A 111,205-nucleotide genomic window follows, 5' to 3' on the forward strand; every position below is an offset into this window, starting at 1 on the left:
GTAGGAACCTTACTGTAAAGGTGGACACTTTAATTTCATTCTTTTTATTACTTTGATTTCAAATTGAATTAAATGTACTATTGAAATTGAAACACAGCGAACGAAGTGATATATTTCAGTTGATCCATATTTGTGTGTGTGTGTGTGTGTGTTTGTGTGTGTGTGTGTGTGTGTGTGAATTCAAGTTAACATCTAAAAGAAAAGGGAAACATCTTGGTTTATTCATTTATTTAATTTTGTGAAATAAATATATCTTTTCTATTCCCACTAAAACTTGCATTTGTGTTTTGCTTACCATCCTCCTTATCCGGCCTATGTGTGTGACATTAATGTAACTATTCATGTAATCTCAATTCAAGTAGTAGTTACATAATCAAGACAGTGACAGTCTTTCTCCAAACATGGGTGAAATGCTGAACCCTGCTTTCGTTGAAGATCAGGGTCCCTGAACTGCTGAACTCCATATGGACAATTAACCCTACGCATCAACTCAGCGAGAAGACCCTCGAAGATGTAATGTTCGAAAAAGCAACCCCATTGATACTCCTGCAACATTAGAGGTGCAACATGGAGGACTTCTGCTAAAACATCATCGTCATCTCTCTCACCACAAACCTATACGTGAAAATATATGAACAGGAAGTGAATCCGCAATGTAAACTGTGAGAATGAAGCCTGATGTTCATAGGTACCTTTTTGTTTTTGTAGTCGGTGTGTTTTAGACATGCAGTGTGAAGACACTTTTTTTTTGTTTCAATTTGGTATCAAGGGTAATCAGTGTTAATATATTAATAGTACATGCAGGGCACATGAGATGTCCTGTGACTTTGTGAGCTGTAAGCATCAACTGAGCGAAGACAATCCTGCAGGACACCTACATCAGTGATAAACACATACCAGTGCAAGGTACCAGTGCAAGGTATGGTAAATGTCATTTACTTGATAGAAAAAGTTCTCATCAACTGAACTTCACTTCACAGTTTTTACGTTGACATCTCAATGACTTTACAAATCTTTGGTGGCTGCTCTCGTGTTCTTTTTTTTTTGCACATACATCCTATGCATCAAAACAATAATATGTATGTACTTCAGGAATGACAACATAATGTAGTGCTTTGTAAGACTTGAAGAACAATTAAAGCGCCTCAAGTGAGTTTTTTGGCTCTCTATCATAAAATGTGATGGCTTGGATTATTAGTCAGTGGACATGAACTGAAAGAGGTCTAAGTTTCAGTGAAGTGGAAACAAAAATAAAATTGGAGAAGTTAGGATTTCTAAAATAAATCAAAATTGTGTAGCATTCAGTCAAAGAGGGAAGTGAGAGCAGTAGGCCTGCAATCACCGCATGAAACTGCAGCCAAAGCTAATAGTATAGACATGTAATATCACAGGAAATTGGGGACTTTTTTTCTTTTTTTGTAAAAGGCATTAAAACCTGAAAAATCATAGAGCTTGGGTAAAATTGGTTGAGACCACAGGACATGGTAAAAATCAATATAGAAATTAAATTATAAGAAATAAAAGATGATTAATTCTGACTTCCTCAATATCAAAATCAGATGAGACAAAAGTCTTTTTTTGTTTACACTGTGATGTGTGGTATATTAAAAGTGGAATGGAAACTAGACAAGTCATCTCTCACCAGAGGGAAATGACAGTGGAAAATACTTGTCACTTTATTTGCAAGTCTGACCCTGAGAGAACAGGATGGCAGCTCTGGTTCTTCTCTTCATTTTCCTGAAAGGTAAATATGTATTTATCTTCTCTGAATATCCAGCAGAAATCATTACTGCTCAATACATACAACCACAACAAATACGCACAGACATATATATACATTTTAATCTGCCCTCTCCTTTCCTGTGCATTTTTTTCTTTCAGTTAATCAAGCTCAAGCCTCATCACAGTGGACGGCTGATGTGCCATCTATAGTTAGAGGCCTCCCTGGATCCTGTGTGGTGATTCCTTGCTCATTTACCTACCCTGATCCAGGGAGGACGGTCACTCAATTCACTTCGATTTGGCAGGATGACAACAATAAGCTCATCTATCACCCTGTTGCCTCTAAAATCATGGAGCAGTATCGAGGTCGAACCAAGCAGCTGGGAGATGTCAAACAGAATTGTTCCCTGAAGATTGATCCTCTTCACCAAAGTGACATAGGGCCTTTTCATTTCAGGATTGAAATTGGAGGCTATAACACTTATTCTTACCTGCAGAACAAAGTCTCCATTACAATGATAAGTAAGTAAGATTAGCAACTCTCAACTGGCATCCTTAAAAGTATGTCAGTACCTTCATAAAACCAGAATTCTCTCTTTAATCTTTGATCTAAGTGTTGTTGCCATGATGTTTTCTTTTGCTTTTCTTGACTTCATTGCTCATTTTCTCAGATGAGTCATTAGTGAACAGTGTGAGGTCACGATGCAGCACTCAAGAAAATTATTCAGTAATTTGGTTACTTTTTTTTCAAAAAAACACATAGCAGCATTCACCACTATGGTTTATTTCCGATGTGTGTTTGTGGACTATTACATTTGTAACTTCCATTTAAAAAAGTCCAGGGACAATAAACATTTGTTGGTAATAATGTTCATAATATTGTAATTTCAACAACTATGTAAACTCTGCCCACTTCCTTATTTATGCTGACATAACAGATTGCTCTCCTTTTGCTTTAAATATCTTTGAAGGTACAACAGTTTCATTTCTCCAGAAATATGTATGCATTTCAACAGAAATGCTTTTAACCCTGAAGCTCCTACACAGACAGAAAATCTTTGAACTTGTGATGTGATTGGGGTGTAAAAGAGTTGAAGAGTTAAATTGGTAACATGAATCAGTAACTTTTAGAACACTGAAAATATATATATATATATATTTTTTTTTATGTCTTTGATCAACACCTGAATATAACTTTACCTCACCTGTTTTCAGTTCCTGTGTTGTATTTTGGTCATCTTTACAAAAAGACACAAGGTGCTCTCACTTCTTTTTCTACACAATAGCCTTGACTTTTCTTACCGACAAACTTGTCATATGTTGTTCTAGGTGAACTAAATCCCATCAGTTTCTCTGTGGTAGAGGAGGTGGAGGAGGGTGTGAGTGTGTCTGCGTCCTGCTCTGTGTCTCATTCCTGCCCCGACTCTCCCCCCGTCTTCACCTGGAGTCACTCTGGACAAAAACATTTCCAATCGCGGCAGCTTGTCGATGGCCAGTGGCAAGCAACATCCACGCTGACCTTTCAACCCAGCCGTGCTGATAACAACAAGCCTTTACAATGCACTGTAACATACAAGGGAGGAAAGCACCAGAACACATCCAAGGTCCTCAAAGTACAATGTAAGTGTATGTCAGTGGCGATAATAAGAGACAGTGCTGAAAATATGATGTATAAGTAAGTAAAAGTTTATTTAATTAGCACTACAGTGAGTGCAGAATTATGTTTTAAAAGACTTAATCAAGTGAAAATTGTTAAAGAATAACAAATAAAGGTTAGAAGGCATCAGTTAAATTTCTTTAAGAATGAATCATAAAATGAGATTTAAACCATTCAAACCATATGTTGTTACATACTGGATTCCTTTTTTCCCTGTGTGTAAGCTACTAACACACACGCACACATTAAATCACAAAATAAAAAAAACTCCCTTCATGAATCAGAGAATTCCAGAGGATTCTGCTGTATTCATAATGTAGGAAAAACTGCATCATGCTGCACCACTTACTGTACATGGTGAGATGGTTTCATGAAGACATCATCTCATCCAATCTGTCTACTTCTGTGCATCTTCAGTTGCATCTAAATACCTGCTTAAAGGACAGGTTCACATTTTTCAAGTCTGTCTTAAAACAGTCAGTATAAGCTCAATCTTTTCCTATAAAAGATGCTCTAGGTTCTCAGCTTACATACGTCCATGTCCAACGCGCTCCAGCGCTGTCAAACACTAGCAGTGGTCTAAAACTGTATGGCTGCATGCCTGAAACCGAGAGCCCCGCCGGCTCCAATAGCCAACACTAATATAATATAAGGTGCTGCAGTCACCTGTCTATAAAGAGGAGGCGGAGGTGAGAAATGGCATCAATTATGCATAGCCATGTCAGCAATAATTCACAATTTCATAATTGTTATCAATTTAACTCATAATTGAAACCAGAATTGTTCATGTTCATATCTCATAATTAATCAGATAAATAATAATAGTAAACCAGAAAAAATAAAATATTCATCAAAATATAAATCAAGCATTTGGCTCCAACAGTCAGGAACCCAAACAAACATTAAAATGTGTTTTTCTTTTCATAATCTGCCGTCTTGTTCATACTGACCATCAGAATTTCGGTTCATAATGTACAAGTAAGTGCACAATGTAAGTAAGTAATTGAGGCCAACATCTAGAAAAAACCTTATTATGTGCAATAATATATTTAAAAGTCTATCTGATACTTCAACCATCAGCATGTGTTACATCAAGTAGATTTCTTTCAACATTACCATATTTTAATGCCAAAATCCCTTTTTTTGTTACTAGTAGTCATTTGGGCACTTGACTATTGTTTTAAGACACACTTGAAAAATTGTGAACCAGACCTTTTATGGCTTAACAACTTTATTTAAAGTTTTTCAGCAATGGCTTTATTGATGGCAATGTCAATCAGTCACTTTGGTCCAGACTTAAGATCTCTTTTGGATGGGTTGTCATGAAATTTAGTAAAAACATTCATGGATGATTCCTTGACTTTTTGCATCATGAGGTTCACATTTGTGATTTTTTAACATTTGGATTGATTGCAGACATTAGTTGCATCTCAAGATGAATTATAATCATTTTGGTAATCCCCTGACTTTTCAAAAATATTAAAATGGTCTGGTACTTTGGTTTATGACTAAATACTCCATTCTCATCAGTACCACTAAAGGGAAATATGTTATAGGATATTTAACATGTTAAACAGTATGCCTGTTGAACATCAGCATGTTCTCAGTAAGGATGTTGCAATGCTGTTGTTAACATTTAATTCAAAGCACCACTGAACTGATCCTACTTACCTGTACTTTGTGTATATCTGAAGCATGATATATCATACTTGTGATACTTTTTAGATTTCTCAAAGAACTAACATCAGGCTTGATACTCGCACAGTACTTGTAAGTATCAGTTCATTGTTGGTTTGGCAGTGCACTTGAGATGTGCTGATAATATGTCCTTTAATTGCATGTTTCCATTCAGATGCCCCTGTGAATGTGAAGGTTGAATATAAATTAAATGTAAAGGAGGGAGAGGCTGTGAGGCTGAAATGCACAAGTGATGCTCGTCCTGCTAGCAGCTTTGAATGGCATAATGCCACTGGCACTAAAGTGCACAAGGGGGACATCTACATGCTGAAAAATGTCTCCAGACACAAAGGTGCCCTGTACTGTGTTGCAACCAACAAAATGGGACAGGGCAGATCAAGCCCTGTACAGCTCAATGTGTCATGTAAGTAAACAACTGAAAGATGAAAGTAAGAATTTGAGTGTGTGGGGGGCTCATAATTTCTAATCTACATTTTATGTCTTACAGATGCCCCTGAGATTAAGACCATTTCTTCCTGCTCCTCAGACGGGGATATGATGAAGTGCATGTGCATTGTAGAGTCCAACCCCCCCAGCAGGGTCCATTTTTTGCTTTCTGACAGAGTCCTGCAAAGCACCAAGTTAGAAATCCATGGCCATCTCACCATCGGGACTCTGCAGGCAAACTTGGGATCATTTGGATTCATCCAGTGTGTGGCAAACAACATGATGGGCAATGCCAACATCACACTCATATCAACTTTACCGGATAAAAGTAAGAAATATTTAGAATTTCAATAACAATCTGAAGGCACATTATACACACATGTAATGCATTTACATGTGTGTATAATGTGCCTTCAGATTGTTACCATATAGACAAGAGAAAAATGACACCATGTGATTTCTGTTTAAACAGATAAGATGCTGATTCCTTATTTAGCCATCGCGGGTGGAGCAGTCTTGATTCTGATGATACTAATAGCAGTGGGAGTGTTCAATAAATGGTAGGCCTGTACAGTAAATGTTTTAAGTCACTATGTTTCTCTATTTAGTTATGTTCTCAAACTATATTTGACTGCATTTGAAAAGAACGTCACATTTCAAAAAACATCAGAAAAACAATGCATGCTGTAAGCAATGTTCAGTCTGCTGTGTGTATGTGTCTGTGTTAGTACAGTGTGGAAATGTATGTGAAAATATCAAGTGAAAATGGGCACACGCACCTTTGATCACAGTCTTGCAGCTTGCATTTGCTTTTAGAGCATAATAGTATGTGCCTAGCATGGCACTTTGTATCTGTAGGTGTCTGTGGCTTGGAATAATGTCAACAGTGTTTTCAGGGTCCTAAATTAGATACCATTATTCTACCAGCAGGGGGAGATCTGAGGATGTATCTTCATCTCAAATGCACACTATTGACGTCCCTCAGTACGCTGTAACACCAAGGTTTTAAATATTTTTCTCAGTTTGGAATAAACAAATTATTAGTTTAAAACTTGCAACAAGACCATTAAAGAGAGAGTGTGTGTGTATAATTAATGTTTGTTTTTTGTGTTCTGTCCTCAGGAAAAAGAAGTGCCATGATGATGTACAGTACCCTAGCAACGATCACATATACGGTAACATGGAGGTATATGATGTTTTCTTTAATTCTCATGAGTTGTTTTTTTTTTTTAAAGTTATTATTTCCATGCATTAAAGTAGAGAGTAATTTAATCTTATTTCCTAAACAGAGTGAATGGGCTACAGATGACGATGCAATATATGCCAATACATAACATAAACAAGAACATTGCTGAATGCTTCAGCAGAACTGCTGCAGTGCCTCTATGTGTCCTCTCACTGATGTGATGATTATGTTGGTGAAGAAAGTTGAAGCTGTTATGTGCTATGTTCTGTACAGTACATTTTTCCTTAATGTACATACATATATTTTATTCATGATCATTTATGTCTGCATGTTTCTCTGTAGTCTAGAAACAAAACTGTTTTGCAGTCACCTGCATGGCTTGTCTCATTAACATTTATATACACGTGTGTTATAAAGAATCCCAGTTTGACTTGTTTATTATTTTACTTGCATGTTTGATAACTTTTGGTTTTTACAAAGTATCAGTTATCTAATACCAGCACACGCTGCACAATTTACACTGAAATGTGCCTTTTGAATTTCCTTATTTGCAGTAACTTCACTTTTTACAATGCATTTTTTCCACTGAATAAAATAATGCGTTGAAAAACACAAAACGTGTAGTGACTATGCCCTGTACTTTTAGCACAACTGGAGGCTAATGGATCGGATTCCTCTGACGTGTAAGCAGGTTTCTATTTTATTACCTTACATTAATTTACAATAAACAAAACAGAAAACAGCCCTTTGCTCCTGGGCACAGTCAAAAACTTTTTCTCACCATCAGCACACACCTGGCTTGATTGGCATGACCTTTATATCTGTGCCCAGCCGGCCTTTTACCATGCTCCCCCTAGCGCGTGGGAGTCGGAGTCTAGTGAGAGTCGGAGTCTAGTGGTAACAGAACATTCATACATCTTACTAACTACATATTCACAAAGGGCACTTTTGTTATAAAGAGATGTTTTAATTCTTTGATAGTGTGTGTGTGTGTGTGTGTGTGTGTGTGTGTGTGTGTGTGTGTGTGTGTGTGTGTGTGTGTGTGTGTGTGTGTGTGTGTGTGTGTGTGTGCGTGTGTGTGTGATTGGGTGGGGTTTGTGAGTGATTGACTGACTGGCTGGTTAATATAACCTTCCTCTTATGTTAGCTTTCTGTTATTATCTCTTTAAGTTAACGGGTCAGTTTTGTCTTAAATCAGCCATAAAGTACCCTAAAACAATTATTTATCATCCAATTTGTTTCTTACCTCTTGTTTACGTTGTTAGGCTTCCTTATCCATGAAAAGATTGGTTTTAATATTTTTTTAGTGGCCCCCTGGGCCTTTCTCTTGACTGCATACCCCTCGTTTTCAACATAAAAAAATTGTCAAATGAACCTCAAGAGAATTATATAAATAAATAAAAGGTGTTATGTTACCTGCCTATTACAGAGGGGTATTAGAACACATTTCTTAAATGTTCAAAAAATAATAATAATTTTTTTTATTTTTTATTAAAGCTACCCTTACCTTTGTTACATTTTTACAAATTGTTTTGTTTAGGTTAAAATGCTATTAATAAGGTAATGGCAATGTTAGAGAGATCCACCAGGCATAGAATCTAATCATTATTCCATTCTCAATTCTGTGAAATTCGATACGAGCGACCTGCCTGTTTACCCCCCACCCGGAAGAGAGTCTGTTGTGGATCCACGGCATTATAATACATCCATGATCCACGGAGATAGCCGTAAACAGCCAGTAGCGACTGACAATGACCGACAAAAGCAGGCCACGGCTTCTACCTCCAGCCGCTCCCACGGGAAACACACAAATGTTTATATATAGTGCGCGTTCACGGAGGGGAAGAGAGTGCAGGGCATAGGAGGGAGGAGGCGTTGTTGCTGTTCAAGTTTTTTCAAAGTGCTGTGTGAAATGCAAGAAAGGTAAGAGTAGCTTTAACTATAGTAACATCTATGGTGTTACTGGTCAATTTCGACCCATATGTATTTGCTTCAAGAAAAAGGCAAAAAACAAGTCTTTTTTTTTCAAAAATAGAACTTAAATACAAATACAAAATGATAAGCAGAACTAGTAATTATACAAAATGTAGATTTGCAAGGTCAAACAAACAACTACCAATCAAGCAAATCAAACCAACAGAAATTAAGTACCATAAAAAAAACTCTGTGTGCAAGAACATGCATGTGTATTTGTGTATTTTTTTTATTAATTTTTTTTTAATTAATTTTTTTTAATTATTTTTAGATGCATGTGTGGCAAAAACAGACACTTTTAGTGTGTTCTTTGCAGAGATATTTTTTGCAGGTGAAGTACAATGTGTTTGTCTTTCTGTCCTTATTGCTAGGGCAGACCTGACCGCTCTTTCTTTTAGAATCAGGTGGTCTGTGGCTGTTGTGGTTGATGTTGAGGCAGGGCTGGCTGAGGAGGATGCTGTCGCTGATGCTCTTCGTGTTGTTGTGGGCGTGGATGGAGTGCTTGGTGAGCTCTGCAGCTGTCTGACCAAGGCTGCAGTGGCTGGGTCTCGCGACACCCGTTCCCTTTGCTCCATGTGCGCTTTGACAAGGGAACTTCCCAGCTCCTCAAGAAACATTCTCCGCTTGTGTTCCACCCTTGGTGAATGTCGGTCCACAACAAAAATGCATTGTATGCAGACACATCAAGGATGTTGTAAAACACAACCATTGGCCATCTTCTGGTCATTCGCTGGCAAGTGTAGGTGGCAGTCACCAACTATAAACTGAATTGGCCTTACATACCTGTACTTGTCCGTCTTTATTTGTTTGGTCAAACAGGCAAAGAGAGAAGCCCCTAACTGAAGCTCAAGTGGTTGGAGGAAAAGCTGGCTGTGGGATGTTGGCTGATAGTGTGTTTATGGTTTCAGTTTTGGCACTTATTATTGTTTTATAATCTTATGTTATAACTGGGTCGAAACTGACCCTAACAACACAAAGGTCATAATTTTCACCAGAGCATTTTATAATTTAGTAAAACTGATTAATTGTTCCTTTAATGACAGACAGTCAGGCCCTCCATCTGTCCAGTAGAAGTCTCTACTTTAAAATGCCAGAGCTTGACCATCTCTCATTCAAAATTAAACCAGAGACGAGAAGGGACATCACTCTGACCTGTCTTGGTAACCAGATAACTCTTTAAGAATGTGTGGATTTTTCAGTTTAACATGTTTGTTTGTTTTTTTTGGTTAATTACAAACATTCATCTGTTTTCTTGTTTTAATTCACAGATTTTCTCATTACATATCCTTACATGGGTAACTCAGCATCAACCGGCTTTATCATTCCTACTCCTAAGAAACTTTCCTGGGGATGCCTGAAAGAGGACAGAATCAAGCTTGAGGAATTCTTGACACAGTACGAAGAGGATTTATGGAGTGTTAAAGAAAAGAAAGGCTTCTCTGTGAAAAAGGTCCACCTCACTCGCAGCATCTGTTCTGCTGACCTAATTATCCAAGACAGTGACAGTCCTTCTCCAAACATGGGTGAAATGCTGAATCCTGCTTTCGTTGGAGATCAGGGTCCGTGAACTGCTGAACTCCATATGGACAATTAACCCTACGCAACAACTCAGCGAGAAGACCCTCGAAGATGTTATGTTCCAAAGAGCAACCCTTGTGATACTCCTGCAACATTAGAGTTGCAACATGGAGGACTTCTGTTAAAACATCATCGTCATCTCTCTCCCCGCAAAACTGTAGGTGAGAATACATGAACAGGAAGTGAATTCAAACTGAGAATGAAGGCTTAAGTACAGATGATATCATTTTGTTTTAGACATGCAGTGTGAAGACACTTTTTTTTTGTTTCAATTTGGTGTCAAGGGTAATCAGTGTTAATATATTAATAGTACATGCAGGGCACATGAGATGTCCTGTGACTTTGTGAGCTGTAAGCATCAACTGAGTGAAGACAATCCTGCAGGACACCTACATCAGTGATAAACACATACCAGTGCAAGGTACCAGTGCAAGGTATGGTAAATGTAATTTTCTTGATAGAAAAAGTTCCCATTAACTGAACTTCACAGTGAAGTGTGCTGTTAATAACTGTGATATTTGCATTAATAATTGACCAAAGGCAATACTTAAGGAGGATTGCTTTTTACATTGACATCTCAATGATTTTACATATCTCTGCTTTAAACTTTGATCTTATATTATAACTTGCATTATTACACTTTACATGTAAACAAGTCTCTTGGACAAATACAGTCAACCTTTCAGCTGATACTGTGTTTTGCTTCTTGATTAGATTTTACTGAAAAGATTCACCTAATATGACCTAAGTGTACTCATTTCTCTGATGTTTGGTGACTTTGGTGACTGTGACTTTGTATTGTTTTTTTTGCATATATATTCTGTGCATCTAAACTATAATATGTTTGTACTACAACAAATGACACCATAATGTAGTGCTTTATAAGACTTGAAGAACAATTGACAAGCCTCAAGTGAGTGTTTTCGCTCTCAATGTCATAAAAACAGGAAATGTTTGTGTTCTGGCAAATGTCTGAAATGTGTATGAGATGTGCGATGGATTTCCTGGGCCTCTTGCAATAAACCACTTCAATTCTACAAGTCTGATTTTTAACCCTCTGAGACATGACATAGATTGGTGTTTTCCAGCAGGATGGAAAGAGTTAAAGTACGATCATGACTGCATCCTAGCTTGGGCGACACTCACAACACTGTGGCCACAAAAAGGTAGAGATCGTGTGTGTGTTAAATCAGTACAGCTGTACAAAGAAGCACGATAAAGAATTACCTTTTAACTGTACAATATGTAGTGTAGACTACAGAGCGCAAAGAAGATACTGCAGTGTCCCTAGAAGCTGCAATGTTGTATGTAAAGGTTGCGTGAGCTACTGTGTATGATTGCAACGCTCGACCCACTCTTAGTTGATAAGCTCAATAACCCGTGACTGCCGCTTCTAAATGAGTAGAGTTCCGCGTAGAAAATACTTCAATTACGAGGGAGAAGAGCTGAGCATGTGCATTAGGCATACAAAAAACAAGGGAGAAGTATTCCTAGATGTACAGAGGTGTGTAAAGTCAAAGAACTATAGTGCAGCTTCAGTAAATGGATCAGACTTATTTTTTGACTCGGAGTAGCTTGAAATTTGACATCAATTCGAACAATCTCAACTGTATTAATTGAACTGTGTGCTCTGCGTATTAAAATTAATGTAGGGGAGAGTTGTAACATGGGTTAGTTGTAACACTTTCAATTTCTCCAATCAGGAACAACTTACCAATCAACTGATTCACTCTTTATGCACAATTTAGTCCCTGTTCCACATGTGAGGAAGAAGCACCCTGTGGCCAACACAGCCAATTTTAGAATGTTGTGATAGCATTGTCTGCTATGTAGAAACTCTTCAAACTTAAATCATGTTAATAAGGTGTCTATGTAGATATCTTTCATGCAAGTTGTTAGTGCTAATGTTTAAGTGGTTAGCTGTAAAGTAGTTCATGGCTACAATCAACCTGTCAATCACAACGTAGCCACGCCCTAATGCATACCGTTCTTTATTGTCAAATATATATAAAGCAGGTATGGTAAGAGGGCGCCTCTTGCTTCTCCTGATGCCCATATAAGTAGAATCCGTGGGGTTTTTTTACCTGGCATTCACCGGAAATTTTCGAGATGGCGCTGCCCAGATCCGAAACTATTCGCTTCCTAGCAGCAGTCCACAAACCAATGGGTGACGTCACGGATGTTACGTCCATTTTATATACGGTCTATGGTCTGAATGCATCTAAATGCACCTGACGGAACCCTTTCCGCTTCGCCACGGCCCGACGTGCGCAAGGGTGCGAGGTCCCGCCCAACGCTGCTTGCAGCTTTAATTTTTTCTTTGAATTTCAGTTTGCCTAGATCCTGGGAGAGAAAGTCTAATGGGGTGTTTCTCAACATTTTGAAGAGAGCATTAAATGAAATAAAGGAGCAGCGAGAGTCCAACAGATCAGTGTCAAAATTGTGTGGCATATGTCATGTCACACTGCACAGATTCTGTAAAGATAGTAAAACATTGGAAGAGAAGTGATGAAAGAAACTTCCATGTTTAGGTTACCATAGTGGGAACAAGTTCACTGATGAACATGAGAAGGAATTGACAGAATATCTGATGAGGGCTGCCGATGCATATTATTGACTGTCTCCACTGGAAGTTAGTAGTCGTAGTAGTAAAGTCAGGGGAAAGTTAGCATAATGTGTACACTCACACAGAAACACACAAATGTTCAGTTGTTGAAGCTGGTGCACATTTGTTCAGTTTTATTACAATTTTCAAATGAAAGTGTAACACAGATGGACAGAAACACAGAGACAGACACATCCCAATTAAATGAAAAAGTAATTGTTGAATAAAACGTTTTCAATATGTTAAGTTTTGGTCGAAAGAGCTCAGAGCTACAGACAAAATTGTCAAAAATGTTACGACCACCCCCGGTTTCCCCTACTTAGAGGCACTACAGTTAATGCATCCTACAATTTAGTACTCTAGAGATGCATCTCAGATCAATTAAAACATTCAAATATCAATGAAGAAGTGGATAAAATAGGTAAAACAGTGGGAACTAAAAGCCAAAACACTAAAATTACTAAGTTAAGTTTAAATTAAAAAGTGTGGTGCTGCCCAAATCAACATGGCAGAAATAAATATAGAAATTAAATTATAAGTAATGATGAATGATGAATAGTTCTGACATCCCCGATATCAAAATCAGATAAGACAAAAGTATTTTTTAATTGTTTAAACTGTGATGTGTGTGCTATTAAAAGTGGAATGGAAATTAGATAAGTCATCTCTCACCAGAGGGAAATGACAGTGGCACCAGACAAGTGAGGAAATACATGTCACTTTATTTGCAGGTCTGACCCTGAGAGAACAAGATGGCAGCTCTGGTTCTTTTCTTCATTTTCCTGAAAGGTAAATATATTTAATATATAAAGGTATATACATATATATTTATCTTCTCTGATTATCCAGCAGAAATCATTACTGCTCAATACATACAAACACAACAAATACACAAAGACATACCTTTTAATCTGCCCTCTCTTTCCTGTGCATTTTTTTCTTTCAGTTAATCAAGCTCAAGCCTCATCACAGTGGACGGCTGATGTGCCATCTAAAGTTAGAGGCCTCCCTGGATCCTGTGTGGTGATTCCTTGCTCATATACCTACCCTGATCCAGGGAAGACGATCACTCAATTCACTTCGAGTTGGCAGGATGACAACAATAAGCTCATCTATCATCCTGTTGCCTCTAAAATCATGGAGCAGTATCGAGGTCGAACCAAGCAGCTGGGAGATGTCAAACAGAATTGTTCCCTGAAGATTGATCCTCTTCACCAAACTGACATAGGGCCTTTTCATTTCAGGATTGAAATTAAAGGCTATGACTATTATTCTTACCATCAGAACAAAGTCTCCATTACAATGATAAGTAAGTATGATTAGCAACTTTCAATTAGCATCTTTAGCAGTACGTCAGTACCTTCATAAAACCAGAATTCTCTCTTTAATCTTTGATCTAAGTGTTGTTGCCATGATGTTTTCTTTTGCTTTTCTTGACTTCATTGCTCATTTTCTCAGATGAGTCATTAGTGAACAGTGTGAGGTCACGATGCAGCACTCAAGAAAATCATTCAGTAATTTGGTTACTTTCCACACATTATTCAATTACCTAAATTTACATTACAGTAAATTTGCAAAATTAACCAAGAACCCATTTCAATAATTAGCAAACATATGAATAAGTATTGGTGCAGTAAAGGTACTTTACTATTTTTTTTTTATACCAAATAGCAGCGTTCACCTCTATGGTTTATTTCAGATTTGTGTTTGTGGACTATTACATTTCTAACTTCCATTTTAAAAAGTCCAGGGACAATAAACATTTGTTGGTAATAATGATCATTTAAGCTTCAAATATTGTAATTTCAACAACTATATAAACTCTGCCCACTTCCTTATTTATGCTGACATAACAGATTGCTCTCCTTTTGCTTTAAATATCTTTGACGGTACAACAGTTAAGCAGTTTCATTTCTCCAGAAATATGTATGCATTTCAACAGAAATGCTTTTAACCCTGAAGCTCAAACACAGACAGAAAATCTTTGAACTTGTGGTGTGATTGGGTTGTAAAAAATTGGTAGAAACATAAATCAGTAACTTTTTGAACACTGAAAATATATACATATTTTTTTATGTCTTTAATCACCACTTGTCTTTAATATAACTTTACCCCACCTGTTTTCAGTTCCTGTGTTGTATTTTGTTCATCTTTACAAAAATCACAAGGTGCTCTCACTTCTTTTTCTACACAATAGCCTTGACTTTTCTTACCGACAAACTTGTCATATGTTGTTCTAGGTGAACTAAATCCCATCAGTTTCTCTGTGGTAGAGGAGGTGGAGGAGGGTGTGAGTGTGTCTGCGTCCTGCTCTGTGTCTCATTCCTGCCCCGACTCTCCCCCCGTCTTCACCTGGAGTCACTCTGGACAAAAACATTTCCAATCGCAGCAGCTTGTCGATGGCCAGTGGCAAGCAACATCCACGCTGACCTTTCAACCCAGCCGTGCTGATAACAACAAGCCTTTACAATGCAATGTAACATACAAGGGAGGGAAGCACCAGAACACATCCAAGGTCCTCAAAGTACAATGTAAGTGTGTGTTAGTGGCGATAATAAGAGCCAGTGCTGAAAATATGATGTATAAGTAAAAGTTTATTTAATTAGTACTGCAGTGAGTGCAAACATATGTTTAAAAATACTTTGAACTAATAATCAAGTGAAAATGGTTAAAGTAGAACAAATCAGGGTTTAAATGCTTCAGTTATATTTCTTTGAGAAAGAATCATAAAATGAAACACTTGGTCCAGACTTAAGATCTCTTTTGGATGGGTTGTCAGGAGATTTATTAAAAACATTCATGGATGATTCCTTGACTTTTTGCATCATGAGGTTCACATTTGTGATTTTTGAACATTTGGATTGATTGCAGACATTAGTTGCATCTCAAGATGAATTATAATCATTTTGGTAATCCCCTGACTTTTCAAAAAATATTAAAATGGTCTGGTACTTTGGTTTATGACTCCATTCCCATCAGCCTCAGCTGCATTTTGCTTTTATTATCATCTTCCTAACACACTAAAGGGAAATATAATATAGGGTAGTTAATATGTTAAACAGTATACCTGCTGAACATCAACATGTTGTCAGTAAGGATGTTGCAATGCTGTTGTTAACTACTTACCTGTACTTTATGTGTATCTGAAGCCTGATATATCATACTTGTGATACTTTGTACATTTCTCAAAGAACTAACATCAGGCTTGATACTCGCACAGTACTTGTAAGTATCAGTTCATTGTTGGTTTGGCAGTGCACTTGAGATGTGCTGATAATATGTCCTTTAATTGCATGTTTCCATTCAGATGCCCCTGTGAATGTGAAGGTTGAATACCAATTAAATGTAAAGGAGGGAGAGGCTGTGAGGCTGAAATGCACAAGTGATGCTCGTCCTGCTAGCAGCTTTGAATGGCATAATGCCACTGGCACTCAAGTGCACAAGGGGGACATCTACATGCTGAAAAATGTCTCCAGACACACAGGTGCCCTGTACTGTGTTGCAACCAACACAATGGGACAGGGCAGATCAAGCCCTGTGCAGCTCAATGTGTCATGTAAGTAAACAACTGAAAGATGAAAGTAAGAATTTGAGTGTGAGGGGCTCATAATTTATAACCTGGTATCTACATTTTATGTCTTACAGATGCCCCTGAGATTAAGACCATTTCTTCCTGCTCCTCAGACGGGGATATGATGAAGTGCATGTGCATTGTAGAGTCCAACCCCCCCAGCAGGGTCCATTTTTTGCTTTCTGACAGAGTCCTGCAAAGCACCAAGTTAGAAATCCATGGCCATCTCACCATCGGGACTCTGCAGGCAAACTTGGGATCATTTGGATTCATCCAGTGTGTGGCAAACAACATGATGGGCAATGCCAACATCACACTCATATCAACTTTACCGGATAAAAGTAAGAAATATTTAGAATTTCAAGTATGCATGTGTGTATAATGTGCCTTCAGATTGTTACCATATAGACAAGAGAAAAATGACACCATGTGATTTCTGTTTAAACAGATAAGATGCTGATTCCTTATTTAGCCATCGCGGGTGGAGCAGTCTTGATTCTGATGATACTAATAGCAGTGGGAGTGTTCAAGAAATGGTAGGCCTGTACAGTAAATGTTTTAAGTCACTATGTTTCTCTTTTTATTTATGTTCTCAAACTATATTTAACTGCATTTGAAAAGAACGTCACATTTCAAAAAACATCAGAAAAACAATGCATGCTGTAAGCAATGTTCAGTCTGCTGTGTGTATGTGTCTGTGTTAGTACAGTGTGGAAATGTATGTGAAAATATGAATTGAAAATGGGCACACGTACCTTTGATCACAATCTTGCAGCTTGCATTTGCTTTTAGAGCATAATAGTGTGTGCTCAGCATGGCAGTTTGTATCTGTAGGTGTCTGTGGCTTGAAATAATGTCAACAGATTTTTCAGGGTCCTAAATTAGATACCATTATTCTACCAGCAGGGGGAGATCTGAGGACGTGTCTTCATCTCAAATGCACACCATTGAGGTCCCTCAGTACGCTGGAACACCAAGGTTTTAAATATTTTCCTCTGTTTGGAATAAACAAATTATTTTTTCCAAAACTTGCAACAAGACAATTCAAGAGAGAGTGTGTGTGTATAATTAATGTTTGTTTTTTGTGTTCTGTCCTCAGGAAAAAGCAGTGCCATGATGATGTACAGTACCCTAGCAACGATCACATATACGGTAACATGGAGGTATATGATGTTTTCTTTAATTCTCATGAGTTGTTTTTTTTAATTATTATTTTTTTCCAAGCATGAAAGTAGAGAGTAATTTAATCTTATTTCCTAAACAGAGTGAATGGGCTACAGATGACGATGCAATATATGCCAATACATAACATAAACAAGAACATTGCTGAATGCTTCAGCAGAACTGCTGCAGTGCCTCTATGTGTCCTCTCACTGATGTGATGATTATGTTGGTGAAGAAAGTTGAAGCTGTTATGTGCTATGTTCTGTACAGTACATATTTTCTTCATGTACATATATATATTTTATTAATGATCATTTGTGTCTGCATGTTTCTCTGTAGTCTAAAACAAAACTGTTTTGCAGTCACCTGCATGGCTTGTCTCATTAACATTTATATACACGTGTGTTATAAAGAATCCCAGTTTGACTCGTATATTATTTTACCTGCATATGTTTGATAACTTTTGGTTTTTACAAAGTATCAGTTATCTAATACCAGCACACGCTGCACAATTTACATCGAAATGTGCCTTTTGAACTTCCTTTTTAGCAATAACTTCGTCAAAGTGACAGATAAGGGCACAATTTTGCAATGCATGTTTTCCACTGAATAAAATAATGTGTTGGAGAAAAAAAGTGTTGACCTTTTTGTGTACTGCCAGAAAAGCAACATGGTCACTGTGCTAAATGTGTCTGTATGTATGAACCCATGATAGTAGCATGTTCACACACTCTCACAGATTGTATTCACTCATCCATCAATTAAACCAGTCAAAGTGAAAACACGCACACATGCGCAGGCCAATGTGGAGAGAACAGTCAGGTGGCTTCAGTTCACACTGACAGGAAGTTAAAGTGGAAGCTGGTGCCCTTCTTGGCTGATAGATAATAGAACTGCAGTCATAGTGTCACATTTTTTAAAACACACAAAAAATAAGTTATCGTAACCTCAGAGATCTCAAGTGATTATGAACTGTAAACCCGAAATGTACTTTTTTGTTTTGGATGCTTTTTAGCCTGAATTCCATATCCGAAATTATTGCACAACTACTGTGTCAGCCATGACAAAGCGCTTTATTTATTTCTTCAAGATAATGTATGTAGTAAATATCAGGAACTCCTCCTAACATAACACAAAAACCATAACGACGAATCAAACTCTAAAACAGTTTCAAGATTATAAATTTCTTGAAAATAGATTCATTATGGGCTGTTGTATTAGATTGCAGTGACTGTAAAAAGACACATTAACTAACAAGTGACCATGTAACGTCTTTACAAAAAAGTCACATAAAGTACAAGTATAAACTCAGAAGTCAGCACAGTCCGTCTAATTTAACTATAGAATTTTAAAAATAATTAATAATGAGCAGCATATTACTTCACCACCTGAAGAAACACAAATCTAGTGTTTATGAGCATTATAGGATCAGAATAGGCAAAACAAAAAAAAACTACCAAATGGAAAAAATATCCTCCAACTAAACCTGACGAAGCTCTGTGTATTTTATATGGTCAGATGATTTATTTTTTCTCTTCTTACTGTCTTACTTTGCAATGAGTTTTCTGTAGTCACTCTTATACTGTGTATCTAAGACAATAAATACACAACGATTAGTTACATTAAAGTAGAATTTAATGTTATTCAGACAGACAAAAAGAAGCAGTACAACAGGTCTGATCATAAATGATTCACAAGGTACGAGGTGATGAATAACTGACCATAAATGTGACATTGATTAGACATTACAGTGTGCAGTGAAATATTCTGTGTTGCTTAATTAACTGATTATGTTTCTTAATTATTAATAGTGTACAGTTTATACTCTGTAGATTCACTTCTTGTCCATTCAGCAGTATCTCTCATTCATCAAACCACAGCAGGATAGTATTTCTCTTTCACAGTGGGCAGGTACAGCTGTTAATCTGTATGAACAGTAAACATGACTAAACATAGCAACTGTGAGATATAAAACAACAGCTTTAAAATCTCATGACATACAGTATGTGACATGAAGTCATTTATCATGGAGAGTGACAAATTATATTTCAGTTGTGCAAAGGGGTCACCTCCATCACCATGTTTGGAGAATTGTGGAGTTCTTTGTCTGCTTCCCTCCTCTGAACAGCACTGTGCAGTTTAAATGCTTATTGAAGTCAGAGAGTCGAGTTTGAAAGGTCAGAGTTGACACTGCTTCCCACTTCCATTTATTCAGCCTCTTGGATCGGCGGGTGACAATTCCAGAGCGACTCCAGGAAAATACAGGGGGAATAGATGGACAGGAGTGAGACACGGAGCAGGAGGCAGTGACCTTGTCATCATCCACCTTCACAGACAGAGACGGTGGCGGTGGATCACCTGTTGGTTTAAATATTAGTAACTCATACAGTTATACTTAAGAATAAAATATCATAATCAAAAGAAGTTGGATGTATTGCCACAAAAATTAACAAAATATTATAAACAATACTCACGTACAACCTCAATGGACACAGTGTGTTTTGTGTAGGAGAAGCTTTTGTATTGTGGCATTTCTATCCTGAAATAAAATGGACCAGCATCAGTCTTCCGGATACCGTCCAGCAGCATGGTGCAGTTACGTCTTTGCACATTTCCCAGAAACTGGGTTCGCTTTTTGTACTCGCTGTTCAGTTTCCATTTTGGAAGATTGGTTGAGATGATCTTATTCCCTTTTCTCCAGAATCCTCTCCACCTGTTCAATATCTTTGAAGCAGGCTTGGGGTAGTTGTAGGTGCAGGGAATGACTACACAGGAGCCCTGCAGGGCAGGAATCGTCTTTGGTATGTCTGCTGTCCAGAGGCCAGGAGAGGACTGGACATCATGGATCACTAAAAAAAACACACAAAACAAACAAACAAACAAACAAAGATAAGATTAATTTGTCATTCAATTTAAGATTAAGACTTTAGTTCAGTTTCTTACACTTACCATGTAAGAGCAGAAAGGAAAGCCACAGCTTCAGCTCCATCACTGGTGATCAAGGAAATGTTATTTAAAGTTAAATAAAGGCAATAAAAGACATAATATACTGTATTGTACTGTTTATTATGTATTACTGTATTGTTTCAGATAAACCAGTTATTTACTCACCTCTGAATCCCTTTAATGGCTGAATGATTATGCCTTTAACGTCGTTGCTGGTGAGATGTGTTCAGTGTGTTTGAATGTCATATTTATAGTCTGGGTTTGCCCTTTAAAATGCGAGTGTCACCAAGTGTTAATGAAGTGGTGAGCACATAGTGTGAGTATTTGGTGTTCATACAGATACAGCAGACACTTAAAGACAGAAACTGTTGCAATATGTGATTACTCCCTTATTGTTTATCAATTTTTCAACATTTTACGTCTTTTAATGATTACAGAAAGAAATTCCACAGAACACTGAGTTCCAGTCATGGAAAGAAGATACATTTTGCTAAAGTCCAGATGGAAAATGTGAGATAAATTATAAAAAGAGCAGTAAACACAGGGCTGTTGTGTGGTTAACCGATGGTAACCAGGGTCATTGAGAAAACTGCACCTATTCTCACAGATCCAGCAACAAAGTCTGCATTAGATGACACACACTATCACTATCACTATCACTATCACGTGTTTCATCAGCACATGTACAATTTGCTTTTAGGCAATCAGTTATTTTTTAAGACTTTTAAAGGGAAATGCCACACTTAACGAAACTTTCTTTTTGAGGAAATACAAATTGAGGAAATCCCACCTCCCTTGCTGTCAAAGCACATTGCCATATTTTAAAAATTCATCTCATGCTCTGTTAAATGAATCATAAAACCTCACAAAGAAGAAATAATACTGGTGCTTTGGTTGCACATCTTAGAAGTCTGTGGTTTGTTCCAAGGTAACTTTACAGCATAGTATGTAATATGATCATCATCTAGGTGGTATTGTTTTGATAAATAGACTGCTTTTTACCAAAGTGCCAGACAATTTGCCTCTTACTCACCTGTTTGCACAATATAAAGGGCATTGGTCTAACCATGACAAGCAATTTAGGGTTTAGTGTCAAGGCCACCTCAGCATGTGGAGAGGAGGAGCCAGAGATCAACCCTACGAATACTGCACAATTCAACCTATCTGATGGGCCACACCAGACACGCTGCATTAAGTTTTTGTGGTTTGGGTACATGAAAACACCCTGAAAACAGGATGAGAGACAAACCGTGTGACGATGACAGACTCTCAGCTATGATGATAAGCCAGGGCCAAGTATGCAGGACATTGATACAACCAAGGTCCTTATTCATCAGCAAAATCTTTTCAGCCTCCTGGTTTGGAATAAAGTAGCTTTCCAAGTCTGACTCATTGGTTTATGGGTTTAGTTTTTCTAGATGATAATAAAGTATTCATATTCCTCCCTTATTACAAGATTATAATATGTGACACTAAAAAAGTATCTTTATTGATTAGCACACCAGCTGTTAACTGATTAATAATTTATGATGATGATGATTTCGGCAGAGACACTGGTGAAGGCTGTATAAAGGGCTACAGGTGCAAAGGTACAGGACATTATGAATAACACCAAACACCCTCTGTACAACATCTTGCACAGGAGAGCAATTCTGCCAGCGGGAGGCTCATCTCACTGCGCAGTAAGACAGAGCGGTTCAGGAGGTACCTGTAGCCATCAGACTCATACAATGATAACATCGTAAGATAGTGATGGGCACTGCATTCATTCTAAATAGTCTTTCCTCCTCTTAATATCCTTTTATTGTATATTTTTGTTTGATTTTATAACTTTTAGGTTTTTTGTATATATTATTTATAACTCCAAGGTTTTTTGTATATATTATTTGTTCTTATTTATTTATGTATATGTTTATTTGTGTATATGTATGAGCTATTGGATACATGAATTTCCCCTATAGGGATGAATAAAGTATATCTATCTATCTATCTATCTATCTATCTATCTATCTATCTATCTATCTATCTATCTATCTATCTATCTATCTATCTATCTATCTATCTATCTATCTATCTATCTATCTATCTATCTATCTATCTATCTATCTATCTATCTATCTATCTATCTATCTATCTATCTATCTATCTATCTATCTATCTATCTATGTATCTATCTATCTATCTATCTAACTATCTAGCTATTTAGCTATCTATAATGGAGAAGGAACATCTATTCTGTTCTTTGCAGGCATTCTTTTGTATTTATTTTGCACAGTACTGTCACTTATGGTTGTGTCGAGTTTCTTGTTTCACACTCAGCCAATGTAACTGTCACATTTAGTGAGGAAGTACAAAGCGGGCAATGATACGATCGATAATAATTCAGTGTTAACAGCACACTCATTTACCATTTACGCAATAACTGATTCTGCATTACCTCTATCTTCTGTTGTCTGTGTCTTAATAGAGTCTGAAAGTAGAAAACTGCATGAATACAAAGTTCAATGACTTCTGTAACTTTTACTCACCAAACTGAAAATAGATTAGGAACATCAAAATAAAAGTGGCACCTTTGCTACCATATTTCTATACAGCTGCTGACTAAGTTGTATCCACCACTGGCAATGCAGTGGAAAAAAAGAGTAGACACTGTACATCACTGAAGACAAGGGATGACACTTTTAACGCTTTATTTTCAGCACAGTCCTTAACTTAAATGTCATATCACAAATAATATTTTAGTCTCTGTATAAGAGACCAACTCAGGAAAAAAAACAACAAAAAAACAGAAGTGTCTGCCCCAGCACAGATGACAGGAAGTGAATTGGCAAACATGTTAAGAAAGACTAGAAGTAACTGACATAACCAAACCTGAAATTTGTCAGGTGAAGTTATACAGCTTTTAACTCCTCCCTAGCCTTTTGACTGGCTTTTTAAGATTTCATGCAAAAGTTCCACAGAAAACAGAACTCCAGTTGAGCTGTTACAAACACCTTGCAAAACTGATGTGCTAAATGCTTGATATTACTTCCTGCATCCTACAGTAGCCCAACACAGCACTAAGTTGAGCATCCTCAATGCTCGTTAAACTGCAGTATAATATAATAAAGAATATCATATGTTTGGCAATGGTCAAATTCCAATTTTTTACAAATTGTGTACTATCATGACACTGTAAAGGTTCACCAGATACATTTGCTAGATGTACCAGCTGTAAAAGCAGGTAAGCTGGACGAACTGTGAACCTTAACGCTTGTCAAGAATGTTTATTCTTGACAATATGTGACCAGTAAATATGTACGAACAAATACCTAAAGCTGAACTTTCAAACTGAACTGACTATAGTGAATCAGTTGCTCTTAGCAATGGCGCTCCCGTCAACTGGCGCTACCATTGTCAGCTCAGCTGTGATACACAGTACTTTACTTCCTTATTAAAAACATACAAACTGATAACAGAGACGATTTTGCCTAGAAACATAAAACATGCAAACATATTATGAACCATACAATGCTCACACGTTATAAATCCACAACAATATCTGGCTGGCATCTCACAAATTGTGCAGCCATAAATCATTTATCAGTAAATAAGTCATGATTGTAAGCCAGCTGTTCTTTGTTTTGCAGTGATACATAGTCTTTCTTTGATAAAATCAGGTAAGGGAATACATCCTTTGTTCCTCATGATAAGAGAATCCAGGCATCATGCATTCAACAACACGACACGTTTGCACACCCACCCAGCCACACACACACACACACACAAACACACACACACACATGCAAAACAATGCAAAATACAAAGATAGCTTTAAAGAGGAAGTTCAAATAGAGTTGTGAAATACAGTTTTTTAACTATTGAGAATAATCCATGTTAGCATAAATATTGTCCGTATGACCTATACTTTGATCCATATGTTGTTCCATCTGACCTGCGGGGGCCTGCAAAGACAGAAGTTAGGTCAGCTTTAGTTATCAAACGAGCATGTCTGAGCTACTATTAAAAACATTACGGAGTGCGGCTATTGTACCTCCAGGTTGATGTAGACAGGTTCATCAAAGGCCTTCAGTTCAGGTAGTTCTGTGTTGTCTTGTTTTTTGCCCAATTCTTTTCTAAAATGACAAAATATAACTATTTTAAGAAGCAGGACACTAAAAATAAGTGTATTTCATTTTCTGGTTGAATAACTGTTCCCTCTGGAGTCAAAGTTATCCACAAACATCATCAGTGTTCCCTGAATTGCTCACACACACATCACATACATGTTTGCAGTTTTATCATGAGACAAACCTCTTGGCCTGGTTTGAGGATGCTCTGCTAAAATTTGCGTAATATCCAGAGTCCTCCCTGGTAAAAGACTTTGATCTGTGAAGACAGGTTATTGCTATGAGGCATGTATGTTACTTTAAGTTATAAAAGAAATGTGAAAAAACATATAGGCCTATCAGTTTACCATAGCCTTATGATCAAGATATTTATCAAATTCATCATGTCTGTATGTCACACGAGGATTGTAAACACACAGCAGAAACAAAACTCTATTTGCTGGTTGATCTTAAAGAGAAATCACCTTTTGAGTTTGTAACAAACAATTCCAATGACAAAAATGATGATCAGACTGATCGCAGTGACTGGTATAAAGATGATATACCATGGTACTGAAGACGCTGTGAAGAAAATTAAGAATGCGGTGAACAGTGATCTTTTAAAAAAAGGACACTGAATTTCAGATTTTTAGCTTTAAAACTACCTATGCAAACATCAAACTTACAGGTTTCAGCTTGAGTAGTAGTGAATGGGGGACTTGTAATATCTGCAATAAATGAAGTAGTTTTCGACAGCTTTAATTATGATTATATATTAACCTGCTACACTTTTTCTTTTTTTTGCTTTTTTTTGCTTTTTTACAACTATTCGGTACAGAAATATTCCATGTAAGAATGAGATAATAAAAATGTATTACCTTGAGTTATATTTTGGTTAATAATGTCTGGTTTAACACCTGGCCAAGAGGGAGGAACATATGAAGTATTAGCTATGTATCACTTTACTCAAGCATGTAAAAATGATTTTAAATTGCAACTATAGTTAAATTCTTACCAGACAAAATAATGGAGACAGGGTAATTTATGAAACTATAATTGTCTTTTGCGATAATTCTCAAATAGATTTTTGTCTCATTAGCCGTGATGTTGGTGATCTCGAGGGAGCAGTTTCTTTGCTTTTTGTCTCCGACGAGCCTGGTCCTTCCTCTGTACTCCTCGACTACAAATGTTTTATTCTCGTGAAAAAGGAATGCGTTTTTGTCGTTGTCGTCAGTTGTAAAATTACTTGGCTGAAACAATTTCCAGTAAAGCTGAACATTTTCTGTACGGTGCCTGTCTGGATACTTAAACGTACATGGTACAGTCACATTTCCACAGCTTGTTGCATTAATTGTTTTGTTGACAATTACTTCCCATTCTAGACCTGTGTTCAAAAGCAGAATTTATATTTACTTTAGATGCATACTTCATAAGAAACACCTCAAAACAAACAATGAAACACAATAGGTCACCCACCTTTTGAATTAGAGACCAGGCTCAAAATGAGACTAAGCTCAACCAGGACCTGCAGCTTCATCTAATCCAAGAAAGACATTCTGAGTTTAACCAACATAATCCTGAAATCCTGACTAGTTAGTTCACTTTTACAACTCTATCAATTACTTCTGGTTGCCTACAAAGTACAACAATCTGCAGTTAAGGGCCATTCACTGTATAGAAGTAAATACTCACTGTGAGAGTGACCCAGAAGACGTTGTAGAGCTCTGTCATTTTACATGAGCAACATGTCTTAGATCTTAACATTGATGTGAAATTCTTGGGTGTGTTTCCTGTTGCTTAGCAGTGAATTTCTTTTTAAAAAAGGAAGTTGGGACAAAAAAGTGAAGTTTGACTGTCATATACTTGTCCTGTTAAGTTTGAGGGCAAACACTATACGGAAATGTATCAGTAAAGCTGTTCCTTATAGTCTGTACATGTCATTTTATTTAAAAATACAAACAGTGTACAGCATGCTAGATTTGAAGCTAAAGTGTATTTTTTAGGGCTGTCAATCAATTAAAATATCTAATCATGATTAATTGCATGATTGTCATGAGCTAACTCGGGATTAATTTCAAATTATTCATTTTTTATTATTTTCTAAATGTATTTTAAATGGATATTTTTTAAGTTTTTAATACTCCTATTAACATGGGAGTGGATACATATGCTGGCTTTATGCAAATGTAGGCTATGTTTAATATTATTAAAACAATCCAGAACAATAAAATACTGCATGCTGGAAAAATCAGCTGTCAGTTATGATATTATCAGTTAGGGACTAGTAAAATTCATACATACATTCATTCCCGTTCTCACACACACACACACACACATCCTAATATACATACCTTTGGCGAGCGGGAGGACATCTCTCTATCAGCTGTATGTTTGGCCAGGCATTTGAGACTGGACATATTCTGTTTGTTATCCTAAACGTTACTGCTGCATCGTTTCCTTATAGGGTCAAACACAACATGCATTAATCACGCATTTAACAAAAAAAAGAACGCTGTTAAAGTGAAATTGCGATAACAGGTTATTAATGTGCTAGATTTAACAGATGATATTCACTTGAAGCTAAAGTGTATTTTTACATCTCTTGTTTGTAGTGACCGACATTTGTCAAAACAACAGAGACTCATTAGTGTGAAGATACTGAGGAAGCCTTTGCAAGGTATTCAGTGTCACATGAGTGTATGTATGGGATTACACATCAACAGAAACGTATACAGAGCTACATTTGCTCAGAAACTATTTCTTTTTCAATATGACATGTAATTTGAAGGCCAGATTATTAGTTCTTCTGTTTTACTGGGAAGTGATGGCAACCCTTCCTTTATAATAATTATTGACCTTTGACCTTTAAGTAAATTCTTTAAATGTTTGATCACATTGGCTATGTGAAAGAGGAAATGACCAGATATTTGAGTCAAACAGTGGCAATCATGTATTTGTTCCAGTGCAACATTTATTCAGCAGTATGACTGTGCAGCGACCCCATTCTAAATGATGGCTCCACAGGTTAGTGTCACTGTTTTTCATGTATGAGTGTTGTTAATCAAGTGCCATCATTTTCCACTGACTTTTATCTTTAGACAACTGCATCTAGAAACACATAAGACATTATGCATCAGTTCTCAGCACAAAGGAGGGATTCCTCTTCAAGCACTGACGGATGTGGAGTAGACATAATATATACAGAAACGAAAAGCAGTATCAGGACTGAAAAAAAGGATACATACTTCCATTCACAGCAGCAGGGAACAAGAAAGTTAAAGGGTTGACACCTTTAACCATTTTGTCTAAAGGCCATGAACAGCTTGGCCACTAAATTAATTAATTTGTTCACTTTTGACACTTGATTATATTATTTTAATATTTGTTGTATGTGTAAACCACAATTAATTAATAGGATATTTAAAAGCTTGTCAATCTGCTATTCCTGTATTTTCTGCATATTCCTGTGTTTCTCTATCAGCAAAGGTGAGCAGGATAAGTTTATTCATTGCCACATATCATTCTGAGAAAAATACAAAGAACACTCTTACATAACTGGATTGCTGCAGGCAAATGCTACAGGGGAAATATAATAATCAGGCAGGTTTTATTTTGCAATAAATGTCAATATTCAGTACACATCTGGCAGAGTATTCCAGCGACAATCAAAACCAAAAGCTGGTTTACACATTTTGAGTTAACCCTTGGAGCCACCAGGAGGCGCTATGGACTAGATGAACTATTGGCTCTGAGCAGCCCATTTATTCAAGGACATCATTGATGCTGTTGCAAAAGCATGCAGGACTGTAGACAATAAACAACATTTCAGTTCTGCGTATAGTGTAATAAGATAATTCCCTAATTAACCTTAATTGAAAAAATACTGTAAATATACCCTAATCAGCATTAAGTTGTAATATAGAGCATTACATTTTACCATAGCCTTATTCTAACATATTGTGTCTGCCTTAAATATATTCATCAAATTCATCATGTCTGTATAACAAAAGTACTTACACTAAATACCTTGGTTAATTGGTTTAACACCTGGTCAAGAGGGAGAAACATATGAAGTATTAGCTATGTATCACTTTACTCAAACATGTAAAAATGATTTTAAATTGCAACTACAATTAAAGCCGCAAGCGGCGATTGCGGGCCCTCGCTCACCCATGCCACCGCGGGGCTTGAGGCATGGCGGGGCTGTGGCGTGAAGCAGAAAGTGAGAAAAACCTGGAAGGAGGCCAAAAATGCAATGTTTCGTTCATCCAGTAGGGGGCAGTCACAGGTAGTTACACATATGATCTGGTGTGGTCTGGTGTGTTCAGGGCGGCCACTCATCAGTCATGTGAAGTTTGGAGTGAATTGGACAAAGCATGAAGGAGTTATGAGAGGTTGATGGTTCATCCACCAGGGGGCAGTAGAGTGTAACAAAACACAAGCGGTTGCGTTCAGGGTGGGACAGTGATTACACATGTGAAGTTTTGTGGAAATCGCACAATGATGATGTAAAATATGGCACTTCCTGTTTCCACTAGGGAGCGACACGAGTGAGATCACCTATGAGCGAATGGAGACGTTGAGGTCGGCACCCTGGACCTGTGTACCAATTTTCATGATGATACGAGTTCAATAAAGCCATCAAAAAGCCAAACGTATTTTCATGGCGAGGAATTGATGGTCGCCGCGTCGCCACACGGACGCCATTACTTGTAGCTTCACAGTCTTCATAATGTAGCTTCACCAACTGGTTCTGAATGAAGTTGATGGGGCAAAGTATGTAATTTTAATGAATCTTAGTTAACTTCCTGTTACCACCGGGGGGCGCTATGAGTTACGTGGGAAGTTAATATATCGGGACGTTCAGGGCGGAGCCATCATCATGTCCAGCAAGTTTGAAGCTGATTGGATGAAGTATGTGGGCGTGAGAGCCACTCGTATGTACATGGCGAGCACGCCAAAGTTAGTTGAGCCCTGGCAGACACGCCCTTTGACCTACGGATGCGCAGAGCACAACTTAAGCTCAGCTAGGTCTGGAGATGTTGCGTACCTAATTTGAACTTGATCGGGCGAACGCTGTGGGAGGAGTTAATTTGAGGCGGGAGAAATCAAAACCAAAATGGCCGACTTCCTGTTGGGTTGAGGTCATGAGGTCAAGAGGCTTTTTTGCATATGTGGGTATAATACATATGTGTACCGAATTTTGTGAGCATAGGACAAAGTTAGCAAAATTCCCTATGGGCATTTTTGGACTTTGTAGGGGGCGCTATTCCGCCATTCTGCGTCGACCATGTGCGACCACCCAAAATATCGAATTTCGGATGAGGCCGGACGTCCGTGCAAAAGTATAAGCATTTTCGCATTTGGGAAAGGGGCGAAATTGGGGCACGAAATGTCGGAAGAATAATAATAATAACTAGAAAATTCCAGGGAAATTTTGAGTGCCACGGGACTGCTGCCGGAACGAGTACACGATTTATTTCCAGTGTTCAAAAGTCACCCTGATCATATTCTGGTTTCGAGTATTAAGTACATCTTACTAGTCAGTATCAAGTGTAATGTACTTTATTCTCAACTTAACATCCCTGAAATATTAAGTAAATGTTCATCATATTTAAGCATAAATAATATTTATTTAAACTAATTAATTAAAATCTACTTCATTTTTTTCACAGACAGGAACATCACTGTTATGAAATTAATAAGTAAATCTTATCATTAAGAGAGTAGATTTTATTATAGTTTTTTATGACTGGAATTCTTCTTGGAAATTGACTGGAAATATTCCAGTATTTCAATACCAATATTCCAGTTAATCATATTTAAGCATAAATAATATTTATTTAAACTAATTTAAGTCCCTGTAAAGAAAGAATAAATATGTGTTCTCAGTTTGATATGCCACAGAAAAGTGTGTTGTTAACCACCCTGCCAAATATGAATTAATTAAAAAAAATGGCTAAATATGTGAAATTAGGCTTCAAAGTTGTGTAAAAATCAGCCTCTTGTCTCTGCTCCTAAACGCTGTGGGCGTTCCCGCCGAGTTCGCTGAAGCCCCGCCCCCTACCCAGTGTCACCTGTCAATCAAAGTCACCACCTCTGTGGGCGTTCCCGCCGAGTTCGCTGAAGCCCCGCCCCCTACAGAGTGTTACCTGTCAGTCAAAGTCACCACCTCGACCCTAAACATGGATGCTATTGCTGAGAGCTAGCTTGGTTAACTGACAAAATAGACAGACAGGAATCAGCCAATCAGAGAAAAGTAGGTCAGTTTCCGCCCAGCAACAGGCTGTCAAGGACAGCAGTGGTTCTACAGTGATTTGAGAATCTGCTTGGAAAAAATTCTCAAAATGCCTCAGAATTTGGCTTCTGACAAGGTCCCGAACAATCGCAAACTGTGAGAAAACACCGTGAGAGACACAGAAGCCGGCAGATTCTGACAGTGTTTATTTTATTCAGATACTCCTTAAAATGAGCGCGTAAACTCAGTGCGAAGACAGAGTGAGATTCTTTTGAAAAAAAACAGACGATTACATTACAGTCAATGGGGAGCGAGACAGGTATTGCCGCCGGTCTCGGCCCCCCCCGTTTAAATTTTGTGCAGACCCTGCCTGTCAACGTAACATTTTATGAATCCCAACACCTATGTCTACATTTTGACAAAAAATTATTTGTCTCCTTTTCACGGTTTGTCCGTGAGCTCGAGTTAAAAATAAAAATTAAGTTAATATTTTACTGCTTCTCACACTCAAGCTAACTGACGCTTCCACTCTAACTTTGAAGAAAAAGTGATTTCCACTCCTCGTTTGACTGCTCATAGTTTTAAAAGTTTACATGTTATGTAAAAACAGTTGGTGTTTTGGAGAGAGCACAAGTTTTCCTCCGTTTTAAAGTTTGAATCACATTTCTACGTGCAGGTATGAGAGAGCTAGGTGACTCTGAAAAAAGGTGAAAATTTGTGGTTTTAAAAAAAAATTCCCATTCATTTTCAATGGAGAAATTTCCCGGTATTTTGGGAATAACTGGGAAAAATTGGATTCTGGACATTCTGAATAATAGCACCCATCTCCCGATCGAGCCGCACGTTTTGATGTATATATTGTTGGGGTTTTCTCAAAGCTGTGGGAGGAGTTACGCGCCGAAATTTGGCGGAAGAATAAAAAAAGAATAAGAGATGCTTCGGAGCGTAGCACCCGTGGCACTAAATAAACATTACAATTTCAATAGGGCTTTCGCCAGGCGACTTGCAGTCGCCGCTCGGGCCCTAATAATAAACATTACAATTTCAATAGGGCTTTCGCCAGGCGACTTGCAGTCGCCGCTTGGGCCCTAATAATTATAATAAACATTACAATTTCAATAGGGCTTTCGCCAGGCGACTTGCAGTCGCCGCTCGGGCCCTAATAATAAACATTACAATTTCAATAGGGCTTTCGCCAGGCGACTTGCAGTCGCCGCTTGGGCCCTAATAATTATAATAAACATTACAATTTCAATAGGGCTTTCGCCAGGCGACTTGCAGTCGCCGCTCGGGCCCTAATAAACATTACAATTTCAATAGGGCTTTCGCCAGGCGACTTGCAGTCGCCGCTCCGGCCCTAATAATAATAATAAACACTACAATTTCAATAGGGCTTTCGCCAGGCGACTTGCAGTCGCCGCTCGGGCCCTAATAAACATTACAATTTCAATAGGGCTTTCGCCAGGCGACTTGCAGTCGCCGCTCGGGCCCTAATTAAATTCTTACCAGACAAAATAATGGAGACACGGTTTTGTTTGAAACTATAATTGCCGCCTTTTGAACTAATTCTCAAATAGATGTTTTGCTCATTAGCCGTGATATTGAAGATCTTGATCCGACGAGCCTGGTCCTTCCTCTGTACTTCTCGACTACAAATGTTTCATTTGGGTGAAAAAGGAATGCGTTTGGGTCCTTGTCGTCAGTTTTAAAGTTACTTTGCTGAAACAATTTCGAGTAAAGCTGAACATCTTCTGTAAAGTACTTTTCTGGATACTTAAACGTACATGGTACATTCACCGCTTGTTGCATTAATTGTGTTGGTGACATTAACTTCCCATTCTTGACCTGTGTTCAAAAACAGAATTTATATTTACTTTAGATGCATACTTCATAAGAAACACCTCAAAACAAACAATGAAACACAATAGGTCACCCTGAATTAAAGACCAGGCTAAAAATGAGACTAAGCTCAACCAGGACCTGCAGCTTCATCTGATCCAAGAAAGACATTCTGAGGTTAACCAACATAATCCTGAAATCCTGACTAGTTAGTTCACTTTTACAACTGTATCAATTACTTCTGGTTGCCTACAAAGTACAACAATCTGCAGTTAAGGGCCATTCACTGTATGGAAGTAAATACTCATACTCTTTACATGAACAAAATGTCTTAGATCTTAACATTCAGGTTTGTTTCCTGTTGCTTATCAGTGACACATTTATTTTTAAAAAGGACGTTTCCTGTAAGTTTGAGGGCAAACACTATATGGAAATGTATCAGTAAAGCTGTTCCATATAGTCTGTACTTGTCATTTTATTTAAAAATACAAACACTGTACAATGTGCTAGATTTGACGGATGATATTCACTTGAAGCTAAAGTGCATTTTTACATCTCTTGTTTTTAATGTAATGTTTGTTTGTATGGACTGTGAGTCAATATCAGTACACATCAGGCAGAGTATTCCAGCAGCTACAAACATCAAAACGAAAAAGCCAGTATAGAATTTTTGAATTTGGAGACACCTGAAGGCGCCAAGGACCAGCTTACCTTTAAAGGCCCATTTCCTCAAGCATGTTATTGATACTGCTGACGAGCAAAGCCATGCAGGACTGTAGACAATAAACAAATTATAGTATATCAGTTATAAAAACTAACTGGAAGATGGGCAGGGGGAGTGGTGTAATAACATATCTAATTAACCTTTAATTGAAAAAAAGGACTCTAATCAACATAAAATTGTAATAGGCTATACAGCATAGCAAACTAAGAAAGGCAAGGCAACTGTTGAGACGCCTGACTCGTACATTCAGGGACATTTTATATAAGTTGGGGCAATTCATAAAGTTCATAAAAACAAGTTCATAAAATTCACAAAGTAAAACTGTTGTGGAAAGCTTTTGGTGCGGGATGCAGTTGAATAAAACCACTAGGTGGAGCGACACAGGCTCATACAGCCAAAGTGAACTTTGGCACTGAAGTCCGGACTCCACCTGGAATGTGGGCCAAACTCGGATCTCAAGGTGCAGTCATATGACTCCCAGATGGCTGAATGCGAGTCAACAAAGCTGGAGATGGCTTTGTGAAAAGAACTCAACAAGGTTCATGTTATTGAGGGTTTCTACTGTGTTGGAAGAAATCCGTCTTGGCTGGTTTCAGCCTGGAGGGCGCGCAGGAAGATGGGCGTCGGGAAGTGGGGTGTTGTTCAGGCATTATAGGAGGATGGTAGTTTCTCTGTGGGTGCGCTGCGTCAGGCAAACTTTTCTTCACCTGTGCACGGTGTGATTGCGAATCCCGCAGGTACTGATGGAATATCTGACTAACGGAAATCCACGGCAGACAGCAGGAGAGGAGGACGGCTCACCGAGTCTCCAGAGAAGAGTAGCAGCGGTCAGCTCTCCTGCTCTGTCCGCCGCACGTCTCACCTTACCCGGAGTCATGGACGCTGAGGGGAGGGTCGACGAGTCAAGACTGAGGATGCACATTTTCAAAAACGGTAGATCTATCTATCTATCTATCTATCTATCTATCTATCTATCTATCTATCTATCTATCTATCTATCTATCTATCTATCTATCTATCTATCTATCTATCTATCTAAATACGTGGTTTTCCTGAATACAAAGTAATGAAACCGTTTGCATACAGCATAGGTTAAGTATTTGTCCTAGGCTCAGTTTTAACTTAATTGACAGATACAGTGGGTAGGCTATGGTATTATGAGGTCACACAAGGGCAGAAGGAAATCTGCAATAATCTCAAAAAGCTCATTTAGAAATTTAAAGTCTTAATCCTGTTAAATTTATGTTTTCTGTATTAGTATAGTATGATTTGACAGCAAAGAGCCACGAAGTTGTGCTAGACATGCTTATAGTTGCATCTACAGAAATGTACACTAATCATGTACATACAAAAGACATTACGAGCTGAAAGGATGGACAATTCTGATATGTTTAAAAAATAATTGACCCACTCTCATTGAGCAAATTTGTCTAAATGCAAAAATAGACGCTCATTTATATTTCAGAATTGCCTACACTAATAAAATCTATGCCCACACACATTTACTTTTAAGTAAATAACATAACAAGGACTTTTTATGATCACATGCATCACGGGTCAGCCTTGTTCCATGTGCTGAATTGTTACCATAGTTATTCCTTCAAAACCAAGAGAAAGTCAAGTGATGTGTTGCTTCAGGACATTGTTTCAGCCACAGTCGAACTATTCTCTAAAATCTAACATTTAGACGTGCGTTGACCCCCCTCGAGCAAAGAACCCCAGTGTGACCACTCTGACAAAACAATAAATACCATTTATAGAGTTGGCAAGATTTCTAACAAGCTGAATAAAGTCACGAGATTCCACAGTCAGAGGAAGAGTTCCGGTGAAGTGTGTGATGCTAAGAAATGAGGATAGCACTTGATTAGTGTTTCAGAGGCATCTCCAGTACATCCAATACATTGTCACAGAGGTAAAAACATCACACTGAATCTATCATCTGTGAGCAGTAATGTGGAAATTCACCCTCCTTTCCCGTGGCCCTCTGACCTTTATGCACATTCCATCCCTACAAGGGAACCAAAGATTAAAAAACCTGCAGAGCAAAACATTACATAAGATATAGTCTCAAACCCCCCTGAAAACAGAGTAAAGTTCACCAAATCTGGGAGCAGCTATTGTTTTCTAAAGAGCGTATGGCATCTCAGATTCCTTCTTGTGCCCAGACTTTCTCAGCTGATTCTTGCATTTAGGATTTGTTATGATCTCCAGGCTTGAAAACATACAAGTCAAGTATATATTTGTCCATTGTAAATGATGCGAAGGTTTTCAATCCTTGTGAAGGTGGTGTCTCTCCCTCTGAGCGTGGCCTGGCGTGGCGCTTCCTGTTTGGGATGTACCCATGCAGCTCGACAGCTTTGGAGCGTACTCTGCTGCAGGAGCAGTTGGCCATACGTTACCAGGTCATGAAAAGAAAGTGGCAGCAGTTCCTTCCGTCAGCCGTGCGGATGCACCTCAACGGCACTGATTGTAAACGCCCAAGCATGCACAAACCTTGTCATGTTGAAGTTCTTTCAGCTTGGCACTAAAGTGTGTCAACCTTATTATTCCTGATTTTCTCTTTCTCTTTTGCACTGCCATTTATCTATCTTCATACCAGCTGAGTTGGTGGCAGCAGTCAGGTACTTCGACCAGAGGCAAGCACAAGTCCAGCAACAGGCCCAAGACCAGAGTGAGGTCAGGGACAGGCTGACTTTCTTAGAGCTGCAGGCACAGGTTTGATATGTTGAATATATGTTAGTATAATTCTAATCTTTATATTTTTATATTTTATATTTTATATGTGCTTGTGTTTTCTATTCAATACATTTATTCTTTGGTTCTATTATCTAGATCACTGTGGTTTCCAATTAATGTATTTTCTTTGGTATTGTTTGGTGGAAAAGAAACAGTTTAACATGGGAGGAGTAGAGTATGTTCAGTGTAATCACTCAACAGGATCTAATTTAGTTAAACACACTGTTTGTCATTTATTTACCTATGGTATCAGTTGACCTCCTTGTACTGGTGAGACTGACATTTTAAGCACTTCAGTCTGGAGAATGTGTGCACTTAGCAAACAAGAAACTACTGAAACTAATTTACAGCCAATACATGTTTACTCCCTTTTCTAATAAAACAATAAGATAGAATTTAAGTTTTTTTTTACTACATTTTCTTCCTGTTACCAGATATTGTTTGAGCGGGACACATTTGACCAGGAAGAGCTACGGGAAGCCATACGAATCATTGACAAAGATGTCCCAAGAACTAACAGAGACCTGAGCTATTACCAGTGAGTGGTAGCCATTATTATGGTCTTTTTGCCCATTAAAAAGTAGATTTAAGATATGACTCATGGAGTTATGTGTGGAGTTTGATTGCTGAACCTTAATGAGAAGTTAGCAGGAGAAAACATCTGGACAAGAAGAGATTACTGACTTTCCGCTTACCTCAGCTGATACAGAGACAAGCCAAACAAAGAGAGCAATAGACTGTGTTAAGTCAGGTTTCAACTGCTTTTAAAACAAGTCCCTTCTGTAATACGTATAGCCACATCAACTTTTTCATATTTACACAAATCAAGTCATAGTATTGCACAGCACTCAGCACAAGAACTTGGTCATTGCTTTGTCAAGCAAGTCCCTCTTTGATCAGGCTTTAATGCTTCACATATGTGTTCTGAATTTAGGTACACACAGGAAAAAACTTAATTTGTAGCTACCAAGATATTTGTTTCTCCTGCCCCTCAGTGCTCCAGAACCAGTCTGTTTTGCTCGAGTCTTTCCTAAAATCAGATTTCATTGTTACATGCTCTAAAATGTTTGAACTGAAATGTCACATCCTCGTAGATGCTTTGTATCAGTGATTAAGATTGAGGTTTCCAACTAATCTAGCTCACTTATGCCACACAAATACTTTATGTGTCTGCAGGGGTGAAGGTTCAGGCAATCTGTTGGTGTTGAGAGATATCCTCATCACTTATGCTGCTTTTCATCCAGGTAAACAAGAATGAACCCATATCAGCTTTATTGACACTGATTATATCAGACAGCAATGATAGCCTGTATTTGTTACACTGACTACCTTGTTTTTGCACCACTTGATTGTGGATTTCAGAGGTCAGTTATGCCCAGGGAATGAATGACCTGTGCAGTCGGTTCCTTGAGGTCCTCGACTCTGAGGTCGACACTTTCTGGAGTTTCTCCTGCTACATGGAGAAGTTCTCCAGGGACTTCAGGGCTGATGGTCTGCACAGAAAAATAGGTAAGAGTTAGAAAATAGGGTAGAACAAAGAGAACAAAAACAAAACACCAAATATTTGTTATTTTCATAAGATTTACACAATATGTCATGAAAATTTGAATTTTCCACTATTGTAATTGCAAAAAAGTGTCAGGACCTCTAGTGGTAAAACAAGGACATTGAAAACAGTTCCTGAACTTGAAAAATTATTTGTCCAGAGCACAAGTTGTTGTCTGCACATAAGTGTAACAAAGTGATAGATTGTATTATGTTGTATACTGTACAAGTATTTGAATGAGTTGTGTCTTTTAGAGTTGGAAGCGGCCCTGTTGAAGGAACTTGACCCACAGCTCCACGCTCACTTAGTTACAGACAGCATGGAGAGCTTCACTTTCTGCCACAGGTACTGCATGAGCACAGCAGGGTACATCTTTGGCACCATTCTGTATTTTAATTCTCTACAAACGCATATGGTTGTGTCTCCTTATTACACATGTACATTTGTTTGTGCATGTGTTGCTCCTTCTTATAGATGGCTGCTGCTGGGTTTCCAGAGGGAATTTGAACACAGTGACGCGCTACGTTTGTTCGAGATCCTGAGTTGTGACCACCTGGAGCTCATTTCCCAACAAGTAGACCGAGCCCGTTATCAGGAAAGGCTGGCACGAAAATACAGCACAGGTGATTCAAAGAGCTCAAGTTGACAGAATAAATGAGGCTGTATGTGAAAAGCAGTGACCTCTGTTACATGTCTTACATTTATTTAGTGATATATCTTGATGATGTTGATGTTCGCAGAGGATAATTCACAGTCAGAACTGCAGGCCATCAACACTGACTTCACCTTTGAGCTCTTCATCTGTGCAGCCATTCTGTTAGACAACAGAGAGTCCCTGCTGCAGTGCAGAGACGATGTACAGCTTATCCACTTTACAAGCAGGTTTGTCTATATGCTGAGACCTACAAATCATTGTGCATTTGTGAATCTGTTTGAATATGTCGGTAAAAACTTTGCTTTTTGTGCAGCCTTCAGGGAACACTAGACCTGAACAGCACACTGAAGAAGGCAGAGCACCATTTCTACAACTACTGCAAGCGCTGTGCTTGGGACTACATGAATGGGCACTGTAGAGCACACAAAAGCAAGGAAGAAGACTTTCTTTATCAGCTTCGGAGTTTATTTGTTTTAAAGTGATATTAACTATTTAAATATTTCACACTTGAAACTGTAATTTGGAACAAGGGACCGGTAATCCCTATTTGGAGTTTAGATGGCACGCATTCTTCAAACTCCTGAGGGAAACACACTGAAGTACTGATGGCTGCTTACTTTTTCATCAGTTATTGTTATTGTTATTAAGTGTATAGTATTTTTTGTATTAATGTAGACCGACACATACTGTGAGTCATTTTGTTTGCTCTCATGAACTGCCATAATACAAAAAGCTCTTAGCAAATACCTCATTACCTCAGAATTAGATCTTAGAGGATTATTCTTTGCATGTTAAGCAATATTAAACTCCTGGAAGAAAACATAGCTGTCATGTGTGATGAGTAAGATCTGGTGTGTTGCAACAGGTGGTGACTGCAATGAACTGAAGTTATATTAAATGACAGATGGCTTATGTGTCAAAGTGGCCTTTGCAACAAGAATAGATATCTACTTTTTGAGCTCTGGCAGAGGGAGCGTGCAGTAAGGGAAAGGAAAATGTTGGCTGGTTCTTACTGCACATCTAAGAGAATGAAGCACAATTTTTTTTACTTGACTCACAATGTAAATAACCTTAAAATGGTAAATACTGCACTATTAATGGTCTTCCACTTAAAATTATACCTCAATAAAACTAATGAAGATTGTTTTTTATGTGGTGTTAGAAAATAAGCATGTTGGAATTCAAATTTTGGAATGTAAGAAACCCCCGAAAAACTTCATATGTGTCTTTTTAACATGTGTTTTAATTACTGTACACTGCTTTTAAGTTGTATTTCTAGCAAACTAATGATATGAGCCTTCACCTTTCAGTCCCTATACTGCAGATGGTATTAACATCTGACTTAGATTTGAGGATTTTTTATTTTATTTTTTTTACCATTCTCAAACATCTGTTTAAGACAAAGTGCACATTGTTCGTTTATGTTTGCATGATTCCAGAAGTTTAAGGCTATCAAGAATTATTCAGAATACCACGGTGAAGTTTTAACTTGTTTTTCAGGGCAGTGTTTTCCTCAGGATCCCATCAGTACATCAAACTCTCTGTATTTAAACATGATCCATGTTCAGGAATTACTTTTTCATATCAGAGCAATGCTCACAGGTTTGATTTAGGTGTCAAATCAAAGCTTTATCTCTCCTTAAGTCTAGCACATTCTGCATTTTTTCCATTTTGCTAAATGTCAGAGGACTGCTTGAATCAACAACCGCTCTCTTTCTGGGAACTCCAACAGTAAATGGTCTAGAACTTTCTGTAGTAGGGTCACCTGACACCCTGATGTGCTCTATATAGACTTGGAAGCAGATACACTCTCCCTCTTAGTCTACCTACCGGGAGAAGGAAAGGAGCGCTGGAGAGGAGCTCAGACGTTGGTGTTGTGTGCGGGGTGAAAACAAAGGACCACTCTAACTCAGTAAAATCTCAAGTGTTGAACATCTGACAGCTGAAGGTAACCCATATAAAAGGAGCATTGCACTCAGCCCGGCTTTATAGGTTGTCTTGCTTGTGCTTTATGAACTTAACTGCCAAATGTCGAAGTACTTAAAGGCTTGCATGGTGCCTGTCAAACAAGCTGAAACAGAACTATGAAAAACCACAGTTTGTGTAAGTGACTGTGCAGAAAGCAAAGTGTCTCCATGGAGGATTTCTCACAATAGTATCAGTTTGATGTGATCTTGCCTCTGCAGGACCCTCTTAACTATACAGTACACCTAAGACACGATACAATACACATACCCTCCATTATGATGTTAAGCCCATGTTGGAACATTTTTTTGGTATTGCACATGACAAGTTTTAGACTTGAGCATGTGCCTGAAGGTGAAGCAAGAGCACCACGTCAGTATTTTCTGTTCTGTGTTACGCAACAGGATGACAAGTAATAATTCAATAACATGCTCTGGATTCAGCAGTTCTGTGACAGGAAAACAACAAATGTTTTACTGTCAATGGTGACACATACAAACTAAAAAGTATCAAAAGTTTAATCCCAGCAGTTTTGTGTTCTGCAATTTGGTCTAATATTTTACAGTTTGAGTTTTTCACCACGTCAGTATTTTCTGTTCTGTGTTATGCAACCGGATAACAAGTGATAATTCAATAACGTGCTCTGGATTCAGCAGTTCTGGGACAGTAAAAGAACAAACGTTTTACTGTCAATGCTGAGACATACAAACTAAAAAGTATCAAAAGTTTAATCACAGCAGTTTTGTGTTCTGCAATTTGGTGTAATATTTACACTTCGAAATTGTCTCCACTCCAAAAAAGTTGTTTTTCCCCATGCCTCAGTCTACTGGTTTTGTTAGAGCACAGCAACAAGCAAATATGGTGATTTCTCCACTAATCAAATATATTTGTAACCCCACCTCAAAGCTGTAGTTTCCTGTGGTCATTTTTGCTTTAAAATAAAACTTTATTTCAATAGAAACCTGGCAGGTTTAACTCATTAGTCATTGATAGATGATCCCTGCCTTTTTAGACACCTTCCATTAATTTCCATGAAGACACGCTGATACTTAATATAGTTACTGTAAACTATTTGGAGTCATAGACACACTGATCACTGCTCCAGGATCAGTACAACACATTTCATTAGCCTGACTGTGGCACTTAAGTGTTGTGTTGCTGTGAGTGAATTGAATGTGACATAGCCCAGTCATTTTGGTTTCAAGTGACTGGAGTTGGTTTAAGCTGCTACACCACCTAATGTAGCTGAGCCTCTCACAGCCATGCACCTGGGCTCATGTAAAAAACAGGGATAGGTACACCTTTATAGAGATGCATACAGTGAACTTACTTACAGATACTAACATGTAAATACAAAGAATAATAAAACAATAAAAGGGCTACAAATATTTGATTGTTTCTTTTGTTGATCTCAGATGTCTAAAGGACCAGCAGTAGGCATTGATCTGGGAACCACATATTCCTGTGTGGGCATCTTCCAGCATGGCAAAGTGGAGATCATTGCCAATGACCAAGGAAACAGGACCACACCCAGCTATGTGGCCTTTACAGACACTGAGAGACTGATTGGAGATGCTGCCAAGAACCAGGTGGCCATGAACCCCACCAACACTGTGTTTGGTAAGGATGGCAACATAACCACACTACAGGCTCAAGAACAGTGACCAAAAATATTCATTATTCTCCATAGTGTGTTTACCAGTAATCTCTGTGGGGAAAAAACCCTACACTATGTATTTAACTGCATTTAAATACACTGTGAACTAATTATATGATTTGTGCTGTATTGTTTGTTCTCTCAAATCTACTTCAGATGCTAAGCGTCTGATTGGACGTAAGTTTGACGATGCTGTGGTGCAGTCAGACATGAAGCACTGGCCCTTCAAGGTTGTGAATGACTCATCTAAACCCAAGATGGAGGTAGAATACAAGGGTGAGATCAAAACCTTCTACCCGGAGGAGATTTCGTCAATGGTCCTCACCAAGATGAAGGAGATCTCTGAAGCGTATCTCGGCAAGGTATCTAGGAAATAAATGTATGATACTGAGCTTAGGCAGTTTGGTTTTATGCACGTGCACACTTATGGTGAAGCTGAAACAGTAGCTATTATTAAACGCTGCTATACTGTCCAGAGAACATTATCTAGAATATATATAACTATTTACAACAAGCTCTTTCCCCTTCCTCAAAAGAGAGAGAGAGAGAAAACTTTTCTCAAAGTGATTTGTGGCTTCTAATTAAGGTTTTTCACATTTGCAACATGCTATCAGTTTTGTCAAAGTAGATTAGTGTGAACCCATAAAGGCTATTTATTGATAAAAGGTCTTACTATCTTACAGCCTGTGACCAATGCTGTTGTCACAGTTCCTGCTTACTTCAACGACTCCCAGCGTCAAGCCACCAAAGATGCTGGAACCATCTCTGGGTTAAATGTGTTGCGCATCATCAACGAACCCACTGCTGCAGCCATTGCTTATGGCCTAGACAAAAAGGTGACTAATTAATTAAATGTTTGCCTCCACCACAGAGGTCTGATAACTGCTGTTTTTCAATTGCCATTTTTTTCATTTACAAACTGACATAATACAAGAGCCTCTTGCATTATGCCACAAAAAGCTTTATGCAACTTTTCATGGCAATTGCATTAGTACTTCCTAAATATACATTGATGTGTAAAACTTGTGTGGTGGACTTCCCTTTGTAACCAATTCTTATTTTTTTATTAGTAATTCTTTCCATTATCTATTTCAGGTTGGCGGTGAACGTAATGTCCTTATTTTTGACCTTGGAGGCGGTACTTTTGATGTGTCAATTCTGACCATTGAGGATGGCATCTTTGAGGTCAAGTCCACAGCTGGTGACACCCACTTGGGTGGTGAGGACTTTGACAACCGAATGGTTAATCACTTCATTACTGAGTTCAAGCGCAAGTTCAAAAAAGACATCATCGGCAACAAGCGAGCTGTACGTCGTCTACGCACAGCCTGCGAGCGTGCCAAGCGCACCCTCTCCAGCAGCACTCAGGCCAGCATTGAGATCGATTCACTCTACGAGGGAACGGACTTCTACACTTCAATCACCAGAGCCCGTTTTGAAGAGCTTAATGCAGACCTATTCCGTGGGACCCTTGAACCTGTGGAGAAGGCCCTGAGGGACGCCAAGATGGACAAGGCCCAGATCCATGACATTGTCCTGGTGGGTGGCTCCACACGTATCCCAAAGATTCAAAAGCTGCTGCAGGACTTCTTCAATGGCCGCGACCTTAATAAGAGCATCAACCCAGATGAGGCTGTGGCCTATGGAGCAGGTGGATATCTCTCTACTAATTATTCTAACTTATTATTATTATCTAGTTGTATTACTATTTTTGTAAAAAATAAAAATAAAAATTTAAAAGTTGCACAAAGATCATTAGGTGTTTTATATAAGACCTTTCTGCTTATCATGGCATTAGTTTAACAATTTGGAAATGTTTTACAGCTGTGCAAGCTGCCATCTTGGCTGGTGATAAGTCTGAGAATGTACAAGACCTGCTCCTGTTGGATGTCACACCACTCTCCCTGGGAATTGAGACTGCTGGAGGAGTAATGACTGTCCTTATCAAAAGGAACACCACCATCCCCACCAAGCAAACACAGACCTTTACCACCTATTCAGACAACCAGCCTGGTGTGCTAATTCAGGTAGAGCAGCCCCATAGTACATTTCTGGACAGATCTTCTCTCTTCACTCTTCATCAGCTCCAGCCTATTACAATTACTGAATGTATTCGCTGCTTCACAATTTGACTTTAGATTTTTTTTTTCAGGTTTATGAAGGTGAAAGAGCCATGACCAAGGACAATAATATCCTGGGCAAGTTTGAGCTTACCGGTATTCCACCTGCTCCCAGAGGAGTCCCTCAGATTGAGGTGACCTTTGACATTGATGCCAATGGCATTCTCAATGTGTCTGCAGTGGACAAAAGCACCGGAAAGGAGAACAAGATCACCATCACCAATGACAAAGGTACATGACCATAAAACCAAGAGCCCGTGTACTACTTTACGAAAGAAAGCTGCACATAAACAGAGAGAATAATTGAATAAATGCTGAACAAGGTGTAAAGAGCTTTGTATTTCTTCCTCCCATAGGGCGGCTGAGCAAGGAGGACATTGAGCGTATGGTGCAAGAAGCAGAGCAGTTCCAGGCTGAGGACGAGCTCCAGAGAGACAAGGTCACTGCCAAGAACTCCCTTGAATCTCTGGCCTTCAACATGAAGAGCACTGTGGAGGATGAGAAGCTTCAAGACAAGATCAGCCCTGAAGACAAAAAGTCAATTGTGGACAAGTGCAATGAAGTCATTGCCTGGCTGGACAAGAACCAGGTAAATGTTAGTGGAATGGGTGTTTATGAGAGACAAAACTTCCTCTTTGATTCACATTGTGAAAGCAGAGATTTATTATGTTCACATTCCCCTAACAATTTCTCCACTTCCCTTTCACATCATTTTTATATAGCAAGAAACTACAATATGTAACAACCCACATAATATTCATTCATATAATTCTTTATTTCTGTTATCCAGATGGCAGAGAAGGAAGAGTATGAACACCAGCAGAAGGAACTAGAGAAGGTGTGCAACCCCATCATCTCCAAGCTTTACCAGGGTGGTATGCCAGGAGGAATGCCAGGAGGAATGCCAGGAGGAATGCCTGGTGGCTTCCCTGGTGGAGCTGGAGGAGGCTCCTCCTCTGGCCCAACTATCGAAGAGGTCGACTAAACATTCTGTTGACAGTATTTTTTCTCAGATCCTAACATACAGTTGCTGTCTTAAAGCTATATTTCTCAGCCAGAATACACCTTTGATGAACATAAGATCACAGGCTCGTCTGGACATAAATTCTTTCAATAATGTTTGTTCAAAACCTCAGTTCAGATCTAAGCAATCTGACACACAGTAGCAATATTCAGTCACATAAGAGAAAATCATAGTCAAAAGTTGGCTGTCATCATTATTTATTTCTCAACTGATGAGTTGCATGACATCAATAAGTCATCTGTTTTTATCTGTGATTTTCATACATGGAATCAATAAAAATCACCAATGGGATTCTGAGCTGCAAATACACTGTGTGTTTTCTGTGATTTTTGTGAAGATAAGACTTCTTCCTGTAAACAGACCATAAAAGTTCTGATCATAATCATGGTTCCTGCATATTAACACGTCTTTGTCACAGGAAGTATCATCACATTTTGAAAATAGGTGATGAAAAAAGTGCTGATGTAAAACAAGGTGAACAGTGTGTGACACAAGAGTGCAAACAAGTTAAAACTTAACACATTGACTATAGTGTAAATATATCCCAAACATGTATTCAAGTAGTAAGAGAAATAACAAGAGGCAGTGTTATTGCTCTTTACCAATGGAATAATTACATAACAATTTGTTTTGTGCTTATCACCAGATGTTTTTTTCCCAGTCTTATCACGCTTGTATTGGGGGTGTCCATGTGCTGTGGAGTACATCACATGGGACTCAGTGTCAAGTCTGTGAGATACACATATATAAAAGCCAGTTTCACACACAGCTCAGACTCAGGGAAGTGAATAACGACCAAGATATAGTCATGTTCTTGCTTGTCAGTTGTTTTGCCTTTGTGGCCTCTGCACTGGGTGAGTCACTGGTGCTTTACCACCAAATTATGCATTTCCTGTGAAAGGTTGTCTGTGATTATGTGGTAGCAATTGCATTCCAAATGTTTGATTGCTTTCACATTTACAAGATTGTGAACATTCACAATCTGACACTTGGTGGTATATAGATGCCATATTTTTGGGAAAGCAGATAATTAACTGATTGTATGCTTGGGCCTTAGGGTGTGGAATACCTTCTATCAAGCCCCAAGTGAGCGGATACAACAAGATTGTAAATGGACAGAATGCTGTGCCTGGGTCCTGGCCCTGGCAGGTTTCACTTCAGGTAGCCTAAGAAAGGCCCTCTCCATTCCCACTGTAGTGTTGCTACACTCTCAACACTTTGTGTCATTAAGTGAAGATGTCTCATGAATCAATGAATGCAAGTATGCATCTTCCCACTCTTAGGATGGCAGGGGATTCCACTTCTGTGGCGGATCCCTGATCAACCAGTACTGGGTAGTTACTGCTGCTCACTGCCGTGTGTCGTAAGCAACTCTTCACTATGTCTAGCTTCTTCACAAGAAAAATCCCAACACTGCCATTGCTGTAATTATTTGTCTTTGTTATTTTTTTCTCCAGTCCTAGAAGCCACCGTGTAATCCTGGGTGAACATGATCGTCAGTACAACGAGCCAATTCAGGTCAAGACCATTTCCAGGGTAAGCAGCATTGGTTTTCTCTTCTTTATTAAAATGTAAAAACAAATCTTTTCCTTAGTCTGGTTCTGTTTAAATGTCATATGTCATATGTCATTGCTCTATGAAGAAGTGAAACAGCACTACATCTGCTTATTATTCATTCTCACCTTTCCAAACAGGCCATCACTCACCCCTACTACAACTCCCAGAACTTCAACAATGATATCACCCTTCTGAAGTTGTCCTCCCCAGTACAGATGACATCTCGCGTGTCTCCTGTGTGCCTGGCCTCCTCTGGCACCAGCATCCCCTCTGGAACCACATGTGTCACCACTGGGTGGGGCAAGACCGGCCAAACCTGTGAGTGAGCAACTACTTTCAAAATCTTACAGATAGGGTACATATACAAACATCTATCTATCTATCTATCTATCTATCTATCTATCTATCTATCTATCTATCTATCTATCTATCTATCTATCTATCTATCTATCTATCTATCTATCTATCTATCTATCTATCTATCTATCTATCTATCTATCTATCTATCGATCTATCTATCTATCTATCTATCTATCTATCTATCTATCTATCTATCTATCTATCTATCTATCTATCTATCTATCTATCTATCTATCTCCCTTTCTTCTCTATCTCCAGCAAGCCCCCGCTACCTCCAGCAGACTGCCCTGCCTCTGCTCAGCCCTGCTCAGTGCAAGCAATACTGGGGTTATAACAGAATCACTGATGCCATGATCTGTGCTGGTGCTTCTGGAGTCTCCTCCTGTCAGGTAAAAACATGGAGATTTTAAAGGAAATTAAAAAGCCTTTCTTTCAAAACAACAATTAGCAGAAAGTCAGTTATTAACCAATTGTTCATGACAAACTAATAATATTTTTAATACATTTGAAAATTAAAATAAATATAAATAGTAAATAATTTGTTCACATTTCATAAAGCTATCTTCAAGCATGTGTTAAAGGTCTACAAATAGGTTAGCAATTAATTATATATGTAAATTCTAAAGTTATATGTCATATATTGATATGTCAGTAGTAAACCAGAGGTTACTCATAAACATACATAAGTACACACATTTAAGTACATAAACATGTACTTAAATATGTGTGATATACACATATAATTGTGAACACATAATACCCAACCTGTTAAAGGATTTATTTGAAGATGTTGAAGATGAAAGTTTTACAAGAAGGTATTCTTACTCAAGATGTATGTTCTTGCTGCATATCTGTTTTCCTGTTTCTGATTTCATATGAAATTACTGGCCAGCCCATTTCCTGTATAAAGCTGCTGTACAGAAAACAGGTTCTCCTCAATGCATCACTATTAGGCAATATGAAGGGCTTAATACATTTATTTTTAAGGAATCCTATTTTATGACCCAATGCAAGCACTTAAAAATAAGATAAGAAAACATATTTGTCTATTTTAGGGAGACTCTGGTGGCCCTCTGGTCTGTGAGAACAGTGGAGTGTGGTCTCTTGTGGGCATTGTGTCCTGGGGCACCTCTAACTGCAACGTGCGTACCCCCGCCGTGTATGCCCGTGTGTCCTACCTGCGGGGATGGATTGACCAGACTGTTGCTTCCAACTAACGTGCCAAGTACATACATGTATCTCAACACTTCATCATCCTACACCTCAGTGAGCAGGATGATGAAGTGTGGGTTGAAGGGTGAACAGGTTGAATGTAGCATTAATACCAACAGTTACAATAATGTTAGGCTACTAATTCTAGTAGCAATTGATTGGCTGATTGGTAGCAGCTACTCAGTGTGCTGGGTTTTGTGCATTTGTGAGAAATCATGCATAAAATAAAATTCTTAAGAACACTTGTGTTGGCTCTCGTATTTTACATTCATGTCAGCTTAACAAACTGGAGTGACATGCTGTCTGTGTGTTTTGTGCGTATGTGTGCCCGTGTAAACTATAGATACTATACTGTAGGTCGTAAGTTCAGTCGCCAAAAACAACCTATAGTTATACTGTATATGAGTGACAGAGCGGCTGTAGTAATTATGACCTAGGGAAGTGGCACAGTTCAGATGATGTCAATATAAGGTGAATTGGGTGGATGGCTAAATAGTTAGATGGCAAAAAAGTCAACTTTGCTACTGCAGACCACCGCTCACTTCCCATTTCAACCACTGTTCGCTGCCTGCTTCCAACCATGGGTGCAATGTTTTTAAAAAACCTTAACATGGTGTTTACTGCTTTCATGACAATGATAATGACAGTGATAATCTTAACCTAAATCACAATATTTTCCTAACCCTAACCAAGTGGTTTAAATTAAATAATTAAAATATAATTATTTTTAACAGTGATTTGTAATGGATTTATAAAGCAGCATATTACTTTCCTATGGGTCGTTCTAAAGTGCAAGACCTACATGGTCTTTAAATTTGGAGGACTAGTTTGAGTGTACAAGGTATTCCTTATGTTTTGGGGATATAAATCTGTTTACACAGTCATATGTGGGGTCTCACCTCCCATTTGGGGACAAAAGGCAACTCACTAAGATAAATCATAGATTTTAGGGTGAAGACTTGGTTTAAAGTTAGGGTAGGCGTACGGTCATTTTAAGGTTGAGTTTAGGAAAGTAGTGGTAGTAGAGAGGGTGGGTCTCCAGAATGTAAGTCAATGTAATGTCCTCTGAAGTGATGGAAACATGACTGTGTATTTGATAGGGGACTCTGCAACATATGACAAAAAAGCATTTTAAAATACAGATCAAAATGTAAATAAAAAGTAGCCTCATTTAAAAAGTTAAGAGTTTATTTGTTTATTTAAAAGGATCCCCATTAGCTGACGCCAAGACGACAGCTAGTCTTCCTGGGGTCCAGACAATAATATTTAATAGAGCACAACATACATTACAATCTCAAGTAAATATAAAAATATATAAAAATGAAAGAAAAACATTATACAGTCATGTATCACCACACTCAAATAAGACGATATAATTACATTACATTGATATCAAATATGTTCTTAATTTTCTTTTAAAACCAGCTTTTCCCTTACGGGAAACTGAACCTCACCTGGAAGACTGTTCCAAAACGCAATTGACCTATAAAATACTGACAACTTCATAGAGTCGGACTTTTGGTTGTAATCAGTCCACTATTCGCCCCTCGAGTGTTATAAGAATGAGTATTTGAGCAGTAAATTATATTATTATAAAAAAATGTAGGAGTCTGAGTATTAATTATTCTATGCAAGTACATTAGTACATTAGCAGATAGTCTGTCCTTGACTCTCAACCAGGTGAGACGTTCATGCATTTCTGCAACACTAGTTCTTGGAGAACAACCAAGAACTAGTCTTGCAGCTTTGTTTTGAGCCACTTGTAATTTGTTTAAAAGACTATTAGATGCCGCTGACCATACAACTGAACAGTAATCAAGATGACATAATGACTTGCTGTATTGTTTGACCATCTATGTGTATATTCATTTTAGGATTATGTAATAATCTATACCAAACATTATACTCTTTGTTTTTGATATATTAAGAATAAGTTTATTGGTTTTGATCCAGTTAAATAATATGCTGATCTCACAAGACAGAACCTGATTAAGCTCTGAACATGTGGGGGCTGCATAATAAAGAGTAGAATCATCCGCAAACATAGTCACCCTAGCGTTACTGAGTACATACGGCATATCATTAGTAAAAATTGAAAATAAAAGAGGTCCTAGACAGCTTCCTTGGGGGACTCCACAGTCCAGGGACTTACAGCAAGAAAAAGCACCATTAAAATATACTCTCTGTGACCTATCAGACAAATAGCTCCTAAACCACTGAATTGACGGAATTAAAACCATAACTAGTGAGTTTAGAAATCAAAATGTCATGGTCGATAACATCGAAGGCAGCGCTGAAGTCAAGTAAAACTGTACCCACAAGCATTGAGTTATCAATTGATGTTAACCAGCTATCTGTCATTTGTGTCATTGCAGTGCAGGTGGAATGGCCAGACCTATAAGCATGTTGGAACATTGTTGTTAAATCATTTTGGGAAAAGTAATCTTGCACTTGCTTACATACAATCTTTTCCAATAATTTACTCAGAACAGGCAGAATGCTAATAGGCCTACTATTCGGTCCACAGAAAGCTGATTTTATATCTTTAGGTAGAGGAATGATCTTGCCTTCCTTCCAAAGTTTTGGACACACACCATTAATCAGACACCTGTTGAATATATAACAGATAGGTTTGGAAATCTGTGCAGCTGATAATGTCATCAGCCTACTATCCAAGTTGTCCGTACCAGCTGGCCCACCAACAGTCAAAGATCTCAGCATCAATTCCACCTGCCCAGCATTGACCATTGATGAAATTTAAAATTACACAACTTATCCTTCATAATGCATTTTTTTAATCAAATCAACTGAGTTGGAATCAACAATAGAATTCATTTTCTCTCTAAGTTTAGAAACCTTATTAACAAAATAATCATTAAAATGATTTGCAATCTGCGTTGGCTTAGTCCAATAAACTCCATTCAATTCGACAAAAGAACTACAGGTTGTTTTTTCCCCCATGATTTCATTAAGTACATTCCATATTTTTTTTACCATCCTTTCCACTGTCGGAGATTCTCTTTTGATAATATTTTCTCTTTTTTCCTCTGTTCATTTTTGTCACATGATTCCTTAGAGTACAATAAAGTTTTCTGTCTACCGGAGAACCAGAAAGCACAGCAACCTTTAACTGTTTTAACTGTACATTTCTTTAATGGGGCATGATTGTTAACAATTGTCATAAAAAGATCCATAAATAAATTAAGAGAGGTATCCACATCATCAATAGCACATACTTCATCCCATTGAATGTTGCCCAGTTCATTAAGAAAATTCTCCTCATTTAATGTTCTATAAGTTCTTTTCATTATAATTTTGGGACAGGCTCTAGGTAGCTTTGTTTTCCTGGAAAAAGCAACACAGTTATGATCACTGAAGCCAACTGGTACAGAAACAGGTGTAGAGCACATATCAGGAATACTAGTGTAAATATGATCAATACATTTTGATGTTAAAGATCCTTTACTGTTGCTAGAAATTCTTGTAGGTTGATACATTAATTGAGATAAACCACAGGTGTCAGTCATAGATTTCAAGCCTAATCTTCAGAGGACAGTTAACTGATAGCCAATCAATATTTAAATCTCCCAGCCAGTATAGCTCTCTGTTTTCCTCAGTCACTTTGTCCATCATATTACATAATACGTTTAAATACTCTATCCTGGCACTCGGTTGCCTGTAACAACAGCCAACAAGTATTGGTTTTAAGTATGGGAGTTGTACCTGCAGCCATAACACTTTAACATCATTAACCATCAGATCCTGTCTCAATTTCACAGGAAAATGGTCATGTATGATAATGGCCACACCACCTCCAAACCTATTTTGATCATGTCTATAAATTGAGAAACCTCCTATATAAACCTCTGAATTGTCTATAAAACTGTCCAGATGGGTTTCAGATATCGCAAGAATGTATACTTTGTTGAATTGCAAAAATAGAGAGTGAATACAATTTGTTAGAATAGAAGACAAATTAACCAGAACAGCTTTTACAGACTCTTACTGAGGTTTTCCTGTTCTGTTTTTCTATGCAGGACTTCAACATCTTGCAACAGCAGTGCTGTTTCATTGGCAGTTGCATGCACTGAGAAGGAGGAGTAATCAGTGATAGAGACTGAGTAAAGGCAGATATAGATCAGTTCAGTACGGACAGACACACTCTTGCTGCAACAGAATCATGGGGACTGGTAAGATATTTAAAACATACTGTATTGTCTCTTTGAACTGATTTTAAAAGGTATGCATAAACCGTATTTTCAGTTAGGCATTTTCATACATAGTATTTTCTGATTATTGAAATTGAGTGAAATGAGTGAGAAAGTCAACTTGCAATTAGATATTAAGTATTGTGTGACTTCCAGTCTAATCTAATACTGTACAGTGGAGGTCAGTGTTAAATAGAGCAGATGTTTTTATGAAGGAAAACAGTAGTAAACTTAAGTTTAATTGATTTGCAGGGCATATAACTTAAATTACACAAAATTGCACATTTTGCATTTGAAATATAGTATTAAAAACTACAAAATGGATGCATTTAATTAAAATCTCAATAATCTGATTTAAAAAGTGATTAAATTCTCGTTTTCTCACTACATGTTGCAGAATTGGTCAAGGTTGACATTAATAACGCATTTCTTCTTTATTCATTAGATAACAGCACTGTATCTAAACGAGCTGAGACTTTAAGAGGAGTGCAACTAGCCTGCCTGGTCATCTACTGTGTGATCATGATGGTTGGGACAGTGGGCAATGGTCTAGTCATCTACGTGACAGGCTTCAGGATAAAGAGAACAGTCAACTCAGTTTGGTTTCTCAACTTGGCCCTGGCTGACTTCCTTTTTACGGCCTTCCTGATTTTTTCAACCATTGCTCTGTCTCAAAGTCACCGCTGGCAATTTGGACTTCTCATGTGCAAGCTCAACACCTTCGTGAGTGCAGTCAATATGTTTGCCAGCGTCTTTCTTCTGATGGCCATAAGTCTTGATCGCTGCCTGTCCACCTGTGTAGTGGTATGGGCACAAAACAAGCGCACTGTTTGCAAAGCTCAGCTCATAACTGTTGCTATCTGGTTGACGGCTATGGTCTGCAGCACCCCTTATGCCACTTTTCGTAAACTTTTAGAACATAACAACAATACTTACTGTGTTTATTCTGGGGACAATACACAGAAGTGGATTCTTGTTACTTTTCGTTTCGTTATGGCCTTCCTCATCCCATTCCTGGTAATAATGGCCTCTTATGTGGCCATAGGTGTTCGTGCAAAGCGCCTGCAAAGGACAAGGAAACGGAGATCTCGCCGAATCATAATCACTGTCATTCTGGCATTCTTCTTGTGCTGGTTGCCCTTTCATGTTTTTCAATTTTTAGAATTAAAATTTATTGGAAACCGAAAACTCCAATCCATTATCATGACTGGAGGTCCTCTGGCTGTGAGTCTGGCTTTTCTGAACAGCTGCCTGAACCCCATTCTCTATGTTTTCATGTGTGATGAATTCCAAAAGAGGCTTAAGCAGTCTATATGCCATGTCTTTGAGAGCGCCCTGGCAGAGGACCACTTGTCATTTATGTCATCTCGCTCCTTGTCATCACAGTTATCACGGATTTCCCGGAAGTCTGACTCTGCTGTACCTATGGAGAGGAAGGGCAAAGTCACTTCCTTCAAAGAATGCAGAGTCGACGCCACTGATGAGAGAGACACACTGAGCACTGAATAGGAAAAGTAGAGCACAAGTGGAAACTTGTACCTGAAACTGATTCAGATCGTACTCACAGTTGTTTAAGTGCCTACTCATGACTAATAAGATGTCACTCTCACTATCCTGTTACTTTTGTTTAACCTTCCACCTTCATAAAGCATTTAATTTGAACACAGGTCTGATCAGCCAGAAGCACTGAAAACACCTCTGCGGGTATACTGTGACTTTAGCATGTAAATATTAAGCTTTGCGTGACTATGAATATAAAACATTTAAACTTTCTTTGTATCATCATAATGTAACTCTCAAGACATCAGATAAAGATTCTCCTATAATTCAGTTGATCAAAAAATATCAGTTGTTTGTTTTATGTTTGTAAGATTTTGCTGCACCAGCTTATTGAACCATGTTGACTGAATTTCTGTCACAAAACATTGACCTTCATTAACTGAGCTTTACATATTTCAATACAATAAATAAAAACATTGATAAGCTGTCGATGAGCTGTTTTCTTCCTTTAACACGACAAACATGAGTACACCCTACTCACACTATAGGATATCACGTGCTGAATAAGCTTGACTGCTTATTTGCAAAATAGAAAAATCAGATCACTATCAGATCATATGAAAGTCCACATAAAAACCACCCCACAATTCTTTGAGGCATGTGTTTCATATTAGTCCTTATCTACTATGCAAATCACACTATCTTGCACATGAGTACTCTGCTTTCTTCAGTTCACAACTTGCAAAGTTATCACAGAAGTACCGACTTCCTTTGTGTGCATTCTGAACTAAAGAGTATTAAGCATTAGAAGACAACATACAGTTAAATGCATCAACATTTTGTTCAGTAAACATACTTCCAATGAGGCTATTCACGTGAAATGTTCACTACATTTTGCTATTAACTCAAGAAATCCACACATATAAAGTAATCAAAACATTTAAGTCCATAAATAAAGTTATGTGTAATAAAGTGGAATGACACAGGAAAAAAGTATTAAACACGCTAAGAAAAAGCAGTACACCAAGGCAAGGAAAGGCAAGGAACCAGCTGAAATCTGTAAGTAGTTAGAAAGCAATTCTACCTTCTATCTGGGCAAGTTAATATGACTGGTACATATTGATGAGCTATAAAAAGTTTTTTTGTTACCAAAGTGTCACACAAGAGACACCTCATGATGGGTTAAAGTAAAGAGCTCCCACAAGACCTTTGCAACCTGGTGGTAAAAACATATCAGTGGAACTGGTTATAAATGTATTTCAAAACCTTTGAATCTTCCAGTAGGCTCCACTAGGGCAACATTTGTGGAAGGAACTAGAGATCAGGGTTCCCAAGTGGGCCCCCCGTAATCCTCTGGATTTAAAGACAATCTGTTTAAAAGAATAGGCCAAAATCACACCTGAGCACTACTGTCGAGTCTGCAAGCTGTCAATTACAAACAAAGGCTTCTCCGCTGAGTATTAAATACATTTCAGTTAGTGTGTTCACTACTTTTTTCCATGTAACTTCATTCATGGACTTTAATGTTTCTTTATGTGTGGATTTTTTTGAGATAATACCAAAGTTTGGTAAAACTTTCATGTGAATAGCCTAATTGGAAATATATTTACTGAGAGAAAATGTTGACACGTTCAATACTTATTTCCTCCACTGTAATAAAGCCCCTACAAATGCTTGGTATGTGATATGGTCAAATTATGTATTAAATGAGCTAGAATCCCTGTGGACTGGTTTGGATGTCAGCTGCTCACTCTTCTATCACATTTTTATCTTCAGTCATTGCTTAAGTGCACATCCAATTTGCTGGGGTAAAGAGATTAAGTCAGCAACATTACATCAGGGAAAATCTACAAATATGTTGAATAACGGACAGACAAAAATGAAAACTGTAATCTCTGTTATGTCTGCAGTTATTGGGGCTTAACTATTTGCTCAAATAGATGCCTGGTGTGCATGTCAAAATATGGAGTCTTAGTGAACATTAAATGTTATTTATAGGCTACTTTTATGGACTAAATCAATTCTCTAAGACAAAGACTTTGTTTGTATTTCTTAGTTGCTGTGTTTTCACTTGTGCTGACATTAAAAAAGCAAGTCTGAAAGTAAAAGAGCACAATGGACTTAATCAGTGTAACTGTTGAGGATGCACAAGTCACAATGTGTCTTGAAAAATATCACAGATGAGCAGGTTCATTTATTCATTTTTCATCTACACAGAATGCATGTGAATAAAAACATTTCCACGTCACACTGGAACACTTTTCTGCTCTCAAAATTCCTAAAAACACTTAAACAATTTTTTCTGCAATGCATAGGATATACGGTCTATTTAAGGCTCAAGGTTCTATTAACGCTTCCCTATAAGTCTTGCTGTGCAGATGGCAGGTGTGTTTAAACAGTGACTGCTCCAGCATGGCTCCTTTCCAACTGTAGAGTCCATCTGTTTTGAAAAGCTGAAAAGTATTCAGCTAGCGATCATAGAGGTCCTTCATCTCCTTAAGGACCTTGATGCTTTCGCTGTATCTTAACTGGTTCTTGTTGGAGCACTCCTTCCATCTGGAAAAACAAACAAACAAACATCATGGTGCAGCTTAGATTATTCCAAATGTTTTAATGTTTCAGTGACTTGTTTTTCCCCCCACAAATGAAAAGGCCCCCTCAAGAGAGTACTTTGCTTTAAAAAACTTCTTGCATATTTTCCTACCAAAAAAAAGTTAAATTAAATAATTTAGAATTCTTAAAATGATATCTCACTGAAAAACCCAGACTCTACAAATATGCAGTAGCAGCTTCAAGTCCCCATATCACACATGAGGAAGTTGCATATTGAAACAGGAGTGGCTTCTCAAACAGTTGTGATGTCATAAAATTTTCAGATTTAAAATAAGCACAGAGAAACTTCACCCTTCAGCAGAAAGATATCAAAACAGCCTTGTGGTGTCAGACTTTGCACATACATCATTCTGCACAGTGAAGCTCAAACATTAACTTTAATGTTTGAGCTTCACTGTGCAGAATGATGTATGTGCAAATGACAATGCAATGTATTTATGTGCAAATGACAATGGATTTCTTGAGTGGAGGGGGACTTTAAACTTGCAAAGACACCCATAAATTGTACAGCAACAATTCCGATAGGTTGCTGTAAATCAGTTATTTCTACTTGCAAATGAAAATAACTTGTGTTCAACTAAGGCATGTTTCAATGCAATGCAATTTTATGTCAAAAACGTATGTTTAAACAATTTTTCCAAGATTCTAACTGTGAGAATGCACACACAGTGAGGTGTGGTACACAGCTATCCAAATTAAATTACCCCTCTATTTAAAAAAACAATCTTTCAACTCTTCTACCATGCTCCAGTATAGCACACAAACATGTTCGGGGCATGAGGGATAATATATGAGAGCTACATGACGAATTTAATTTTGTTAACTCATTTTCCCCTGCTATAGTATGAGCCCTGTCAGACCCTTACCCGTGATAGCATCATGTCAAGCTGTTTGCAAATGAAACAAATGTGGAATACTATTTAGTTTTGTCTCCGAGATATCTTACATTTTAGTCATTTTAGTTAGTAGTGGTCTTGCTAGAAGCCACAAATTATATATTTTTTTCCACATAGGCCAGCTTTGACACTGCATTGCTTAATTTCTTATAAATTAAATTAAACAACCACTACAGAGACCATATACAGTAAAGTTGTAGGAAAAATGTGAGCATTTATAAAAGTTCTATTTTTACCATTCAGCATGTCTAGCCTGAATTAACTGAATGCTGACTGATATCAAGTTTGCACCTGGTTATGTGGCAAATGCTGAACTTTAACATACTCTTTCTGTTCAGAACAGCACAATAAAAGTCATTCAGTCACTTCTCATCAACAAATAAGAAAGCAAGTGTCTCAAATAGCTTTTCATGAATAACGTACTTTTGCCTTATCTTTTTCCAACGTTCCATGTGGTCACATATGAGGGAACCTGGTATAGGAACTGAATCTGTTGACTGTGGAAAGACAAAGTATTAATGTTAAGATTAACTTAGGGCGCACTCACACTAGGCCTGGTTGGCTTGAACCGTGCTGGAGCACGATTGCCCCCCCTCCCCACTCCCCCGCTGACCTGCGCTCACACTGTATATAACGATCTGGGCCTGGACACGCTTACGTCATCACAGTGCGATTTGTTTTTGTGTTGGTGAAAAACTGTCACACTGTACAATGGACTTAACCGCTTTTTCATCCGGTGAGCTGCCAGATTTCCAGAGTGCATCCCATACTTCGAGATACTGAACCCACAGTTTTTTCAGTTTTTCTCTACATTGCTCAGTAGTTCTTTGATATCCGTGCGTATTAAAATGGTCACGAATTTTCCCGAAAATCTCAGAGTTTTTGTGGGTTGTTTCCTGCTGTTCTTGTATGTTGTCGTCTGCCCAAATTTCTATTAAACACTCCACCTCTGCCACAGACCAAAGCCACCCCTTTCCTGCCATATTTGTTTCTATGCCAGTTTGTTGCTATGGCGACAGTCGCATAATAGACACCATGTTCGACCTTCTGTGCCTGAGTCCAACTGAACCCGAGCCCACCTCTTCATCCGGGCCCGGGAACGGTTGAGCGTCCCGTGCCCTGTCACGGTTTGGAGTGATCACACTAGTCAAACGAACCGGGCTTCAGGGCTCAAACGTGCTCGGGCATGGCACAAATCGCCTAGTGTGAGTGCGCACTTACACTGGTATAAAATAGATTTGTGCAACTTATTATCACAATGCAAGAAAAACATGATTCACATGTGCATATTATACAGAACCTTGGTAACAGTGGGTTTTTCAGTCTGTGGGATCCTTAGATTGATAGGTTCACCAGAGGTGTTCACTGGACATGAGGTTGGAGGAGGGAGTCTGTACACATTCTGACCTTTACCATTTATCATGTCTGTGACCTGGGAAAAGAAAGAAACATGAAAGGAGGAATGCAGTGGAGCGTCATTATGACTCTAGAGTTAGAAAATATTAGTATTTTCTATAAAGTACTATAATACTCTCATAAATACTTTCCTTAAAATTTGTGTTTAAAATTTTCCAATACAAAACAAAAACACAGTCAAACTAGGTCACCATAGCTACTGTAAATACTGCACTCTGCCAATGAACAAGACACTAATCTTTTAAAAGACACTAATTTAAGTTTATACAGTCATACTGAATTTATATTTGTACTTTTGGCCAATTTTGAATGCAACTGACTTTATTCAACATTACTGAATGGCCTCACCTCGTCCTCTACAATGCTGTGTGGAGGGCTTGGGGAGGGAGCTGGCTCACGAACAGAAGGGTTGTTTCTCATCCAGGCACGACAGATAGGATACAGAGGGGTGCTGTTATTAAACTGAGCCAGATCGACACTGCGATCAAACAACTTGATAATGTAAGCATCTGGCAAATAGAGAAAGAAAGAAGACGACAAGATTAAAAAGAAAAAAAGGTGTAGAACTTTCACAATGAACGGCAAAGTGATCACAATGGAGTCACAATTAGGGCAAATACTAGAATGTGATTTCTCACTGTATTATTTTTTAAAAGGCCAAAACTTCCACCAAGTTTACTTTGTTTATGCTGATTGCTCTCTGGTATGCCTTCATCCATTTCTTTTCTTTTCTTCCGCCGGTGCTGTGGGAATCGTGCCGACGGCCTGGAAAAACACAACAAAGATGAGGACTTTGAAACATATCAGAGGGAAAAAAAAAATCACAGAAGTTACAGCTTCTTGCATATATTTTTTTTTAATCGATTATTTTGTGCGGACATGCAACTTGCCTTTTCCCAGCAGATGATGGAGACAAATCCCTGAAGAAAGTAAATGGAATATACAATCTTATCACAGACCTTCGTAATTTGTTTTATATAGAAAAAAAACCTAAGCCATTCATCAACTTCACATACTACAGTGTGTCAAATTTTCCTAATACACATCAAAAGAGCACACAATTATCATCAGCTGGCAGCCAAATGCTGGTAAAATATACAAGTCGCTGTAGATTTGCCTCACTTACAGCCAAAATAACAAGGTTAATCTACTGAGTGGCAGGTAAGATTTGGGCATTCACAAGCCATGTGGCTTGTGAAAATCATCTATACTTACTTGTTTAAAGAGTCCACTGATATTTTTCCAGTATCACTCTCACTTTGTTCCCTGTTCAAAACACAAAACAATTAGTATGACTGGAAAGTAATCATGTAATTAGATGGGCTTCAAATATTAATAATAATTTTACTGACTTTTCATTCTCACTCTTCTCTACCAGTCCCTTTAAAACAGCATCCAGTCTGCTGCGAGCACCGACCCCCTCTAGATCTGTCAAAGGAAACAGTTGGTGCCTTGTGAAACATGAATTACTTGCTGCTACCAATAAATTGTTTATAATGCAGGTGTATTGCATCCTTATCAAAGCCAATTTCTGCCAATGTGACAGGGAAAAAAATTATAAAATAAAAATCTCAAAATAATGACTAAACATCTCAAAATAATGACTTGGTATCTCAAAATGATGACATACTAACAAGTCACAAGATAAGTCATTATTTTGAGATACTAGACCATTATTTTGACATAGTTTCTCGTTATTTTGAGATACTAAACCATTATTTTGACATAGTTTTTCGTTATTTTGAGATAGTATTTCACTATGAGTATCAAATTCATTTTGGAGCTGTGTCACATTTATGAAAGCTGGTAGGAGGGGAACCACTCACCTGGCCTTTCGGTCTTGATCTTGACGTGGTGCATTATCTCCGCACGTTAAATGAACAAACTTTAAAACAACCACAGACACAAGTTCGCCGTCGGTGACCGAAACGTCTTCAGGCTAATATCAACTTGTAACTAACGCTACTAAACACTACTAAGTGAAAAAAAAACAGCTGTTTACAGGATGTTTGTTTGCTGGTTGTTCTTAGGATACGACCGTTTACCAGACTGTTAGCCCAAACCTTTGGATAACGCTAGTGCGCAAACCCAACCGTGTCTACTGTTACCTAATAGAGCGGTTATCTGTCAGGTAGTAACCCCTACCGATTTTCGTGCATTTAGTTCAACGATAACACAGTCTGGTCGTTTTATTTACATGAACGTACCGTGACGTTAGCTTGCTAACTTAGCTTTCGATCATAGCCTTCACAACAGACGTTCCTCTTCCGCGCGCTGCCGGTTTCCTATTAGCTGATTGGTGTTTATGGATCAGGGATCTTCTACGTGATTGGTGGAATGTCATGTCTATCATATTAACCTCGTTTCCTATTGGCTGCGTGTCTTTTAGTAAATAACGATCGGCATAAACAGTAAGACTCTTTTGACTTCACCGACAGACCTATATTTGTCAAAAAAAGCAAAGTAAAGTTAATTTTTTCAGTCAAAAAAAAAGACCGGATTTGTAGGATAGACAGGTCTACAAAAAGCCAACTATTGCGACTTAATACGCTTTCTTGTGAAGTGTTTGTGGCGTGCAAGCGTTTGATTCCATGGTAACTTTCTTTTGTGGGCGAGTCACATCGGAAGGCCGGAGGATAACGTGGTCTTCATCTGTAAAAGTTATATTACAGTAAGAACTATGTAACCAAGTCAGCCACACACCCCAAAGTTTTTGGGTCAGCGGGCTTTGTTAGGACCAGACATGAATGAAATCCCACCACTATAAACTACCTCAACGAGCATCCTGTCCTGTGTGCTACTGTGAATCAACTCTGTCATCCTAAAGCTGTTATGAAATCAGTAAAATCCAGGTAAGATCTGTAGAACACATTTTTATTGTGCCAGAACCAACAGTCATAGTTAATACATGCATGTTTTACATCAGTGCTGTGCTCTCAAGGCAGAATCCTTTCCAACCAGCATCTTCAGTGGTGAAGACAAATCACCAGACCTCCCGCACCCAATCCCTGTCAAAGAAAAAGAAAAAAATAGTACGTTTTAAAGGAAACTGTATATATGCACTGCAAGGCATGTTTGATTATGCACATCATATTCACATGTTACAAAGTCATCACCAACACCCCAGTCTTTTTTGCTTTATTGTAGGCTTTGAGTCCCATACGTTCAAACTGGCGAGACAGTCCACAAGGATGCACATTAGAGAAACCTAACCACCATTTGGCTGCCATAGATGGACAGTCTACTTTTGCAGAGTCTTGGGTTTCCACTGGCAGCGGATCCCCTCCTTCTAACGCCAGACGCGTAGTCTCATCTGGCATGGAAACACCCAAACAGTCTGCAAGAGCAGGGAAATCCACTGTTTCCTCCGAGCAAGGAGTTCAGCAGGATTCAGTACTGGCCAAGTATGCTTTAGTTTAGACCTCACTTTCAAATGTAACAGTGCCTATGTCCTATCCTTTTGGAACTTTTTTTTGCACCAAAACATGAAAAGCTGCATATTATAAGTCACAACTTAACATGACAATCAATGTCATGGTAACTATGAGGTGATGTCTGGAAGATACATAGCATGTCAGTAGCAGTAGTTTATTTTTCTGTCTGAATCTGCATTGACCTTTGCTCTGCCAGGTACATGGAACGTTTTCGCCATGGTCAGCCACAGAGCCGAGAGGACCGCCAGCAAATGGCTTCTGCCATCGGAGAGGACCTGCCATTTTGGTGGATGTCACCTTCATCTTTACCCCCCAGTTCTACCCCAACTAAAGCAACAGGCAAATATACCATGATACTTATTGCAAATGTACTGGTTTTCAGTGTAGAGGGTTATAATAAGTGTCATGAGCTCCTGCATTCTTGTGAAAAGGCAACCTGTATGGTAAAATCCTTTTGTGAAATCTCGTCCTCTAAAAGATTACCACGGGCCTGCCATTTTCAGCCCAGCTGGACATAGTCGACTTGACATAACCCCTTCCCCATGCAGAGGACCCCCTAGCGTGAGTGCATTTGCTGAAAAATTATTGAGTGGACAATATAAGCTGTTATTATGTTTTTTTTTCTCAACTGAACAATAATGATACCACAATAATCGTATATTGTTTTAGGCGGCTTTCAAAATGTACCAAAATACATATTTATTCCATAAAAACACAAGATTTTTCATGCTCTATTAATACTCTTGGTGTTATGGATTAGTAGGTCTGCATGCTGCACTGGTTTATGTCAGGTTTGTCTGAATGCCCTGAAACCTGTGTCTGCAGAACAGACCCCTTATTCCGACTAAGTGTGAATATAAACATTTGCATTTCAGCACCACACTACAAGTCCATTTGGAAGCTTCTGTGTTTACTAAATGCCTGGGAAGCCATTGTTTATGTCACCGTTTTTGATACATTTATGGCTTGTTCTATGAGCTCCTGTCAAATGCATCATCCTCACTAAATTATAAAAGAACCTCAGTATATTTGTTAGCAAGATGAGACCAATCAATGTGACTGATTTGATTTTTTAAAACTCTAATGCTGCAAATGTAACTATTTAGTTTTATTCATTTACTCAGTATTGTGAAGTGCAACTTTGTAGCTTTTTCAGTGTTCTGCCTGTTGTCTCTGTGTCTCAGATTTTATCAGACACCTCTCAAGGTGAATGTGATGACACAGAGATACTACACCTTCAAGAGAGGGCCAGCAGACTTCTGCAGAGAGGGTATGAAGACCAGCTAGTTACACTAATGATAGATGAATTCATTATTTCTGCTGTATGTAACCTGTTGTCTTTTCAACAGTGAATGTGCTCTCAGTGACAGATCTATCCTGGTCAGCTCAGAAGGCCTGGCATGCTCAGATTTCTCTTCTCCAATCAGCATAGATGAGCAAGTGCGACGACCTTTGATTCCTAGTTTAATAAAATCTACAACTGGTGAGGTTATAAATATGTATAAGTATTTTGATGATAGGTATTATAAGTATTTTTATTTTTTATAAGTGTAAACTTGCAGAATGTTGTTCTTTCTCATGAAATGTGTTGCCTCATTTGAAACTCTGTTGCTGTGTCAGTGTTATTGTGCAGTGTGTTTATTATCATTTACAGTGAAGACCGGACTAGATTTCATGTCTTCCCAAAAATCCCCTGACTTTCCTTCTTTGGTGCCCCCCACACGCCCGGAAGAGGACATCCTGTTCCAGTGGCGTTTAAGGAGAAAGATGGAGCAGGCCAGGGAATGTTCCCAGCCCCAGCAACACTCTGGTCTTCATGGATCCACATTTAGCTGGCAGGGCCCCAGTGTACGCTATCCGTCAGCCAATGCACAGGCTTACAAGGTTGGAGTCATAGTGTTTGATAATTTCACTGTATTCTTTGTATAATACTTATTCAGGATTTACAGAATAATGTCTACTTTCCGTGTCCTTTCTTCATTTGTAACAACAGCACAGTCATAAACCTCCTGAACCCTCACACTCACACATCACTGCTCCCCAGCCAGTAACCAAAGACACCCATGGACTCTGTCCCCCAGCTGCCTCTTGCTCTTCAGTCTCTCAGCCTCATGCTATCGCCCATGTCCCTGCCCACATGCATTTACTCTGTGATGTTTTGCCGTGTCCCATCCAATCATCTCACGCTAGCGAGCAACAAAGCATTTCACAGAGGTTGGATGAGTCTCCGACCAAAGTTGCCCCAAAAAAGACCCAAAACTCTGGAAAGTCAAAGGAAACCTCAGTGGATGAGAAAATTCATAAACATAATCCATCCCCGTCACCTGCTTCATCTGGAGCTGTACAAGGAGAGTGTACACGTAGTCACCACAAAATAACTGAGAGGAATAAGAAAGAGAAAGCTCAAACAAAGGACTTGGAGAGGAATGAGAAGAAGAAAGTGGTGGCAATCAGAAAGCAGAAGAAATTATCCAGGTAAACAATTAAAACATTCCCACAGTGCACTAAATTCAAGTCTGAATGCTTAATATACATATATTATACCTATATTTTTCTGCAGATGCACTGTGGATAGTGAATATACTGACGGGCCGAGCTCCACAAACAGAAGTTCTTCACATCAAAGAGTTTCCAAAAAGGTCATGTCATGGACAGAGCAGCAGCAACAGGAGTTTTCCAGTGAGAGCTGTACTGACGATCATGCACCGCCACCATCTCCAATCCACTGTGCCTTAGGACAGGTCAGTACATAGTTTGACTCATTCACATGCACAGGTAAACAGTCTGTATTTTTGTCTTAATGCTTCTTCTTTTTTTACTGCTGTCTTAATAGCTTCATAGTTCAGATACCATACATTTACTGGTGATCCATTTTTTATTTAGTGATAAACGTGCAAAGTATTATTTCCTGCTGTACAGTTGGAGAGTAACATGTTAGGTAGGTAGGAACTGGATTGATAGACAAAAATTAAGGTTGGAAAAAAAGTATTTGTAGGCAAATTCTTTTTATTTACTGACACAATCACATTTCTGTATAGTAGTTATTATATCCCTGAAACCACCAACGTTTCATATTTCAGCCTTGCTGCAACATGCTCAACTACGTCCATCGTTCATTGTGTACACTAATACCAGACTTTAGAAATTAGTCTGTGCGAGTTACACACCTGCAAATTGTCTGGTTTGCTGCTTAAATGAAGAAGGAATTTATGTCATATATCCTTTGAACAAATTAGGTTCATGTAGTTTTGACAAAATTGACGCACTGACAGGTTAAAGTAACACTGGTGCTCAGGTCATTTTCTTTGCAACAATGATAAAAGTAGAAATATTGCAATGCAATATAAGTCCAGCATTGAAAATGTAAGTAAAATTGAAGAGGTGTTAGTAGTAAAATATATTTTATTATTAAAGGTAAAATTACTCATTTGGAATGTCTCATTTGAGACTATTAACCTGTTGATGCATTCATCATTTCAAATACTTTCATATACTGTTCAGTATATTTACTTATAGAAATGTGCCGCATTTTATGAGCTAATATGTTTTGTTTGTCCCTCAAAAATGATTTTGATGTGAGGTTGCACAAAATGGAAACAAAAACCTGGTTTCAGTGATGTGACAGCATTGGATAAATACAAGTTAAAAATGACCAGCAATATTTGTGATGGGCTGAAAGACGTCAGTTTGTGGCTGCTCAAAATACAATTGTTCATCAAGTTTTATAAATCTTGGATTCATGCTTGGTCACTTGGGATGATTATAAAATCCAACCTCTCATTTGTCATTATGATAATCAAACGCTGCATTAACCAGCAGGATGTTCTCATTGGGCGTTGACAGGTTGTTTCAGAGGTATTGTTCCCTGCGGTGGATTCATCTCCTGCACAAACGACTCCTGTCTTGTCAGTTTCACCTCCATGCACAGCGTCTGCACCTCCACAATCCTCAGTTCCTCCTGGCAATGCACACAACTCTATGGAGGTCATTTCACAGCTGCTGCAAGAAGCCGAAGGTGAGTTTATGGCAGCAAAGAGCACCAACCTTTACCCTGTGGTTAATTGTGGAGAATATATTTGGACCTATGAATAGCTGCCACTCCCTACATTCCAAAGCAGTTTATGTCGAAACCCCTAGAACTTTCCATCTTTTCTAAGCATGCTGTTTGTATGTGAATATGTAACATTTGTGATCCATGTTGAAGTTTCACTGCTGCCAGGTGCCGTATAGTCATTACTACCTATTAAACCAGAACAAAACAATATGTTACAGAACGGTAACATGTTGTCTTGGTCCTCTTTAAGTGCATGCTGATGACATTTTAATATCTTCCTTTTCCTTGTCTGCTAATTTCCACCTACCTTACATTTTTTTTAATTTTCAGATTCAGATGGAAAAGAGTTTGAAGATGACCCTTTACTACAAGTCCTTCGCAAACAGAGAAAATGGGTGAAGGAGCAAATCAGGTAAACTGTCAGTTGTGTAATACCATACACAAGATTTATGGAAAATGATGCAGCTTCTAAAAGGCTGATCATCTTGCGATGCTAATGAAATTCAGCTCTCACAATTTTATAAGTATGTTCTAAATAAAGCCTCTCAAACTCCAGAAAAGTAATCTACTGTATTTTTCTTTTCAGTGAAGTGGACTCAATGTTGGATGAAGTCCTGGATGAGCAACACATTACATGAACTTTGTCAACACAAACTTGATGCATTAGATTTTTTTTATTTTATAAAGACATCATTTATTTTAACATTTTTGAAGATATATTTCCACATTAAACACTTTGGAGTTACGTTTGTGTGCATAATCAATCACAATCACAATACAGTGCATTTTACAAAAGTTGCACAAAATGAAGCAGCAGTTTGAATTGTGAACACATTATTTACAAAGACTTGTTCCATGAAACATTATGTAAGATGGGTGAGTCATAGCAGAGCAGTATATACAAACCTCAGAGAGCAGGGAATATTAGAATAGTGCCAGGAACATAACTAATGTGTGTATTGGCACAGGCTGAGTGTTGCTGTGACTGTAGGAGCCTGAAGTTATTTCTGTTTGTGTCTATGTGCCTATGCAGATGTCTTGAACTTGGTTTTTACACAGAATGAAGATGGTAGAGATTTGCATGATTTCCATTAATGTGATGAGGTCAGTTCTCGGTTTGCAGCATGGGTGCAGATATGATAAGGATGCCTTCTGGAGAAACCGCAGATTCCAAAGCCATGGTATCCACTCCCTTTGGGATTCGGTAACGCCGGTTAAACTGCCGTGTTGTCAACCCAGGACCATCCTTCTAACAAAACAGAGAGATGAAAATATGTTGTAGGAGATGGTTCATATCTATTGTAAATAACCCCAAAAAACAGTGATGGTCACTATAATATACCAACCTTTTTTTCTTCATGCTTTCCTTGCACTTCCACAAAATCTCCTGTCACTTTGACCAGAAGGTCCTTTGGGTTAAAGTGCTTAACATCAACCTGGACTGTAAATCCACTTTCATCACAGGTCACCTACCAACATAAAATAAAATACATTATTATAAAAATATTTGTTTTTTTTTTCTTTTACAGGGCTTTTAACTCCCTCTAATGGTCTTCATCCTAAGATCTTAAAATGCTTCAGAGGACATTGAGTCGAAATATGCCTTTTAAATTTGAAAATAAGGAGACTATTTTTTTAATTGGAGTGGATCTCAACATATTGAACAATTTATCACTGTAAAAATAAAGTAAAGAATATAATAGAAAAGAATACAGACACAATGGAGTGCTATCAATACAAATAACTTCCTTTTAACATTTGCATAGTGCCTAACTTAGTGAATTAAAGTTACTTACCTCTGCAGAGCTGGTGTTGTCAGTCTCTGGAACTAGTAATTTCGGGGACCAGTTATATTGTCCATAACTCCCATTCAGCCGAGGAATAAGAGGTGGTAAAACCTTCTCCCATGGGATTCCACCAACAGGGAGAGAGGGTGGCAGAATGAAGTCCATTTGAGAGCTGATCAGAGGAAATTTGAAAAAAAGTAAAAATAAAACGACAGTTGAGACCACAGCAAGTCAGCCTACAAGTTAACAGTGACCACAGCTTACCTTCTTATTGAATTTCCTGACCAAATGAGTGAGTGAAGGCAAAGGACAGCCCCTGCTCAACTGCGTGTGTTCCTTGTTAAGTCCTGAATGAGGCACAGTGGAGAGGTGGTGATGAACTAACGCGCCAGTCTGTCTGACTCTGAGCTCCTCTCCGTCTGGGTGTTGGGTGACTGTTATAGTCTGTGTTTTATACTATACTGGAGTTGCATAATGACTGGGGAATTCATACTGGGGCACCTTGCTTCTGTTATGTTCTAGACTTAGGCGTACCCTTGGGTGTTCAGGCAGCTAGGGCCGTATTGGATAAAGAGTGTTTTGTTTTGGGAGTGACGCAGCTGTTGCTGGCTTTGGCAATTAACGTGTTTATTGGCTGTTATCAACATCAATGTGGTCAACAGTTTATTCCGAGGGATTGATGGCACCTTTAAGGACGCACTGTTCAGGTGTAGTCATCACACCCGATAAGAGCTGTAAAGACCGGTTGCCAGAGGAAGGTCTATCCAAAAATAAGTTCAAAAGACGGTGTTGACCCTCGTGAGCTGATGTCAAGACAGACAGTGACAGCGGGGACGTCCTGAACACATGCCGGCGCACGTGTGCCACCAATGAGCCACTTTCCCCTCATCAGTCATCCGTAACAGGGTCCTTAATGAAGTAACTGTAGTAGTATCACTATGTGGAAGTACTCCATTACAGGTAAAACTCCGGTTTTCAAAATCTTAAATACTTACGTATCATCAGCACAATATATTTAAAATATCATAGGTTAAAGTTAAAATACAAAAAATATTAATTTGTGAGTGACATCATCATTATTATTATTATTATTATCATTATTATTATTATTATTATTATTATTATTATCATATCATCATTTTATTATTACTGATGCATTAATGTGTAGTATTTTAAGGGTGTGGCAAACTTTGGTAGAGACAGTTTCAACTTTATATTTTTATGACTCATGAGGAATGTTGTGTGTATGTAAAACCTTTCTTAATGAAATAATTACTAACTACAGTTAAATAGTATAAATAATGACGAATGAATATAGGGAAGTAAGCAGCACAGTACTATCTTAAATTTAGTGACATATAAAGTGTCTGAAGTGCCTCAAAATCAGAACTAGAGCCAGGTTTATTGCCTAGTACGTTTGTATATACACAGAATTATATTTAGATACTTGAGGAAATGTCACCTTTCACCACTGCAGTCTGAATACACCCCCCACACATAACACACGTGGAAACAATACACTATTATAGGCCCCTTATTACATAATTCACTTCCTATAAATCAGTTTTATATAGTGAGACCCTGCATCATGACAAGTACTGTTCGTGATGATAGTTCTGACTTGTTCTTGGCACACTACAGTGAAGTCAGCAGATATGTAGGGGTACATGTTCTCCCTGTTAGTAATGTGGAACCTGTCACTTAAGCTTTGACTGGAGTGACTAAAAATGGCACTGATTATGTTGTGACTCATATAGGATGATAGGGAAGTGGAGACATTTGGAGGGATTAAGTTACTGGGTTTCACAACAGGCGCCACTGATTGTCCAGACAGTGGGACTTCTGTTATAACCATCTGTAATTCAGAATAATTGGAGATATGTGGAGAAAATAGCCCACTGATGAGTCACCAAACAAAATGTCCATACTGATTTATAGATCTTAAAAGGATAATAATATTCCAACATCTGTGTATCAGTATTTCTTTCCAGAAATAAACAAACAAAGAATTTGGAAGCTGCATGATAGTTTTTTTTATTTGTCATTCATAGTAAAAAGTGTGGGGTGCACAATCACACAACGACCACAATGAACAGTTTAAGAAAAGCAGTATCATTTACAACTCTTTAAAATCAAAAGGAAAAAAAACCCAGTTTGCTGTATCTTTAGTTCAATGTTTTGAACAAACCATTCGCCTGCACAACCAGCTTTGTCATTAGTTACTGTTAGATACTGTACATGACAGTTAACATTATCTGCTACACAAGATTAATTAGCCTACACTAAGACCAAAGAACTTTCTCAAATACCTTCTTGAGCAAAAACAAAATAAAAAAATTGAATTTTCTAGTCCTACAGCATTTATCTTTTAAAGACACAAGGAACAACTCAGTTAATGCGTTATTCAGCCATTGAATTTAGCTCCAGAGACCAAAAAAGCCATCAAAATTTTCATCAACAATTCAAGAAATATTCTTTGGCCCATTATAAAGAATCATTAGTTAGTTTCAAGACCTATCATCAAAAAATGTCTCAAGGAATGCCAAGTGGGATTGTGAAGGAGAGGTAATCTCCCACCTCCCCCCATTCTGCTCGGAAGTGCTGGAAAATTGTAATCCATGTGGTGAGCACCGCTATCCATAGCAGCAACCCCAGCGCTGAACGCTTCACATCTAGATAAAAAAAACAAAGAACACACACACACACACACACACACACACACACACACACACACACACACACACACACACACACACACACACACACACACACACACACACACACACACACACACACACACACACACACACACACACATACACAATAGTTAGTTGACATGTTGTTATAACAACTGTTACGCTGGAATATAATTCACCTACATTATGTTCTTGGCATAAAGCCTTCTTTGCAGAATACAGCCCATCAATTTGTAAATGCATGTGATAGTGGCAATAGTTGCCATCTAGCATTTAGGAAAACTGCAAAGCTGTTCTAACTTCTTCACAGCAGGTAGACCAGTGGTTTCAAAATCTTTACTGCCATGCTCCCTTTGAAAGTCACAAGCATTTGAAAAAAGCAGCAACAATACTGGGGAAACAAGTAATCAAAGGAACCTAGATTAATTGTATTGTGATAACGTCTCACATTGTGATAAATCCACACTATACTTGAGGAAAACAAGAAGTGTTAAACTTACTGTACATAAATGTGTTACATTTTGCATTAAAACTAAGTTAGTGCTGTGTGCATTTTTAAAACATCACGTGTTAAATTGGCCCTTTAAACACTCACAGGCTTTTATCTGGAGTTGTTCAGTGTAGGCTGGCTTCACAAAAGCCTCCTTAAAAAACCACACGACGTTGACCAGCCACAGGAATGGTAGAAATGCAAAGCCACCTAAGAGAGACAGGAAAAACACAACACTTTAACCTGTAGTACAATTGAATTAATATTTAGGCAAATCTATTCAAGATTCAGACATCCATGCTTTATTTTATATAATGCTCCCAGTGACTGAAATATTGGTAAACTATCTTCCTCCTCACTTAAATACGACTTCATCTTTATAGAGGCAGGTGTAACATCCTGTATGCAGAATTTACAAACCAATATGGAGGAGGCAAAATTAAGTATCACAGTGTTAGTAGCCATGTCAGCGTATTGCTGCCACCATGACAAAAAAACTGTGTGTGTGTGTGTGTGTGTGTGTGTGTGTGTATATATATATACATATATATATATATGTAGACATGGCTACAGTGTTTGTAGCCATGTCAGCGTACTGCTGCCACCATTACAAAAAAAAAGTGTGTGTGTGTGTATGTATGTATACACACACACACACACAATTGAAAATAAAGAAAAACTTTTGAATGAGTAGGTGTGTCCAGACTTTTGACTGGTACTGTATTTTTCTACTTCAAACTAAAAAAAATAATTTCAACACAATCTTTTTTTATGTTACAACAAAATATTTTTCATTATAATATTTCTATATTGAGGGAGGTGATACTATGAATATATATATATATATATATATATATATATTTCTCTAATTATATTTTCTCATTATTACTTGATTCCACCCTGAGAGCATAAGCCCAAATGAGTTGATATCTCTCTGAGACTGTGTAGGATGCTGTTAGCAAACTTAGTGAAGTGTCCGGTACACACACGGTACTGCATACGCCTCAACACTGGTCCAGACTGAACACTGCATGATTATAATTTGGCAAATAGTTTTTAATTTGCACAAAAACATAATGATAGATCGTAACTGATGGGTTTTTTTTTTAAACAACAAAAACCTAAGCGTAAATGTGAGTGTAACCGTCTGTCTGTATCCTATGTGGTAGCCCTGTGATAGACTGATCACAATACCTTTCACCCACTTAGAGCTGCACAGGATAAGCAGGTGTAAAAGGGTGGATGGAGAGATGAAGCTGTGGCTGTGTCTCATCCCAATAAAACACAGTGAAATCATATTTAGGTAATTGTGATTTTTTTTTTTTAAAGATGTAAGCTACAATATCATCTCTTTATCTTTTTCTCATTATTAAACATGTTACAAAAATGCTTGCTTTAATGGGATACGTACGTTGATTTTGTGGAATAACAATGTACACAATATCTATGTGTAGGATGCATTTTTAAAGTGCTCTCACCTAAATAATATTTTCGACACAAGCCAAGTTTCTCCTCATTGGGCAGTCGTTCCAGGTTCATGGTGACTTTCCTGATGACAGACAAAGAAAAAATAAAGATTACAGCACATAACGAGATGGACACCGTAACCCAAAAGACATGAGGCTTTTGGTGAAAGGGTGATGCTGCTAGGTTAGTCATGTCTAAGATTGGGAAAAGATTGCAACTCTCTGTCTTTGGCCTGGGCATGCCTGGAAGGAACGAACGAAATTTACTTAAAATTCAATGAATATAACGCAGTATTTTAAGGCTTTGATGACCTGGTTTGTACAGTCAGATGACACAAAATTCACCTCAGGCTAACAATAGCACTTCGTTAGCTTCCGACCAATTTGGCTACAAACAGCCGTACTTACGGTCTACTTTTTACCGTTTATAGTGTTTCGTAGTGGGGGAAAATACTAACTTACACATCATGTGATAATTTACCTGGTATTAAAGAGGCAAACAGTCAGGGAGTCGTCGTTAATTAAATGGCAACAATTGGACAACACTTCCTACTTCTTCTTCTCCGGAATCCTACCCCTTACTCTTCTTCATCTATATGTTTATGGCAAGCACAAACTAATGCTGTATACCGCCACCTACTGTACCAAAGTGAAATTATGCGTTCATGTGCGTTTTTAAAGTTGAAAATAGATGGATCTTGATTATATTCAAAGCCATCCATTTTTTCCTCTTGTCAGCTAATATCCAATATTAATATTTAACAATCTTTGAATAGCTAATGCCATTCCAATCTAAAGTCCTGACTCTGTCTCTTTCCACGCATGTTATACCATGTGTGACAAAATAAACCTCCACTTAACATCCTTTTTGTTTGTTTTTCATGAAAGCACGGAAAGTTTGTTTATTTTGTCACATGTACTGCTCCCAAAGTCGAGAATGAAATCATTTACATTGTTTTCTTACTGTAAAGCTCAAGTTTGTGGAACACTTTTGTATAGGCCTACAACTAAAAATGTAATCAAGCGTTGAGGCCAAGACCCCAGCCTGATTATCAGATTGAATCGCTATTTCAATTGCTTAACAAATCAGTCATGTTGTCAGCTTTTCAGAGGAATCATGCCTCTTGGTATTGAACAAACAATATGCTCCATGTTCTGCATTTTATAGTATTCCCTATACCTAATGTCTGTATCCTATATTTTCTATCAAATTCAAATTATTATTGAAGATATTTTGCTCCATTTCGACTTTAATATGCTATTTCCTGTGGTCTACATAACTGACTTAAAAAAGAAAAAAGAAAAGAAGAAGCTTCCTTTGCCAAGTTACTCTGCAGCATTATTTTCTTCAGTTATTACAATAGTTGCAACTGCTTCTACACTTTTTGGCAACACTGATGTGAGGATGTGATCCACACCCAGTTGCTGAATATTTCTGCTGCTTCCTTGATGTTCAAACATAACTTCAGCCCTCATAATGTCCCACTATGGAATAATAGAGTCATACTGAGCAGAAGGAAATCTTTATTTATGGAAGACTGGATGGAAAAACAAATATGGTCAATTACACATTTACTTGACGAAAATGGAAATGTACTTGATTTGAATGAATTCAATACTAAATATAATATTAATTGCTCTATTGAGGTGTAAGAAAGTGACACAGGACAGTCCAAGAATTCTTATTCAGTCAATTAAGAACAATACTGAACATGCCCACACCGAGTTTACGTAAGATTAAAATCGATTATGTAGACCTAGTGAACAAAAAGTGTAATAATACGTTTTTGAGACAATACCTTGTAAATACCCTATATCCCGGTAGAACCATGAATAGACTCATTCTTCGATATTATGACAAGGCTGAAATATCAGCGATTAGAACAAAATTCTTAAAATTTCCAATTCCCCCGAAATATAAAGATATTACATTTTAAAACAATAAACAATATATATCCCTCTGGTGAATTCATCAGAAAAATGTTTAAATTTGAGGTAGAAAACTGTTATTTTTGTGGCACAAATGTAGAAACAACAGAGCGCCTGTTTTATGAGTGTGAGACTGTTCTGAATTCATGGAAATCGCTCCATGATCTGTTGTCTTCCAAATCAATAAATGTGGATTTCCTGTCCTTCCAAAATATTCAGATGGGAGCAATCCTCAAAAATAAAAACACAGAATTTTTAGTAAACAACCTAATTATAGTAACAAAATATTATGTACATAAATGTCGATTTGCTAAGTCCTCCCCCTCATGGTCTGCACTTAAAAATTAATTATCTCTTTTTCAAAGGTACCTTAAAAAGATAGATAATGCCCATGCTATGAAATTGTATTCACTTATGGTTACATTTCAGCTGTGCTAAACCCCTTGCCTTTTCTTTTTTTTATTGTATTTGTTCATTAGTATTATTATTTTTTTATTTTTTTATTTTAATATTTTATTTAAAACTTATTTGGGTACCATGCATTTTCTCCCTTATTGTGTATTACATACACTATGGTAGTAAGTTCTGCAGTTGCAATACAGGAGGTGTAATGTTATATAACTGAAATGTACATATGAAAAGTTTGAGTATGTCATTTTTGTATTGTTCAATGGCTTAATAATAAAATTAAAACACATTTCTGCTGCTTCCTCTCAGCTTCCTCTGGTAACATTAAAGATGCATACTGCCATCTGCTGTGTTGAAATGTGTACAGCAGAGCATTAAATGATGGATGTGGCCTTATGTAGTAAATCATAAAAAACACTTATTGTAAATTCTGTAGTATTGTGTCTCTTTATTATCTGCCTCTAAATCCAATCCAATTCCTTCTTCCAGATGTCATCTGTGGATGTTTTAATTGATGATTAAGCCTTTCCCTCTCTGATCATGCTAAACTGATTCTTCTGGCTTGATAATAAGCCTAACATGTCATTTTTTTCACTAAGTGATTATGTATGATATTTACATAATGCAAGACTATTGAAACTCTTCTATTCCCAATTATGATAGAATTATATGCTCTCTTGTCATCTATGCAATAAATTATGCCAACAAGGAAGCTATTATCAGCTTTGTTGACACTGTTTTAGAGAGGTGCTGATTTATAATTCTGTTTGGTTTGGAGGTTGTTATTTGTGGTGTTATTGAGGTGTTTTTAATATTGCGTTTACATTCAATAATGTAAATGGGATAGACCTTAAAGTTTATTAAACAACAAAAACTGACATAATACCAATGTTATTATTGTTGTTACTATCAGTAACAGTAACAATGTTTTCAGGAGTCTTTTCTAATTAAACTTTTTCCGCTTTTATTGTCTGTTGCAAAAGCTTTAGGACAAAGGATGTATTATATTGTATATTATGAGAACATGCCTGGAAAGTTTGCAACATCTATTTTATTCAGCGATTATTTAACGAATGTGTCGGATATCAAATTTGGCTGAACATTTTTAAACAGCATACAAGGCAGCCTTGGCATTTTAATATGTGGGATACACCTAAACAGCAAATAACAGGAACAAAAATGATCAGTGAATGAATCAGAATAGTCATTGGCCAAATATAGTTGTATTTTTATTTGATTATATTTTAGCTACTTTTACTGTGTACTTTTTTATTTTTATTTTTATTCGTATATTCCATCTGATATTACATTAATGTGTTTTTCTTTCCTCTTTTTTCTGTTCTTTTTGTATGAAATTTCCTTTTGTTGTAAAGCACTTTGAGCTGCATTTATTGTATGAAAAGGTTCTATACAAATAAGGTTATTATTATTATTATTATTATTATTATTATTATTATTATTATTATTATTCTCTATAGTATATTTAGGTATACAATGAATTTGTCTCTTTTGTGGTATAAAAATGGTTTGAAAAAAGAAAAGAAAAGACAAAGAAGAAAAGGACGTTACTTTATATACATATAATATCGTTATGTATAGCCTACAGCCTGTTCAAATATAAAAGTAATAAGTGACGTTGCACATTTTGTATTTTAAACTAAATAAGTTTGTGTAAGTGCAGTGGGTATTATAGCCTAGTGTTACAGGGTAATTGCAAAGAGTGTTAACCGAGTCTAGTAAGTGAATGAAGTTGTCATCAGATGAACTCAGTCAATAATGTTTGATTCAAGTGGCATTAAATGAGACTGAATTCTACAGTTCTGAATGGAGACTAGACTTGTGGGATAATCACCACTAGAGGTCGACCTACCTCCCCCTCTCGTTTAGAGTCATACCGAGAACTAAAACTCACTTTCCCTTGCAGCATTGCGGCTCCCCCCTCCCATCTCGCGCCTTCCCTCTTGTCTCTCCTCGAGCTGCTAGCCGTCGCTGTGTGTGTTGTTGTTGAAGCAATGATGGCGGCAGCGGGATGCGGATCAGCAACCGCGGCTGCCGGAGGAGGCCAAGGTGGAACCGCTACGGCCAGAGGTCGTTTCCCCGGTCGGCCTTGGTCGTCTCGTAGTCGTTTGCGCTCTGAGAAGCGATGGCAACTCGGACGATCCGGTTTAGAAGCTGACGATGTGACTAACGGAGGGCCAAGGCCCACAAACCTGGCTCTGTCGTTAAACGAAGACCAGTCTCACTTGCGCTTACTTGGGATAGAGGCGAGCCACAAGATCCTTGGCCAAGCTGGATACAGCTCTAGTGGGAGTGAAGAGGTGAGGCCCCAAACCGACCCAGGAGTTAGTATCTTTATTTCATCTTTTCGCATTTTGTGTGATGGTTAAATGTGTTGAGAATGAGTGCTATCTACAGCAGTGTGTCTGGTTAGTGCCATGGAGAAATGTCAACATCCTTTTTGCTAGGCTAACGATACCTCGGTAAGCTAACAGTATATGCTAACTAGTGTTAGCACAGTGCAGCTCTCCATGATATTTAATGAGTCGCAACACAAAATACCACTTCAACAAAGCAATAGAGCAGTTTAAGTTACATTAGCGCTGTTTCCCTCAATTGCTATCACACGGGTTAATAATATTTAAAGGAGATACTATGACTGCACTCTATTTTAAGAGCCCGTAAGTGAGTACGCCAGTTTGTAAACAGGCATCGCAATTATTTCATGTATGGCCCGCTCGTTATCGGGCCACAGTAGCAGCGAGCTAATAGTAGCCAACACAAAGAACGGGAAGGCTAGCTCCTCTGTATCCTGCACAGCGGCTACTGCTAACTGATCTGTGTTCATAAGCTGTCCAGATGCTTAGCTTGTTTAAAAGGGATAGTAAACCAAACTCCTGCGTACCGGGGATACTACGTGTCCTCTCTAACGTCACTGCGATATGAACACTCAGTTAACTAAGTTTTAATTATGGCTAAGTAGCATGTGTGTAAATGCCTTCAAGATAAGGGTACGGCTATTTGCTAGCCAATGTCACCAAACACGACATGTTTAAATGGTGGTGCAGAAGTGTGCCAAAGCCAGTTGCACCCTTGTTGTCAGAAGTCAAAGGTCCCTACGAATACACATTTAGTCGTTAGCGTCTCTTCGTTATTCATGAGAGAGGAGCTGCTTGTGGGCGCTGAGGTCACAACTGCAAGCTTCACTTAGATGTACAGTAAAGTTACTTGGAGGGAATCGCTATTACAGACCCAGTCCCCTGCAGTTTTTTGGAGGCTGCGCAGGTTTCGGTCATTCAAAGAACAGATAACGTGTAACTACATGATCAGAAATTCAGAAAGATTTTCCTAAACAGTTAAAATGCATGCAGTTGTGTGTTACTAATGTGGTCCTTAGTTAGTGTTATGTCTTGAAACTCAGATGAGATTAATGAAACGATTTTTGTTGATAGTGAAACTGATGAGAACAATTGTCCATTGTCTGTCATTGAAGTTGTGTTAAGTGTATTGTTAAAATCATCATTATGCTGGACATTGATCCACAATGACTATTTTGATACATTTGTTCAGTATTTTTTTCTGGTGGCTTTGACCACTTAGACACTGGACAGTGGACATTTATGCTGCAGTCTGAATGCTATGTGCTTAACTTTCAACACATACTTTTTACTGATAGTTTAGTAGTCGTCTACAGAGTCATGTTGCTTCATATGTTAATTGTCTGTTTTTACTTTAAGGGAGATGACTTCACAGGATTTGAAGCTGAAAGAAAAAGCTCAAAAGGACGTGTATGGTCCCGACAAAACCCTTCCAAAGGTAAAGAGAAATATATTTCTGCATCACATAACATGAATAGTGTAATTAATGATGAACACACAAGTTAAAGTTTGAACTAAAAATGAAATGAGATTTTAAAAAGGGTTGTTTTCTACTGCAGTTTTGTATTCACTGAAGATGTTGTGGGTTTTGTAATCTTTTATTTTTTCATTTTGTAGGTGAGGCTGTCAACACAAAATCTAAACGACAAAGTGAGAAGCTACCACTTAATACGCCAGCAGTGGAGGCAGCTATTAGTCCACCCGATCCTGTAAAGGATGTAAAACCCATGGAGGAGATACAAACCGTATCTCCTGAAGCAGAGCCCGCAAAGGACTGCAGGAAAGGTTCAAAAGGAAAAAACACTATGGATCGACAGTCCACTAAAAGCGGAGCATCAGCAGCAGCACCAAGGATTACTATAAAGTTGGTGGCCAAAAAGAAAATGAAAACCGTAAAGGAGCCCCATACAAAATCTGTGAAGAAGTTGAAGATAAAAGGAATTCAGGATCAGCCTAAAGCCAAGGACATTCAGGGTGACCAGGTTTCAAGTGCTCATGTCAAATTAAAAACTGAACCACATGATGACACAGGCACAGAAGATAAAGGAGGGGGAACTTTACCTGAAAGAAGGCGTGGAAGATCTGCTTCAAAAACAACAGAGTCTGTTTGCCAGACTGGCGCCAAAGTTGTGGCTGACCAAAAACCAAAAGAGAGAAAATCAGCCGATCAAGTTGACACTGTAAAGGAAGGCATGACTGTAGAGCCAAAAACAAATGCAAAGCAATTAAAGCATAAAGAAATTGCAACAGAGCAGGATTCTGAAGGGAATCAACAACTGATTCGTAGGAGCAACAGAGCCACCAACCCACACTCGAAAAAAGTCTCGGACAGTGCAGCTGAACCTGAAAGTCTTAGTAAAAGTGATGCCATTCTTGTGGAGTCTAAGTCAAAAGTTTCCAAAACAGTTGAGGCCAAACCATCGATGAGAAGTGATGGACGAAGGCAAAGCAAGAGACTAAATAAGGATGCTACAGTGCCAGAAAACCATGGTCCATCTTCCACAGAGACTGGGAATTTAGCAGTACAATCCAGTGACAGTTTGCCTTTGATAAACAATGAAGAGAGGGTCCCAAGTTTAAAGCTGATAAAGGTCAGAAACCCAAAATATGATGCACAGTCCGGTGGGAAGAATTCAAAGCGAAAGAAAAAACGTAAAAAATTTATCTGGACTTTAACATTAGTAAAGGGAAACATTCAGACACAGGGTGCTGAAAACACTGTCAAAGTAACAGATAAGACTGTGAGTGAAGTGGATCAGTCCACTTTGTGTGACACTGGTGTCAACAAGAGTTCAAAGGGGATGGATAAGATATCAAAAGTGGATAACTCTGCCCCACAAGAGAGTAATAACACAGACAGTAATGAGAAGGGTTGCCAAAACAAGGCTGACATGCCATTTGAGGAGAAGTCCACTTTACAGGTGGACGTTGAAGTGGAAAACATAACAGAAATGCCTCCGCAAGAAATCACTAAAATGGTTTGCGGGAAAGTTGTTCCACCTCTTCAGATAAAAAAGGTTTCCTCTCCTGGTAAACACAAAACCTCGAAACCATCCTTTTTAATTCAGCAAGTTAGTCCTGTGCCTGAAAAGAAAGAGGATGATGTCCCGAAAGATCTAACTGAAGTTAAAGAGGATAAATCATCATGTACGGATGCTGAAGAGACACCAACCAGGAGACTGAGAAGGAGAACATCAAGCCTTGATTCACCGCAAAAAAAGCCTGACAGTCTTAAGGCTGTGACAACTCAGAAACGGAGGTTGAGAACAAGTCCGCAGGATGAGGATACCCCACAGGTGCCCGTTGAAGATTCTTCTCAGGTTTTAACAGAAAATTCCAGCTCACATGTTCTTCCTGAAAACTCCTGTCAGGTTTTGGCTGTAGACTCCTCAGAGGTAACCAGTGTAAAGTCCTCTGAAGCTCCTGATAATGATTCTTCACGGACCGCTGACGACCCCCCACAGGTGCCAGGTGAAGTTTCTCCTCAGAAGATGGAGAATGAGGTGGAACCACAAATTAAAGAGGCCAAACCATTGCCTGTGCCTTCTAAACCTAGAAGATGTAGAAATAATAAACTGGGAAAGAAGAGGCCTGTTCAAAGGAAGAAGACTGTTTTTTCTCCTGAAACTGCTGTCAGCTCAGAGTTGGCTACAATTGAAGTGGTTAACACAGAGTCTTTGCTAAAGGAAGATAGTCTGCCTTTAGTAACAGAGTCAAGTCAGTCAGAAACAAAAGATTGCCCCCAGCCTGAGGCAAAACAGGACACTGTATCAGTTGAAGAAGAGCAGATACAACCACCCGTAAAAGAGGAAACAGACATTCAGTTGATAGATACTCAACAATCCTTGGCATCGGAAAGCCAAGTAAGTGATCCAAAAACATTGTGCCTACAAAAGAAATCCCTCAAAAAAGTAAAAAAGAGGCGTAAAAGTTTGATTGGGCAGCGCCAGAAACACAGGCACAGGAGCAGAGATGGGAAGTTCGCTCCACTTAAATTATCTGAAAGTCAGAAAATTGTTGAGGGGGATGATGACATTTCCACCCAGTTGGCAGTTACCACACCAGCTCTGAGCTCTAAACTTATCGGAGTACATAAAAAGTACAAGAAGAGACTGTCGGGCCTTAAGTTTATTGGGTCTAAAAGACCAAATCCACAAGCTAAAATAATTTCTAAGCTGATAGAAATAGGGCTTGACAAAGATAATTTGAAACAGGAGGAAACTGACACATTAGTCGATGGGGCACCAGCAGATGTGGTAGATTCTCAGCCTGGTAAATCAAAGTTTGTGAAGAACATCAAGCACTTCATTATGCCTGTTGTAAGTGCCAGATCCTCACGAGTGATCAAGACCCCACAAAGATTTATGGATGATGCTGGAATGTCGGTACTGCCTCGAAGAAACTCTCCAAAGAAGGGTTTTCAACTGGGCTTGCAAATACGCCCAGTAAAGAGACGAGATGATGGGAATGGCAGAGCAATATCCCCCATCTTGCCAGTTGATGAGGAGGACATATTGAGTGAAGCTCAGTTGGATGTCGATCTGTTCTCAGCTCAGGGCCTAGATGACAGCACTGACATAGCTGACAGCCTGTTTTCTGAGACAAAAAGTGGCAAAATTGAAAAGAAGCGACCTCTTCTCAAGAACTCGAGTTTCAAGTGGCACATGCCTGAAGAGTCTAGTGAAGAAGTGTATACACTGGACAAAACTCAGACAAAAACTGAGGATCTCTTTTTATCGTCACCAGTTGATAAACCTGCAGAACTATCTATTGACCTCCTGGATGCTCAGAAAAAGAAAACTTCCCCCAAGTTTAATAAACAAACAGCTCACCTCAAGATTTATCAAAGACTAAAGAAGCCGCACACAGGACTTCCAAAAAGCAAAAACGCAACAGAGATGGAAAGCATTAGTAAACCTCTTCAGCCCCCCGTTGATTTAGCTGAAGGACTTGATGATGAGGCCATGAGCATTAGCCTGAGGCAACGCAACACAAACACAGAGAAGGACAAATCCAAGCTGAAGATAGAAGACCTTGACAGTCCTGGAGTTGTGAGAAAAGTTTCTGTGTGCGTTAGGAATACGAACTCCAAGTCTCTTGTGTTTCTTCATGGCAAAGAGGAGGATTTAGCTGTGAAAGACACTGCCCAACGTCACTCAGGTAAGCAAAATAATTCAAAAGCAACAAGTTACCGAACGTTACAACAAATAGCACATCACTTGAAGAAAATACTATGTAATGGACTGTTATGTATTACTTCATGTTCACAGGAGAGCTGCAGAAATCAGGTGCAGGTGAAGGTGATTATCCTGGGTCTGTGGAGAAGGGAGCGCCACAAAGAGCGCGCCTCACTGGTGCAAATAAAAGAATGTTCAATCTCCTCAGGAAAGCCAAGGTCCAGCTCATTAAAATTGACCAGCAGAAACAGCTCAAGTCATCTGGGGTAAGGTTATGCTCACCCCAAGCACGTTTTCAGTCATTATAGACTGAAATAGTTTATTATTAGATAAGTACTATGTAATATGAACTGCTGAAGACGAGGAAAATATAAAAAAGACTCAAGTGTTTTGAATAATACGTTTTATAGTTTTTTGAGCTGAAGTGCTGATGCTTTGTTTTTGCCCATTAACCCTCCAGCTGCTATCTGGCCAAACTGGCGCCAGATCTAGAGATGTGACCTCTAAGAGACAAAGAAGGAAGCAGAGGGTGCAGCTTGATTCTGATGTTCCAGTCAAGACAGAGCCACCTCAAGGACAAGTAAGTGTACAAATCAGTAGGCCTGGATTGGGAATTTATCCTATTAAATTCTTGTTTTTTTTCTGTGTTTGATATGTTGATATGAGATTTTGGATTTAACTGTCTGCTATGGTCAAATGTTGGCAAAGAATACCCATTTTTGTCAGTGTACTGAAATGTAGTGATATTTAATTCATGACCAGTGGCTGTATAAAATTGAAGCTGCTGCCAATTCTAGTCTGTTTACCTGACTGTTTCAGAGTTTAATTTGTGTTCTGTTTTTTTTCTTCCAGCCACAGCTCATCTCCCCTCTGTGTCAGGAGTTCCGTAGAGCAGGAGGTCCACGCATCAAGCATGTTTGCCGTGCAGCATCTGTGGTGCTTGGGCAGCCTCGAGCCTTGATACCAGATGACATTCCCAGGCTTAGCGCCTTACCGTTGCATGAAAGAAGTGGCATTTCCCCTTCAGCCATCACAAAAGGTAGCTGTGAACTGATTGCCACTCTTCTCTGGATTTGACTCTCTTGAAATATTCCCCAAAAAATTTCTTGTGATTTCGTTATGATGAGTAGATGGAAGCAGTAGTAAGAGTGAAAGTAATAGTTTCAGCCTCTCAACAGAGGATGGAGTAATTTAAATTAGATTTTTGTGATATAAATTTACTGTTGTTACTTAAACCTGAATGTTTTGATAATTCCTATAAAAACACAAATCGATTTTATTAGCATAATGTATCATAATGCATCAGTGTAATATATGAATAATTACAACCCTACTGTTTAGGTATGTGTTCCTAGCAGCCCATCATTTAGATGTTTCTGAATTTTCAGTTTGATCCGTTTATTTGTAAAATACAAAGAAATTCACAGCAACATAAATTGAGCTGTTTTTCAAAAATAGATTTAAGGCAAGGCAAGGCAGCTTTATTTATATAGCGCATTTCATAAACAATGGCAACTCAATGTGCTTTACATAAAACCAATTTAAAACAGCTAAATTTCCTAGCCCATGACTCAGCTTTTCAGGATATACTATATTTTCAAATTGACACTTGATGAGCCAATCTCCAAACCAAAATTAGTGACACTGAATTATTACTGATTGATTATTCATAGCTAAGCAACATGTGATTGGTGTTAGTTTTCCATTCGTCTTGAATGTGTGTTGTTACAGATATTGGCTCTCCCTCAGAATCGGATAGTCCTGGGCTGTCAGATCCAAAAGTCACCAAGGTCAAGAAGCCAACGAATTTTGTGAAACGGAAAGGACTCGGGCCATTTGGATACCGCTCTCGGAGGTGTGGAGTTTGCAAAGGTTGTAACCACGAGGACGACTGTGGCAAGTGCATGAACTGCCTTGACAAACCCAAGTTTGGTGGTCCCAATACCAAGCGGCAATGTTGTGTGTAAGTTGACGCATATTTAATTTTTGATGTTGTAGTGGAGCACAGCACTGTATAAAAGGATTCTATATTTTATCACAAGGTATAAGAGATGTGATCAAATTGAAGAGAGGAAAGCACGGCGACTAAGTGGAAGAACGGCACCCAAAGGTAATTTTCACCCGAGCATGAAAGTTTCATGTTCCTGTGATACTTGTATAACATCCGGTGTGACAGAGACTTGACTTCTCTTTCTCTAAAGGACCTTCTAAGCGACGGCGATCCTCGCTAAGCGGGGGACACTCAAGCAATGATGAAGGGAACGAAGGTGCTGCAGATTCACCATCCGGTCTCCAGGGTGATGACCACAGTCCATCAGTAAGGAAGCAGCCGAAGCGCATTGTGAAACCTCGTGTCTATTTTGACCTGGTGGACTACGACTCCGATCTTGATGACAAAGCTGTCTCAAGCTCAGCCTCGCCAGCCAGGAGAAGGGGACACGGACCCCGTTTCAGTCAAGGTAGATCAACACTCAGAAACAGGATTAGATTTGTGCATCATTCTCAATCAGTCCGTTTTAGACAAGAGCCATCACTAGTGGAGCTGCTTTGCCTTTGATAATTCTTGAATATGGTACATATACTTGGTAGACTAACCTATGGTTAGGCTAGTCAAGTATTGTTATTCTTAACACCACAGTTAAGTATTTGCTCACCCATGATATAGAGCTGTAATGTTTATACACACGTTATTACCACAGGTTTTTTTTTTGCTAGTAAGAATACCAATCCTTGTGGTTTGTCTTTTAATAATAGACCATGTTTTTTTCCTGTCCTTCAAAGACTTTGTGTCACTGGATGGATTCCTAGGAGACATTTCAGATGAAGAAGTCAGGCATCGAAAGCCCAGCTCACACCGTGTACCACCTCCTCGTCGTAAGCCTGAGAAGGTGGGTAATTCAGAGTTCTTCAGTGCTAAGGTTCAACTACACAACTTGAATTTATGTTTGATTGCACTGTCACCCAACAAGTGTCAGTCACGAGTACATACGGAAGGGGTAGTAAACAAAGCTGGTCAGAATTTTCAAAAAGGTCTGCACTGCATTAATCAATCCCATTTACTTACATATGTCACACACCTGCCAATGTTGTGTCTGAGAACATGGTAAATGCAGTTTGTTTGTATTCTGCCAGCTTTTGTGATGGTGTAACTGAGAAACCCCCACATTCCTTCCTGTCCCTCTCTGCAAAATCTAGGACATGTTGTCTATTATTATTTTTCCAAAAGAAATCTCTGCATTGTTGTGAGCCACAGGGTTTCCGCCAGAGTATTGCAAGCCTGGTGGCCTGCTGGGCCTAAGCACCAGCAAGTTTAAGCCCCCCACCAACAAAAAAAAAAAGAAGACACTTGGCCACCAGACCTGACATCTCTTCTGGCAGAAACCCAGAGGCAGCAGTTCCAGCTCTTGTTCACCCACTCCTTAAGCAAGGTGTTTAAAACGCGGGTGCCTTCCACAGCGTTTCAGTTAAAGTTACTGCATGGTTTCCCTTTGAACTCAAATATGGATAATGTGTATTTTAATATATGTACATGTAAATAGTTTTGGCCTTAGTAGCATCATTTTGACTCTATACACTATGCTATATTAATTTTCCACATGAAGTATGAGCTGGACTTGAGTTTGATTTATGGTTTGTGTGTTAAGGTTTTACAACAGAACTTATGCACTTGGCCGCCCTAGCCATAGGCTTAAGGCTACACTATAAGGCCATGTTGAGACCAAATCTGGCTATGCGACACGTAGGATTCTGCGGTGGTTACATCCTTGTATTCCCTCATGACAGCGTTGTACAGCTCTGGAAAGGTCATCACGGCAGGGATCAGTAACTCTAAACAGTCAAATGCTACACTGATACATGGTAAACAAGGTTCTCTTTCCAATGGGCATCTTTGGTCTGATCACTGGCTTATTGGCCACTGCGGTGTGATGTTGGGTTGCATTCTGGCAAAAATGTATTGAAAGTTGAACGAGCCGCTCCATTTTTTTTGTGAGCCCTATGTGGTCTCCACTCCCACAGTGTAAATGCACTGGCCCCATTCGATTGAATGAGATGGCTGCCGTTTTTCACATATTGCCGGATTTGGTCTGAAGGCTGAGACTTTCAGAGATGCAAACAATTCGCCATTTTAATAGAAAAATGGGTCACCTACGAGATTTGTGTAGATCGGATGAGAAATTTGAGGGGGTGTTGATGACGGGGAACATTAGGCTACAGTGGATTTCAGTACCAAAAAAAACAAAAAAAGCTATCTGTCTCTGCTGCACACACGGAGAACTCAGCTCCGCCCCTCTGAGACAGAGGAGAGGAGCAGCTAACGTTAAGCTCTGCTGTAGTTTGCTGTCACTTCTGTCACATTGCTCTCCCCTGCTCTCAGAGAGTTTGTTCTGCTGCTACTTTATTCCGCCTCACTGTTCTGTATAAAAGGTCCTGACACTGAATAGGAAGACAGAGTTGCTTCGTCAGTAAGCGGCTACAGAGGTAGTCACCGATCTGGATGACGCTGTGGTCGAGCGAGCTAGCGAGAGAATGAAGTGAGGGAGCGGTGACCGTAAGAAAGCCGGTGAATCAGATCAATAACACTTTATTTTCTGATTGTTTCAAAGTGGTTACGTTCAACACCACAAATAAACTTCCCCACACACCTCCACTCAACACTGCAGCTCCACCTCAAACCTCTGAATCTGAAACACTGGTTTAAAAGCACACAGCAGCATTATGCTTGTTTGCTTGGTTCAGTTTAAAAAAGGTCCTAATGAGAGATCTTCTTTATTTCCACCTGGACAATGAATCAACTCTGACCCTGATCGACTTCTAAGACATCTAGAAGTCTTTTATTGTTAAGCAAAGACAGTTGCTTTAGTTATTTGAAGACACATGCAAGCTTGAAACAATGTGGAAAAAGATATTTACTGAAAAATGTCAGTATTTTATATGTTCCTCAGTATTGAACTTGTTGAACTTGGATAATCACTCTGTGGGTGTATCATCGCCATTCATACCTATACAACCAGCAGTTAAATTACTAAAGCACAAAAAAAACAATATCTAGATATAACCTCTTAATGTTGCTTTAAGAGTGCACCAGAATTACGCATTTGACTTGAAAATGTAAAAATGTTTCTTCCACGGGAGCATGCCACCAGACCCCCCTATAGGGTTGGACTGAGGTCCAACTACCATAGTCTCTCAAATTTTTGTGAGAAACACTGGATCACTGGATTTGTGATATAAAATTAGACGTGTGTTCTTCTATTTGTGTGATATAGGATACTTGCAATTCACTGTTATTTTATTGGCAATATGTCATCAATCATAATATAAATAAAATAACTCATAACTGGCCCTCACCAGAATATTTTTGAGGTCTGCCAGTTTTGCACAATATAAACATAATTTAGTATAACAACATTTGAGAAGTTAACTCCTGTTAATTAGATCACAGCAGAAAAAGCAGCAGCTGCAACAAGAGTCTACTGCTGACCTACCTGCACATCCAAATATACTGCTCCCACCATTCTTGTTCTTAATTGCATCTCGCAGATGTGTTAATCTCTGAGGAAGTAATGTCAGATACACAGGGTATCTGTGATGCTCATGAGAATATGTCGATAAAAGTGAAGCAGTTTTTGAGGATGTCCATCACTGTTCTCACTCAAGTTTTGGTTGTCTCTCAGGGTCTCTCATCTCAGGGTCCCTTGGAGCAGACTCCTCCCAGTGTTCTGGCTGCCCTGGCCCATGGATTTGAGCAGAGAGATGTCGAGCCTTCTAAACCTACTCACAAAATTAGGGTTGATTTCAAGGTAGGTCACTTTTTACAGTGCATAAAACATATATAACATATATATATAAAACATTTTAACATGTTTTATATATTTGTTTTCTTCAAATATTATTACTACAAGTCACATGCATTAACTCAAAACCATCACAACTCACAGGTTCACATAACAACATATTTGTATTTGTCCACTAGATGTCAGTGTTCATTTTTAAATATACTGTACAACTAATTAGTGGCACCTGAGAAGTGTGTTTTAACTGATCTCTTCAAAGATACATTTTAACCTGAGAACAAAATGGTATAAACATTTTTAAGTTGATCTTACCACTCTGGTGAAAACCTAAATAGTGAACCCCACTGTTCCATCATAACTGAACAATATTAAGTAAAAAATTTACAGCATGTCTATCTTTTTTCATGTACACAGTACTATGATGGTAAGATGTTATTGTGATGCGTGTGTGTGTGCTGTCTTGGTTTTCAGGAGGATTGCACTCTGGAGAATGTCTGGAATATGGGTGGTTTAAGTATACTGACCTCTGCGCCACTCATGCCACCTTATGTCTGCTTCCTTTGTGCCAGTAAAGGCCAACATGAGGTAACTGCTTAATACTTTTTGCCCCATGTGAATTAAAATAACAATAGCAGCTTTTCCTACCACCATAAATGTGTAAACTAGTGGCTGATAAGGTTCTGATCGTCTCTTTGTAGTTAAACATATAGTACCAGATGCTGACAAAAATATCGTATTGGAAGGTTTGTTTCTTTTCTGGACCATTTTGAACCTAAAAAGTCATGTTTATGTTTGTGATTTTCTTTTTACAGATGCTGTATTGCCAAGTATGCTGTGAGCCCTTCCACCAGTTTTGCCTTGAACCAGCAGAGCGCCCCTCTGAAGAGAACAAGGAAAACTGGTGCTGTCGTCGATGCAAATTTTGCCGTGTGTGTGGCAGGAAAAACAAGTACTCAAAGGTACAAACTGTTCCATTGCTTGTTTTGCTAAATTGGACTTATCATTATAAATGTAATCCAGTTAGCAAGTAACACATTTTTCTCCATCAGCCTTTGTTGGAGTGTGAAAGATGCCAGAACTGTTATCATGGTTCCTGTCTGGGACCTAATTATCCAAAACATAACAAGAAGAGGAAAGCTTGGGTATGTTTGTGTCACGATTTTTTTTTAAAAACCCACAGTCATACATGTTTACTAAAAGCATGTTGAGTTTGTAATACAATGATGGCCGATGCTGATATTATGGTTTCTGTTCAGGTTTGTATGACATGCATCAGGTGTAAAAGTTGTGGAGTCACACCAGGGAAGAGCTGGGACACTGAGTGGAATCACGATAAAGGACTCTGTCCAGACTGTTCAAAACTCTATGAACAAGGTGAGGGAAGAATGTAACGTTGACAGTACATTTGTTTATCATTTGGTAATCTGTAAGCTTCAGTGTGATTTAGTATCATTATTTTGTGTTAGGGATAATCTTCACCAGGGCTCTAAACTAACTTTTTTCACTGGTTGCACTGGTGCGCCTAACTTTTTTTCTTAGGTGCACCAGCACAAAAGTTAGGTGCACCCAAATTTTCGACCATATCGTTCGCATAGCGTTTATTCTGACACGCATACAGGTAGCTAAATGCTCTCCTTGCAGTTTGTTGCGCAGGTCAGTCTTCACACACGCTGCATTTATAGTCACACAAACACACACACACAGTTCTGGGTTGGAGCCGTTCATATACTCTGAGCCGGTTAGCCTGAAACGTGTTACTATAGTAACGTCACAGTTACCTGTTTGAGGATTAACGTTGTTAATGATGACGTCACATGGCGCTGTTTGCATTAGTTTTTCGGGCTCCGCAGTTTTTTTGTGAGCAGGTTCTGCCTCAGATGATGTTATTTTTCAACCAACGGTCTGTGTTTGTTTCCTTAAACTTAATATCACTGTTAGCGTGTCTGTGTTATGCTAGCGAGAGGTACAGGTGTGTTCAGGGTCGAAGTCAGACAGTCGGACATAGCGGTTCCGGCCAGACGTCCTGCAGTAAACACCGCTGCAGACGTTGGTTGGACATTAATATACATCGCTGTAAATGTGTACGGGAATTTCCCGGATTATAAGTGATGGATTTGCGGGAATCTATTAAATTGTGCGCAATACCCACAATCCTGCGCTGAAATTCAGGCCCTGCACGTCACGTTACTTCAAGCACAGTCATTTTTGCAGCGCCGCTGTTGAATGTACAGGGGGAAACACTGCATCTTGTCATCCGCGGCTACATGCACTCTCTCTGTCTGACTGCAGCACACGCATTACACACAGGAATATCTGGACCACGGCCAATCAGAGGGGGGTCCCACCCTTCACTATCTCTGGCCTGATGTGTGTCTGTTGTTGAAGGTTGAACCACAGGGAGACTTTCAGAGTCGCAGAGATTTTTTTTCCGAACAGCTGGTCGCACCAGTGCGACCTCAGATTTTTTTTAGTCGCACCTTTGAGAAATTAGGTCGCATGTGCGACCAAATTGGTCGCACTTTAGAGCCCTGTTCACTGAATGTCTCTTTCTCTTAAAAGGTAACTACTGTCCAATCTGCTTCAAGTGCTATGAGGACAATGACTATGACAGTCAGATGATGCAGTGTGGCACCTGTAACCACTGGGTACATGCCAAGTGTGAGGATTTAACAGGTAAGTTTTAGCTATGATAGTGGCATGGCTCTAGAAATGGCAATGTTGGGTCAAGTTTGGGTTTATTTTAGATATAAGTTATGATTGAAAAAATAAATAAATAAAAAGATATCAGAATAAGAAAGTATATAGTGAAAATAATAAAGTTTTTTTTAAAAACAGTACAGTAAAAAAGTTTTGTTCAGTATCTATTATTTGCTGAGCATGCTCTGCTTATTATTAAGTGGACTGCACACTGTAGGTGCACAGTGCCATCATGATTTAGTTCAAGCATTTTCATTAAATTCCTCTCTCCTGATTTCAAATTATTTCAGATGAACTATATGAGATCCTGTCCAGCTTGCCTGAAAGTGTAGTGTATTCCTGTCGGCCGTGCAGTGTGACCCAACCCAGTGCCTGGAGAGAGCTGCTCTATATTGAGCTCAGAGCTGGGGTGGAGAAGGTGCTGGCTTGCTTGCTTTCCTCCACCCTCACCCAGCACCTTGTTACCTGCACACAGGTAAAAGATTCAGCCCTTCTTTTTATAGATCAAAATGTTGTGCTGTTACTGGAACTTTTGTATTGTCTGTGAGTACTGATGTTATTGTAAAACTTATGATATACTGAATGTCAAATATGCTATGGTTTTTACTGCAGTGTGAAAAGTTGGTTGATCCTGATAGTGTAATAGAAGGACAGCCAGCCTGTGACCTCCGAGCTGTGGGCAAGAAGTTTGACAAAGGCCTTTACACTACGTTGGTGAGTCCGCACCCTCTTAATCAGTCCTTTTTTAAAAATTGTTAACTGCTATTGTACCTGTTGTTGACATCCATTCTAAATGATTTCTTCAAATATTGTTAACTCTTAAGAAAGTGTATTAATCTCAGATTGCTACAAGTCACATGTATTAAGTGAAAGCCAACACAACTCACTGGTTCATGTAACATAATTATATTTGTCCACTAGAGGTCAGTGTTTATTTTTAAATTCCAAAATGAATATACTGTTCAACCAATTAGTGGCACAAGTGTGTTTCAACTAATCTCTTCAAAGCTACATTTTAACCTAAATAAAAATATTTAAGTTACCAATCCTGTGAAAACCTAAATAGGCAACCCACTGCTCCATCATAACTGAACACTATGAAGTAAAGAAATGCACAGTATGTGTCTTTTTTGTTGTTAAAATTTTCATTTTATGTAACTTTACTAACATGTATGTCAGAAAGGATTTACTTGTAGTGTAAGAGTGTTGTAGATTTATTCTATAATAGAACAGGTTTGTGCAACTACGTCAGAAACCAAATGTGTTGTGACACCTGTGAAAAGGTGGTGTCATAGAGAGACAGTCTCTCCTGGAAGGCTTTCACAGTGGTACACATGCTTGTTCACACAAATAGTTGTGTAAATAATGAAAAAAGAGAGCTCAAGGGAACTAAAACAATTACTTAAAGAGGGGTACTAAAATTATCTTTATTTTTTGTAGAAAATGTTCCATGAAGATGTGGTTCAGGTGGTGCGAAAGAGGCTTGAGCAAGAGGAGGATCTTCCAGAGGAGCAAAGACCCACTGCCTTGGCACGCTCTTACTATTTAAAGGTACTACATCAAAAATGACTATTCTTTCAACATCAATACATGAATTCTCTCATAGTTTAATTTATTCTCATATTTGATATTAACCTTTGATCAAAAGTCTGCAAAAGGGTTTGCAGCTCTATAGAACTCTTTCAGGTTGTGGGTGGATAGGTTATCTTACTTTTGAGCTAAAAAGACATGTTGCCTGAATGATGATCATTCAGGTTAAGTTATGCAGTAGTCATTGAATTGAGGTGAATAAGAATCGTTGACTATGATTATGTTTCCTTTTAGCTCCTTGAGGAGGTATTTAACTGGTTCAACAGCCAAGACCCAAAGGTGTGGAACTCTTGTACCAAAGACTTGCCCATGTGAGTAATGGTTTCCATTCACTGGTTCACATGACCATTATCATAATTATGTATTTTGTCTACAGCAAACCCTATTTGTGCCGATTGTGAATTAATATGAAAATAGTGCTGGAAAAGACACTGTTCCTTTTTTCTATGGCACCAAAATAATCATATTTTTCTGTCTTTTATAGTGGGATGCTGACCCAAGCTGTTCATCCTCCCACAACTGAACATGTTTATGCCCAGTGGCAGGAGAGGGAGGAGCTCCCGTCTAGGGCTCCACTGGGGCTCTTACAGGAGGATAATGGACAAAGCTCGGATGTAAAGGAAGAGGAGGCAGCTTCTCCAATGTCTGGGGAGCCAACAAGCCGGAACCACTTCAAAACCAGCAGGGCTGCCAGGTTCAAATTCAAAGGTAATACAAGAGAATGTAAAAAAATAAAATAAATAAATGTCTACTTGTAATTGTTTTGATTTTTCTATTGATATCAGGCAGGGTGCATGCCTTGAAGTCTTTGCTTATTTTTTATAGGGAAAAGGGGCAGGCTTTCAAAAGCTGATCTGGACACTGGATGGTCTAAGGAGGATGAGAGACAGTGCTCTTTGTGCCAAAAATATGGAGACCTTAAACCCAATGTAAGTAATGCAGTAGACATGAAAATGAACAATAATTTGTGACACCCATTTTAAATGCCAAACTTAAGGAGTAAACTGCATGTAAACACTGTACGTACAGCTTTGCTTGGTTAGTTAATAGATCATTTTTTGTGATGTTCTGCAGGAAGCAGGCAGGTTACTATACTTGGGCCAGAATGAGTGGGCACATGTCAACTGCTGTCTGTGGTCAGCTGAGGTGTTTGAAGAGGACAATGGCTCTCTACTACATGTGCACAGCGCGGTTACAAGGGGCCGCTTGATGGTAATTATCTACCTTATACGCTGATTTACTTGTTAACTGTTTACTGTTTTTTTAATAGTTTAATCATGCAAATTCATTCACAATATTTCTAAGAATTTCCATTTAATTCCTTTCAAATTTGTAAATGTAGCCTGACTAGCTCTGTTTGTAAACAAATATACATTTTTATAATTGACTGCCATTTCTGTATTACTCTGACTCAAACTTAACATTTCACCCTTCACCCCAATCAATCACTGCTAGCGTTGTGAACGCTGCAACCACACAGGTGCAACAGTGGGCTGCTGCCTGACGTCTTGTCAAAGCAACTATCACTTCATGTGTGCCCGCTCCCGTCACTGTGTGTTCCAGGATGATAAGAAGGTCTATTGCCACAAACACAGACATCTGATCAGTGGCAGGGTAAGTTCTGACCTTCCAACTTGTATCTTACCAAATATTATAACAGTTTAAAGGTCTGAATTTTAATTCTGAGCTTCTGTATTTTCCTTTGTTGTAAAGGTAATAACTGGTCAGGAATTTGAGGTAAACCGCAGAGTGTATGTGGATTTTGAGGGGATCAGCCTCCGCAGAAAGTTCTTGACTGGACTGGAACCAGAATTAATCAATGTTATGATTGGTAAGTATACTGATTTATTAAGTCAAATGTCTGTTTCACTACTTGTCATTTCTTACATTTATCAACATTAACTTTTGTTTAATTGTTTATTGCCTCTATACAGGTTCCCTACAGATTGATAAGCTAGGTGTGCTGTCAGAACTTTCAGCTAGCAAAGGGAAACTGTTTCCTGTGGGTTTTCAGTAAGTTGCATTTATCTTTTCACAATTTATTATATAAAACGTACATTTGGAACACTCAATAAACAGCACTTGTAAGACTTTCTTTTTCTTTTTTAAGGTGTTCTCGTTGGTATTGGAGTACAGTTAATCCACTGCGCCAGTGCAAATATACATGCACAGTCCGTGAGGTCCGACCCCTACTTCCTGAGAAGCCTGTCGAAGATATGCCTGACCAAGGAGACAATCACACCATTTCTCACAACCCCTGTCCTCCACCTGGTTCGTGTCTTGCTGTATATATAGAAGAATATTAGGAATTGAGTTACAATTGTAAAGTGAAAGATACACATTTTAATTTTTTCTTTTTTTCTTTTCCAGAACCGAAAGCCCAAAAGATTGATACAATAGAATTGCAACCCCCAGCTGAGGAAACCCTTTTGTCAGTCCCACCCAGCAAGGCAGATCATGGAGCAAGGCCAAAGATTCCCAGCTATCCCCAAGCCAGGAGACCAGCTGGTGGAATGTCCCGACCACTGCCATCCCCAGGTAAACCATAAATTACAAACTTTTATGGAGATAAAAATTTAAATTCAGCACCAAATGATAAGTTGACTCAATCAAGAACACACAAGTTTTAAACAGTTGATCAATTCTGTTTTCTTATTAGGAGTAACCCAACTGAAACCTCACCACATATTAACCATAAGTGATCTGGAGGAGACTCGAAGGGTCCGTCGCCACACTCCGCATTCACAGACAACAGGCCTCCGCAGTCACATGTCCCCCCCTCCTCTAAGCCCTCTGACTGGACCCATCACCCTCCGTGCTGGGAAATCTTCCCTACCTACTTCCCCAATATTTCCAATTGGTGCTACAGATACCGTGATAAATTCTCCTTCAGCCCGCCCAGTCGGAGGTAGAAGTGCTTCCTCAGTCCGATGTCCTGGAAATATAATGACCCATTGTACCTCAGCTTTCTTTCCTCAGTCTCCCTGGCAGGACAGTGCAGGAAGCTTCATTTCTCCAACTCTGTCTTTCTCCTCATCCGTACAACATCTACCCAGAACTCGATTATCATTTGATCTGAACCAATCAGACTCTGTTGAGGTGCCACACAACTTCTTAGCTTCACCAGAGCCTGAAGATGTCTCTCCAGCAAATGGTACATCACCCCAGGAGGACTTACACCAACAGAAGGATGAAGAAGAATTTCCCTATAGTTCATTCCATAAGGATTCCAGCATGACTCTGGGCCAAGAGATGAGGACAGAACTGGAGATCGAAGAGACACTCCTTAATGAAGGTGTGGCAATGAACTGTGGGGGGCAAATCGTGGTGGAAGGTGATGATCAGGAGGAATTTTGGGGAAGAGCCCAAGATGTACACAAGAGAAAGACCCTTGTTGCCAACCTGCCACGGTCTGCAGCCTCAGCCAGGGACGACTTGGGCAACACCTCTTCTGATGATGATATGGAGCACTATTTTGACTTCTCACGGACAATAGTCAGTTGTCCAGGATCAAAAGATCATTCGAAGTCTCCTTCTTCCCCTTCCTCCCGGACTATGGCTCAGCTGGATGGTGTAGATGACGGTACAGAGAGTGATGCAAGTATAGCTACCAACGATGATGCTCAGAAAGTTGAGGGTTCTAGTCAAGCGCCGATACAAGCCAAAAACCTCAATAAAAAGAATGTCCCTGAATCTGAAACTACAAACGGCACACAGGCTGCTCAGAGTCTGATCCTTAAAGCATCATCAGATGATAAGCACACAGATTCTTCATCACTGACCATCTCAGCGGCTCAAGATCCACCAAAATCCTCAAAAGAGGCCAATATGGGATTTGTTTCTCCACAAATTTCTGGAGCCTCTACACTCAAAGAGCAAAGCTCTGAAACTCCTGAGACTGTGCTTCCTATCCAAGTCCATGATCCCCTGCCTAACTTACTCACAAAGGTGCCTGAGACCTCATATTCAGAGGAATTGCTCCAGAGTTCCGGTCTCGGATTTGCCTCAGGAACGCCTCTTGTTCTTGAAAGATGTGACTCTGGCCCCAGTTTAACTGAGATGGTTCCTTTGTTAGATGGCACACCACTTGAGACACAACAGTCTGAGCCTTGTAAACCCCTTAATACAGAGCCTGACAGCAGCCACTTTGTCTCATCAACTGAGGGGTCTGCTGTGATGTTGAATCACTTAACAGGTAATGCAATGGAACCCTCATTAGCAGAGTCTACAGATAGTAGTCAGGGTGCCCTGCTGGATCTTCTTCAGCCCTCCCCTTTAATGTCTACAGATGTACAAAACCCTACTCAAGGCCTTGTAGACTCTCTGCAGATGTATTCCTGTTTACCAGGTTTCAGTCAGCCTCCTCTAACGAGTATTACACTTCAGCCAGTAACATCAGCACAAGAGTCAACCTTTCCACACACGGAGCCTTTGTCTACTAAACTAACCACCCTCAGTCCTGTTGGAGACCTGACACAAACACTTCTAAATGTTGCCCCTCAAAACGATCCACTGTTATCAGCTATGTCAGGTGTTTGTCCCCAAGCAGCAACCTGTGGTACTGTCTCAGTACCTATTTACTCCACGCAAACACAGCCATTGGGCTCTACAGCTGTCACCATCGTTTCTTCCTCTGCTTCAATATCATCTCTTTCTGGACTGTGTTCAACTGCCCCAACATCACTCCAAACCACCTCATCCCCTGTGATTTTAAATGGCTACAGCTCCACATCTATGCAGAAGGAAGCTTCATCTGGTCACACAATCTCCATCAACTTTTCTACACCCAGGCCGACTATAGAACCTCAGCAGCCTGTGGTACCCCAGGCTTTACCTGGCCACGCCATTCTTACTGTGAAGGAAGTAGGAGGTCCAAATGTGGATCCAACACCACATGTACTACTGGTGAACCGCCTTGGGCAGATCTTTGTGAAGAACCCAGAGAGCAACACATTCCAGCTGCCCACTCCCAACTCCTCTTCCTATAACTGTGTCACTCAGATTGCCAGCCTTTTGCAGAGCAATGCACTGTCAGCGACACTAGCAGCAGCTGGTAATATGTCTACTCCACCTCCCGGGGCCACCATAACAACAGCAGCTCCTCCAGCGGTCACACCTGCAGTACAGAATCCAACCACAATCACACAGCTGTTAACTCACAATAACAATGGTGCAGTGGCATCAGTTAATGTCAAGAAGCCAAGAAAGAATGCAAAAACATCAAAAGATGAAACTGTCCCAGAGTTGAAAAAACCAAAGAAAAAGAAGGAGTCAAGTGCATCTAAAAGATCCAAGTCATCCAAGGCTAGTTGGCAGCCTCCTCCGTCAACTGAGAATCCTCCCATGACTCCTGCTGAAAGCGCCCAAGCAATTATCAATCAAGCAATGGCAAGTAACTACACCCCCAAGTGGAGTGGGCTTCGAACACTGAGCCCCTCTTCCCTGGTTTTGCCACCTGGCCTATTAATTGAACCCGAGGCTCCAGCATCTCGTCGCTCACCCACACCAACTCCCTCTCCAGCTCCAGCTCCTGCACCCCGCCCCCGCACCCACGTCCGCATGAAGAGAGTATCGTCTCTTTCAGATCGTATTGTCACAAAGAAATCTAAAGTTGACTTCCTACAACCAGAGCCCATCAGTGAGGTGGAGGAGTGCCACAGACCTAACTTTCCAAGCATCTCCAGCAGGGCTTCAGGAGTTCGCATCAAGACTCCAACAGTGAAAGGAGTACTTAACCTGGATGAGTTAAACGAGGAGCATTTGAGTAATTCTGACAGCTCAGGGTAAGATATTCCTCAGCTAGAACATATAGTTTATAGTTTTATGATTTTTATTTTATATAAAGTCAAAAGCTCAAGGGAATGGGAAGGTGTGTCCAAACTTTTGACTGGTACTGTAATATTTTTTTAATGAAGAAGTTAAAATAAATGATGGAAAAACGCTCAGCAATCACAATTGCTAAATTCACAATTTATCAAGTCTGTCTTAGAACAACACTGCTAATGAAGAAGTCATGTTATTATCAATGTAAGTGATAGGAACCAAAATCCACATTCATTTTGTACAAAAAATCTTACGAATGGAAAATGCTTCATAAAGCAAAATCAAATAACAGTGTATACATTAAAGAAATCAATATCTGCGTATGAAATGAACATATTTTTTGCTCTTAAAAATGGTATTGAAAAATGTCTGCCTTTTTTGTTTTATATTGCCCATTACAGATTATTACAGTTTAGTCACTTTCATCTTCCTCAGGTCTGAGCCTTGGGATTATATGTCTCGAGGTGAACAAGGCAAACAACATGCTTGGGAACCAGTGGGACACAGCACCCTGACTGACTGGAAAAAATACTCTGGTATTTTTTTTAATTTTGAATTGCTTGATTGAATCATTTCCCTGAATCAGTGACATAATATTTCTGACTTAATTCAGTAATGTCCCTAATGAAGAAATAGCTCTGACTAATGGATGACTAATTGGGCTCTTTTGTCTTTGATAAAACCGTGCAAACACAGCTTCAGAATAGCATGAAAATGAAATGAAAGTTGACTGAATAAATTATTATATTTATTAGGTGCTGCCTCCACCTCAGATGATGAACTATCACCATCTGATGAGGATGAGGAATGTCAGGTGAACAAAGACCAGCCACACTTGCGATTTGAGATAACCAGCGACGATGGTTTCAGTGCAGAAGCGGACAGTATTGAGGGTGAGTCTGATTGTTAACAAGAAATATTTCTCAAAAGCCTCCGTACTATCTAACATGTTATCAAAATACGATGATTAATTTGGGAATTCTTTATTTTTTTGATGTTCATTGTATTTACTTTATGACACTTAATTGTCAACTCTCCCTTCAGTGGCTTGGAAGGCAGTCATAGATGGGGTGCAGGAGGCACGAGCAATTGCAAGGTTGAGACCTCTGACTTTTCGGAGGATTACTGGTGCCCATATGATTGGTCTGGTCCATGATGCAGTGGTGTTCTTGTTGGAGCAACTTCAAGGAGCTCACCGCTGTCAACGCCACAGCTTTCGTTTCTTCAAACAGTTCAGCCAGGAGGACGATCTGCCTGTCAATCCCAGTGGCTGTGCCCGCTCAGAGCTCTACCTTAGGTTTGTTTACAAATTGCTGTTTTAACATTGCTTTAAGCTATTTTTGAGCTGTAGACTCATAAATAAACTCCAAGCAGTGGACTGTAAGCCGGTCAAGTTGTTATAGCTAACACCTTTAGTGTTACCAGTCATTAATAGTAATTTAAACACTAGTATGACGTGTTTAACTAACCACACTGAAGTGAACTGATCTAATGATTAATTCTATTTATTCATACAGAGTCTTTTGTGATGCTATTCTTGAATATAAGTACAGGTGTCATCCAGGGCTTTCCACACAGATATGGAGTTGCCAGTCAGTGGGAAAAAGTGTCCAACTAGGAGGATCCGGGCACATGCTGCCCTGGAGGAATATTTTGCTTGTAAAAGCCCACATTTAGTGACCTCTGGCACATTCTAATGTCACTATTTCTATCACATGCACTGATCTTAATTACACTTTGCCTAACTGACATGTCGTGAATTATTTGTAAAGGAAAATTAGCCCTTGTGCGTTTTATCCCACACAGTCTGTAAATAGCTGTTTATGAATGTATTTATTGACTCCATTGTAAGCTGAGTGTACACACATACATATAGAGCACGTGAGGGCAGGGCTGATACAAACAGATGGGCATGTTTCACTATCATGCTCGCACTGTCTTGAAGGGGAAGCTAGTGGTCATAATTGTACATGCGTTCAAATCACAACTTTTTAATCAAAACTATTTTATTAGAATCAAATCAAAAATTAATGTGTATTAATGTAAAGGCTGAAAATAAATCTGTGTGTGTATGCAGGGAGTATGGATATGCACACATTAACATATATTTAAAAAATCTCAACACTACATTATTGTAACACACCTGCCCCCTGTTTTGTTTTATAATATGTTTAAAAATAAAATAAAAAAAACTTCTTCTGGTTATTATTTATTATATTAAAAATGAATATAATAAAAGCTTGACTTCAACAAGTAGTTAGCTGTTTGACTGTTACTTATGGAAAGCTCTGGTGTTATCGCATTATAAATAATATGAAAAGTGTGATGTTTTAACTGATATTTTACTTTTTGTATTTCATTTTCAAGTAAGACTCATGTTGACCTGAACACCTTTCCTTTTTTCTCTTAACAGGAAGTCCACATTTGACATTTTTAACTTCCTGGCTTCTCAGCATAGACAGCTTCCTGACAATGGGCCTTATGATGATGAAGAGGATGAGGTTCTTTTGAAGTCCACAAGGTCAGGCTTCATTCAGATGACGATTTTTCCTGGGTTAAAATTTACTCTTAACACACTTGCTTTTTCTTCTAAAGAAGGACTTACTTACTTTTGTACTTTGACCCATTTTCTGTAAATTTGTATTGAATCTGGAATTATAACCTTTTTACTGAAAGAGTCAAAGTCTGTCCACACATTGTACTTTTTAAGAATATTTAGGCCCTTATTTTTTTGATGTTTTTGGTGAAGTATTGTCTGCTCTTACTTTTAGACGGGCCACTAGCTTGGAGTTGCCCATGGCCATGCGCTTCAGACATCTGGAAAGGACATCCAAGGAAGCTGTAGGCGTGTACAGGTCAGCACAGATTCACGTGTAATGTTTCAAAACAGTGCTTAACAAAAGCCTTCAGTGCTTGAGCCATGCTGTTGTTTTCATAAAAGAAAATGTTGTAATCAAAGAAAGTAGAGGAGATTGCATGCTTATAACTGATTGGATTTTTATTGTAAGAATTCACCGGATTAATGTGGCAATTCTCTTACTGACATGCAGTGTTCACAGAGCAATTAAGAATCCCCAGAGAGGTCATTCATGCCTCCAACATTGAAGTCCACATTCTAATAAAGAGCAATCAAATTGAAACAGGGTGAAACATCTGGTGTTTTGCTAGTTTACAAAATAATGTAAATATAAATGCAATAAAGCATCCCTGTCAACATATACACAAATCATACATACAAGCTATTTTAAAAACCAAAAAATAACAAAAAAAAGTTTGGTACTGCGGTTCGCTGAGGGAATGTAAAGCAAAAACTGAATATCATACACGACTGCCCACCAATTGTTTCTCAATTCAGAAGAAAAATCATAAAAATAGTCTGAGAAAATGGAATGAAACTGGTTTAATCTGGATCTGAATCACATAGTAGTCATAGTAGTAGAGTAATGAACCATGATTTGCGCAAATGAAGTAAATCCTTGCTGGGAATATTTTGTCTTGCAAGGAAAAATTGTGCAAAACTTCAAGTGAGTCAGACAAATGGCCCATGTATTATATCTTGTCTTGATCATTTGAAGTAGAGTCAGATTAAATATTTAGTCTATGTAAACCAACCTTTTCTAAATGTTTTGTGGTTTTAGAGAAATTGTAAAGTTTGCATCACACTCAGGGGAGATAAAAGCAATTACAGCATTGTTGGAGTAACGACAACAATGACAGACTACAGGTTTATATGCCAGATGTTCTGTTTAAGTTTCCTGGAAGAGAGACTAAGAGAGAGTTGCAGTGTAAAAATGAAACCACAACATTGCTTAAGACGTGGTAGGTAATAGTATTTTATCCTATTTTATACTATATAGAAGACAAAAAAGTGGAAAACTCACGTGCAGAAGTTGATTTGAGTCTGCACATGAGCAGACTCCATCACACTGTTTTTGAATTAACCTGCCTGATCTAACCAGTTCTACCCTTTGTGTTCATCCATTTTAGATCTGCTATCCATGGGCGCGGTCTTTTCTGCAAAAGGAACATCGAAGCAGGGGAGATGGTTATTGAGTATGCAGGCATTGTCATTCGCTCGGTTCTCACTGACAAAAGGGAGAAGTACTACGATGGCAAGGTTGGTTCCATATCTTTGATCCGTTCTGTTCTAATGCAGGTCGGTTAGCCACAATAATTGAAGTTTAAAGTGAAAGAAGTTATAGGATGGTCTCAATACGTTTCATTCATGCATTCACAGGGTATCGGCTGCTACATGTTCCGCATTGATGACTTTGACGTGGTAGATGCCACCATGCATGGTAACGCGGCAAGATTCATCAACCACTCCTGTGAACCGAACTGCTACTCGCGAGTTATAAACGTGGAAGGCCGGAAGCATATCGTCATCTTTGCTCTGAGGAAGATCTACAGGGGAGAGGAGCTCACTTACGACTACAAGTTTCCCATTGAAGACGCCAGCAGCAAACTCAATTGTAACTGTGGGGCCCGGCGATGTCGGCGCTTCCTCAACTGAGAGGGCCCCCTCATCTGTGAAGGGGCGTATCCTGTTTACTAGTAAGCCTTATATTAAGGTGGCACTGGATTGGGTTTGGGGAGGCAATGGGCAGTCAGCACAGCAGGGGAATTAGCCACTATGAGACTGATCAACAGAGGATACACACAGACATTTTCGGGAATGGAGAACAAGAGGAAGAAGGAGAAAATTCAGTAGCTCTTGAGAAGTTTCTTGCCTGCTGTGTGTTCACAAGGTACTTCTGCCTGCAAACAGTTAGAGCTAAATATTTTGGAGGAAGTAGTTTTGGTGTCCAAGACAACAGAATGAGGTATTGGAAATGTGAGGGTTCCTGGATCAACACGGATGACGCCAACAGAATTTCTTTGATACACACGTCAAGCCTTATCTGTTTGAATCATTGCTGAAAACTTAGAGCCAGGCTTTGAGAGATTCCTTATGTTTTATTCAGTTCGGGGGGGGGGGGGGGGGGGGGGGGGGTGTTTGTCTATAGTACACTTGTAATCATGATTGCTCCATCCTCCAGTGATGGGAACATAATAGCCCCATCTGTGCTGTGGTGAAGTCAGTTCTTGAGCCATACATTCACCCAAACCTTTATTTTTGTATTTTTTTATCTTACATTTAACACTTCTCATGTTGTGGATTTTTCCTTTTCCTTTTAAAGACTTTTTTTCTAAATCACAAGACAACCATGGTGCTAAGCTTTGAAGGGTCTTCAACATCTTTGGTTGGACTAAGATGTCCTGCAAATCAGGAATTGCTCACCCTGCTGAGACCACGTATCTTAAATTTATGCACTCAAGCAGTACTCTTAATGTCTTTGGAGTGTGTCTGCTAAGTTTCACACTAGATCTTTGATCTGGTATTTTGACACTTCTCTCTTCCTGCGTTGAGTTAAACTAAATCATTGCAATGTAACGGTTTCATTCAGTAACAGTGTCATATTTATAAAGACGAAAACGTCTTTAAGAGATTTTGTTTTTTCCCTCGATGTACAGTGTATGTAGCAAACACTACCCAAGCCAAAAGTTAAGAGTTATGGTGAGTATCATTTTTTTTTTAAATATATATTTTATTACTCTCATGGCAGATGTCCATTACCTATTGCAATAAGACTTTGCTGCCCTACAGTCACACATGAAGTAACCAACAAACATACAGATTCTCTTCTTTTTGTTAAACCTGCTTCAGTTTTTCTCTTAATCAGGGAAAGCACTGCAAAAGCATCGCCACTGAGTGTGTGCATTTATCTCCTGCACCCTGTTTTTTGTTATTGTGAAAACAGTGCAAAGACTTTGGACATGTTGCTGTTGCAAGGTGATTGCAGCAAACACAAGTCTGACACGGAGCTGGAGAGAATGCACTGTGCACCTTAAAGTAATGTGTAATGTTGTTCTTAGTCGATGTACAGTGCCGTCATTAATGAGGTTGGTCGAATTCACACACTGTTCAAATTGGTAGTTATATTTATTCATGTTTTGATTTCTATTTTTAATGGTGAAAGGTTGTGCTTTGTATAAACGGTGGTGGTCTAGTGTATTAGGAGTTCTCCCCCCATTTGTAACCATTTTTGTTTTGTTTACAATTATGTCCTTTTGTTTCACTAATTTACTTGAATTTTCTTTTGGGGCAATTGTGTCATGCATTTAAGCCTTTTTGACAGAAATTGTTCTAAAGCAGGTATTTTTAAAGAATCATTTTTATTTTATTTTTATTTTTGTTGTTGTGGTAGATTATTAATGGTCTTAGAATCAGTCACAGGAGTAAAGTGAGCACTGTTTGCCTCCCCAAGCCCATGACCATGTTTTGTTTTGTTTTTTTCAACCTTCTCTTTCTCTCTCTCTCCCTCCCTTTCTCTCCAAACGTATTAGAGCAAAATTCCAATAGGATCATGATTTGTCTTGATCTTAATCCCCTTTCCTTCTTGCATGTCCAATCACTGGGATGGAGCCCAGATTCACTTGTGTCAATAACCTACCTGACAACAAGAGCAGTCACTCCCAACTCCTTGCAAGGATTCTACCTCAGCTGTTTAGACAGATGTTTGGGAATACTGATGCAAAAACAGAGGATGATAATTTAAGAGTAGCTTGGTTTTAATGTCCTGCAGAGCTGGTGTGTGTGGGTGCGTCTGTGTTATTTTGTGTGTGTGTGTGTTTGTGTGTTTGCAATGAAGGATGGCACTCGTCAAAACCTGAAGTTGTCACGACCATCTCTCCCAGAATCTGTTCAGAAAGCTGTATGTTATATATACACACACATATATATATATATATATATATATATATATAAATATATATATAGTAGGGTTATTTTAAAAGTAAGTGTAAAAGACATAAAAATGAGAAAATATGTGATCTTTAAAATTTAGGTATTTGTTACCATGTACAAATAAACCCTGAGTTTGTAAATATTTGTATACATATTTCTAAACCTGTTTAATTTTTCTATGCACTTTTTTTATTTATAATGTTATTTGCTTAATAAAGATGTTAAGATGTTTGAACAAATGACTTTCTTTATTATAAAATAATATATGTTGCTATTACAATTCAGTTCAGTAGAAAATGCCACGTCAGAGATTCACTGACTGAGTTTGGCGAGGACGGAAATGGCATCATTGCGCTCCATATGTCTTAGCAGCTTAGCCAGATGCCCTACTGTCCATTCAGGGTGCTTGCTGGTGACCCCCTCAAGCACGGCTTTAAGAGGGCTCTTATTGTCCTTCATGGAGTAGGTGTAAGTGATCCAGGTGGACGTGAAGGAGCACAGGGATGCAAGATGTCTGGTGTTCTTTACTCCATGGCTCTCTGGATCCAACAAAATTACCAGCTCTTCCAAAACATCCAAGTTGTCCAGCACAGTCCGTAGAGGATCTGAAAAAATGTCAGGACCTACAGAAGAAACATGCGGGAAGTATAATAGTGTTCATTTGTATCATTTCACAATCAGATTATTTCATTTTTATTGTTTGAGCTCAGTGTAATAATTATTGTAACATGTTCACACAACAGACTGTACTGAACTGAAGAAAATGAGCCAGTCCTCAAAGCTCTATAGTTTCACAGACTTCATGTATTAAAGTGAACCTACCCATTACTGACCACCCTGGGGTCTCATTTATAACCATTGTGTACACACACATGGTACAATATAGCCAATGTGGCTATATTGTAGCCACATTGTGTAATTCCTCTCACTCACTTAATTTCACTTAATATCAAACATTAACTATAGATCCATGTTATTTTAAACATTCAAACCAGCAGTGTTATCGGGTGGCAACTTGCCCTTGTAGTGAGCCATAACTATCCCATCAGCATCTTTCAATTTGAAAAGATATAAGCCAACTCAAATCTTAGATCAGCGTCTGCTCAACATTTGATCAGCTGTGGAGCACACAGCAGCTGCTGAAATGAATGACATGTCAGGATGTGGCAGGTGGCAGAATTCAGGAAAGTCTGGCTTGCCTTTTCCTGATATTATGTGTGAATATACTGATTCCTTTTCACCTCTTCCACGTTAACTAACTGGAATCCAAGATGATATCAAATAACTTAAATAAATGTAACTTAAAAATAATTGCAGAACAGAGTGCTAATAGTATTTTAATAATAATGTACGGTTTAGAAGTTCATTCATATACTGTATTTGAGTTAATAAAAACATATTTACAATGTTCACACGGTTAACTATTTACATATTTGTGATGAACAAGAAAAACCAACACACTGAATCTCAACACTGATTGGTCAGGCGTCTAAAGACAGAGAGACTGATGCACATGTAAAGTTTTGGTATGGATCCTACACAGTAATCTGAACTGTAAACTTATAAATGAGATTCTTGCATTTTAACAATGTCACATGACATAATATAGACAAAGATGAAATCAGACTGACAAAAACATGATTCACTGAGAGATAATCACATCATTTCCACTTACTCAGAATGTTCTCCAAATCATTTCCAGGTGAAGCAGAAAGGGAAGTAAACGTTGCATTCATGTATGATCTTCTGTTCACATTTGCATTTGCATTTCCTGCGAGAAACACAAGTCATTGAAATTACATTCCAGGATGGTAACACAAAAAAGACAGCAGTAAAATAGTCATTATGTGTAGTTTTCAAGTCAATGTAGCACACAGCGAAGCTTCATCTTCATGCTCATATTGGTGTGTTTAAACTTTTAGTTTTAATATGCGCACCTCTTTTCCTCTTCTTGTAGATTATGTAAGCAGATAACACAACAAACATGATGGAAACTATGATGGCAAGTGGTAATGTCCCTGTAAAAATAGAAAAAACATTTAGGTTAAGTGTCTGTGTATGAAGAGATGTCTTATTTCAGTGTATGCAGTGTAACGTACATGGTACACTAGGATTAGCTGGGTACTGGGCAGGTGTTGAGCTGAATCCTTGATTTGTCTGAATCTGAAATAAAAACAGTGGACTCTTGTTTAAAGGGAAGTTGTATGCTGTTAAGATTGAATCATCTCTTACCCAGGTCACTATCTGTCACAATATCCCCCAAAACATTTTTATTGTTCTTTTACAAGCTATGACAATAACCCAGAGGAACATGTTATTGCTATCATAGTAGTTGGTTGGAATTATTATAATTCTGTCTATAATTTGCAGGTATTTAAAGGTATTTAAAGGTAAATTTTTAGGACAAAGGGTGGTGTAGTTTGGTACAAACTATGAGGAAAAATGTGTTATGCTGGTCTCTCATTACATCTGGATTCATAGTTGTTAATTTGCAAAAAAATCTTAATACATTGCACAAACAAGTCTGACAGTTCTTAGTTGTTAGTTTTCACTCGGTAGTTTTGTGTGTCAAACTACATATTAGCATACTAGATTCTTTCTTTAAAACTCTATAATGACTGCATTTGCCCTTGACAAAATGTATCTACAGAGTTGTTTAAAGTCTAAGTTATCAAGATTTTTTGCAAAGATATCAACCAAAATATACTGAGTGGACATTTGGCTACTAAACCTTAACCCTTTTCTATGTTTTTTTTTTGTTTTTGTTTTTTTGAATCATTTGTACAACATTGCACCACCCCTTCTGTAAAAAAGTCCTACCGACTAAAAACCTGCAAATTATTTTATTTTTTATAGTCACTTGTGATATAAATTGTTACTGTTTTTTTCTTTTCTAGGTGTACAGTCGACCCGACTATGACTCAAACCATGAAACTGGGGGAATTTTAGATGTTGCTTGCTATGACCTACAATTTCCTGTGTATAAGCAGGCTGCAGAGCACATATTTCCCTAATTCGACATAACACACAGACAGATGGACAGATGTGGATTACCGTTGATTTATTGTTGAAAGATGTTAAAACACTCTGTGTTGTTGTTTCCTGAGGTGAAAAAGAAACGAAAATGTAAGTTAATTCAAAACACCTTTTAAACAGCAGCTACCATAATGTTAAGTGTCAGCTTACCAACCTGATCTCACAGAAATACGTGACGGGTGCACGACCTGTTAACACTGAATTTCGTACTCACCCTCGCAGGAAATGCGCTGGTCCGACTTCTAAAGAAACCCAAAATGAGACGTAGGCGGTTAGTTCCAGACACTGCCGTAGACTATGATGGCCAAAAATAGCTTATGTCAACACGGTAGCCTACACAGAGAATGCGTCTGGTCACAACATCCCCTGACTTTCCATGAATCTTTTGGGCAGAATTATTTAAAACAAAATGTGACTTTCTATCGCTTTTGAAATATACGCAAAAATTAACACTTGGCGAATGAATTATTTCTTACCTTAGGTCATTGCATTGGGTATCCGTGGTTGAGTTGCAGGGGCTGACAGTATGAAAACCAGCCGGACATGGGGTGCAAGGTTTACAGAGTGTGTTGCTGCCATCATTAAAAGAGTTGGCTTTGCATGGTTGTGTGGGTACCTCATGTCGTCCATTGTTGTCATCATAGCCACAGTTAGGCGTATTTTCCAATCCTATATTGTTGAAAACAAAAACATAATACAATACAATATATTATACTAGCCTAGTATATAATATAATATAATATAATATAATATAATATAATATAATATAATATAATATAATATAATATAATATAATATAATATAATAACCTACCTGGTGTTGGCTTAGAACACGGGACACATTTATCCTCAACCAAACGGGTTGTCAGATCCTTGCATTTGTCAGAGTACCCCGTCATCATGAAACTCAAGGAAAAGTTGTGCAGCTTTCAGACCATATTTATAGGCTAAAAACTGTACCGCCTCTTCCTTCCATCTTACCATCTTATTTCTGCGTAGGCTACTTGATAAATGCCCATGCAACCTTTCTAATATTCCGACCTCCTTGTTAACAATTTTCCAAAACAATGCACAATAATTAGTAAATAAATAAATACATGAATAAATAACAATAAGGAATTAGATCAAAAGGAAAACATTACATTCATTTTTTTATTAACATTTCACTTTGTAATTCAACTGAAATTTGATTCGGGGGCTTTTGAGAAAACATTCAGAACTGCAGCTGCAGAAGCCACCCCATAGCTCCACCTATCCCATACAATAAATATGAGTTTTGTGATGTTGCTCTACCAACCATTGATTAAACCATCCCTGTTATGCCATCAGGGTCTGTTTTGGCCACCTACTGGTGAAATTAAAATCTCAAATGCAGAATTTGATAAGAAGTGCTAAGAAATGGTGTCTCACCCTGGGCATGGCACTTAAAGAATATGACACAAGGAACATTTTGTCAGTTTGCTGTCACAATAAAATGACTTTGTTTGTATTGTCATTGTGTGTTAATGACAGTAACCATGAAAAATTATGATGAGTCAAAAATCCAACCCTCTTCGTCATCATTTTTCTTGGTTACTGTTCTTGTTTCTGGAATTTTATGTTACAATGATCACCAGACAGTGAACGTAATCTGTGATGACTGTGTGTCAGCAACCTTTGAATGACAAAGCACAATATGTACAGTTTCAGTCAAAATTTTGGACACAATTTCTCATTCAAGTGAATGGGAAGGTGTGTCCAAACCTTTTGCTGGAAGTTTACATTAAAAATTATTTAAATTTATAGCTAGTCTGTGAACGTCCATGAAGTAGACGTCACAAATGACTGGGGTATGTAAGAGGTTTACAAAACACCCATGCATTGTGAAGAAAGGTTAACTACACTTATCTGTAGATTTGCTGCACACTGCACACACAGACCCAAGCTTTCAGATTAGTATTTCTGAACATTATTTGCTTATTTTGTGTCACTGCTCACCCACGTACTTACTTATTTAAGTTTTTAAGTTGTAATTAATATCACAACTTCAAGTTCAAATCAGTAATATAGTCAAAATAAAGTAGGTTTAGGCATCCTCAGGGTGGCTATTCTGTATTAGATGAGCAGTTCAGTCTACGCTGTTCAGTACTCAGCATAAAGTACTGCTGAGGCAGCAAGATGATGGAACTTAGGTCCAGATGGTCAGGATATCGCTTTTTTAAAGCTTCCTCTTATTGTGTTGGATGATTCAATGTCACTAATGGTATCCAGGCTCAAACATTGTTTTGAAAGGAAATATTTTGTATCAGTTATGGAATAATAGGCAGTATTGGCACATCCCTCAGGTCAGTTCAGGTCAGATTTATTGTAGAAGTATTTCTTTTTTTTCTAAAAACAACTTGCTTTCTAGATTGTCATTGACTTGGTTGCTGTCAAAATATTGATACAGGTTGTTTTTTTTAAATGCTTACAGAACGGTTCTGTCTATTACCGCAGTGAGCCCTTTCCTGTTATATCAAGTGTTTAAGCTACTTTTAACCAGCTTGAGTTCAATTTAATGAGCAATAATGTGCTCCTTCTGCCAGGGTGTAAAATACACCTGGGATCTAATGATGAGATTGTGGCAAGCCAGAAGTAGACTGGCTTGCCACGTTACTTCTGGCTTGACACAATCTCATCATTAGATTCAAAAAATCTAGCCAGAAGTAGAGGAATGAGAGGAAAGTACCCTACTTTCCTCTCATTCCTCTACTTCTGGCTTGACACAATCTCAGCTGTTCAGGGCGAGCTGGGAAAACAGAG

At 38.6% G+C, this 111,205-nt stretch overlaps 13 protein-coding genes across 22 annotated transcripts; 8 read left to right on the forward strand and 5 right to left on the reverse strand.

Annotated features, from left to right (window-relative positions):
• The first annotated feature begins 1,623 nt into the window (after positions 1-1,623).
• Positions 1,624-10,107, forward strand: LOC133983787 (myelin-associated glycoprotein-like). 4 transcript variants are annotated; one of them, XM_062422979.1, is made up of 9 exons: positions 1,624-1,744; positions 1,882-2,244; positions 3,052-3,342; positions 5,232-5,480; positions 5,565-5,831; positions 5,976-6,063; positions 6,431-6,505; positions 6,626-6,689; positions 9,932-10,107. In XM_062422979.1, exons 1-9 carry the CDS (start codon positions 1,708-1,710, stop codon positions 10,019-10,021), a joined length of 1,524 nt encoding a protein of 507 aa, XP_062278963.1. In that variant the 5' UTR covers positions 1,624-1,707; the 3' UTR covers positions 10,022-10,107. The 4 variants fall into 4 exon arrangements, 3 of the variants coding, with proteins under 3 accessions (XP_062278963.1, XP_062278964.1, XP_062278965.1); XM_062422980.1 differs by lacking the exon at positions 9,932-10,107 and adding an exon at positions 6,793-7,353; XR_009925385.1 differs by lacking the exon at positions 9,932-10,107 and having other exon boundaries at positions 6,400-6,505; positions 6,626-6,657.
• A 3,876-nt stretch (positions 10,108-13,983) lies between these two features.
• On the forward strand, positions 13,984-17,857 carry LOC133983389 (myelin-associated glycoprotein-like). Its single transcript, XM_062422459.1, has 8 exons — positions 13,984-14,155; positions 15,087-15,377; positions 16,154-16,402; positions 16,492-16,758; positions 16,866-16,953; positions 17,321-17,395; positions 17,517-17,580; positions 17,682-17,857. Exons 1-8 carry the CDS (start codon positions 13,984-13,986, stop codon positions 17,724-17,726), a joined length of 1,251 nt encoding a protein of 416 aa, XP_062278443.1. The 3' UTR covers positions 17,727-17,857.
• Positions 17,858-23,191: 5,334 nt separating this feature from the next.
• LOC133983793 (myelin-associated glycoprotein-like) lies at positions 23,192-26,385 on the reverse strand. The gene is made up of 9 exons (XM_062422990.1): positions 26,308-26,385; positions 26,092-26,152; positions 25,631-25,999; positions 25,494-25,532; positions 25,302-25,343; positions 25,101-25,197; positions 24,821-24,895; positions 24,561-24,642; positions 23,192-24,471 (listed from the first exon to the last, which is right to left on the reverse strand). The coding sequence occupies exons 1-9, from the start codon at positions 26,377-26,379 to the stop codon at positions 24,385-24,387; spliced, it is 924 nt and encodes a 307-aa protein (XP_062278974.1). The 5' UTR covers positions 26,380-26,385; the 3' UTR covers positions 23,192-24,384.
• A 7,431-nt stretch (positions 26,386-33,816) lies between these two features.
• si:dkey-238d18.4 (TBC1 domain family member 15) lies at positions 33,817-39,039 on the forward strand. The gene is made up of 10 exons (XM_062422460.1): positions 33,817-34,349; positions 35,700-35,885; positions 36,016-36,131; positions 36,587-36,690; positions 37,329-37,396; positions 37,515-37,661; positions 37,953-38,043; positions 38,173-38,321; positions 38,439-38,580; positions 38,667-39,039. Exons 1-10 carry the CDS (start codon positions 34,160-34,162, stop codon positions 38,833-38,835), a joined length of 1,362 nt encoding a protein of 453 aa, XP_062278444.1. The 5' UTR covers positions 33,817-34,159; the 3' UTR covers positions 38,836-39,039.
• A 1,158-nt stretch (positions 39,040-40,197) lies between these two features.
• Positions 40,198-45,159, forward strand: hsc70 (heat shock cognate 70). Its single transcript, XM_062422970.1, has 9 exons — positions 40,198-40,301; positions 41,734-41,938; positions 42,132-42,337; positions 42,659-42,811; positions 43,071-43,626; positions 43,800-44,002; positions 44,128-44,326; positions 44,452-44,684; positions 44,886-45,159. The coding sequence occupies exons 2-9, from the start codon at positions 41,734-41,736 to the stop codon at positions 45,078-45,080; spliced, it is 1,950 nt and encodes a 649-aa protein (XP_062278954.1). The 5' UTR covers positions 40,198-40,301; the 3' UTR covers positions 45,081-45,159.
• A 768-nt stretch (positions 45,160-45,927) lies between these two features.
• Positions 45,928-48,440, forward strand: LOC133983394 (chymotrypsin-like protease CTRL-1). Its single transcript, XM_062422464.1, has 7 exons — positions 45,928-45,973; positions 46,177-46,280; positions 46,403-46,482; positions 46,577-46,655; positions 46,814-46,994; positions 47,295-47,425; positions 48,092-48,440. The coding sequence occupies exons 1-7, from the start codon at positions 45,928-45,930 to the stop codon at positions 48,251-48,253; spliced, it is 783 nt and encodes a 260-aa protein (XP_062278448.1). The 3' UTR covers positions 48,254-48,440.
• Positions 48,441-52,407: 3,967 nt separating this feature from the next.
• Positions 52,408-54,435, forward strand: LOC133983791 (C3a anaphylatoxin chemotactic receptor-like). Its single transcript, XM_062422986.1, has 2 exons — positions 52,408-52,438; positions 52,902-54,435. Exons 1-2 carry the CDS (start codon positions 52,429-52,431, stop codon positions 53,963-53,965), a joined length of 1,074 nt encoding a protein of 357 aa, XP_062278970.1. The 5' UTR covers positions 52,408-52,428; the 3' UTR covers positions 53,966-54,435.
• A 1,709-nt stretch (positions 54,436-56,144) lies between these two features.
• On the reverse strand, positions 56,145-61,136 carry lin37 (lin-37 DREAM MuvB core complex component). The gene is made up of 9 exons (XM_062422994.1): positions 60,708-61,136; positions 60,234-60,309; positions 60,097-60,147; positions 59,772-59,801; positions 59,561-59,646; positions 59,230-59,390; positions 58,766-58,897; positions 57,889-57,962; positions 56,145-56,512 (listed from the first exon to the last, which is right to left on the reverse strand). The coding sequence occupies exons 1-9, from the start codon at positions 60,739-60,741 to the stop codon at positions 56,425-56,427; spliced, it is 732 nt and encodes a 243-aa protein (XP_062278978.1). The 5' UTR covers positions 60,742-61,136; the 3' UTR covers positions 56,145-56,424.
• Positions 61,137-61,290: 154 nt separating this feature from the next.
• proser3 (proline and serine rich 3) lies at positions 61,291-67,083 on the forward strand. Of its 5 annotated transcripts, none has more exons than XM_062422964.1 (14): positions 61,291-61,733; positions 61,823-61,913; positions 62,029-62,285; positions 62,512-62,654; positions 62,794-62,876; positions 63,079-63,165; positions 63,500-63,585; positions 63,665-63,798; positions 63,949-64,199; positions 64,309-64,790; positions 64,876-65,056; positions 66,159-66,330; positions 66,700-66,781; positions 66,956-67,083. In XM_062422964.1, the coding sequence occupies exons 1-14, from the start codon at positions 61,714-61,716 to the stop codon at positions 67,005-67,007; spliced, it is 2,121 nt and encodes a 706-aa protein (XP_062278948.1). In that variant the 5' UTR covers positions 61,291-61,713; the 3' UTR covers positions 67,008-67,083. The 5 variants fall into 5 exon arrangements, with proteins under 5 accessions (XP_062278948.1, XP_062278950.1, XP_062278953.1 ...); XM_062422966.1 differs by having other exon boundaries at positions 63,970-64,199; XM_062422969.1 differs by having other exon boundaries at positions 64,048-64,199.
• Positions 67,025-68,559, reverse strand: hspb6 (heat shock protein, alpha-crystallin-related, b6). The gene is made up of 4 exons (XM_062422999.1): positions 68,421-68,559; positions 68,166-68,328; positions 67,716-67,838; positions 67,025-67,618 (listed from the first exon to the last, which is right to left on the reverse strand). Exons 2-4 carry the CDS (start codon positions 68,319-68,321, stop codon positions 67,475-67,477), a joined length of 423 nt encoding a protein of 140 aa, XP_062278983.1. The 5' UTR covers positions 68,322-68,328; positions 68,421-68,559; the 3' UTR covers positions 67,025-67,474.
• A 1,615-nt stretch (positions 68,560-70,174) lies between these two features.
• Positions 70,175-73,409, reverse strand: psenen (presenilin enhancer, gamma-secretase subunit). The gene is made up of 4 exons (XM_062423000.1): positions 73,290-73,409; positions 72,821-72,891; positions 71,448-71,552; positions 70,175-70,828 (listed from the first exon to the last, which is right to left on the reverse strand). Exons 2-4 carry the CDS (start codon positions 72,879-72,881, stop codon positions 70,689-70,691), a joined length of 306 nt encoding a protein of 101 aa, XP_062278984.1. The 5' UTR covers positions 72,882-72,891; positions 73,290-73,409; the 3' UTR covers positions 70,175-70,688.
• Positions 73,410-77,157: 3,748 nt separating this feature from the next.
• On the forward strand, positions 77,158-105,615 carry kmt2bb (lysine (K)-specific methyltransferase 2Bb). 3 transcript variants are annotated; one of them, XM_062422952.1, is made up of 36 exons: positions 77,158-77,487; positions 78,880-78,958; positions 79,138-82,680; positions 82,791-82,963; positions 83,158-83,277; positions 83,550-83,736; positions 84,429-84,660; positions 84,740-84,807; positions 84,899-85,156; positions 85,479-85,585; positions 88,373-88,498; positions 88,964-89,077; positions 89,305-89,451; positions 89,542-89,634; positions 89,749-89,866; positions 91,052-91,165; positions 91,480-91,664; positions 91,802-91,903; positions 92,630-92,740; positions 93,014-93,090; positions 93,264-93,487; positions 93,605-93,708; positions 93,854-93,991; positions 94,235-94,393; positions 94,493-94,610; positions 94,714-94,792; positions 94,890-95,050; positions 95,150-95,317; positions 95,439-98,562; positions 99,038-99,138; positions 99,358-99,495; positions 99,647-99,899; positions 101,016-101,123; positions 101,374-101,457; positions 102,590-102,719; positions 102,840-105,615. In XM_062422952.1, the coding sequence occupies exons 1-36, from the start codon at positions 77,158-77,160 to the stop codon at positions 103,113-103,115; spliced, it is 11,649 nt and encodes a 3,882-aa protein (XP_062278936.1). In that variant the 3' UTR covers positions 103,116-105,615. The 3 variants fall into 3 exon arrangements, with proteins under 3 accessions (XP_062278936.1, XP_062278937.1, XP_062278938.1); XM_062422953.1 differs by having other exon boundaries at positions 84,447-84,660; XM_062422954.1 differs by having other exon boundaries at positions 77,161-77,463.
• A 16-nt stretch (positions 105,616-105,631) lies between these two features.
• igflr1 (IGF-like family receptor 1) lies at positions 105,632-109,323 on the reverse strand. The gene is made up of 8 exons (XM_062422466.1): positions 109,239-109,323; positions 108,902-109,094; positions 108,640-108,667; positions 108,444-108,491; positions 107,489-107,552; positions 107,327-107,407; positions 107,065-107,160; positions 105,632-106,012 (listed from the first exon to the last, which is right to left on the reverse strand). The coding sequence occupies exons 1-8, from the start codon at positions 109,321-109,323 to the stop codon at positions 105,702-105,704; spliced, it is 906 nt and encodes a 301-aa protein (XP_062278450.1). The 3' UTR covers positions 105,632-105,701.
• Between the last annotated feature and the right edge of the window lie 1,882 nt (positions 109,324-111,205).

This window comes from Scomber scombrus, chromosome 7 (genome assembly GCF_963691925.1).
Source record: "Scomber scombrus chromosome 7, fScoSco1.1, whole genome shotgun sequence".
NCBI lineage: Eukaryota > Metazoa > Chordata > Actinopteri > Scombriformes > Scombridae > Scomber > Scomber scombrus.

Excerpts from the sequence above, each read along its gene's own strand:
- si:dkey-238d18.4 (XM_062422460.1), top strand. The coding sequence starts at position 34,160 with ATGGAATATCTGACTAACGGAAATCCACGGCAGACAGCAGGAGAGGAG. Across the intron at positions 34,350-35,699 it reads GATGCACATTTTCAAAAACG|GTGGTGTCTCTCCCTCTGAG; the intron begins GTAGATCTATCT and ends ATCCTTGTGAAG. Across the intron at positions 38,322-38,438 it reads GGCACGAAAATACAGCACAG|AGGATAATTCACAGTCAGAA; the intron begins GTGATTCAAAGA and ends TGATGTTCGCAG.
- lin37 (XM_062422994.1), bottom strand. The coding sequence starts at position 60,741 with ATGCACCACGTCAAGATCAAGACCGAAAGGCCAG. Across the intron at positions 59,802-60,096 it reads TCAGTGGACTCTTTAAACAA|GGATTTGTCTCCATCATCTG; the intron begins GTAAGTATAGAT and ends TACTTTCTTCAG. Across the intron at positions 59,391-59,560 it reads GAGCAATCAGCATAAACAAA|ATGCTTACATTATCAAGTTG; the intron begins GTAAACTTGGTG and ends TCTATTTGCCAG.
- hspb6 (XM_062422999.1), bottom strand. The coding sequence starts at position 68,321 with ATGGACTTCATTCTGCCACCCTCTCTCCCTGTTGGTGGAATCCCATGG. Across the intron at positions 67,839-68,165 it reads ACAACACCAGCTCTGCAGAG|GTGACCTGTGATGAAAGTGG; the intron begins GTAAGTAACTTT and ends TTATGTTGGTAG. Across the intron at positions 67,619-67,715 it reads GAAAGCATGAAGAAAAAAAG|AAGGATGGTCCTGGGTTGAC; the intron begins GTTGGTATATTA and ends CTGTTTTGTTAG.
- kmt2bb (XM_062422952.1), top strand. The coding sequence starts at position 77,158 with ATGATGGCGGCAGCGGGATGCGGATCAGCAACCGCGGCTGCCGGAGGA. Across the intron at positions 88,499-88,963 it reads AAATTAGGGTTGATTTCAAG|GAGGATTGCACTCTGGAGAA; the intron begins GTAGGTCACTTT and ends CTTGGTTTTCAG. Across the intron at positions 99,139-99,357 it reads TGACTGGAAAAAATACTCTG|GTGCTGCCTCCACCTCAGAT; the intron begins GTATTTTTTTTA and ends TATATTTATTAG.
- LOC133983787 (XM_062422979.1), top strand. The coding sequence starts at position 1,708 with ATGGCAGCTCTGGTTCTTCTCTTCATTTTCCTGAAAG. Across the intron at positions 1,745-1,881 it reads TCTCTTCATTTTCCTGAAAG|TTAATCAAGCTCAAGCCTCA; the intron begins GTAAATATGTAT and ends TTTTTCTTTCAG. Across the intron at positions 5,832-5,975 it reads ATCAACTTTACCGGATAAAA|ATAAGATGCTGATTCCTTAT; the intron begins GTAAGAAATATT and ends CTGTTTAAACAG.
- psenen (XM_062423000.1), bottom strand. The coding sequence starts at position 72,881 with ATGAACCTGGAACGACTGCCCAATGAGGAGAAACTTGGCTTGTGTCGA. Across the intron at positions 71,553-72,820 it reads GTGTCGAAAATATTATTTAG|GTGGCTTTGCATTTCTACCA; the intron begins GTGAGAGCACTT and ends TGTCTCTCTTAG. Across the intron at positions 70,829-71,447 it reads ACAACTCCAGATAAAAGCCT|ATGTGAAGCGTTCAGCGCTG; the intron begins GTGAGTGTTTAA and ends TTTTTTATCTAG.
- proser3 (XM_062422964.1), top strand. The coding sequence starts at position 61,714 with ATGAAATCAGTAAAATCCAG. Across the intron at positions 62,877-63,078 it reads CATGCAGAGGACCCCCTAGC|GTCTGCATGCTGCACTGGTT; the intron begins GTGAGTGCATTT and ends ATGGATTAGTAG. Across the intron at positions 63,586-63,664 it reads AGCAGACTTCTGCAGAGAGG|TGAATGTGCTCTCAGTGACA; the intron begins GTATGAAGACCA and ends TCTTTTCAACAG.
- LOC133983793 (XM_062422990.1), bottom strand. The coding sequence starts at position 26,379 with ATGTTAAGATCTAAGACATGTTGCTCATGTAAAATGACAGAGCTCTAC. Across the intron at positions 26,000-26,091 it reads CCTGGTCTCTAATTCAAAAG|GTCTAGAATGGGAAGTAATT; the intron begins GTGGGTGACCTA and ends TTTTGAACACAG. Across the intron at positions 25,344-25,493 it reads TAACCAAAATATAACTCAAG|ATATTACAAGTCCCCCATTC; the intron begins GTAATACATTTT and ends CATTTATTGCAG.
- hsc70 (XM_062422970.1), top strand. The coding sequence starts at position 41,734 with ATGTCTAAAGGACCAGCAGTAGGCATTGATCTGGGAACCACATATTCC. Across the intron at positions 42,812-43,070 it reads CTTATGGCCTAGACAAAAAG|GTTGGCGGTGAACGTAATGT; the intron begins GTGACTAATTAA and ends TATCTATTTCAG. Across the intron at positions 44,327-44,451 it reads CACCATCACCAATGACAAAG|GGCGGCTGAGCAAGGAGGAC; the intron begins GTACATGACCAT and ends TTCCTCCCATAG.
- igflr1 (XM_062422466.1), bottom strand. The coding sequence starts at position 109,323 with ATGACGGGGTACTCTGACAAATGCAAGGATCTGACAACCCGTTTGGTT. Across the intron at positions 109,095-109,238 it reads GTGTTCTAAGCCAACACCAG|GATTGGAAAATACGCCTAAC; the intron begins GTAGGTTATTAT and ends TCAACAATATAG. Across the intron at positions 108,492-108,639 it reads CCAGCGCATTTCCTGCGAGG|GAAACAACAACACAGAGTGT; the intron begins GTGAGTACGAAA and ends TTTTCACCTCAG.
- LOC133983389 (XM_062422459.1), top strand. The coding sequence starts at position 13,984 with ATGGAGCAGTATCGAGGTCGAACCAAGCAGCTGGGAGATGTCAAACAG. Across the intron at positions 14,156-15,086 it reads AGTCTCCATTACAATGATAA|GTGAACTAAATCCCATCAGT; the intron begins GTAAGTATGATT and ends ATGTTGTTCTAG. Across the intron at positions 16,759-16,865 it reads ATCAACTTTACCGGATAAAA|ATAAGATGCTGATTCCTTAT; the intron begins GTAAGAAATATT and ends CTGTTTAAACAG.
- LOC133983394 (XM_062422464.1), top strand. The coding sequence starts at position 45,928 with ATGTTCTTGCTTGTCAGTTGTTTTGCCTTTGTGGCCTCTGCACTGG. Across the intron at positions 46,483-46,576 it reads GCTGCTCACTGCCGTGTGTC|TCCTAGAAGCCACCGTGTAA; the intron begins GTAAGCAACTCT and ends TTTTTTCTCCAG. Across the intron at positions 46,656-46,813 it reads AGGTCAAGACCATTTCCAGG|GCCATCACTCACCCCTACTA; the intron begins GTAAGCAGCATT and ends CTTTCCAAACAG.